The 132,320-nt window shown below is 45.9% G+C and overlaps 2 protein-coding genes across 6 annotated transcripts; one reads left to right on the plus strand and one right to left on the minus strand.

Annotated features, from left to right (window-relative positions):
* The first annotated feature begins 22,496 nt into the window (after positions 1-22,496).
* LOC118376630 (putative bifunctional UDP-N-acetylglucosamine transferase and deubiquitinase ALG13) lies at positions 22,497-38,082 on the plus strand. Of its 5 annotated transcripts, none has more exons than XM_035763364.2 (24): positions 22,497-22,790; positions 23,120-23,203; positions 23,305-23,355; positions 23,467-23,513; positions 23,669-23,741; positions 27,588-27,669; positions 28,002-28,170; positions 29,950-30,019; positions 30,134-30,242; positions 30,442-30,506; positions 30,603-30,703; positions 31,278-31,393; positions 31,509-31,731; positions 31,877-31,990; positions 32,166-32,304; positions 32,410-32,554; positions 32,650-32,685; positions 32,935-32,990; positions 33,154-33,231; positions 36,391-36,556; positions 36,641-36,760; positions 36,842-36,882; positions 36,992-37,175; positions 37,310-38,082. In XM_035763364.2, exons 1-24 carry the CDS (start codon positions 22,599-22,601, stop codon positions 37,573-37,575), a joined length of 2,727 nt encoding a protein of 908 aa, XP_035619257.1. In that variant the 5' UTR covers positions 22,497-22,598; the 3' UTR covers positions 37,576-38,082. The 5 variants fall into 5 exon arrangements, with proteins under 5 accessions (XP_035619257.1, XP_052376686.1, XP_035619256.1 ...); XM_052520726.1 differs by having other exon boundaries at positions 31,877-31,989; positions 32,147-32,304; XM_035763363.2 differs by having other exon boundaries at positions 31,877-31,984; positions 32,157-32,304.
* Positions 38,083-38,207: 125 nt separating this feature from the next.
* On the minus strand, positions 38,208-120,377 carry LOC118385741 (short transient receptor potential channel 5-like). The gene is made up of 12 exons (XM_052520727.1): positions 119,865-120,377; positions 106,111-106,545; positions 103,945-104,266; positions 103,263-103,462; positions 87,308-87,644; positions 86,914-87,053; positions 58,008-58,330; positions 57,053-57,248; positions 55,423-55,665; positions 48,840-48,848; positions 47,312-47,401; positions 38,208-43,715 (listed from the first exon to the last, which is right to left on the minus strand). Exons 2-12 carry the CDS (start codon positions 106,498-106,500, stop codon positions 42,765-42,767), a joined length of 3,201 nt encoding a protein of 1,066 aa, XP_052376687.1. The 5' UTR covers positions 106,501-106,545; positions 119,865-120,377; the 3' UTR covers positions 38,208-42,764.
* Positions 120,378-132,320: the final 11,943 nt, after the last annotated feature.

The following is a 132,320-nucleotide window of genomic DNA, read 5'->3' on the forward strand; positions in this document are numbered from 1 at the left end:
AAAAAGACAGTAAAAAAATATATCATACGGAATAAGGTTTTGAAGTTTCTGTCCATTATCCAGGAGATGTAAGAAAGTCCAGGAAATAAATGAATAAATATATAAACTCAGCAAAAAAAAGAAATGTCAACTGCGTTTATTGTCAGCAAACTTAACATGTGTAAATATTTGTATGAACATAAGATTCAACAACTGAGACATAAACTGAACAACTTCCACAGACATGTGACTAACAGAAAGGGAATCATGTGTCCCGGAACAAAGGGGGGGGGGGTCAGAATCAAAAGTAACAGTCAGTATATGGTGTGGCCACCAGCTGCATCAAGTACTGCAGTGCATCTCCTCCTCATGGACTGCACAAGATTTAAATGTTCTTGATGTGAGATGTTACCCCACTCTTCCACCAAAGCACCTGCAAGTTCCCGGACATTTCTGGGGGGAATGGCCCTAGCCCTCACCCTCCGATCCAACAGGTCCCACATGTGTTCAATGGGATTGAGATCTGGTCTCTTCACTGGCCATGGCAGAACACTGACATTCTTGTCTTGCAGTAAATCACGCACAGAACAAGCAGTATGGCTGGTGGCATTGTCATGTAGTAGGGTCATGTTAGGATGAGCTTGCAGTAAGGGTACCACATGAGGGAGGAGGATGTCTTCCCTGCAACGCACAGCGTTGAGATTGCCTGCAATGACAACAAGCTCAGTCCAAGTCAACGCACCGTCCGACCGATGCCAGGATTACCAGAGGGTGACGTGTGGGCCCAATAGATCAAACGGTCGCGGACAGCAGACGGAACGCTGGACACTGGGGAGGAGTGGGCTCTGTAAGTAACTCCTGATCGATGTCCGCGTCCAGCACCCACACCACCGGTGCCACCAGGCAAGAGGCTGGAAGTATGGAAGTGTGATCCATGGACCGCTTCTCTGTGTCATACATCCGGGACTGTGCGTCTGCCTTAGCGTTCTGGGAACCTGGTCTGTAGGACAAGGTGAAAACAAAACGGGTAAAGAACTTGGCCCACCTTGCCTGGCGAGGGTTCAATCTCCTCGCCGCCCGGATGAACTCCAGATTGTGGTGGTCAGTCCAGATTAGAAAAGGGTGTTTAGCCCCCTCAAGCCAATGTATCCACGCCTTCAGAGCCTTGACAACAGCCAACAGCTCCCGGTCCCCCACATCATAGTTTTGCTCCGCCGGGCTGAGCTTCTTCGAAAAGAAAGCACAGGAGCGGAGCTTTGGTGGCGTACCTGAGCGCTGAGAGAGCACAGCTCCTATCCCAGCCTCGGACGCGTCCACCTCCACTATGAACGCCAAAGAGGGATCCGGATTAGCCAGCATGGGAGCTGAGGTAAACAGAGCCTTCAGGTTGCCAAAAGCCATGTCCGCCTCAGCCGACCACTGTAGTCGCAAGTGTGAGCAGTGAGGTATAGGGAGCCGCTACCTGACCAAAGCCCCGGATAAACCTCCGGTAGTAGTTGGCAAACCCTAGAAACCGCTGCACTTCCTTTACCATGGTGGGAGTCGGCCAATTACGCACGGCTGAAATACGGTCACTCTCCATATCCACCCCTGAAGTGGAAATGCGGTACCCTAGGAAGGAGACGGACTGTTGGAAGAACACACATTTCTCAGCCTTGACGTACAGGTCATGCTCCAACAGTCGACCAAGCACCCTGCGCACCAGGGACACGTGCTTGGCGCGTGTAGCAGAGGATATCAGAATGTCGACGATATTCACCACTACACCCAGCCCGTCCAGGTCCCAGAAAATCTTGTCTACAAAGGATTGGAAGACTGATCGAGCATTCATCAGCCCGTACGGCATGACGAGGTACTCATAGTGCCCTGAGGTGGTACTAAATGCCGACTTCCACTCGTCTCCCTCCCGGATATGCACCAGGTTGTAAGCGCTCCTGAGATCCAATTTTGTGAAGAAGCGCTCCCCGTGCATTGACTCTATCGCACTGGCTATGAGAGGCAGTGGGTAGCTGTACCTCACATTGATTTGGTTGATACCTCGATAGTCAATGCACGGGCGCAGACCTCCATCCTTCTTTTTCACAAAAATGAAACTCGAAGAGGCAGGTGAAGTGTAGGGCCGAATGTACCCCTGCCCCAGGGATTCGGAGACATATGTATCCATAGCCGCCGTCTCCTCCTGTGACAGAGGATACATGTGACTCCTGGGAAATGTTGCGGCTACCAGGAGATTTATCGCACAATCCCCCTTCGATGGGGTGGTAATTGAGTCGCCTTCTTCTTACAGAAGGCGATAGACAAATCGACATATTTGTTGGGGATGCGCACTGTGGAGACCTGTTCTGGACTTTCTACCGTAGTAGCACTGACAGAAACCCCTAAACACCTTCCCGAGCACTTTTGTGACCACCTCTTGAGAGCCCCCTGTTGCCATGAAATAGTGGGGTCATGACAGGCCAACCAGGGTAGGCCCAGCACCACAGGAAACGCAGGAGAAACAATAAGGAAAAGACTCATTCTCTCCTTGTGACCCTCCTGCGTAACCATGCCCAGTGGAGCGGTGGCATCCCTAATTAGCCCTGACCCTAATGGTCGACTATTTAGGGTGTGCGCAAGGAAGGGCATATCCACAGGAACAAATGCTCTGTCAATAAAATTCCCAGCTGTGCCTGAATCTACGAGCGCCTTATGCTGGGAATGCGGGGAAATTTTATAAACAAAAACATGTGAGCAACAGGGGGCTCTGAGTGAGCCTGGTGCTGACTCACCTGAGGTGACACGAGAGTTCCCTGCCTGCTGTCTCGACTTCCAGAGGAACCTCCCCATAACCGACCAGCAGTGTGCCCTCTGCGGCCACAGATGGTACAGGGAACGGCCCTTCCTCCGGTCGCCCTAAGCGCAGCACCTCCCAGCTCCATGGGCGTCGGAGCGGTGGTGCTGGGGGATGGAACTGACAGGCCCCGAATCAGACGTCCACGGGTCGCCAGCAGGTTATCCAGCCGGATGGACAGGTTCACCAGCTGGTCAAACATCAGAGTGGTATCCTTGCAGGCCAACTCCCGACGGACGTCCTCGCGCAGACTGCACCGGTAGTGATCGATCAGGGCCCTGTCGTTCCATCCCGTGCTGGCGGCCAGGGTCCAGAAGTCCAAGGCGAACTCCTGTGCGCTCCTCCTCCCCTGCCTCAAGTGGAACAGACGTTCGTTCACCAGTCGCTCTACCCTCAGGCGGGTGGTCGAAAACTGCCCGAAAGCGAAGGGGGAACCCGGGTAATGGTCCAACTCCGCTTCACCTTCCCCCCATACGGCGTTGGCCCACTCCAGGGCTTTCCCTGAGAGACAGGAGACGTGGGCGGACACGCTCTCACGTCCCGAAGGAGCCGGGTGGACGGTCGCCAGGTAGAGTTCCAGCTGGAGTAGGAACCCCTGGCATCCGGCAGCCGTCCCATCATACTCCCTCGGGAGTGTGAGTCAAATCCCACTGGGACCGGGTGAAGGAGGGCTGAACGGTGGTGGCTGTTGTAGTGGTGCCGGTGGAGGCGCTGGCAGAGCTCCTCCTGTCTCCCATCGGTCCATCGTATGCAGCACGCGATCCATGGCAGTGCCGAGATGTTGCAACATGGTCACATGCTGCTGGACGTGCTCCTCGACCGCCAAAGGGGTTTTGTCTGAGTAATAAAAGGGACCGACTTCGGAAGATGTCAATTCGGAATATTTCAAGAATTTTGAACATTTCTCAAAGTGCGGTCTCAAACTATATAGAAAATAGTAAAAAATTATGAAAAACCCTGGAATGAGTAGGTGTGTCCAAACTTTTGACTGTACTGTAGAATAAAAGTGAAGACATCAAAACTATGAAATAACATGAATATACCGTACCAGTCAAAGGTTTGGTCATATCTACTCAATCCAGGGTGTTTTTAAAAAATATTTTTGACTATTTTCTACGTTGTAGAATAAAAGTGAAGACATCAAAACAATGAAATAACACAAAAGTGTCAAACAAATCAATAACACTGAAACATGCATGAGAGCACCAGCTGTTCCGGAAGACTTTGTGATCACACTCTCCGCAGCTGATGTGAGTAAGACCATTAAACTGGTCAACATTTACAAGGCCGCAGGGTCAGACGGATTACCAGGATGTGTACTGCGAGCATGCGCTGACCAACTGGCAAGTGTCTTCACTGACATTTTCAACCACTCCCTATCTGAGTCTGTAAAATATTATTTTTTTATGCAGACCACCATAGTCCCAGTACACAAGAACACTAAGGTAACCTGCCTAAATGACTACCAACCCGTAGCACTCTCGTCTGTAGCCATTAAGTGCTTTGAAAGGCTGGTCATGGCTCACACCAACACCATTATGCCAGAAACCCTGGACACAATCCAATTTGCACACCATACAAACAGATCAACACCCTCACCCTGGACCCGTTCACTCCAATTCGCATACCGCCCTAACAGATCCACAGATGATGCAATCTCTATTGCACTCCACACAGCCCTTTCCCACATGGACAAAAGGAATACCTACATATGTGAGAATGCTATTCTACAGCTCAGAGTTCAACACCATAGTGCCTCAAAGCGCATCGATAAGCTAAGGACCATTGGACTAAACACCTCCCTCTGCAACTGGATCCTGGACTTCCTGACGGGCCGCCACCAGGTGGTAAGGGTAGGTAACAACACATCCGCCATGCTGATCCTCAACACAGGGGCTTAGTCCCCTCCTGTACTCCTTGTCCACTCATGATTGCACAGCCAGGCACAACTCCAACATCATCATTAAGTTTGCCGATGACACAACAGTGGTAGGCCTGATTATCGACAACGACGAGACAGCCTATAGGGAGGAGGTCAGAGACCTGGCCGTATGGTGCCAGGACAACAACCTCTCCCTCAGTGTGATCAAGACAAAGGAGATTATTGTGGACTACAGGAAAAAGAGGACAGAGCACGCCCCCATTCTCATCGACTGGGCTGTAGTGGAGCAGGTTGAAAGCTTCAAGTTCCTTGGCGCCCACATCACCTACAAACTAACATGGTCCAAGCACACCAAGACAGTGGTGAAGAGGGCACGACAAAACCTATTCCCCCTCAGGAGCCTGAAAAGATTTGGCATGGGTCTTCAGATCCTCAAATGTTTCTACAGCTGCACCATCGGGAGCATCCTGCCTGGTATGGCAACTGCTCGGCCTCCGACCGTAACGCACTACAGAGGATAGTGCGTACGACCCAGTAAATCACTGGGGCCAAGCTTCCTGCCATCCAGGACCTCTACAGCAGTTTGAGCTATCTCTTGTTCATACTGACAGATTTTGAGGGGATTTTGTTATTATGTTACTTAGATTGACGCACCGGTGCGTCAATAGACTCTAGGGGTTAATAGGGCATTTGGCCACCACGAGGCAGAACAGCTTCAATGCACCTTGACATATTCTACATTTGTCTGGAACTCTATTGGAGGAATCCAACACCATTCTTCCACGAGAAATTCCATAATTTTGTGTTTTTTTTATGTTAGTGGAAATCTCAGGCGTTGCTCCAGAATCTCCCACAAGTGTTCAATTTGGTTTAGATCTGCTCACCAAACCAATTAGTGACACTCGTGCCCTGTGGATGGGGGCATTGTCATCTTATGGGGGCATAGCCATGGTAGACAAAAATAATGGCCTGCTCAGCATTTTTGTACATGGCCCTAAGCATGATGGGATGTTAATTGCTTAATTTACTCAGGAAGAACCTGCTTTCAATACACTTTTGATCCCTCATTTACTCAAGTGATTCCATTATTTTGGCAGTTACCTGTATTACAGCATATTCACGCTTTGTGGCACAAATGGTATCTATATTAGCATTTGTATATGAAGCACAAAAATGCTAATATAGGTACCATTTGAGACACAAATGCTAAACAGTTAGCATTTGAAACAGTGGCCAGGAAAACAAAACCAAAGCATGGATTGCTGCCATACCACGTCAATAGACTACTTACAAGGTAAGGAAACCAATATGTAATTTTGTAATTTGGGTGAACTATACCTTTTTTATCACCCAATAGCAGGAACAGCACCATCTAGTGATCAGAACCTGGTAATATCAGGACGTAGGTTGGGAGAAAACATCAACAAATTCACTGAGACTATATTACATAGGCTGAAGAAACAGTACTCTTGAGACGCAGCTCTATATTACTTGTCAGACATGGAGAACTGATACAGTATACAGGTTGTTGGGTTGGGATTGGTGTTGGGTGTACAGTAGGGGCTCCGTGGGTGGCTTTTGACCATTTTTGTGTTCCTCATGTCTAAATAATTATTAGATAAAAGGTTGGTCCAAATCAGGTGTTAGGTACTATATTTATTGGGTATTATATGAAACCAAAAATTACAATGGCCAATTTGGGTGCAATCAACTAGCTTAATTTCTCAGCGATCAAGTTAAATTTAAACAAAATGTTGCAGGAATTCTAATCTTACCTGTTTCTAACTACAGAAATGATTTCAGAACCATCTGAGATGGTGCCTGTCATGGCTTGTTGAAATGACATGGAACGACCCTACATTAGATAATGCTTTGTTGTGTGTCTGCCTGTACATGGTGTGTGTTGAGAATATTATATTGCATTATTGAAATTAATGGCATTAAAATGTCAGTTATCACAGGTGAAGTCGAGGATGGCAAAGGGCACCTGAAGTGTGCTAATTTTCCCATTGAACTAGTCCAGGCATTTTTTTCTAGGTCGGCCCTCGCATGGGTAACGCCATGTAATGAAGCATGGAGCCAGAATTGGGCTACACCACAGCAGGAAAATGTCAAGTCGCATCTCGCTGCTCTCGAAAGCATAAATCACATGCTATACTATTTGCCAGCATACACACACACACACACACAGTTGGAAAAGGGACAGGGGAGAAGAATTTGACCTTACTAGCTTTTTTACCTGTTTGCGGTTCCTAGTGTGCTGGAACGGCCCCTGGTTCCTAGTGTGCTGGAACGGCCCCTGGTTCCTAGTGTGCTGGAACAGCCCCTGGTTCCTAGTGTGCTGGAACAGTCCCTGGTTCCTAGTGTGCTGGAGCGGCCCCTGGTTCCTAGTGTGCTGGAGCGGCCCCTGGTTCCTAGTGTGCTGGAGCGGCCCCTGGTTCCTAGTGTGCTGGAACAGTCCCTGGTTCCTAGTGTGCTGGAACAGCCCCTGGTTCCTAGTGTGCTGGAACAGTCCCTGGTTCCTAGTGTGCTGGAACAGTCCCTGGTTCCTAGTGTGCTGGAACAGTCCCTGGTTCCTAGTGTGCTGGAGCGGCCCCTGGTTCCTAGTGTGCTGGAACGGCCCCTGGTTCCTAGTGTGCTGGAGCGGCCCCTGGTTCCTAGTGTGCTGGAGCGGCCCCTGGTTCCTAGTGTGCTGGAGCGGCCCCTGGTTCCTAGTGTGCTGGAGCGGCCCCTGGTTCCTAGTGTGCTGGAACAGCCCCTGGTTCCTAGTGTGCTGGAACAGCCCCTGGTTCCTAGTGTGCTGGAGCGGCCCCTGGTTCCTAGTGTGCTGGAGCGGCCCCTGGTTCCTAGTGTGCTGGAACAGCCCCTGGTTCCTAGTGTGCTGGAACAGCCCCTGGTTCCTAGTGTGCTGGAGCGGCCCCTGGTTCCTAGTGTGCTGGAGCGGCCCCTGGTTCCTAGTGTGCTGGAGCGGCCCCTGGTTCCTAGTGTGCTGGAACAGCCACTGGTTCCTAGTGTGCTGGAGCGGCCCCTGGTTCCTAGTGTGCTGGAGCGGCCCCTGGTTCCTAGTGTGCTGGAGCGGCCCCTGGTTCCTAGTGTGCTGGAACAGCCCCTGGTTCCTAGTGTGCTGGAACAGCCCCTGGTTCCTAGTGTGCTGGAGCGGCCCCTGGTTCCTAGTGTGCTGGAGCGGCCCCTGGTTCCTAGTGTGCTGGAACAGCCACTGGTTCCTAGTGTGCTGGAGCGGCCCCTGGTTCCTAGTGTGCTGGAGCGGCCCCTGGTTCCTAGTGTGCTGGAGCAGCCCCTGGTTCCTAGTATGCTGGAACAGTCCCTGGTTCCTAGTGTGCTGGAACGGCCCCTGGTTCCTAGTGTGCTGAAACGGCCCCTGGTTCCTAGTGTGCTGGAGCGGCCCCTGGTTCCTAGTGTGCTGAAACGGCCCCTGGTTCCTAGTATGCTGGAACAGTCCCTGGTTCCTAGTGTGCTGGAACGGCCCCTGGTTCCTAGTGTGCTGAAACGGCCCCTGGTTCCTAGTGTGCTGGAGCGGCCCCTGGTTCCTAGTGTGCTGGAACGGCCCGTGGTTCCTAGTGTGCTGGAACGGCCCCTGGTTCCCAGTGTCAGTCACACTGTGATGAATGGCATCATCACCACAAACCAAAAAGTACCAACACCCTCCAACCAACCTTCCCACCATATTAACACAGTTATGTATTTCTGCTCTGCCATTTAGTAAATAGGAATGTTTATAAACTAGGCTGCCTGCCCCGGCCAAGATGTCTGCAGGTGATAACACTCTGGTCAGCAGCTCTGGAGAGGAGAGGGCTTTCCTCTCTCAGCTCTGTTCACCTGTCTAAAGCCTGGCTGGATAACATGCCTGGTGTGTTCTTACAGGGAAGGAGTCATTGTTACAGTCGAGATGAGAGACACAGACCCTTGAGAATTAGCCAGTGAGGGACTACAGTTGATGTAATCAGCACATTGTATACCTCCGAGTGGATAACTGATGAAGACATTGACATTGGGACCACCATGTTATACTGGCTGTTCAGGTATCTAGAGGAGTGTGTGTCTTCACAATGACATAACTGGTTCACCACTGTTTATGGCTCTCTTTTGTCTCTGTGGACCTTTCCTGCTTTATCTAATCGTCTTTCCAGACATCCTGCAACATTTTCCTCCCGGCCTTTTTGCCAGGAAGTGTGATCATTAAGAGGAGAGAGCTGTCTGTCTGTCTTTCTTGTCAGCCTGTTCTTTAGGTCAGCCTGTCTCTGTCTCTCTGTCTCTCTGTCTCTCTGTCTCTCTGTCTCTCTGTCTGTCTGTCTGTCTGTCTGTCTGTCTGTCTGTCTGTCTGTCTGTCTGTCTGTCTGTCTGTCTGTCTGTCTGTCTGTCTGTCTGCCTGCCTGCCTGTCTGCCTGTCTGCCTGTCTGTCTATTCAGTGGGAAACAGTGAAGGACTTCAGCCCTGCGAGATCATGACAAATATGCTGAATTCAGTAGAGATATGAAATAGTACCCCCAAAAACAAAGATGACAGAGAAGTCACTAATTAGCCCAGTCCACACAGGTCTTATCTACAGCTGATTCAGTCCTGAAAATTGATGTATTGTCTTGGTTTGCTTTCAATGTGGAACAGAAGAGAGATCAAAGAAGAAGTGTCAGTCAGAGAGATAGAAGAAGTGGTCGGTCAGAGAGATAGAAGAAGTGGTCGGTCAGAGAGATAGAAGAAGTGGTCGGTCAGAGAGATAGAAGAAGAAGTGGTCGGTCAGAGAGATAGAAGAAGTGGTCGGTCAGAGAGATAGAAGAAGAAGTGGTCGACACAGGAAGAAGGCTGTGGTGGTGCTCTATTGTAACTGGCTGTGACACAGGAAGAAGGCTGTGGTGGTGCTCTATTGTAACTGGCTGTGACACAGGAAGAAGGCTGTGGTGGTGCTCTATTGTAACTGGCTGTGACACAGGAAGAAGGCTGTGGTGGTGCTCTATTGTAACTGGCTGTGACACAGGAAGAAGGCTGTGGTGGTGCTCTATTGTAACTGGCTGTGACACAGGAAGAAGGCTGTGGTGGTGCTCTATTGTAACTGGCTGTGACACAGGAAGAAGGCTGTGGTGGTGCTCTATTGTAACTGGCTGTGACACAGGAAGAAGGCTGTGGTGGTGCTCTATTGTAACTGGCTGTGACACAGGAAGAAGGCTGTGGTGGTGCTCTATTGTAACTGGCTGTGACACAGGAAGAAGGCTGTGGTGGTGCTCTATTGTGACTGGCTGTGACACAGGAAGAAGGCTGTGGTGGTGCTCTATTGTAACTGGCTGTGACACAGGAAGAAGGCTGTGGTGGTGCTCTATTGTGACTGGCTGTGACACAGGAAGAAGGCTGTGGTGGTGCTCTATTGTAACTGGCTGTGACACAGGAAGAAGGCTGTGGTGGTGCTCTATTGTAACTGGCTGTGACACAGGAAGAAGGCTGTGGTGGTGCTCTATTGTGACTGGCTGTGACACAGGAAGAAGGCCGTGGTGGTGCTCTATTGTGACTGGCTGTGACACAGGAAGAAGGCTGTGGTGGTGCTCTATTGTGACTGGCTGTGACACAGGAAGAAGGCCGTGGTGGTGCTCCATTGTGACTGGCTGTGACACAGGAAGAAGGCTGTGGTGGTGCTCTATTGTGACTGGCTGTGACACAGGAAGAAGGCTGTGGTGGTGCTCTATTGTGACTGGCTGTGACACAGGAAGAAGGCTGTGGTGGTGCTCTATTGTGACTGGCTGTGACACAGGAAGAAGGCTGTGGTGGTGCTCTATTGTGACTGGCTGTGACACAGGAAGAAGGCTGTGGTGGTGCTCTATTGTGACTGGCTGTGACACAGGAAGAAGGCTGTGGTGGTGCTCTATTGTGACTGGCTGTGACACAGGAAGAAGGCTGTGGTGGTGCTCTATTGTGACTGGCTGTGACACAGGAAGAAGGCTGTGGTGGTGGGGTCCATAGGGTCCCACTCTGGATGTGTCACCGTCCCTACTTAGTGAGGGACCTATATGGGGAGCCAGCTTGACGGTGGGTCCCACTCTGGACGGGGGATAGGGAGTGGCGTCTGCACATATGTCTCCCTGACAAACCCCCATCTGCTGATGCTGTCTGGCAGACTTCATTTATTATTGATCAGCTCCTGAGGAGGCTTCTTGGCCAGTGGAACAGACTCCAGCTAAGACTCCAGCTAAGATGGCCACAGAGGCCCATGTCCGCATCTCATCCCTGCTACTGGAACTCTCCCTCTCCTCCGCCCCACTCATCTCTCATTGAGACTCAGTTTGCGTAACCAAGTGAGAGCGGCCATCAACTACACTGTGTACCTGACGGTCAAAAATACAGAGGAAACAAACCAATATACCATCTAACCACAACCTCCCCTCTTCCTCCATCTTCCTCAGCCCCCTCAGAGTCAAATGAAAGGAGGACAGGGGTGTGAGTCAGGCTCTGATCCCATTGCTCTGTCCTGTGATCTCGGAGATGAAAACATCCACAGAACATACAGAAGTCGATGAGTGATGAGTAAACAGCGGGGGGTTTACACACAACCATAATTAGCAGGTGGCATATGCCAGGACTGTCAGGCAGTGTTTCAGCAGCACGTTAACGCCTCTCTGCCATCTGTCCCTGAGGAGTGGTGGACCGCGGCTGACACTCCCGGCCGTCACTCCACCGCAACTTGGCTGAGGACCCCTCCAGGTCCCCTAACTATTGCCTGTGATGAGCTGTAGACTGTTTTACGTCAAGGGACTTTAGAATGGACAAAGATGGTCTCAAATAATTTCCTATACTTTGCTTTGCACCATTGATCTGCTGTCTATCATGTCTATCAGACAGGAAGGTGATGTTTTCTCTCACTTTCTCAACACATTTCATCTACATTTGGGGTTTACAAAAACAACGTGGTGAAGAAACAATATGGTTCCTTGATAATAGTTCTGGAGGCATGTATCTGGCTTTCTAATGACACAGACAAACCATTACCTCACCATTTGATTTCTATGAACTCTACTCCGCCTCCCCGATCGACTCCAATGCAGGACTGTGTTCAAAGACTTTCCCGCCATCAAACTAATCATGGAAAATGCATTACAGCTCTCAGTAGCTTTCTCACGAGTTGTATAAAAAGACATGTTAGGGAGGAGGGGGAGGAAGAGGGCGATGCTGAGCGCACTCATTTGGCCCGAGAACACTTCCTCTCGTGTGTAGCCATTCCAAATATATACAAATATATTTGGAGAGAATGTTATTTGAAGGGGGAAAATCTTCAGGAAACAAGATGATGTCTGAGAGTCGGGCATGTGACAGCGATCCCTTGAGAGAACCAGCAGCAAAATAGCAGGGGACAGTTTGGGTTCTGTCCAAGGTAACGGCACTACTACTAATATCCTCAACACCCTCTCACCTTTCTCATGATGGGATGAGTATGGAATGATGATGATGGTTGTGTGGATGATATCTCTATTCTGATTCTTACATGGTAAACTCTCTCTCTGTGACTGGTACTCCAGAAAACAGTGCAGGGTACCCGATTCAGTGGCATGTTGTCTTTGGGCCATTTCAGGAGTTGTATACATTCCAGGCTATTTTTCTTAGCTGTTCAGTTTCTGCTTTGACTACATCCACACCGTCCATTTGACGGGAGTATGGGAGCGGGTGGGTGGGGCTTTCCAAAACAAGGATGAGAACAAAGAACAGACCCTGTGCCTCCAATAAGTGTCTCTGTCTCCTTCTATATGTAGCACAGTGCCAAATAGTATCATTCATTTATTCAGATAACTTCCTTCTTCTCCATAACAGAAGAGGAAGTGGATTTAAAAGGGCATGCCCCGGAGTCCAAAGAAGTGAGTGATGTGAAATGTTTTAGTGTTATATAGGATTAGGGTTGAAGAATTCTGATAACTTCCCCAACTTTCCAGAAATCCACAGGTTTTCCAGAAATACCAGTTGGAATATTCCTGGAATCAGAAGGGAATAAACAGGAATTCCTGAAATCAGAAGGGAATAAACAGGAATTCTGGGAATCAGAAGGGAATAAACAGGAATTCCTGGAATCAGAAGGGAATAAACAGGAATTCTGGGAATCAGAAGGGAATAAACAGGAATTCTGGGAATCAGAAGGGAATAAACAGGAATTCTGGGAATCAGAAGGGAATAAACAGGAATTCCTGAAATCAAGAAGGGAATAAACAGGAATTCCTGAAATCAGAAGGGAATAAACAGGAATTCTGGGAATCAGAAGGGAATAAACAGGAATTCCTGAAATCAGAAGGGAATAAACAGGAATTCTGGGAATCAGAAGGGAATAAACAGGAATTCCGGGAATCCTCCAACCGGGATTTCTAAAAAACCTGGGAATTTGGGGGAAATTACCAGAATATTTCAACCCTGATCACGTATAACACTAAAACTATAACATATCACATTCATGATCATAAGTGGGTCAAAAAAGTGTGGTTTTAAATCCATTTTAAATCTATTTTCATCTATAGTATAGCTGCACCACACAGAAGTGTGTAGACAGTAAATAAACAAGCAGAGTGTTAAACCACACAGCCGTTTAACAGGGGAATATTTAGGCAGGTTTCTTGATGAGAGGGCCTCTTGTGATCTTGTTTAGCTTTTTTGTTATTTTTTGAATCAGACTAATTAAGATTTGGTGAGGTGCACTGAGGATTAATAACCTACAACGGGGCAGTAAAACGCGAAACAATCGTGCTGCTTTCAAGCCAGTCAGCAGTGGTGCTCCTTTGAAGCCTCCTTTTACTGTACACATCCCCTTAACAAGACTCTGTAGGAAACCATGAGGAGCAAGAGCTGTTTCTTCTTTTCAGCCTTTTGAAGTGGATGAGAGCAAATGGGTGTCTGGCCGGTTCTGGAGAGGCTCCGTGGCTATGAATAATTAGTTTATACAGCCAGAACCATTTACTCTTCATAAACAACAAAAAACAGCAACAACAGCAACTGAGTAGTCGCTATGCAGGGCCAATGAACTGGAGGTTATTTTTCCATTGCCTCCACCTGTAGGCTACATTCTTGTCATATGGGAGAGTGCCAGCACGAGTGACAGATACAGGAAGAAAAACACATTCACTTCTCACATTTACATTTACATTTAAGTCATTTAGCAGACGCTCTTCTTTCCTTTAGATGAAGTGGCTCTCCTGGGAAAAAAAGACTTTCTCAGCCAGCTCAATCATTTGGGCGGAAATGACACCAACAAATGAGCAGGGACATTAATAAATGGGACTGAATAAATAATAAAAGGACTGGAGCTGTGGACTTCACTGAATGTGAATATTGCATGCTGATTAACTGCCAATTAAAAATCTAAATGTTCCTATTATGACACAATTTTTAATTTGATCAATATTTTCCTTTTTATGAAATGAAAAAAAAACCTCTGTGGCCTCAAATACAATACACATCCCTCAGTGTAATTGTGTCTACTTCTGAGGAGGAAATAAAGGTTTTCACTTTGTCAGAGAGATGTTTGTTTTCTAAATGATTTATTCCCCTCCGTTGGAGATCATTGTAGTGGCTCTGATGCCAAAGGGAAAATAATGCGGAGTGCTTGAACGGAAGCTATCTAGAGTGATTCTGAGCAGAGAGCGAGAGAGAGAGGTCGACAGAGAGAGAGAGCGAGAGAGAGAGGTCGACAGAGAGAGAGAGCGAGAGAGAGAGAGAGCGACAGAGAGAGGTCGACAGAGAGAGAGAGCGAGAGAGAGAGAGAGAGCGACAGAGAGAGGTCGACAGAGAGAGGTCGACAGAGAGAGAGAGCGAGAGAGAGCGACAGAGAGAGAGCGACAGAGAGAGAGAGCGACAGAGAGAGAGAGCAACAGAGAGAGATCGACAGAGAGAGAGAGCGAGAGAGAGCGACAGAGAGAGAGCGACAGAGAGAGATCGACAGAGAGAGGTCGACAGAGAGAGAGAGCGAGAGAAAGCGACAGAGAGAGAGCGACAGAGAGAGAGAGCGACAGAGAGAGAGAGCAACAGAGAGAGATCGACAGAGAGAGGTCGACAGAGAGAGAGAGCGAGAGAAAGCGACAGAGAGAGAGCGACAGAGAGAGAGAGCGACAGAGAGAGAGAGCAACAGAGAGAGATCGACAGAGAGAGAGAGCGAGAGAGAGCGACAGAGAGAGAGCGACAGAGAGAGGTCGACAGAGAGAGAGAGCGAGAAAAAGCGACAGAGAGAGAGCGACAGAGAGAGAGAGTGACAGAGAGAGGTCGACAGAGAGAGAGAGCGAGAGAAAGCGACAGAGAGAGAGCGACAGAGAGAGAGAGCGACAGAGAGAGAGAGCAACAGAGAGAGATCGACAGAGAGAGAGAGCGAGAGAGAGCGACAGAGAGAGAGCGACAGAGAGAGAGCGAGAGAGAGCGACAGAGAGAGAGCGACAGAGAGAGATCGACAGAGAGAGAGGGCGAGAGAGAGCGACACAGAGAGATCGACAGAGAGAGAGAGCGAGAGAGAGTGACAGAGAGAGGTCGACAGAGAGAGAGAGAGCGAGAGAGAGCGACAGAGAGAGATCGACAGAGAGAGAGAGCGAGAGAGAGCGACAGAGAGAGAGCGACAGAGAGAGATCGACAGAGAGAGAGAGCGAGAGAGAGCGACACAGAGAGATCGACAGAGAGAGAGAGCGAGAGAGAGCGACAGAGAGAGTGAGAGAGCGACAGAGAGAGGTCGACAGAGAGAGAGAGCGAGAGAGAGCGACAGAGAGAGATCGACAGAGAGAGAGAGCGAGAGAGATCGACACAGAGAGAGTTAGAGAGCGACAGAGAGAGAGCGAGAGAGAGCGACAGAGAGAGATCAACAGAGAGAGAGAGCGAGAGAGAGCGACAGAGAGAGATCGACAGCGAGAGAGAGCGACAGAGAGAGATTGACAGAGAGAGAGAGCGAGAGAGCGAGAGAGAGAGAGAGAGAGCGAGAGAGAGCGACAGAGAGAGATCGACAGAGAGAGAGACAGATCGACAGAGAGACAGATCGACAGAGAGAGAGAGCGAGAGAGAGCGACAGAGAGAGATCGACAGAGAGAGAGAGTGAGAGAGCGACAGACAGAGGTCGACAGAGAGAGAGAGAGCGAGAGAGATCGACAGAGAGAGTGACAGAGAGAGAGCGACAGAGAGAGAGAGCGAGAGAGATCGACAGAGAGAGAGAGAGATCGACAGAGAGAGAGAGCGAGAGAGATCGACAGAGAGAGTGACAGAGAGAGAGCGACAGAGAGAGAGAGAGCGAGAGAGATCGACAGAGAGAGAGAGAGATCGACAGAGAGAGCGACAGAGAGAGGTCGACAGAGAGAGAGAGCGAGAGAGATCGACAGAGAGAGCGACAGGTACTTGTGGTCCCCGAAAATGGCATACGATGTCACATATGTGCACCAGGTCATTGCTCTCTCTCGCTCTTCTGTGTGTGCATTTTGCTAGCTGTCATTCAAATGGTGAGGGGCTGAAGCTCATTAGCTAGTATTCAAATTTCTAGGGGGCTGGCCCAATTTTGGGGAAAATGTAGACGAAATGGCAAGGCACAGTGTCCAGAAAGAAAATAAAGTCACATTCAAACTAGGGATTTTGTGGGGTAATTAAGGTTAAACAGTAATTCTGCTCATAGATTATGCATGTATTAACAACACATTTACACATACAGCCCAAAAGCAGAAGGTTTAAAAAAGACTTAGTGGTCAACAAAGTTCTAGAGAATGTCTTTAAGGTTCAAGTCAACCAACCTACATCATGCATCATGGTGTTTAATTAGGCATATCATATGCAATAGAATAAGCAGTGCAACAATCTCCCTCCTGGACAATATGAAACCTCTGAACTGAGAATAGGAGAGCTGCAGAACATCCATGTTCTGCCCTACAGGCCTACATAAAAAATATTTTCAATATCATTGATCAATGACCATTAGTCACATGGGGCCCACAAACACAGTGATTTTTAGGTGTTTGCATCCACTATGGGAGATGCACTGCCTATATAGTTAAGATATTTTCATTCCTTCAAATCATTTTTCCCCCTTTTACAACCTTTATAATCATAAAGTTAAACAAAGGTTGGAGTGCAACAGCCTAAAATGTAGGAGTTTATAAATTATATATTGCAACTAGAGACAACTTGACATTATCTTCCCTTATGGGAAAACCAGATGAATGTCACATGTGATCATGTGTGAATTGTTCCAAAAACACATGTTTTCATGTGATCACGTGATCCTATGTGAAGTTAATGTGATAACATGTGACAACATGAAAAGCAACGTGATAACATGAAACTATACATGCGAAAACGTGTGAAGCTTCCAAAAACAAGTTTTCACATGATTTCTTATCTGCAATTTCACATGAAATTTTCGTTTTGTCACTAAAGCACCTTATACCACCCACCACTGCGACTTGTATGCTCTAGTCGGCTGGCCCTCACTACATACTCGTCGCCAGACCTACTGGCTCCAGGTCATCTACAAGTCCATGCTAGGTAAAGCTCCGCCTTATCTCAGTTCACTGGTCACGATGGCAACACCCATCCGTAGCACGCGCTCCAGCAGGTGTATCTCACTGATCATCCCTAAAGCCAACACCTAATTTGGCCGCCTTTCGTTCCAGTACTCTGCTGCCTGTGACTGGAACGAATTGCAAAAATCGCTGAAGTTGGAGACTTTTATCTCCCTCTCCAACTTCAAACATCAGCTATCCGAGCAGCTAACCGATCGCTGCAGCTGTACATAGTCTATAGGTAAATAGCTCACCCTTTTCACCTACCTCATTCCCATACTGTTTTTATACTGTTTTTATTTATTTACTTTTCTGCTCTTTTGCACACCAATATCTCTACCTGTACATGCCCATCTGATCATTTATCACTCCAGTGTTAATCTGCAAAATTGTATTATTCGCCTACCTCCTCATGCCTTTTGCACACATTGTATATAGACTGCCCATTTTTTTCTACTGTGTTATTGACTTGCTAATTGTTTACTCCATGTGTAACTCTGTGTTGTCTGTTCACACTGCTATGCTTTATCTTGGCCAGGTCGCAGTTGCAAATGAGAACTTGTTCTCAACTAGCCAACCTGGTTAAATAAAGGTGAAATAAAAATCATGTCCTTTTCCTATGTGGTTTTCCTGTCAGGGTTCAACTGCTCTCCTTATTTTAAACATAATACTTTATTCAGGTGAAAAAGGTCATTTATTGGCCGAATCTGGCAATAGTATCCAATTCAATAAAGGAAGCCAATGACTGAGCTGGAAAAGATGGACCACTTCCAGATAATGTTTAGATGGCTTGTTGTGCCAAGGCAATCTGAAGATTAAAAACATCTCTTGAATTACAACGACACGCCACAAAATAAAATTAATGCAGTATTTTCATTAAAAGAATTCAGTCTCAGAGTGCTTCACTGTCCATTAGATAAAGGGGGAGGTAAAACACGAGAAAGTACCGTGATGCTTGTGTCGGGTACAGGCTTTTAGGCAAATACACAGCATCACACCGCGGCCCCGTGCAATTCAATCACACGTCCCTCGCGGAGTGGTTGGTGAAGCAGCATACCAATGTGGGAATCTGGGGAAAAGTGTTTGAAGCTGCCGAAAGAATAATTCAGTTACCCAATTTATATACTACAATTGACTTGAGTTAAGAAAAATTAATACAACCACGTATTTTTTGGAAGTCTCTATGTGGAGTTTTCAGATACAGTTCAATATTATCATTGCAACCTCAATTTAGATGTTATTCTGTTGTCAAAGTGGGCTACTTTTCAAATTGCAGATCAGATCCCTCGCAAATTTTCCAAAACTAAGGCAACATAGGAAATCAGAAACACATGTCGCGTCAGATTTATGAAAAGCTTTGTATTGAAACGTCATCAACTGAGAACAGACGGCCATATTAACATAGTCTGGACGAGGTGGTTAATAAATACGGCTGCAAGCACCTCTCATTGGAGTATCAGATAAAGGGTTGGAAAATGCTTTAATCTGTGTGTTTTTTAATCAACCTCGTTCAGAAGATAAAAGATTTTTCAACAATTATTTCGCTTATTTTTTTGCAAGTATGCATATACTACCTGCATAAGGGATTTTCCAAACCATCTTGATAGGCCCTACAACTGAATTCACAAACAAGCCATTTAACCGAATAAGCAGACTGATTAAACCTTTTACTTCGACATCAAAGAATGGGTTTTAATTAAGCAAATGAGTTGTTTGATAAAAACTAAATTCACCGGTCTATACCACAGTTTAACTGCACTTCATCATGAGAAAGATAGGCTTTGTTTTATGATTATGAAGCGCTTTAGGCTATATATTCAAATTCAACGCCTCAATATTGAAGTCATAAAAAATAAGGGGCATACGTTTTATTGAGTTATTTTTTTCTTTCTCAATTCCTGTTCTCTTAATTTGCTCACCTTGTTGCCAGATGTTCATTATCAGGGCACGGAAGGAAAAAACGGGTACCATCAAACACATTTATTAGACAAAGTAAGCCTTTGACCAGTAGGCTACGCTACAAAATGGTTTGTGTTATTAGTGCCCTCTTTATTTATTTTGTATTTTTTTATAGTAATAGACACTAATGATTTCTACATTGTTATATAAATTATGGTGCTACTAATATAGTGTCAAGTGTAGGCTATTCCTTAATGGTTTCCTTATCTTATGGTGTCCTTTCGAAATACGGACGAGCGCAGCAAAAGATGCTGAACAATCACAAGTCGAACTTCGAGCTGGTCTTGAGCTCTTCTGCCACCGTTTGGATATTTCAAGCAACTACCACATTGGATTCTTGTGTCTGGTTTCCATTGACATTTATTGATTTCACACAAACGTACAAAAAGGTACATATCAACTCAAAATAAAAAATATTGACAATGTTCACGAAGTTCAGTCAAATTAACATCTAACTATATTTACTGGCTCAAAGCAGAAATCCAATATGCTTTGGATGGACCCAAGTAATCAGTTAAAAAAATACAACTCTTAAAACAATTGTTTAAAAGGTTATTCATTTTAGGGAAGCTCAAACATGCTATTTTCTTGCTAAATGTATATCCATAGTATTATGGTTGAGATAAAAGATAGCCGTGTTAAAAAAAAATACTTGCGCAAAACAGGATTTTTTTTAGGCTGAAAGTATGTGTTCAGAGGCCACAAAGTTTGTGACTATTCCGAAGTTTTAGCTCAAAGGACTGTACAAAACACAATATTTTGCCTCTCATATCATCTTGTTGCCTTTTTATTAGCTGGTAGTTAATAAGGCAGAGACATACTTTGAGCCCTTTAACTTGTGTAAAACAAATTCATGCATCACAGTCAATTGGTCTGCAATGTAGGCCCCATAATAAACACAATAATTACAAACTATATTTTGTATGAACTTTATCTTCAATGAGCCTTTTCAGCTCCATTTTAATACCACTAAGTATCATGAAGCACACAAATTAGTAGTTGATATATGGCACACAAACAAATGTAATTAATGGCTTGGCTTTAACTACATGCACCAACCTAAATATTCTGCCGATTGCCTTTCCTTTCTCACACTCTTTGCCTGTTTTTATTCTGTGTTCTCTTCTAATGCAGCTTCCATCCCCCAAGTTCCCTTACAAAAACACAAGCCTATGTTATAAAGCTCATTGTAAAAACGTTAAGTCCCTTTGAGATACATGTTAATGTTTGTTGGCTAAATAAAAGTGCACTATGCCTTACTAGCAGTAGAATATTTCTGTAGAAACGGTTCTATAAACGCTGTTTTTCTTTTCAATGTTCAATGATGTCACATCTTGGGTAATTAATCTAAACATAAAGGCATACAATCAGAGTTTAGTAACTCTAGTACACATGTTTTACCCTTATAATAACCCAAAATATAAGGTTGTGTTACGCAATTTGTTGTTTCGGTTGTCGTTTCAGTCTTTGTAAACAATCAATGTGTATAGATTAAAATGCCTGGACTGTCCATCATTGCACACAGAGCACTGTCCATGAGTGATTTGAATTGTCCAGTGATTTGCCCATGAATTTGAGTGATTGGAATTGTCCAGTGATTTGTCAATGAATTTGAGTGATTTGAATTGTCCAGTGATTTGCCCATGAATTTGAGTGATTTGAATTGTCCAGTGATTTGCCCATGATTTTGAGTGCTACCCAGCACCATCCCTCAGCTTTAGGCGACTAAATAATGTGGTGGGGCTGGAACTCAGGATTGCATCTTCAACCCCTGAGTTAAACATACTGTCTAGGCCCACACACTGATAGGCTACAATGATCAACTCATATTTCAACATTAAGTGCAGGCAACAACATTATAACTCACAATCCTGATGAAGCATATAATCTGTATCCACTCATCCTAGGAGGGAGAGAAGTCAGGAAGTGGAGGAAAGGGAAAAGGAAGGAAATAACATTGGAGGCAAGACACTGTCTATTGTGACACTGTTTTCAGACTGTAAACTGTGTTGTTCTTTAAATTTACCTTGACTATATTAATATTGAGAAGGAGGAGCTTTATCATGTCATGTTTCTGTGATGCAACACTACATGACCAAAAGTTTATTGACGCCTGCTCGTTGTACATCTCATTCCAAAACCATGGACATTAATATGGTGTTGATCCCCCTTTGCTGCTATAACAGCCTCCACTCTTCTAGGAAGGCTTTCCACTAGTTGTTGGAACATTGCTGCTATAACAGCCTCCACTCTCCTGGGAAGGCTTTCCATTAGATGTTGGAACATTGCTGCTATAACAGACTCCATTCTTCTAGGAAGGCTTTCCACTAGTTGTTAGAACATTGCTGCTGGGACAAAGCTTCCATTCAGCCACAAGAGCATTAGTGAGGTCGGGCATTGATGTTGGGCGATTAGTCCTGGCTCGCAGTTTGGGGTTCCAATTCATCCCAAAGGTGTTAGATGGAGTTGAGGTCAGGGCTCTGTGCAGGCCAGTCAAGTTCTTCCACACCAATCAAGACAAACCATTTCTGTACGGACCTCGCCTTTGTGCACAGAGGCATTGTCATGCTGAAACAGGAAAGGGCCTTCCCAAACCGTTGCCACAAAGTTGGAAGCACAAAATCATCTAGAATGTCATTGTATGCTGTAGCATTAAGACTTCCCTTCACTGGAACTATGGGGCCTAGCCTGAACCATGAAAAACAGCCCCAGACCATTATTCCTCCTCCACCAAACTTTATAGTTGGCACTATGCATTGGGGCGGGTAGCGTTCTCTTGGCATCCACCAAACCCAGATTCGTCAGTCAGATTGCCAGATGGCGAGGCGTGATTCATCACACCAGAGAAGGCGTTTCCACTGCTCCAGAGTCAAATGGCGGCGAGCTAGGCTTGTGTGCGGCTTCTCGGCTATGGAATCCCATTTCATGAAGCTCCCAATGAATAGTTCTTGTGCTGACATTGCTTCCAGAGGCAGTTTGGAGTGTTGCAACCGAGGACAAACTATTTTTACAGTACTTGGCAGTCCTTGTGTGACCTACCACTGCTATGGAGATTGCATGGCTGTGTGCTCGATTTTATAGTCCTGTCAGCAACGGTGTGGTTGAAATAGCCAAATCCATTCATATGAAGGGGTGTCCACATACTTTTGTATATTTGGTGTATATTCGGTTACATTTTGGCCAGATTTTTTACAAATAATTTCCTCAGAGGTAGGTTTATCATTCGTTTCTGGCTGTGGAGTAGCCTTTTCACTGGATAAGGCATGGGAGGCTATAAACAAAATAGATGGGGGTGCAGTATTATAAAAAAACAAGAATATAGTGTAACCAATCAAAGACAAGAATTTTCAATAAAGTTTTCAACGGTTGGCACGAATGACGGTGTTGACTCTGTAATCAGTGCTCAGTTTTAGCACCTGTTTCCTTATTCCAACTCGAAAGGAAACTTTCGAACTTCATGTTTATCTTCTACGCGGAAAGTTATGAAGCTTTGCATATTTATTGTTTTTTTATTTACAACATCCTTAAAATGCAGAAAGCCTTGAAGAAGTATTTTGTAAACATGGACGAGTATCTAGCCAGCATCGGTCTCTACAGGAAAATGATGGCACGAGACGCGTCCTGTCTATTTCGAGCTGTCTCTGAGCAGGTAGGCTAGAGCAATTTAGCGAAATGTTTTTATACGTCCCATTTGACGTTCAACGCTCAGAATATAATATATTACATGTATCTGACTGAATTCATGGTGTGCGAATAGAAAGTTGCCTTTTTTTCAAAGTAAAGGGTCGTTTGGGAACTCAAGGGTTCATTTAGCCTGCTTGTTCATCTTCGGCTATGGTTCATTTGGCTGACTGAAATTATTGCCGAGGCCAGAGTTAAAATATGAATTGCACAACACTATGCTCCAGGGCGCAAAGAGGAGATTGTCGAATATGAATTACAGGTGCACTATGTAATGATTGATTTCTTTCCTCCAAGATGTATTGCTCTCAGAATTACCATCAAAAGATAAGGAAAGACTGTGTCACCTTCATGAGAGAGAACCGATGCAACTTTGAACCTGTAAGTTGACTTCAAAATGTTTAAGGGTAGGGACGTCCCAAGAATTCCAGATAGCACTGATTGCTTAAAATCTAAGTCTAATGGCATGCTTTATCTCCTAGTTTGTTGAAGGGTCGTTTGAGAAGTATCTGGAACGTCTGGAGGACCCCAAGGTATGTTTATAGAACTACGTGTTATAAAAGCACATTGCACAAGCCATGGGTCAGATTCAGACCAAATTAAGAAACGTCATGTACATACTGTTAAATACGTTTTTTCCCCAGGAAACCACTGGCCAAGTTGAGATAAAGGCTTTGTCGTCGTTGTACAGGTAAGTGCTGCACATTGTGTTATCAGTTAAACATCACCTGCCACATTGTACAACCTTTGTTGGCCGACAGGATATTGTCAAATGTGATCTGGAGAATTAGATTTGTGAAATGCAGTTTAATGTAACCTGAAATAAGTTTGTTGGCTGTGTGGCAGGCGGTGCTTCCTTGTATACAGGTATCCTGGGAAGCCACCAACGGAGATAACTGAAGTAGACTACATGGAGAAGGTAAGTGTGGTTATTCACTGCCCAGGCCCTGAAGCATCTTAAATGCCTGACTAATGAAGTAATTACCAGGCAAAACTGAACCAGGTGTGTGGATAGGAGGTAATGTGTAATACAGAAGTATGTGGACACCCCTTCAAATTAGTCAAGTTGGCTATTTCAGCCACACCCGTTGCTGACGGGTGAAAACAGTTGAGCACCCAGCCATGCAATCTCCACAGACAAACATTGGCATTAGAAGTGACTTTCAACGTGACACTGTCATAGGATGCCACCTTTCCAACAAGTCAGTTTGTCAAATTTCTGCCCAGTCAACTAAGTGCTGTTATTGAAGTGGAAACCTCTAGGAGCAACAACGGTTCAGCTACAAAGTGGTAGTACACAAACTCACAGAACGGGATCGCGGAGTGCTGAAGCACATGGCGTGTAAAAATCGTCTGTCCTCAGGTGCAACGCTCACTAGAGTTCAAAACTGTCTCTGGAAGCAACAGCGGCACTGTTTATCGGGAGCTTCATGAAAAGGCTTACCATGGCTGAGCGGGCGGAAACAAGCCTAAGATCACCATGTGCAATGCCAAGCGTCGGCTAGAGTGGTGTAAAGCTTGCCGCCATTAGACTCTGGAGCAGTGGAAGCTAGAGGTCGACCGATTCATCGGAATGGACGATTTTAATTAGGGGCGATTTCAAGTTTTCATTAACAATCGTAAATCGGTATTTTTGGACACCAATTTGGCTTTTTTTATATATATTTTTTTAACACCTTTATTTAACTAGGCAAGTCAGTTAAGAACACATTTCTTATTTTCAATGACAGCCTCGGAACGGTTCAGGGGCAGAACGACAGATTTTTACCTTGTCAGCTCGGGGATTCAATCTTGCAACCTTACAGTTAACTAGTCCAAGGCTCTAACCACCTGCCTCTCATTGCACTCTACGAGAAGCCTGCCTGTTACGCGAATGCAGTAAGAAGCCAAGGTAAGTTGCTAGCTAGCATTAAACTTATCTTATAAAAAACAATCAATCATTATCACTAGTTAACTACACATGGTTAATATTACTAGTTTATCTAGCGTGTCCTGCGTTGCATATAATCGATGCGGTGGCATTCGCGGAAGGACTGCCGTTGCTTCAACGTGTACCTAACCATAAACATCAATGCCTTTTCTTAAAATCAATACACAGAAGTATATATTTTTAAAACTGCATATTTAGCTAAAAGAAATCCAGGTTAGCAGGCAATATTAACCAGGTGAAATTGTCAGTTCTCTTGCGTTCATTGCACTCAGTCGGGGTATATGCGATAATAATAAACGTTTTGTTTTCGAAATTATAGTTTCTGGATTTGACCGTATTAATGGCCAAAGGCTTGTATTTCTGTTTGTTATAATTAAGTCTATGATTTGATAGAGCAGTCTGACTGAGCGGTGGTAGGCACCAGCAGGCTCGTAAGCATAAATTCAAACAGCACTTTCCAGCAGGTCTTTGCTGTGCTTCAAGCGTTGCTCTGTTTATGACTTCAAGCCTATCAACTCTCGAGATTAGGCTGGTGTAACCAATGTGAAATGGCTAGCTGGTTAGTGGGGTGCGCGCTAATAGCGTTTCAAACGTCACTCGCTCTGTGACCTGGAGTAGTTGTTCCCCTTGCTCTGCAAGGGCTGTGGCTTTTGTGGAGCGATGGGTAACGATGCTTCGAGGGTGGCTGTCGACGTGTTCCTGGTTCAAGCCCAGGTAGCGTCGGAGGGGGATGGAAGCTATACTGTTACACTGGCAATACTAAAGTGCCTATAAGAACATCCAATAGTCAAAGGTATATGGAATACAAATGATATAGAGTCCTATAAATACTATATTAACTACAACCTAAAACCTCTTACCTTGGAATATTGATGTCTCATGTTAAAAGGAACCACCAGCTTTCATATGTTCTCATGTTCTGAGCAAGGAACTTAAACGTTAGCTTTTTTACATGGCACATATTGCACTTTTACTTCTCCAACACTTTGTTTTTGCATTATTTAAACCAAATCGAACATGTTTCATTATTTATTTGAGGCTAAATAGATTTTTATTGGTGTATTATATTAAGTTAAAATAAATGTTCATTCAGTATTGTTGTAATCATCATTATTACAAATAAATGTAAAAAATTGTCCGATTAATCGTTATCTGCTTTTTTTTTTTTTTTTGTCCTCCAATAATCGGTATCAGCGTTGAAAAAAACAATCGGTCGACCTCTAGTGGAAACGTGTTTCTCTGGAGTGATGAATCACGCTTTATCTGGCAGTCCGATGGACAAATCTGAGTTTGGCGACGCCAGGAGAATGCTACTTGCCCTAAAGTTTGGAGAAGGATTAATGGTCTGGGGCTGTTTTTAATGGTTCAGGCATGTCCCCTTAGTTCCAGTGAAGGGAAATCTTAATGCTACAGCATACGATGTTCTAGACGTTTCTGTGCTTCCAACTTTGTGGAAACAGTTTGGGGAAGGCCATTTCCCGTTTCAGCATGACAATGCCCCTGCGCAAAAAAAAGCGAGATCCTTATAGAAATGGTTTGTAGAGATCTGTGTGGAGAACGACTAGCCTGCAAAGACCCCTGACTTCAACCCCATTAATCTTTGAATTGAAATTCCGACTGCGAGCCAGGCCTAATCGCCCAACATCAGTGTCGACTTCACTAATGCTCTTGTGGCTGACTGGAACGAGTCCCCGCAGCAATGTTCCAACATCTAGCGGAAAGCCTTCCCAGAAGAGTGGAGGCTGTTATATCAGCAACGGGAGGACCATTTTAATGTCCATGATTTTGTAATGAGATGTTTGATGAGCAGGTGTCCACATACTTTTTGTAGTGTGCTTTGGTTTGTCCACTAGATGGTACTGCTCTCATTTGAGAAGACTACAGCCAAAGATGGTGTATGTAAATGAAAATGGGGTTCATTCAGGCTGCTTACCATTGGAAGCAACAAAAAAAGTCAGTTCCAGTCTCGGTAACTTGGTGTGTCTCCCATAGACACCAACGCAATAGCAGCTGGGTTTGGTCTACTTCGTTCATTGAACCAGGGGGAAAAAACAGCAAGTCATGCTTAAGTCTCTGTTACCTCTATTTCTCTCTTAGTTTGTTCTCTATTCTGTAGAACATATGTTCCCAAACTTTTTTTTTTTTGTCCCGTACCCCTTCAAACATTCAACCTCTGGCCATCATTGTAAGCCTGCCACACACCAACACACTATACGATACATTTATTAAGCATAAGAATGAGTGTTTGTTACAACACGGCTCGTGGGAAGTGACAGCGCTTATAATAATCATCAATATATTTAGCTCTATTTAACCATCTTACATATAAAACCTTATTTGTTCATCACAAATTGTGAATAACTCACCACAGGTTAATGAGAAGGGTGTGCTTGAAAGGATGCACATAACTCTGCAATGTTGTATTGGAGAGAGTCTGTCTTAAATCTTTTTCCACACAGTCTACCTGTATTTAATTCTCATGCTAGTGAGGGCTGAGAATCCACTCTCACATGGGTACCTGGTTGTAAAGGGCATTAGTGTCTTAACAGCGTGATTTGCCAAGGCAGGATAGTCTGAGCGGAGCCCAATCCAGAAATCTGGCAATGGCTTCTGATTTTTAAATTCAATTTTCACAGAACCGCTTGTTGCAATATAAATGGACTGTTTGAAAATGTGAAGTAAAAATACGTAGTTTATTTTATTTGGCGTACCGCCGACAGCAGTTTGGGAATAACTGCTGTAGACAATTTGATTTGGGGGGACTCTTTACCATTTTGATGAATGGTTAAGAGTAAAAATGCATTACACTTCACACTTCTGCTCTGACTGTTGTAGATTCTGCTGTGTTGCTCCAACAATGGCCATTATGATGTTGTGTACCCCAGGAACTACCCCATCCACGCAGCTCTGTGTCAAGGTCTGTACTCGCACTCATCAGAATTGAGAAAAATCAGTGGAGGCTGGTGGGAGGAGTTACTGGAAGACTGGGTCATTGTAATGGTATAGATGGAACCGTGTCATACACGTCAAAGGTAAGGAAACCACATGTTTGACTCAATTCCATTCTAGCCATTTCAATGAGCCCGTACTATAGCTCCTTCCACCAGCTCCACAGCAGTGGATACATCTTCACTCTAAGTCCTATAAATTGGCTACTCATTTATTTTAGTTACTCAATATTTTAAATGATCAGTACTTTCATGTGTAGTGAATAGGAAATGTACCACCTTTTTCTCCAACTGGATCCAGCTCTGTTGTATGAGCTGCTGTACACACAAGTCCTTGGTGTCGGCGAGGCAGAGGTGCAAGGAGCCCTGGAAGGGTTCCATGGCGGAGGTCGTCGCTATAGGAACAGCCTGTCGGTGTGCAGTGAGGATGCAGGCTATGACACCCCTGAGGACAGGGGTCAGACTCTGAGGTGAAGTTGTGCTCTGCACACCACTTGATTTCCATAAAGCCCTCTACACTAAACCTAAGTCTTACAGTTGCTAGTTACTTGGATCATTCCATAAAAGAGTCCCTTTTGCATCCCTTTGATATTTTAACTTGTGCACCAATATTGAGTTTTAAAAGCCTGTTTATATTAAGTGCCCTATTAATATAGACCACATGGAAAATTCAATACATACTTTTAACTAAAGACCTGGTAAAGTGCCAAAATTCAGCATTTTGACATGTCCTACTGTGTACACTCTGACTTCTAGGAAAATGAACACACTTCATCCCAAAATGGCCATGTTTTTAGCATCATTGTAAATCCCTAGGTATTTTTTTGCTTTGACAGTTATTTCTGAAGATTATTATATACATTGAAAAAAAATAAAGATGGGTGTAGATCAGAATCTGGTGCGACCACCATTTGCCTCATGCAGGGTGACATTTCGTTTACGTAGAGTTGATTAGGGAGTGTTGCCCCACTCGTTAATGGCTGTGCAAAGTTGCTGGATATTTCCTGGAACTGGAACACACAGTCGTACACGTCAATTGAGAGCATCCCAAACATGCTCAATGGGTGACGAGTTCGATGAGAATGCAGGCCATGGAGGAGCCGAGACATTTTCTGTAGCTTATGCCTGCCCATACCATAACCCCACCTCCACCATGGGGCACTCTGTTCACAATGACATCAGCAAACCACCCGCCCACATGACGCCGTACACCGTTTTCCATCTGCCTGGTACAGTTGTAACCGGGATTCATCTGTGAAGAGAACACTTCTCCTGTGGCAGTTGCCCACTGAAGTTGTTTAGGACACTGGAACTGCAGTCAGGTCAAGACCCTGGTGAGGATGATGAGCTTGCAGATGAGTTTCCCAGAGACTGTTTCTGACAGTTTGTGCAGAAGTTCTTCGGTTGTGCAAACCCACAGTTTAATCAGGTGGCTGGTTTCAGACGATCCCACAGCTTAAGAAGCCGGACATGGAGGTCCTGGGCTGGCGTGGCCACACGTAGTCTGCGGTTTGTGTGGCTGTTTGGACGTACTGCCAAATTCTCTAAAACGACATTGGAGGCAGTTCATGGTAGAGAAATTAACTTTAAATTCTCTGGGAACAGCTCTGGTCAACATTCCTGCAGTCAGTGTTGTGACCAACACTGCGGATTTTAGTGGCCTTTTTTATATGGGCCTCCCGAGTGTCGCAGCGGTCTTTGGCTCTGCACCTCAGTGTGCATCACAAAAGGTCGTGATTGGGAGTCCCGTAGGGAGATGCACAATTGGCCCTGTGTCATTAATTATTATTAAAATATTTTGTAATATAACCGGAACTCTACGCTGTTGAATGGGATGGCCATGGCTTTCTTGATGCCGCCAAGCGATGCATGCGACGTCTGTCGTGTGCTGGAAAAGGGTCTGCACCTGTGTAATGATCGTGCCATGCAGGTCAGGTGGCTGGATTATCTCGGCAAAGGAGAAATGTTCACTAACGGGGATGTAAACCAAATTTGAGAGAAATATGCTGGAAAATTTCTGGTCTTTCTATTTCAATTCATGAAACATGGGCCCAACACTTTTTACATGTTGCGTTTTTTTTTTTTTATGCTTTGTTCAGTAAAAAAAAAAGTGACTCAATTTAAGGTTAAACTTGTCCCTCCATTTTAAGGTCAACCCGGTTTGTAATACGTTTTCCGAAAGAAACGTACAACATCTAACAGGTTTTTGTAAAGTACAATTTTTCTACACTCTATTTACTTTCTTGTAGGGATGATTGGGAGTTCAATGGGCACAGTCGCACAGAGGACAAAGCCCGGCCTGGAGCAGAGGAAGCAAAGGTGGCAACGTTTTCTATAGCGTCTATTGTTACCACTGAGTTGTAGTTTATACAAAATCTTTTTGACGAAGACTAGATTCTAGGAACACAAATCCAGTTTCTTTCTCTTCCTAAGACTCCAGATGGACCAGCAAAACTCTCTCTCCCGTACAAGGTGCTCAAAGCACTGGATTCTGAGATGTACAGAAATGTCCAGTTTGATGTATGGCACGACAGTCGCAGAGGTATGCCATGTTGCCCCCTTCTGTTGGGGTTTCTTGTGGAACTGCTGAATTAATGAGACATTAGTCATAAACGACAAGATTCACACAGAGCAGACCTTTTATCCGTGGGGTTGATATGTTATACCGTACATTCATTTCTTAACGTAGAGCAGTTGTATAATTGGGTGTTCTGGAATGGCATATAATTTCTCTGAAACAGAGATGCAGAAAACTGATTACATGGTGTTTGCTGGAAGACAGTACTTCTTGGGAGACAAGTGTCAGGTACAGTAATCCAATTTATCCACTAAATTAAGATTGTTTTGTGAAGAGAAAAAAAATACTCCAAATGAATAAGGGTAGCCCATGTCTTCCATGCAGGTTCGTCTAGACCCCAAAGGGAAGTATTACAATGCTTTCATTCAGGAGGTGGGCACTCACCCCAGCGCTGTGACAGTGTTCATCGAAGAGCTTGGAGAAAAGTGAGATACATGTCCCTTTTTAAAAAACACCCCCAATTGAAATGACTTACACATAGGCACTTCCACACAGCACCCATCAATGTGTGCTTATTTTAGTTTTCTGGCACATTCTTGTATTGGAGCAGTAAGAGGAACTGCCCCTCCCTACCGTCAGGCTTTGCTCCAAATCTACACCCCAACCCGAGTACTCCGTTCCGCCACCTCTGATCTCTTGGTCCTCCCACTCAACCCAGTACAAGGGCTTCTCTGTCCTGGCATCCCAATTATGGAACCAGCTTCCCCTTGAAGAAGAGTCCTTGCTCAACTTCTGACCCCCCCCCCCGCTCTGACTGCGGATAGCTACTTTATTGAGGAAAATGTGCTTACTGTATGTGGTTGTCCCACCTAGTTATCTTAAGATGAATGCACTGGAAGTCACTCTGGATAAGAGTCTGCTAGATGACTAAAATGTAAATGTACCATGCCGAATGGTTCAGTCATACAGTATGATAGATGCAGTGGTTCACCATCAAGAAGGTGCTCTTTTCAATATTAGGTTTATGAGACCTCTCTATACCCCACCCACCCCTTTCAGACATCTTGTGTCTCTGACTAACTTCAAGCCTGTGAACCCTGTCCCTGCCTGGAACATCACCCCGAGCCGCAAGGGACCATCATACAGCCGGCCTGAGCAGTATCCTGGAGAGATGGGTCAGTATGCTCTTTAACCGTTAGATGGTCTTAGTATGTTTTTATTAACACTGAACATCGTATTGGCCTTGGACCATTGAAGACCTGTACAACGGTTATCCCTTTTGTATGTTAGATTCAGAGTTGCGGGGCCGGCGGCGTTTCTTTAAGAAACCCAGAGGGAAGGAGATGCTGATGGTGGCTGGCCTGCCTCCCCGCTTTCAATCAGGCCCTGGCGGCCTACCCCCTGGGCGTGCCCCTGGCATGCATGCCCCCACACCACCACCAGAGACAATGCCCTACGAACACTATCGGCCTCATCTTCCACCCAGGCCCCCGCGAGGATATGGCCCACCCAGGTTGGTGTGCTTTTAAATTTGACAGATATCACTCTAAAACACCTTTACGCCACTGCTGTACTTCACCATGACTGAAGGTCATGTTCCTTACCGTTTATTATATTCTGCTGGTATCTATGCTGTTGCCAATCTGGGTTCTGTTCAGAAGTTCAGCCCGTTTCCTGAACAATCATCCCCTCGTTGGGCCAGAGATGACATACTACCCTCACTCAGGAAAACGCTGCTACCACAGCTTCGACAACTACTCATTCAGGTCACGGTAATACGCCTTTTATCGTCTTAGCAATGTCAAGCAGAATGAGCAATTTGAGCTACAGTAACTTTGGATATTACCGGTGGCCCTGCCCACAGAGAATGTAGTCATGGTTCAACGTGACGTGGTGTTGTGGCTATAAAAATACGTATATTCATTTGGGCTCTTGCAGCCGAAGCAGGCGCCAGATCCCTGCTATCAACAAGGAGTGCCAGTTCAGCTACGTCCCCGAGACAGGACAGGAGGCACAGGACATGGAAGGAACAATCACCTTCTATGAGATTGAGGGGGGAGATGAAACTGCCTTCCCTCCCTTGTCGGTAACTATGTAGCCAGCCCAGAAGCCCTCAGGCTACAGACTTTGATAGTTGGGAGCATTAGTATTCAAGTCAACCTGCTGTCTACTTTTGTAACTGTCTCTTTAGGGACAGACTGTAGAAAATCCCATGGTTCCAGCACTCCCTACATTCTGGGTGCAGCAGGGGCCAAGCCCCATCCCCACATCTGGTAAACAGGCCTTGACCTCATCAGAGGAGGACGCTGACGAGAGGAGCAATGGTGACGACCAGGGTAGGCCAGCCTGTCCAGTGACGCCGTCTTGATCATAAAAAAATGTATTTGTTTTTGAGTTGGAATGTAAATGGTAAATCCTTGGTGTGCCTCAGGTGAATATTCAGAGGAGTACATCTATACTGGTGAAGGTGAGTGTTGACATCACCTGCTTGTGAGGTTTCTGTGAAGTTGGTGAAGAGCTGGTAAGACAGTCCTTGGCCACCATTTTATTGTATGCTGTTCTGTAGATGTATTTTCAACAGATGTCCATTAGGTTATTGGGCTATGCCATTTCCCAACTGATTCTGTCATTTGGTGACAGTCAAGGCTCACAATTTGAAGAACCCTTGTACAATAGGGATAAAAGTTCACAATTGTCTTTTTAAATCATCTTGCAGACACAGTGTTCCAGAGCCCATCTGTGTATGCTGCGGCAGAGTCCACTGCCAACCTGGTACTCTTCACTTGCTTTTTTTGTTGAAACTTTTAATAACTATAAATGTGGGATGATTAGATGTATTGTATAATTTCCCATTCATGTCAATTTACTTGCTTTTTATTGGGGTTGATTGGTTTGATTTCATTCCTGTCTCCATTTGTTTTGCCTGCCTTTACAGACCATTGAAGAGGGAGGATCTCGTGCTGGCTCACCACAAGAGGGCATGGCTAGCTATAGCTACACTCAGTCACAGCAGGTACTAGAATCTTTACAATCCGCTTTACCCAACTCCTCAATTGTCACATTTTGTCAGAAACAAACATCAGGTTTTAAGTTTACTCAAACTGTAGAAGGTTCATTTTCTTTGGACAAAAGTTACTTGTATGGCTTGACTTTTTATGTGAGTAATCAAACCCGTTGCTATGGGACTCATTTGTGTGGTGCATCCTGTTTCCATTGATCATCCTTGAAATTTTGCTCTAACTTGATTGGAGTCCACCTATTGTAATATCAATTGTTTGGACATGATTTGGAAAGGAACACCTGTCTATATAAGGTCCCACAGTTGACAGTGAATGTCAGAGCAGAAACCAAGAAATGGGGTCATGGTTTGTGTTGAGGCACAGATGTGAAGGATACCAAAAAAATGTCTGCAGCATTGAAGGTCCCCAAGAACAGTGACCTCCATTCTTCAATGGAAGAAGTTTGGAACCACCAAGACTCTTCCAAGAGCTGGCTGCCTGGCCAAACTGAGCAATTGGGGGAAGAAGGGCCTTGGTCAGAGAGGTAACCCAGAACTTGATGGTCACTGACAGAGATGGTGGTTCTTCTGAAAGGTTCTCCCATCTCTGCAGCACCCCACCAATCAGGCCTTTATGGTAGAGTGGCAAGACGGAAGCCACTCCTCAGTAAAAGGAGAAACAAGATTTTCTGGTCTGATGAAACCAAAATGGAACTCTTTGGCCTGAATGCCAAGTTTCACATCTGGAGGAAACCTGGCACCATCCCTCTGGTGAAGCGCGGTGGCAGCATGCTGTGGGGATGTTTTTCAATGGCAGTGACTGACTGGGAGACTAGTCAGGATCAAGGGAAAGATGAACGGAGCAAAGTACAGAGATCCTTGATGAAAATCTGCTCCAGAGCACTCAGGACCTCAGACTGGGGTAACGGTTCACCTTCCAACAGGACAATGACCCTAAGCACACAGCCAAGACAATGCAGGAGTGGCTTGGGACAAGTCTTTGAGTGACCCAGCCAGAGCCTGGGCTTGAACCTGATCTGAGAGACCTGAAAATCAAATCCAATTTTATTTGTCACATGCGTCGAATACAACAGACCTTACAGTCAAATGCTAACTTAAAGCCCTTAACCAGAAATAATACAAAAATATATATTTTAAATAAATTAGAATAACAAAGAGCAGCAGTAGATAACAATAGCAGGGCTATATACAGGGGTTACCGGTATAGTCAACGTGCGGGGCACTGGTGTCGAGGTAATATCTAGATGGATATTAAAGTGACTATGCGTAGATCGGGTAGCAGCAGCATAGAAGTGGCTGTACAGCGACGCTCCCTATCCAACCTGACAGAGCTTGAGAGGATCTGCAGAGAAGAATGGGAGAAACTCTCCAAATACAGGTATGCCAAGCTTTTAGCGTCATACCCAAGAAGACTCAAGATGGTAATTGCAGCTAAAAGTGCTTCAACAAAGTACTGAGAAAAGGGTCTGAATACATATGTGATATATTTTTATACATTTGCAAAAATGTCAAAACAGAATTAGCTTTTTGTCCATTATGGGGTATTATGTGTAGATTGGGGGAACATTTGAATCCATTTTAGAACAAGGCTGTAATGTAACAAAATGTGGAAAAAGTTAAGGTGTCTGCTTGCGCGCACACAATACCAGTCAAAAGTTGACACTCATGCCGGGGTTTCTTTTTTTTAAACAATTTTCTACATTGTAGAATAGTCAAGACATCAAAACTATGAAATAACACATGGAATCATGTAACCAAAAAAGATTTAAACAAATCTAAATGTACTTCTTATAGTTGAGTTTCTTCAAAGTAGCCACCATTTGCCTTGACATCTTTGCCTACTCTCAACCAACTTCATGAGGTAGTCACCTGGAATGCATTTCAATTAACAGGTGTGCCTTAAGTTAATTTGTGGAATTTCTTTCCTTTGTTTGAGGTAATCAGTTGTTGTGACATGGTAGTGGTGGTATACAGAAGAGAGCCCTATTTGGTAAAATACCAAGTCATATTATAGCATGAACAGCTCAAATAAACAGAAATCAAGTTCAGTCAATCCAGAAAATGTCAAGAACTTTCAGATTTTCAAATGCAGTCGACAAACCATCAAGCTCTATGATGACACTGGCTCTCATGAGGACCACCACAGGAAAGGAAGAACCAGAGTTACCTCTGCTGCAGAGGATAACTTAATTCTAGTTAACTGCACCTCAGATTGCAGCGCAAATAAATGCATCAGAGTTCCAGTAACACACATCTCAACATCAACTGTTCAGAGGAGACTGCGTGAATCAGTTTTGTGAGATGCAGAGTAGGTGAACGGCTGATATCTGCATGTGTGGTTCCCACCGCAAAGCATTGAGGAAAAGGTGTGGGGATGCCTCGCTGTTGACTTTAAAAAAAAAAAATGTTAATTTAGAATTCAAGGCACAGTTAACCAGCATGGCTACCACAGCATTCTGCAGTGGTATGCCATCCCATCTGGTTTGTGCTCCTTACACACATCCAGGCTGTGTAATGGCTATTTGACCAAGAAGGGGAGTGCTGCATCAGATTACCTGGCCTCCACAATCACCCGACCTCAACCCAATTGGACCGCAGAGTGAAGGTAAAGCAGCCAACATCTGCTCAGCATATGTGGGAACTACTTCAAGACTTGAAAGCATTCCAGGTGAATGCCAAGTGTGCAAAGCTGTCAAGGCAAAGGGTGTCTACTTTGAAGAATCTCCCAAAAATATCTATATGTATTGCGATGTGCAAGATTTCACTCTGCCAAACAGTTCGCTTCACACTCTTACCGTGTAGTAGCCGCGGGATCAAAACAGCCAAAGTTAACCTCATGCTCTTAGTTGCGGAACTTAATATAATAATAATAATAATAATAATAATAATATATGCCATTTAGCTGACGCTTTTATCCAAAGCGACTTACAGTCATGTGTGCATACATTCTACGTATGGGTGGTCCCGGGAATCGAACCCACTACCCTGGCGTTACAAGCGCCATGCTCTACCAACTGAGCCACAGAAGGACCACAACTTGACCACCTAGCCTGTTTTACTTTGCATCTACGTCATGTGGCTGACTATTTTTATTTTATTTTTTTTAAGCACCTTGTTTGTCAATTGTAGTTAGATTTAGTTTTGTTTCCTCAGGTGGTGGTGAAGTCAGCAGTCATGCCTGCACAGGCTTTAACCACAGCCCCAGCAACTATCTTCACCTCTTCCTCTAGCAGCTCTCAGACCCTTCCAGCACCAATTGCTTCACCCTCAAACTATCCTCAAGGGGCTCCCATGCCCCCACACGCAATGGGCAGACAAGGTACCCACTCTTAGGGTGATGGTCAGACCAAAGGAGTTATTAAGCCCTAATAACTAACTGATGCCTATTTTCTCTTGTTTGTAGTTTCATCCATTCAGGTTCCCCCTTCCTCTCCCTGGTTTGTGAATGAGATGGGGGAAGCGGTCAGCACCATACCCCCTCCACCTTACTCCTATGACTCCAACGCCAACGACCTTCCACGAGGTTAGACATGCTTCTCCATGGCACTTCTTATGGTTGACTTTGAAGATGTGACGGTAACTAAATGTTTTTCTCTTTCTGTAGATGGCAAGGTCCTCCAATATTACTTTAATTTAGGAGTCCAAGTAAGTGATTATAGTATGTATGGGTGAACAGTTACTTGGCATGAGACACTAGACATGTCTTTGAATGAAAACAACCTGTACCTTTTGATTTCTATCCATGTTGAAACAGTGGTACCAGCAGAGCTATTGGCATTCCATGGTACAGATGCAGCAGGCGTATCAGCAGCCTAATGCCGAGCAACAGTTCCAGTCCTACTCCGGAGCCCCTCCTCCCTCTGATCACACAGTCCCCCAGTCCTACCCAGAGACTGGGAGAGCAGGGCCTGATGGCCAGGGAGATGTTCTTGCCAATGGTCAGCTTCACCCCTCTGCCTCCAGACCTCATTATGAAATGGCACATCTGCATTGAACAAGATCTTCAGTGTCACAATCTTACGACTTATTTTCTTACCTTGGTCCTCACCCACCACCTTTTCCTTCCTACCAGGCACCCCCCTGCCCATGGACCCTCCCTCAGCAGGAGCCCCAGGCACAGTGTTCTACCCCTTGCTTCAGGACCAGTGCAGCCAACCCCCCCTCCACACCTACGAGCCTTATGTTCCGATGCTCTCTGCCACCTACCATTACCTCACACCCTGGAACTCAGGCCCTGCCCAACCACATGTGCACGCATCCTACTGCCCCTCCAATCACCCAGTCAACTATGTCACTGCACCCACACACCCAGGGCACTTTATTCCTCCCAGCATGTAACCAAGCACTGGGGGAGGGAGGTGGGCCCCTCTAACTACCCACATTCACCATATGTCACCCTATGTCATGTGTAACGTTTGTTCCACTTTTCTTCTTTTGAAGTTTGCATGTTTTTGAAGTTTGCTAGTCAGTGGCTGTCTGAAATAGTGCACTACTTTTGAATAGGGTGCCATGTTGGGCAGTGGTTCCCATCCTTTTTCAGTTGCTGTACTACCAACTGAATTTTGCCCTGAACTACCCCCTACTGCATTTTACCAGTAGGACAATTGTATCATGAGTCTTCTCAAGTACCCCCAGAGGTACTATTACCCCAGTTTGTGTACCACTGATGTAGGGAATAGGGCGCCCTCAAAAGTGGTTCACTACATAGGGAATAGGGCGCCCTCAAAAGTGGTGCACTACATAGGGAATAGGGGTCCATTTCAGACACCCTCTGATCCAGTGTTTACAGAATGTTTAATACATTATTTTCATGTTTAATTAATAAAACGGTTTTGTTTCCCAGAAGGCTAACGTTTATCATTTGAGCTGTCCTTTTTAGAGCAGGGCTCTCAACCCTGTTCCTGGAGCACACTTTGCGTCAACTGTAAACTCAGATTCCTGGAAGACTGGACAATCAAAATAAGTCTTAATGTTGACTTGACAACTGTGGGAAGCATTAATGTTGTCTGGATTGCAAATATCTTAAGCTTTAATATGATACACTAAATTATCAAACTCGGCAATAAAAAATGACCTCACTGTCAACTTAAGTTTGCTGAAAATAAATGTGTAAATATTTGTATGAACATAAGATTCAACAACTGAGACAAACTGAACAAGTTCCACAGACGTGACTAACTGGGGAGGGTCAAAATAAAAAGTAACAGTCAGTATCTGGTGTGGCCACCAGCTGCATTAAGTACTTCAGTGCATCTCCTCATGAACTACACCAGATTTGCCATTTCTTGCTGTGAGATGTTACCCCACTCTTCCACCAAGGCACCTGAAAGCTCATGGACATTTCTGGGGGGAATGGCCCTAGCCCTCACCCTCTGATCTAACAGGTCACAGACGTGCTCAATGGGATTGAGATCCGGGCTCTTCTCTGGCCATAGCAGAACAATGACATTCCTGTCTTGCAGGATATCACGAACAGAACAAGCAGTATGGCTGGTGGCATTGTCATGCTGGAGGATCGTGTCAGGATGAGCCTGCAGGAAGGGTACCACATGATGTCTTCCCTGTAATGCACAGCGTTGATTGCCTGCAATGACAACAAGCTCAGTCTGATGCTGTGACACACCGCCCCAGACCATGATGGACCCTCCACCTCAATCAATCCCGCTCCAGAGTACAGGCCTTGGTGTAACACTCATTCGTTCGACGATAAACTCGAATGCAACTTTTGAGACTGGTGAGACAACCACGACTTGTCAGTGAAGAGCACTTTTTGCCAGTCCTATCTGCAACGGTGGGTTTGTGCCCATAGGCAATGTTGTTGCAGGGTGATGTCTGATGAGGACCTGCCTTACTACAGGCCACACAAGCCCTCAGTCCAGACTCTCTCAGCCTGTCCGTCCTGTCTCCCTGTTGTGCTGTCTTGGGCGTCTCACAGTACGGACATTGCAATTTATTCCTCTGGCCACATCTGCAGTCCTCATGCTTCCTTCACACCTAAGGCATGTTCACGCAGATGAGCAGGGACCCTGGGTATCTTTCTTTTGGTGTTTTTCAGTCAATAGAAGGGGCTCTTTAGTTGTTCTAAGCTTTCATAACTGTGACCTTAATTGCCTACAGTCTGATAGCTGTTAGTGTCTTAATGACCGTTCCACAGGTGCATGTTCATTAATTGTTTATGGTTAATTGAACAAGCATGGGAAACTGTGTTTAAACCATTTATGATATGAATGATATGAAGTCATTTGGGTTTTTACAAATTCTTTGAAAGACAGGGTCCTGATAAAGGGACGTTTCTTTTTTTGCCGGGGCGGCAGGGTAGCCTAGTGGTTAGTGTTGGACTAGTAACCGAAAGTTCAAATCCCCGAGCTGACAAGGTACAAATCTGTCGTTCTGCCCCCCACTGTTCCTAGGCCGTCATTGAAAATAAGAATTTGTTCTTAACTGACTTGCCTAGTTAAATAAAGGTACAAATTAAATACATTTCAAATTTAAAAAGATTATAAAGTAATATGTATCAGTCATTAAGACATTTGGGCTTGCTTAGCTGCAAGTTCTATGATGTAAACTCAGATACTAGAGGAATTTCATGTTTACGCATTGTCCAACAAGTGTTAAGGCCATGATTGTTTAATTTAAACCTTTAAATTATTAAAATATCTAATAAATCTGAACTTTTTGTTTGCTTTTATAGAACTCACTGTGTCAGGACTAATTTAGCCTTTCAGCATGTTTTTCTAGATTCAGAACCTAAAACAATATTTATCAAGAAAATGGTATTAGGTGTAGCACAACAAATATTTTAATAGTTTAAGCATGTGTTGCAGTACAGTGATTCAAGTATTGACAAATGTATCTTAAGGGGGTTAGCCATTAGTGACCGGTGACAAGCTACTGACTGAGTTGACAACAGCTACTCAAAACAGACATGTTTTTGCCTCCAAGATCAATTAAAAAAAAAAAAACATTTTTAAAATATGGAAAATGATTAATTTAAATCCCCAATTAAAAACAAACGTTCTATTAGATCTTTCAGCACTCTGACAGTTTTTTTTTACAGATTTGAAAAATTTCATATTTTCTACTTTTATTCAAGCGGTATAAACAGTAGCAATATAGTTTCTCCTAAGCTGCTTTATGATTCTAAAACCTAATTAATTAAACATATTTGAACCATAGACTTGAGTTTATCTAAAGCCACAGTTTTTGGGGGCATATCAGATATGAATCTGTTTTTCCTGAAGTCTGAACAGCCAAAAGCCACATGGAATCAGACATTTCAAGCCACATTTCAGCATAGGTGGTTTGAAGTCATAAATCTGATTCCTGGGCATGCGATGGTCAAATCTGATTTATTTGCCCTGAAGTGGTTTTTAGACTTTTGAGATATCCTGTTACTTGCTAGCTACTGTGACTGGTTGACAAGAACATGACGTGGTAGCTAACAAGCTTGTTAATTGTTTAGAAACAAATTAGTGAATGTACTACAACGCTAAACAGCTGCCTAGCTTGCTAGTTTACTGCTGTGTCTCATCCTTTGAGGCTTCTACAAAGCTTCTACAAAGCTAACATATGTAATTGTTTTAAGATGGTCATACAATGGATTATAAACATATTTGATAAAATATTGAATTTAGCCTTCACTACTATAACTCATAGAATTGAATAACACTTTCATAAATGGCAACTACCTCCATACTTCCATTTAATTTGTATGGGTTACCTTGTCTTGTTGCAATACCTGTAATCAGGAGATGGCATAGCTAACCCTGCTCATTTCTGATTCATTTTGAGTTTTTTAGGAGTCACAGTTTTGAGAAAAATATTCCTTAATCAGAGGGCTTATTGCAAGAAACATTTTCAACACTTGTGGGGGGATTTAGACATTTAGATCCTATAGGACTGCGGCATTTCCTGGCACAGAGCCTGACAGGGAAATTAACAATACTAAAAATATTTTTTACAAATTACAAAAAACGTTTTCCTTCATCAAATTCACCTATAAAATAAAGTTTCCATGCCGGACGAGGATTGTCTCCAACTTTCAAGAATCTGTGAACTAACCTGATTTAAGCTGATCTACCAGCTTCTTATTAGAATCAGGTGCGCTTGATTAGGATTGGAGGGAACATTTACCATAACCAGGGTTGGAGAGCCCTGCTTTAGAGAAGTAATTTGGTACGATGATGGTATCTGAGGGCCAGGACCCGGGACAGCACACAAGACCGATGTTGCTGCTACCCTTCCTGTCATAATCAGCACCATGGAGAGTGCTAGCTCACTGGTACTCAGGCAGTTTTGTTCACTGAGCTTGGCTGTGTTTACACAGGCAGCCAAATTCTGATCTTTCCCAATTATGGGCAAAATAGCTGATCTGATTGGTCAAATGATCAAATGCAATTACTAAACTGTTCATTTTGAATTGATGGGATGGCACATTATCTAAGGTGAGTCCTGAATACTGCAACTAGCGAATGCATTGAGTTGTCACTAATAGCCCAGAGTATAGCTATTTCAACATTTTGGACAGTTCAGTCCAGTTTTATTTGACCACTATACAGCCTATCATATCACATGGCCCAGTCTTGGAATCCTAGTTCTCCGAAGAATCATTCAAAAATGGTTTAATATATTTGAATAGATAACGCTTAATCTAATTATCAAATAAAAATGTGTATTTGTATCCACGCGTGTTTTCAACAACTGTGAAACATTGTTTGCGTAGGGGTCCTCTGCCAAAATGATCTTGAGTATTATAATTCATAACCATCTTGTCCAAAGTAAATGAGACTATAAGTAAACACATTAAAACTATGGATAAATAAACCTACCCCTACTAATATCATGCATTTCCTGTCTCAATAGCCAAAAATGGGTAGTGGCTTAGTTCCAAGAAACTATAGAAAAATAACTTTCATGGAAAAACAGAGGACAGTATTCTTAGTTAATTGTCCAAAAACAACTTGAAAATATTTAACCTGAAATTCCACCATGATATTAACCATCCATGTTTAGGTTATGATGTACCAAAAGGAACACACTACTGTATAGAGGACATCTGGCATTTGTATGTGGCACACTACCTGGCAAAACAGTCTGGTAAAAGACAATAGAAAAACTTGCAACAAGAGATGAAACATATTTGTAAGAGAGTAGAAGTTTGGACAATGGTAATAGCTGACCTGTGTATATGACCCCCTTTATCTCAGTGATAAGTTGATAGGTAAAATAGAATTAACTGGGCCGAAACTGTATGAGAACACGTGTTGAGAGAGGATAGTGAACTTACAATCCGCAAACAAAGATCTAAGCATCACAGGTAGGTGGCAGTATGCAAACGTAGTTATATTGCAATAAATAACTTTTTTTTTTTTCATTTATATGTTTAGAATCTTCCTATAATATCTTTGAGAAAATTAGTCCTGGGTTTTGAATACTTGTCAGACACTTTTTTTTCTCTGTCCTCAGCAGTGTGACCTGAACATATTGTAGTTTGCTGTCCTACATTATTCTGGGGGTGGCGGGTGTCTCTAAAGCTGTGTGGTGATGGAGTCCTGCTCAGCCCACCACTCTGAAGAGTCCAGCTCATCACATGGTCCTATCCAGGACTCATACATGTCCTCACTAGAGCCCAGGAGGACAGCCTGGGAGCTGGAGGCCCTGATGCTGGAGGCCCTGATGCCAGAAGCACAGTGCAGGTGTGGCAGGGAGAGGCCCGGGGGCGGTAGGGAGGGGCCCGGGGGCGGCAGAGAGAGGCTCGGGGGCGGCAGAGAGAGGCTTGGGGGCCGTAGGAGCAGGCTGTCACTTCCGTTAGCCTGCTGGGGTGAACCCTGGGTAGGGGCTAGGGCCTGGGTAGGGGCTGGGGCCTGGGCCTGGGGTAGCTCTTTCAGGTTCACCCCCAGCCGGTCCAGGTGAAACTGGCTGCATGTAACCTGGGGATCGGGGGCGATATGGACGTCCGGCCAGGTTGTGGGCTGATGAAGTAGGCCATCTGAGATGCTGTAGGTGGGCTGGTGCATGCAGGGAGGAGTGGCCCTGTGCTCTGGGACGTGTCCATTCATGCGGGAGAAGAGCAGACCCAGCCGCCTGATGGAGTCTCTCTTGGACTTGGAGAAGCGCTGCAGCTGGCCACCAGTGCGGCTGAACACAGCAAATGAAGGGGAGGAGGAGGAGAACCGCAGCCCGTTGCACTTTGGTTTGTTGCCCACTGGCCCCTCCACCCCTGACATGGACTTAAAGAGGGCAGAGACACTGAACCCAGAGTCCTTGCTCTTCCTCTCAGCAGTAGACGTGCTGAAGGACACCCCCTTGGCCCCTTGGTCCCTGGAGGGACCCTGTCCGGCCCCTCCCTCCCCCTCATTGTTGGCCTCGTCCTGCTGAGTGGCCTCACTGCTGGATGAATAGGTTCTCCGCGGGGGCTTCCTGTTCCCCAGCAGATCCAACACCTCATAGCGGAAACTGGAGATGTCCTGCTTCAGCTCCTACAGATCAGTTAAGACGAGGATATAGAGGATGGACAGATCAGTTAAGATGGGGATATAGAGGATGGACAGATCAGTTAAGAGGGGGATATAGAGGATGGACAGATCAGTTAAGAGGGGGATAGAGAGGATGGACAGATCAGTTAAGAGGGGGATAGAGAGGATGGACAGATCAGTTAAGAGGGGGATAGAGAGGATGGACAGATCAGTTAAGAGGGGGATATAGAGGATGGACAGATCAGTTAAGATGGGGATAGAGAGGATGGACAGATCAGTTAAGACGAGGATATAGAGGATGGACAGATCAGTTAAGATGGGGATATAGAGGATGGACAGATCAGTTAAGATGGGGATAGAGAGGATGGACAGATCAGTTAAGAGGGGGATAGAGAGGATGGGACAGATCAGTTAAGAGAGGGATAGAGAGGATGGACAGATCAGTTAAGAGGGGATAGAGAGGATGGACAGATCAGTTAAGATGGGGATAGAGAGGATGGACAGATCAGTTAAGAGGGGGATAGAGAGGATATAGAGGATGGACAGATCAGTTAAGATGGGGATAGAGAGGATGGACAGATCAGTTAAGACGAGGATATAGAGGATGGACAGATCAGTTAAGATGGGGATATAGAGGATGGACAGATCAGTTAAGATGGGGATAGAGAGGATGGACAGATCAGTTAAGAGGGGGATAGAGAGGATGGGACAGATCAGTTAAGAGAGGGATAGAGAGGATGGACAGATCAGTTAAGATGGGGATAGAGAGGATGGACAGATCAGTTAAGAGGGGGATAGAGAGGATGGACAGATCAGTTAAGATGGGGATAGAGAGGATGGACAGATCAGTTAAGAGGGGGATAGAGAGGATGGACAGATCAGTTAAGATCGGGATAGAGAGGATGGACAGATCAGTTAAGATGGGGATAGAGAGGATGGACAGATCAGTTAAGATGGGGATAGAGAGGATGGACAGATCAGTTAAGATGGGGATAGAGAGGATGGACAGATCAGTTAAGAGGGGGATAGAGAGGATGGACAGATCAGTTAAGATGGGGATAGAGAGGATGGACAGATCAGTTAAGATGGGGATAGAGAGGATGGACAGATCAGTTAAGATGGGGATAGAGAGGATGGACAGATCAGTTAAGAGGGGGATAGAGAGGATGGACAGATCAGTTAAGAGAGGGATAGAGAGGATGGACAGATCAGTTAAGATGGGGATAGAGAGGATGGACAGATCAGTTAAGATGGGGATAGAGAGGATGGACAGATCAGTTAAGATGGGGATAGAGAGGATGGACAGATCAGTTAAGAGGGGGATAGAGAGGATGGACAGATCAGTTAAGATCGGGATAGAGAGGATGGACAGATCAGTTAAGATGGGGATAGAGAGGATGGACAGATCAGTTAAGATGGGGATAGAGAGGATGGACAGATCAGTTAAGATGGGGATAGAGAGGATGGACAGATCAGTTAAGATGGGGATAGAGAGGATGGACAGATCAGTTAAGATGGGGATAGAGAGGATGGACAGATCAGTTAAGAGGGGGATAGAGAGGATGGACAGATCAGTTAAGATGGGGATAGAGAGGATGGACAGATCAGTTAAGATGGGGATATAGAGGATGGACAGATCAGTTAAGATGGGGATAGAGAGGATGGACAGATCAGTTAAGATGGGGATAGAGAGGATGGACAGATCAGTTAAGACGAGGATATAGAGGATGGACAGATCAGTTAAGATGGGGATATAGAGGATGGACAGATCAGTTAAGATGGGGATAGAGAGGATGGACAGATCAGTTAAGAGGGGGATAGAGAGGATGGGACAGATCAGTTAAGAGAGGGATAGAGAGGATGGACAGATCAGTTAAGAGGGGGATAGAGAGGATGGACAGATCAGTTAAGAGGGGGATAGAGAGGATGGACAGACCAGTTAAGAGGGGGATAGAGAGGATGGACAGACCAGTTAAGAGGGGGATAGAGAGGATGGACAGATCAGTTAAGAGGGGGATAGAGAGGATATAGAGGATGGACAGATCAGTTAAGAGGGGGATAGAGAGGATGGACAGATCAGTTAAGAGAGGGATAGAGAGGATGGACAGATCAGTTAAGAGGGGGATAGAGAGGATATAGAGGATGGACAGATCAGTTAAGAGAGGGATAGAGAGGATGGACAGATCAGTTAAGAGGGGGATATAGAGGATGGACAGATCAGTTAAGAGAGGGATAGAGAGGATGGACAGACCAGTTAAGAGGGGAATAGAGAGGATATAGAGGATGGACAGATCAGTTAAGAGAGGGATAGAGAGGATGGACAGATCAGTTAAGAGGGGGATATAGAGGATGGACAGATCAGTTAAGAGAGGGATAGAGAGGATGGACAGACCAGTTAAGAGGGGAATAGAGAGGATATAGAGGATGGACAGATCAGTTAAGAGGGGGATAGAGAGGATGGACAGACCAGTTAAGATGGGGATAGAGAGGATATAGAGGATGGACAGATCAGTTAAGAGGGGGATAGAGAGGATGGACAGATCAGTTAAGAGGGGGATAGAGAGGATATAGAGGATGGACAGATCAGTTAAGAGGGGGATAGAGAGGATGGACAGACCAGTTAAGATGGGGATAGAGAGGATATAGAGGATGGACAGATCAGTTAAGAGGGGGATATAGAGGATGGACAGATCAGTTAAGAGGGGGATAGAGAGGATGGACAGATCAGTTAAGAGGGGGATAGAGAGGATGGACAGATCAGTTAAGAGGGGGATAGAGAGGATGGACAGACCAGTTAAGAGGGGGATAGAGAGGATATAGAGGATGGACAGATCAGTTAAGAGGGGGATAGAGAGGATGGACAGACCATTTAAGAGGGGGATAGAGAGGATATAGAGATCAGTTAAGAGAGGGATAGAGAGGATATAGAGGATGGACAGATCAGTTAAGAGGGGGATAGAGAGGATATAGAGGATGGACAGATCAGTTAAGAGGGGGGAAGAGAGGATGGACAGACCAGTTAAGATGGGGATAGAGAGGATATAGAGGATGGACAGATCAGTTAAGAGGGGGATATAGAGGATGGACAGATCAGTTAAGAGGGGGATAGAGACTTGATGGACAGATCAGTTAAGAGGGGGATAGAGAGGATGGACAGATCAGTTAAGAATGGGGGATATAGAGGATGGACAGATCAGTTAAGAGGGGGATAGAGAGGATATAGAGGATTGACAGATCAGTTAAGAGGGGGATAGAGAGGATGGACAGACCATTTAAGAGGGGGATAGAGAGGATATAGAGATCAGTTAAGAGAGGGATAGAGAGGATATAGAGGATGGACAGATCAGTTAAGACGGGGATAGAGAGGATATAGAGGATGGACAGGTCAGTTAAGAGGGGGATATAGAGGATATAGAGATCAGTTAAGATGGGGATAGAGAGGATATAGAGACCAGTTAAGAGGGGGATAGAGAGGATATAGAGGATAGAGAGGATATAGAGATCCACAATGAGGGACAGTTAGATATTGTTCTATGACTATGGTATAAAGGCACATTTTGTGGATGAATGTTTAAATACGAGACTTCTGAGAAACCAACCTTAAAATTCTCCTCAGTCAGTCCCTCGTCTGTCTTAGCACTGCGGATCATGGCTGCTACATGCCTCTTTACCAGGTTCCTGATCACCTCCTGCACATAGGGGCGGAAGGGTAGCCTAGTGGTTGGACTAGTAACTGGAAGGTTGAAAGTTCAAACCCCCGAGCTGACAAGGTACAAATCTGTCGTTCTGCCCCTGAACAGGCAGTTAACCCACTGTTCCTAGGCTGTCATTGAAAATAAGAATTTGTTCATAACTGACTTGCCTAGTTACATAAAATAAAAATAAATAAATAGAGACAGTCACATTACTTACCCTACTACTACATTATGTAATGAATGATGAAGTTATGGGCATATTTATCACATTTGCATATTTTATGCTTGTAAGCTATTTTTCTAGACTTGTACCTCCCTAAGGAGTAAATTATCTGAGATGTGGGTAAATGGGCTCTTCCTTCCTTACATGCATACATTTGCATTCTGAGTTTAACAAGGAAACACTGTTTAGGCATATTCAGACATTGTTATTAGCTTGAGGTGAAAATCTGGACGAGCATAACTTTGCATTCATTTGCATGTTCAGGAGACAAATTACCAATCAAACCGGACTCTTTCTTTTACAGATGGATTATTTTGCGAATAAACAAATCCATGGCATTTTTTGTGGAGGTGCTTGTATATTTAATCTAACAATCTACACTATGGAAGGGTAAGAAACACGCTTAACCCTCAACTCAACACATGCACAAAGGGCTGCCTCAGAGCACCCCTTTCTCTGATAGGCTCTGCCTCATTGCCCAATCTCATTCATTTGGAGCGGCAGCTGTATTCCTTGATAAAGTGCGTTCATTGGACAGCGCAGCCTCCAGTCAAAGCATTTAAGTCTGGTTTAGTCTGCTTGGTATTAGAAGGCAGCAGCATTTAAGTCTGGTTTAGTCTGCTTGGTATTAGAAGGCAGCAGCATTTAAGTCTGGTTTAGTCTGCTTGGTATTAGAAGGCAGCAGCATTTAAGTCTGGTTTAGTCTGCTTGGTATTAGAAGGCAGCAGCATTTAAGTCTGGTTTAGTCTGCTTGGTATTAGAAGGCAGCAGGGGAGCCCCAGCAGCACATTTGATAGTGATTACAGCTTTAAGTCCTTTTTGGTATGACGCTACAAGCTTGGCACATCAGTATTTGGGGGGTTTCTCCCATTCTTCTCTGCAGATCCTCTCAAGCTCTGTCAGGTTGGATGGGGAGCGTCGCTGCACAGCTATTTTCAGGTCTCTCCAGAGATGTTCGATCGGATTCATGTCCGGGCTCTGGCAGGGCCACTCAAGGACATTCAGAGACTTGTCTCAAAGCCACTCCTGTGTTGTCTTGGCTATTTGCTTAGGGTTGTTGTCCTGTTGGAAGGTGATCCTTTGCCCCAGTCTGAGGTCCTGACCACTCTGGAGCAGGTTTCGTCAAGGATCTCTCTGTACATTGCGCCGTTCATCTTTCCCTCGATCCTGACTAGTCTCCGAGTCCCTGCCGCTGAAAAATATCCCAACAGCATGATGCTGCCACCACCATGCTTCACAGTAGGGATGGTGCCAGGTTTCCACCAGACGTGACACTTGGCATTCAGGCCAAAGAGTTCAATCTTGGTTTCATCAGACCAGAGAATCTTGTTCCTCATGGTCTGGGAGTCTTTAGGTGCCTTTTGGCAAACTACAAGCGTGCTGTCATGTTGTCACGCCCTGATCTGTTTCACCTGTCCTTGTGATTGTCTCCACCCCCTCCAGGTGTCGCTTATTTATCCCTGTGTTTCCTGTCTTTCTGTGCAAGTTCATCATGTTTGGTTAGTCAAGTCAACCTGTGTGTTTTTCCAATACTCCTTTGGCTATTCTCCTTTTTCTAGTCCTCCCGGTTTTGACCCTTGCCTGTTTCTGGACTCTCTACCCGCCTGCCTGACCATTCTGCCTGCCTTGACCACGAGCCAGTCTGCCACTCTGTATCTCCTGGACTCTGATCTGGTTTTGACCTTTGACCTGTCCACGACCATTCTCTTACTTACTCCTTTGAATTATTCAACATTGTAAGACTCCAACCATCTGCCTCCTGTGTCTGCATGTGGGTCTCGCCTTGTGCCTTGATACATGTGCCTTATACTGAGGAGTGGCTTCCATAAAGGCCTGATTGGTGGAGTGCTGTAGACATGGTTGTCCTTCTGGAAGGTTCTCCCATCTCCACAGAGGAACTCTGGAGCTCTGTCAGAGTGACCATTGGGTTCTTGGTCACCTCCCTGACCAAGGCCCTTCTCCCACGATTGCTCAGTTTGGCCGGGCAGTAAGCTCTATGAAGAGTTTTAGTGGTTCCAAACTTCTTCTATTTAAGAATGATGGAGGCCACTGTGTTCTTGGGGAACTTTAATGCTGCAGACAATTTTTTGGTACCCTTCCCTAGATCTGTGCCTCAACACAATCCTGTCTCAAAGCTCTACAGACAATTCCTTCGACCTCATGTCTTGGTTTTTACTCTGACATGCACTGTCAACTGTGGGACCTTATATAGACAGGTGTGTGCCTTTCTAAATCATGTCCAATCAATTTAATTTACCACAGGTGGGCTCCAATCAAGTTGTAGAAACACATCAAGGTTGATCAATGGAAACAGAATGCACCTGAACTAAAACTAAAAACTAATTTCATCCATTTTAGAATAAGCCTGTAACGTAACAAAATGTGGAAAAAGTCCAAGGGTATGAATACTTTCCAAATGCTCTGTGCATTGCCTTCATAATCAGCAGTAGGAAAGGTTTGCATTAATATGGAGTGGGCTCAAATTGCACAATTTATACATTTTAGAGCAATGAAAAAGACATGAGCAATTAGCAGTAAATTAATTAAATTACCACCACAGTTTTACATGTATTTCATGACTTATCCTCCTCTGTCCTGTTAGATGCATCCATACAAGGATCATTTCTGTCTTTTCTTCCGCTATATTTTCTCCTCTTCAACCATACTGCATATGCATATGCCTTAACCAGGTAAGCTAGTTGAGAACAAGTTCTCATTTGCAACTGCGACCTGGCCAAGATAAAGCATAGCAGTTCGACACATACAACAACACAGAGTTACACATGGGAATGAAAAAAAGATAGTCAATAATACAGTAGAAAAAAAGAAAACAATGTCTATATACAGTGAGTGCAAATAAGGTCAAATAAGGGAGTTAAGGCAATAAATAGGCCATGGTGGTGAAGTAATTACAATATAGCAATTAAACACTGGAATGGTAGATGTGCAAAAGATGGATGTGCAAGTAGAGATACTGTGGTGCAAAAAGAGCTAAATAAATAAATACAGTATGGGGATGAGGTAGATAGATGGGCTGTATACAGATGGGCTATGAACAGGTGCAGTGATCTGTGAGCTGCTCTGACAGCTGGTTCTTAAAGCTAGTGAGGGAGATGGGAATCTCCAGCTTCAGTGATTTTTGCAGTTCGTTCCAGTCAGTGGCAGCAGAGAACTGGAAGGAAAGGCGACCAAAGGAGGAATTAGCTTTGGGGGTGACCAGTGAGATATACCTGCTGGAGCGTGTGCTACAAGTGGGTGCTGCTATGGTGACCAGCGAGCTGAGATAAGGCGGGGCTTTACCTAGCAGAGACGTGTAGATAACCTGTAGCCAGTGGGTTTGGCGACGAGTATGAAGCGAGGGCCAGCCAACGAGAGCGTATAGGTCGCAGTGGTGAGTAGTGTGTGTTGGAGGCTATTTTATAGATGACATCACGTAGGATGGTCAGTTTTACGAGGGTATGCTTGGCAGCATGAGTGAAGGAAGCTTTGTTGCGAAATAGGAAGCCGATTCTAGATTTAATTTTGGATTGGAGATGCTTAATGTGAGTCTAGAAGGAGAGTTTACAGTCTAACCAGAAACCTAGCTATTTGTAGTTATCCACGTATTCTAAGTCAGAGCCGTCCAGAGTAGTGATGCTGGATGGGCGGGCAGGTGCGGGAAATGATCGGTTGAATAGCATGCATTTAGTATTATTTGCGTTTAAGAGCAGTTGGAGGCCATGGAAGGAGAGTTGTATGGCATTGAAGCTCGTCTGGAGGTTTGTTAACATTAACACAGTGTCCAAAGAAGGGCCAGAAGTATACAGAATGGTGTCGTCTGCGTAGAGGTGGATCAGATAATCACCAGCAGCATGAGCGACATCATTGATGTTTACAGGGAAGAGAGTCGGCCTGAGAATTGAACCCTGTGGCACCCCCATAGAGACTGCCAGAGGTCCGGACAACAGGCCCTCCAATTTGACACACTGAAATCTATCAGAGAAGTAGTTGTTGAACCAGGCGAGGCAATCATTTGAGAAACCAAGGCTGTTGAGTCTGCCAATAAGAATGTGGTGATTGACAGAGTCGAAAGCCTTGGCCAGGTCGATGAATACAGCTGCACAGTAATGTCTCTTATCGATGGCGGTTATGATATCGTTAAGGACCTTGAGCGTGGCTGAGTTTGTGTCTGTTGTGTTTGATTGGTTGAAGGCAATGTGCCTGTGTTTTAGCAGGAGTGTGGATGTAACGGTTTTCCTCAGGTGAAAGAGAGTCAGACCAAAATGCGGCGTTGCGATCCATGTTTAATGAGACAAAGTAAACACGAATCAAATACAAAAACAAATAAACGTAACACGAAAACCGAAACAGCCTAATACTGGTGCAAAGTAACACAGAGACAGAAACAGCCTAATACTGGTGCAAAGTAACACAGAGACAGAAACAGCCTAATACTGGTGCAAAGTAACACAGAGACAGAAACAGCCTAATACTGGTGCATAGTAACACAGAGACAGAAACAGCCTAATACTGGTGCAAAGTAACACAGAGACAGAAACACAGAGTAACACAGACAGAAACAGCCTAATACTGGTGCATAGTAACACAGAAACAACCTAATACTGGTGCAAAGTAACACAGAGACAGAAACAGCCTAATACTGGTGCATAGTAACACAGAGACAGAAACAGCCTAATACTGGTGCATAGTAACACAGAGACAGAAACAGCCTAATACTGGTGCAAAGTAACACAGAGACAGAAACAGCCTAATACTGGTGCAGCCTAATAGTAACACAGAGACAGAAACAGCCTAATACTGGTGCATAGTAACACAGAGACAGAAACAGCCTAATACTGGTGCATAGTAACACAGAGACAGAAACAGCCTAATACTGGTGAGTAACACAGAGACAGAAACAGCCTAATACTGGTGCATAGTAACACAGAGACAGAAACAGCCTAATACTGGTGCATAGTAACACAGAGACAGAAACAGCCTAATACTGGTGCAAAGTAACACAGAGACAGAAACAGCCTAATACTGGTGCATAGTAACACAGAGACAGAAACAGCCTAATACTGGTGCATAGTAACACAGAGACAGAAACAGCCTAATACTGGTGCATAGTAACACAGAGACAGAAACAGCCTAATACTGGTGCATAGTAACACAGAGACAGAAACAGCCTAATACTGGTGCATAGTAACACAGAGACAGAAACAGCCTAATACTGGTGCATAGTAACACAGAGACAGAAACACACTGGTGCATAGACAGAAACAGCCTAATACTGGCCTAATACTGCATAGTAACACAGAGACAGAAACAGCCTAATACTGGTGCATAGTAACACAGAGACAGAAACAGCCTAATACTGGTGCATAGTAACACAGAGACAGAAACAGCCTAATACTGGTGCATAGTAACACAGAGACAGAAACAGCCTAATACTGGTGCATAGTAACACAGAGACAGAAACAGCCTAATACTGGTGCATAGTAACACAGAGACAGAAACAGCCTAATACTGGTGCATAGTAACACAGAGACAGAAACAGCCTAATACTGGTGCATAGTAACACAGAGACAGAAACAGCCTAATACTGGTGCATAGTAACACAGAGACAGAAACAGCCTAATACTGGTGCATAGTAACACAGAGACAGAAACAGCCTAATACTGGTGCATAGTAACACAGAGACAGAAACAGCCTAATACTGGTGCATAGTAACACAGAGACAGAAACAGCCTAATACTGGTGCATAGTAACACAGAGACAGAAACAGCCTAATACTGGTGCATAGTAACACAGAGACAGAAACAGCCTAATACTGGTGCATAGTAACACAGAGACAGAAACAGCCTAATACTGGTGCATAGTAACACAGAGACAGAAACAGCCTAATACTGGTGCATAGAAACAGCCTAATACTGGTGCATAGTAACACAGAGACAGAAACAGCCTAATACTGGTGCATAGTAACACAGAGACAGAAACAGCCTAATACTGGTGCATAGTAACACAGAGACAGAAACAGCCTAATACTGGTGCATAGTAACACAGAGACAGAAACAGCCTAATACTGGTGCATAGTAACACAGAGACAGAAACAGCCTAATACTGGTGCATAGTAACACAGAGACAGAAACAGCCTAATACTGGTGCATAGTAACACAGAGACAGAAACAGCCTAATACTGGTGCATAGTAACACAGAGACAGAAACAGCCTAATACTGGTGCATAGTAACACAGAGACAGAAACAGCCTAATACTGGTGCATAGTAACACAGAGACAGAAACAGCCTAATACTGGTGCATAGTAACACAGAGACAGAAACAGCCTAATACTGGTGCATAGTAACACAGAGACAGAAACAGCCTAATACTGGTGCAAAGTAACACAGAGACAGAAACAGCCTAATACTGGTGCATAGTAACACAGAGACAGAAACAGCCTAATACTGGTGCATAGTAACACAGAGACAGAAACAGCCTAATACTGGTGCAGTAACACAGAGACAGAAACAGCCTAATACTGGTGCATAGTAAACACAGAGACAGAAACAGCCTAATACTGGTGCATAGTAACACAGAGACAGAAACAGCCTAATACTGGTGCATAGTAACACAGAGACAGAAACACACTGGTGCATAGTAACACAGAGACAGAAACAGCCTAATACTGGTGCATAGTAACACAGAGACAGAAACAGCCTAATACTGGTGCATAGTAACACAGAGACAGAAACAGCCTAATACTGGTGCATAGTAACACAGAGACAGAAACAGCCTAATACTGGTGCATAGTAACACAGAGACAGAAACAGCCTAATACTGGTGCAAAGTAACACAGAGACAGAAACAGCCTAATACTGGTGCATAGTAACACAGAGACAGAAACAGCCTAATACTGGTGCATAGTAACACAGAGACAGAAACAGCCTAATACTGGTGCATAGTAACACAGAGACAGAAACAGCCTAATACTGGTGCATAGTAACACAGAGACAGAAACAGCCTAATACTGGTGCATAGTAACACAGAGACAGAAACAGCCTAATACTGGTGCATAGTAACACAGAGACAGAAACAGCCTAATACTGGTGCATAGTAACACAGAGACAGAAACAGCCTAATACTGGTGCAAAGTAACACAGAGACAGAAACAGCCTAATACTGGTGCAAAGTAACACAGAGACAGAAACAGCCTAATACTGGTGCATAGTAACACAGAGACAGTAACAAGGACATTAATTCAACTAAAATACACACAGGTGAAACTAATAAGACAAAACCAACAGACAAACGAAAAAGGGATCGGTAGCGGCTGGTAGGACGGTGAAGACGACCGCCGAGCACCGCCCGAACAGGCAGGAGAGCCAACTTTGGCGGAAGTCGTGACAGTGGAGTAGAGAAGTAGAACAGTAGACTATGAGAACAGTGGAACAGGCAATTGCTGCTAGCAGAGGAGAGACGTTCAGCTGAATGGGAAACGTCCAGGGAATTGGGAGCATGAGGCAGGGTTGCTTGGCAACATGTGCCTGCTCACTTCAGCTGGAAGCTGGACAACCAGGATATAAAGCCCTTAGTCAGTAACATCCCAGCTGGGCCAAACACTGATAGCCCCAACGCTATTCTAAAGCTCTCCATGACATTTACAGGCAAGGATCCTGTTTGGATGTTATATGGAAATAGAAGAATAGGACAATGATGAGCACTAAACCAATCACATGAAAGAGAGTGAACATGAACATCCTTCTCTGATATGACAAAGGAAACTGCCTGGTGAAATGTTGTGAACGTGTAAACTATGTTGACTGTACAGGTTTGTAAATGTTTTACCGTGAACTCCTTTAAGTTCTCGTGTTTCCTCAGTTCGTCAGGGCTGGGCTGGTCCCCTCCACACAGGCGGTTGTACGTCCACACACACAGGTACCACACTGACTTGGGGCTGGGGACAATGTTGAAGGGCGGCGGGAGAGTTCCTCCCTCGTCGAAATAACTCATCCACAGCTTGGTGCGGGCAAACTTCCATTCAATGTCCGCATGGTCCTGTGCATTTAGATATTAAAGGAGGCTGAGGATTCACTAGTAGAATTGAAACTCTTAAATTCTATTCAGTCACCGTTATTATCACAGAGTGATGACAACCCACTTAATAGCAGGGATAAAATACTTATTTTCTCATCCTGTAGTTACATCCTGTCTCCCATAGATCTGCCTCAGGCAATGAGCTGTTGTCTGAGTGGAGGGGTGAGGGTTTGGTTGGTTGATCAAAGTGTGCGTGCGTGTGCGTGCGTGCGTGTGGTGTGTGTGTGCGTGCGTGCGTGCGTGTGTGTGTGTGCGTGTGTGCGTGCGTGTGCGTGCGTGCGTGTGTGTGTGTGTGCGTGTGCGTGCGTGTGTGTGTGTGCGTGCGTGTGTGTGTGTGCGTGCGTGTGTGTGTGCGTGTGGTGCGCGTGTGTGTGTGTGTGGTGCGTGTGTGTGTGCGTGCGTGCGTGTGTGCGTGTGGTATGTGCGTGCGTGCATGCGTGTGTGCGTGCGTGTGTGCGTGTGCGTGCGTGTGCATGCGTGTGTGTGTGCGTGTGTGCACGTGTGTGCGTGTGTGTGTGTGTGTGCATGCGTGTGTGTGTGCATGTGTGTGTGTGCGTGCGTGTGTGTGTGCGTGTGGTGCGCGTGTGTGCGTGCGTGTGTGAGTGTGTGCGTGTGTGAGTGTGTGAGTGTGTGTGTGCGTGTGTGTGTGTGCGTGGTGTATTTAGGTTTTTTCCCACAGCTCCCAGGGAGAGTGATACATGGGCGGCAGGCCTCTATCCTCATCTTACATAAAGCTCTGGCAGAAAGGTTACATAGAGGAAAATAAAGGATAATAATAATATGTCTCTGTGTGATGCAGCACCAGAAAAATACAGACTCTCTGAGGTGAAAACTCACCTTCAATAAAACCTTCATGATCTACAATCTATTTGATGACAATTACTCATCCGGTTGTTATTCCTGCAGAGAGTGAGAGACGCTTTGCATAACTTCTTGGAGATCAACTGCAAGACGCTCAGCATGCAGCAGAAGCACTGATCATTATTGGTTTTTTTTTTGCATACCAAAGTCTTTACCCATAAGCACCAGCAAGAACTCCACAAAAAAAAGATGGCCACCCCACTGGGCGCGCACGTCAATTCAATGTCTATTCCACATTGGTTCAACATAATTTAATTGAGATGACGTGTGAACAACGCTGATTCAACCAGAGTGTAACCAGTGGGATGTGAGTTCCCATAATAAAGGAGCTAGCAGACATCTCTCTCTCTCTCTGTGTGTGTGTGTGTGTGTGTGTGTGTGTGTGTGTGTGTGTGTGTGTGTGTGTGTGTGTGTGTGTGTGTGTGTGTGTGTGTGTGTGTGTGTGTGTGTGTGTGTGTGTGTGTGTGTGTGTGTGTGTCTGACTCACAGCGATGAGCTGATAGGAATTATTCATCATGGCGATGAGCATGTTGAGCAGCACCACCAGGGAGATAACGTTGTAGGTACCGAACATGGTGGCTCCCACAAACTCTGTGAACTCATGGCGTGCCTTCACGTTGGTCACGTACAGGTTGAGCAGGCCGAATATGGACCAGAACAGGGACTGCAGCGTCTCAAACAGCCTGGGGAAGAACACCATACAGAGACAGACTTTCTTTGAGTTTTGTGTTTTTCTACAAAACCCTTTATTTGGACTTTGATGAGCCAGAAACGATTACCATAGTCCTAAGCTGCAAATGCAGCGTTGCCAACCAAGAGCAAGGATTAGAAAGCCAGACAGCAGAAGCTTTTGAATCCTAAACTGATATTTTGCATTACAGTAACTCAATGAACCTCTAAAACCTCCCAAGACAGACGGAGGCGAGAGACACAAACAGCTCATTCTCCAGAATGACTCAGGGGCTGGAGGAAGAAAATGAGATTTAGTACACTGCAGTATATTTTATTCATTACGGGAGAGGGAGAGGATTATGTGTATACTGTTAGTTTCTCTGTGAAACATCGGGACAAATCAAAAGGGCTTTTCTATTGTAATAGGTATTGGAGTATAAGACCCTGATTTGTACCTGCCACCCTCCTCCTGCTCCTCTTCCCAAACACTTCTGTCTATTTACATCTCTTCATATTCTCCTCCTCTCTCAATTTATTTCAAGCTCCTTCCTCTACCCTCCTTCCTCTACCCTCCTCCCTCCACCCTCCTTACTTTACCCTGCCTTCTACTTCTTCACTTCATCCCTTGTCTCAGAATGTACTGGTCCCATCCATCTCTCTATACACACTTCTTTCTGTTTATCCAAACCCCTCCTTTTGTCATTACACAGTATCTGTCTTTCTCCGTTCTCATTTCCCCAGGACAAAGGGTCTCAGATGAAACGACTCACGTAGAGAAGGCATTGTTCTGCTTCTCACAGCGGATGCCCTTGCAGTTGTTGGGCTCGTCCGAGGCCTTGGTCTCGTAGTAGAAGTAGAGCTGGTTGAGCCCGTTGGCAAAGGCCAGCAGCACCAGGCAGTAGATGAAGAGGAACTTGAGGATGTCCAGCAACATGCGTCCCAGGGAGATCTGCAGGGGTCCCAGGTGAGAATTGGCTGTGAACAGGGAGATGAGGCGCAAGGAGCTGAAGATGTTGGCGATAGCAAACAGGGCCTCGGCTATCAGTGTTGGGTGCCACATCTCCCACTCCTCCCGCGGCCGAGAGCTGTTGTACTGTTATGGAGACAAGAGAGAGAGAGAGAGCTGTTGTACTGTTGTGGAGACAAGAGAGAGAGAGAGAGCTGTTGTACTGTTGTCGAGACAAGAGAGAAAGAGAGAGAGAGAGAGAGAGAGAGAGAGAGAGCTGTTGTACTGTTGTGGAGACAATGGAGAGAGAGCTGTTGTACTGTTGTGGAGACAAGAGAGAGAGAGAGAGAGAGAGAGAGAGAGAGAGAGAGAGAGAGAGAGAGAGAGAGAGAGAGAGAGAGAGAGAGAGAGAGAGAGAGAGAGAGCTGTTGTACTATTGTGGAGACAAGAGAGAGAGAGAGCTGTTGTACTGTTGTGGAGACAAGAGAGAGAGAGATAGCTGTTGCACTGTTATGGAGACGAGAGAGAGATAGAGAGAAAGGGAGAGAGAGAGAGAGCTGTTGTACTGTTGTGGAGACAAGAGAGAGAGAGAGATAGCTGTTGCACTGTTATGGAGACGAGAGAGAGAGAGAGAGAGAGAGAGAGAGAGAGAGAGAGAGAGAGAGAGAGAGAGAGAGAGAGAGAGAGAGAGAGAGAGAGAGAGAGCTGTTGTAGTGTTGTGGAGACAAGAGAGAGAGAGCTGTTGACTGTTGTGGAGACAAGAGAGAGAGAGAGCTGCTGTACTGTTGTGGAGACAAGACAGAGAGAGAGAGCTGTTGTACTTATATGGAGACAAGAGAGAGAGAGAGAGAGAGAGAGAGAGAGAGAGAGAGAGAGAGAGAGAGAGAGAGAGAGAGAGAGAGAGAGAGAGAGAGAGAGAGAGAGAGAGAGAGAGAGAGAGAGAGAGAGAGAGAGAGAGAGAGAGAGAGCTGCTGTACTGTTATGGAGATGAGTGAGAGAGAGAGCTGCTGTACTGTTCTGGAGACGAGAGAGAGAGAGAGAGAGAGAGAGAGAGCTTGTGGGGGTGAGAGAGAGGGGGAGAGCTGCTGTACTGTTGTGGAGACAAGAGAGCGAGAGAGAGAGCTGTTGTACTGTTGTGGGGACGAGAGAGAGAGAGCTGTGGCACTGTTGTGGAGACAAGAGAGAGTGAAATGTTGTACTGTTGTGGAGACGAGAGAGAGAGAGAGAGAGAGAGAGAGAGAGAGAGAGAGAGAGAGAGAGAGAGAGAGAGAGAGAGCTGTTGTACTATTGTGGAGAGGAGACGAGACAGAGAGAGCTGCTGTTCTGTTGTGGAGACAAGAGAGAGAGAGAGAGAGAGAGGGAGAGAGAGAGTGAGAGAGAGAGAGATGTTGTACTGTTATGGAGATGAGAGAGAGAGAGAGAGCTGCTGTACTGTTCGGGGGACAAGAGAGAGAGAGAGAGAGAGAGAGAGAGAGAGAGAGAGAGAGAGAGAGAGAGAGAGCGAGAGCGAGAGAGAGCTGTTGTACTGTTATGGAGATGAGAGAGAGAGAGAGAGCTGCTGTACTGTTCTGGAGACGAGAGAGAGAGAGAGCTTGTGGGGGCGAGAGAGAGGGAGAGAGCTGCTGTACTGTTGTGGAGACAAGAGAGCGAGAGAGAGAGCTGTTGTACTGTTGTGGGGACGAGAGAGAGAGAGAGCTGCGGCACTGTTGTGGAGACAAGAGAGAGTGAGCTGTTGTACTGTTGTCGAGACGAGAGAAAAGAGAGAGAGAGAGAGAGAGAGAGAGAGAGCTGTTGTACTGTTGTGGAGACAATGGAGAGAGAGCTGTTGTACTGTTGTGGAGACAAGAGAGAGAGAGAGAGAGAGAGAGAGAGAGAGAGAGAGAGAGAGAGAGAGAGAGAGAGAGAGAGAGATAGAGCTGTTGTACTGTTGTGGAGACGAGAGAGAGAGAGAGAGAGAGAGAGAGAGAGAGCTGTTGTACTGTTGTGGAGACGAGAAAGAGAGAGAGAGAGAGACTTTGACTTTTGGTCTTGCTTTATTGAAACATTCTTAATTCATTTAAAACTCACCCCCCCCACTCCTAAAATAAATAAAAAATAAATAAATAAATAAAAATACACAAAAACCCTCTCCTACAACCGTATATCCAAAACATCTTCCCCAGCAATACAGACAGCCCCCCCAACACACCATATCTCCTCAAACATCTCCACACATTTGATCATTTTATAGAACTCAAACTCAACCCTAAGGCGCGCAGAGACCATCCCATGAAACAGTAGTAAAGGGTCTGTTATCCCCCCACCATTGACCCTGTTCCTCCTTGTTAGCCAAATAGCTAACTTTGCCTGAGCAAACAGAAAATTCAACAAAACACATTTTTCTTTCTCCTTACTCGAATACCTGTATCCCATTATAAACATCCCAACAGCAAAAACCACCCCAAACCTGTCACACAGACATTCCAACAGAGACATTAATGGCATTAACCTGGTGCACACAGAAAACACATGAATTACAGTTTCTTTCATTTGACAGAAAGGACACCCCTGCCCAATTCCCGGATCAACCCGTGCCAACCAGCTGTTAGTGGCCAGGGCTCCATGAAGAACCCTCCACTGGAGGTCCCCTGACCTCTTTGGTACTGGGGGTTTGTAGAGCGCCCTCCATCTAAAACCCACCATACTCTCCGCCCCACATACCCCCTGCCACTGATGTGCCTTCACTCCTGTTAGGCTTCTAATGCTCCTCACCTTAACGCAGAGGTTGTAGAGGGCTTTACCTCCCACCCCCTCAAACTCCCCAGGCTCGGAGTGTTAAAATCTAACAAGTCCTCCAGACCCCCTTGCCAGTCTCCAGTCTCTGCCGTCACCTGCAGTGGCGGGAACATTGGTGGCCCCTCTCCCTTTGGCCTCTCAAACACCCCCTTACCGGCTCAGACAGTGCCTCCTGGACCTCCTCCAGGAATCTCTCCAGCAGCCTAAGAGACGTTATTCCTGTTTGTTGCGCCAAGACCTCGGGGTTTTCCACCCCTCCTCTCCCAGCAGTCTCAGGTCACCCAGCCTTTGTAAACCCCCTGCCATCAGTTGCCTCTGCAGGGTGGCCGACTGAACCGATCTCAAAGGGATGGCTGGGTTGTGGAAGATGGGCTCCTCCCACACCCACTGCCCAGGCTCCACACCCCCTTCTCGTGTGGGCCTTAGCAGCTGCCAGGCCCTCAGCACCGCAGAGTAAAACTCTGAGAGACCTGCTGTACTCAGCCTCTCCAGCTTCATGAGGAACAGCTGCCGGTCCAACCCTAATCCGCCAGCTCTCCTCAGCAGCGCATGCTGGTTCCCTCCAGCCAACATCAGTGTGGTACAGCAGTCTCTGCACCGCCTTTAGTCGGAAAGCAGCCATCCTGCTCTCCAGTTCCACCAGGCCCTGTCCTCCTTCGTGGACGGTCATGTACAAAACTGCTGCCTTCAGCCAGTGATGTCCCGACCAAAAAAGTCCACCAGCTTGCGTTGCAGGTCTGCAAGCAGACCGAGGGGGGGCTGAGGACAGCCAGTTTATGCCACAAGGAAGATGCCACCAGGTTGTTGATTATCAGCACCCTCCCTCTATATGACACTTGGGACAGGAGCAACCTCCACCTGGCCAGTCTTGACACCACTGCCTGTGTCAGCCCCTCCCAGTTCTTGCTGACCCACCTCTCCGAGCCCAGGTACACCCCCAACACTTTAAGCCCTTCACAACCCCACTGCAAACCCCCTGGAAGCAGAGGAGGAGCCCTATCCCCCCATGCCCCACATAACAGAGCTTTGCTCTTTCCCCAGTTTACCTTAGCTGATGAAGCTCCCTCATACACCTTCAGACTGGTCTCTAGTTCCTGCCCATCCCTGACCATCACAGAAACATCATCTGCATATGCTGAGACTGCAATTCCTGTCACCACATCCATGCCTGTCCAGCACACTCCCCGCAGTCTCCTGCGTAGCAGTCCTAAAAAAGGCTCAATGGCTAGTGTGTACAGCTGCCCAGATAGAGGGCATCCTTGTCTAATGCCCCGTCTCACCCAGACTGGCCTACTGAGCCCCCTCCCACCTTAACCATACATGACGCCCCAGCATACAACAGCTTCACACAGGTCACAAAACTCTTCCCAAACCCAAACACAGACATCACATTAAACAGATACTCATGATCCACTCTATCAAAAGCCTTCTCTTGATCTAAAGAGACCAGTCCAAAGTTCACATTAGAACCTCTCGACAAGTCCAACATGTCCCTAATCAAGAACAAGTTGTCCGTGATTGAGCGTCCCGGTACACAATATGTCTGGTCCTTGTGTATTATAGAGTCCAGATGGGACTTCAGTCTGTTAGAGAGGACCTTGGCAAAAATCTTGTAGTCCGCACAGAGTAATGCCACAGGCCTCCAGTTCTTAAGTTCACACAAGTCCCCTTTTTGGGCAGGAGAGTCAGAGCCGCCCGACGGCAGCTCATCGGCAACTCTCCTACCCCTACGCATTCTCGCAACACGCAAAAGAAATCCTGGCCAATTGTTCCCCAGAATTTTTTGTAAAATTCCACTGGAAGTCCATCAACCCCGGGTGCACGACCGGGGGACATCTGGGTTACTGCCTCTGCCAGTTCATGTGACAACAGAGGAATGTCCATTTCATCCCTCTGTGCCCGAGAGAGCTTAGGGAGTCCTGCGAACAAGACCTGAGCACACATAGGATCACACATTTCTGCCCTATACAATTCAGTATAAAACTCCACAGTCCGCTCCCGCATCTCCCTCACCACAGAGGTCACCCGCCCATCAGACAGCCGTAGACAATGCATACCCTTGGCTTCACTGCTCTGTCTTTCCAAACCAAAGAAGAAGGAGCTGGGAGCATCCATCTCCTTGAGCATGGAGAACCTAGCTCTTACAAGTGCTCCCTTTGCTTTAACCTGGAAAAAACTGCTCAGGTCCCTACGTAATTCGGCTAAGTTAGCCTGGAGGCCTACATTGCCTTGCCCCACCATCTCTACCTCCATCTCACTAATACACCGCTCTAGTTCCCCCAACACTCTCCTAGCCTCTGAGGATGAGAGAGCTGTGTACTGTTGACAGAAAAGCCGAATTTGCACTTTCCCCACATCCCACCACTGACTCAGAGACTCATACTCCTCTCTTCGCTGCCCCCATCTTTCCCAAAAAGTCTGGAAACCTGAGCAAAAAGTGGCATCTTGTAAGAGCTTTACATTGAACTTCCAATAAGATGCCTGCCGGGGCCCTGGTGAAATAGACAGCCGAGCCATGGTTATGTGGTGATCCGAAAACCCCACTGGGAGAATGGTAGCACCCAGAAGCCTATTGCTCTGATTCCTGGACATGTAAAAACGATCAAGTCGAGCTGCACTCACCATAGCCCCAAAAACCTTCACCCACGTATACTGTCTTGTGTTTGGATGTTTAGTTCTCCAAACATCCACTAGGTCAAACTGATTAAAGATGTCCCTTAACACTCCCACTGACACTGAATGAGGCTCTTCCCCATTTCTGTCTTTTGTAAAATCCATTGTACAGTTCCAGTCACCTCCGATCACCAGCGTCTCCTCAGGCGCTACTTGTGAGAGTTCCTGTCTAAGACTCCCAAATAGAACCCCTCTTTCTCTCCCTGTGTTAGGCGCATACACATTTATAAAGACAAAACACATGTTGTTAATTTCTGCTTTAACAACAAGCAACCTACCCCTACACACCTCCTTTGAGGAGCAAATTTTTACAGCCAGACCCGGTGCAAAAAGGACTGCCACCCCTGCACTAAGATTTGTCCCATGGCTCAACACACTTGCCCCTTTCCACCAGAGCCCCCAATCAACTTCATTCACCACATCACTATGCGTCTCCTGCAGAAACAACACCTGTACTTGTTTATGTTTTACATATTCACTCAACACACTCCTCTTTCCCGCATCTCTGGCGCCATTTATATTGAGCGAGCCTACCCGAAGAGTCTCCATAAGAAGTGGGAGAAAAGCCAGCAGAGAAATAGACCAATAGCAAAGCTCAAAAAGCCCCAGTGTCAGTAAGAAATTAAACATTTAAACAGTGTCTGAAGGTAAACCTTTACGCACTGTTGTGACCCACTTCCTCAACCTAAACCGTTTCTTGGGTGAGAGGACACCATGCCCCTCATTTCTCATAGCATGTTGTACTGATCTTACAAACTTTCTAGGATCAGGAAAAAAAAGCCTCAAGATTAACTTTTTCCCCTTAGTCTCATTCAGGAACCTTGTCAGTTCTCTCAACGTGTACTTAGACCCCTCTGGTTGACTGGCTGTCAGCTCCGGGCCAATTGAAGAGGAGTCTGAAAAAAATACCTCCTCATCCTCTTCCTCAGACTCACTTTCCTCCTCTTCTCTATCTCCCACCCTGACCACCTGCCCTTTCTCTCTGGTTAGGGCCTCACCCACAGCAACAGGCAACATTTCCATGGTGCCTTTGTCCACACCCGTTTTCTTTTTCCTCTTGACACCCTCCTCCTCCTCCCCTAATCTCTTACACTTCCCCACTATACTCTCCTCATCCACTAGAATAACCTGACTAGACGCAGTATCATCTGCACCACCCTCCATAGCATGACTAGGGCCAGCCTCAGCTACAACCCTCCATAGCATGACTAGGGCCAGGCTCAGCTACAACACCCTCCATAGCATGACTAGGGCCAGCCTCAGCTACAACACCCTCCATAGCATGACTAGGGCCAGCCTCAGCTACAACACCCTCCATAGCATGACTAGGGCCAGCCTCAGCTACAACACCCTCCATAGCATGACTAGGGCCAGCCTCAGCTACAACACCCTCCATAGCATGACTAGGGCCAGCCTCAGCTACAACACCCTCCATAGCATGACTAGGGCCAGCCTCAGCTACAACACCCTCCATAGCATGACTAGGGCCAGCCTCAGCTATACCACCCTCCATAGCATGTCTAGGCCCAGCCTCAGCTACCCCACCATCTCTAGCCTGACTAGACCCAGCCTCTGCTTCTCCACCATCTCTAGCCTGACTAGACCCAGCCTCATCTACACCAGCATCTCTAGACTGACTAGGCCCAGCCTCTGCTGTCTGCATCTCCTTACCCCCTGCATTTTGACCTTGATTTCCCCCCCTTGCGCTCATACCCTCCCCTTGTCTATGGCCTTTATGTGGGCACGCAAAGCTCTTGTGCCCCAAATCCCCACATTCAAAACACCGTAGACTATCTGTGCTGGCAAAACCTGCATAGAACCCTTCCCCATGCCTCACTTTAAAATGCACATTTAGCTGTTGCTCATTATTGTTCAGAAACATAAACACTTGCCTCCTGAATGAAACAACGTGCTTAACGGCATCTGCCTGAAAACCTGCTGACAGTACACGGAAACCGCTAGCAAACGACTCAGCTCTTTCCTAATTTGATCATCCGTAATAAACGGAGGCAAATTTGCCACTACAACTCTTGTTGAAGGGGTAGAGAGAGGTGAAATTGACACCAACACATCCCTTACAAATATTCCGCTAGCAATTAGCCTACCGACCAAATTAGCCCTTTTCATGAACACAACCACAGCCTTGTTCATTCTAGAAGCAGAATGTATAAACTCAGCTCCTACCTGTTCACCGACGCGAGCAGAACCTCCTCCACCTTAACTCCGTTCTCAGGAACACACCTGAAACCATGCTGTATCGACAGCGTCTCCTGCGCACTAGGCTGAGAAGCCATTGCGCACACTATACCTTGCAACCCCCCGGAACGTTACTCTGTCCTCTTCCACCCTAACTTTGAAAAAAAAAAACTTTGGATACCACTAAAAACAAATATTGCATTAACCCTCCACCATAGAAAATAACATGTAAAGAAAAGAATAGAATCAAGAAAGTTAGTTAGGATAGAGCTTTCCACACCAAACACTCAAACTCCAAAAACACCCAGCATGCACCGAGAGAGAGAGAGAGAGAGAGAGAGAGAGAGAGAGAGAGAGAGGGCTGTTGTACTGTTGTGGAGACAAGAGAGAGAGAGAGCTGTTGTACTGTTGTGGAGACAAGAGAGAGAGAGAGATAGCTGTTGTACTGTTATGGAGACGAGAGAGAGAAAGAGAGAGAGAGAGCTGTTGTAGTGTTGTGGAGACAAGAGAGAGAGAGAGAGAGAGAGAGAGAGAGAGAGAGAGAGAGAGAGAGAGAGAGAGAGAGAGAGAGAGAGAAAGAGAGAGAGAGAGCTGTTGTAGTGTTGTGGAGACAAGAGAGAGAGAGAGCTGCTGTACTTTTGTGGAGACAAGACAGAGAGAGAGAGCTGTTGTACTTATATGGACACAAGAGAGAGAGAGAGAGAGAGAGAGAGAGAGAGAGAGAGAGAGAGAGAGAGAGAGAGAGAGAGAGAGAGAGGGCTGTTGTACTGTTGTGGAGACAAGAGAGAGAGGGAGAGAGAGAGAGAGAGAGAGAGAGAGAGAGAGAGAGAGAGAGCTGCTGTACTGTTGTGGAGACAAGAGAGCGAGAGAGAGAGCTGTTGTACTGTTGTGGGGACGAGAGAGAAAGCTGTTGTACTGTTGTGGAGACAAGAGAGAGAGAGAGAGCTGTTCTGTTGTGGAGAAAAGAGAGAGAGAGAGCTGATGTACTGTTGTGGAGACAAGAGGGAGAGAGAGAGCTGCCTGTACTTTTCTGGAGACAAGAGAGAGAGAGAAAGAGAGAGAGAGAGAGAGAGAGAGAGAGAGAGAGAGAGAGAGAGAGAGAGAGAGAGAGATAGAAAGAGAGAGAGAGAGAGAGAGAGAGAGAGAGAGAGAGAGAGAGAGAGAGCTGCTGTACTGTTGTGGAGACAAGAGAGCGAGAGAGAGAGAGCTGTTGTACTGTTGTTGGGACGAGAGAGAAAGCTGTTGTACTGTTGTGGAGACAAGAGAGCGAGAGAGAGAGCTGTTGTACTGTTGTGGAGACAAGAGAGCGAGAGAGAGAGCTGTTGTACTGTTCTGGAGACAAGAGAGAGAGCAGAGACGGAGAGAGAGAGAGAGAGAGAGAGAGAGAGAGAGAGAGAGAGAGAGAGAGAGAGAGAGAGCTGCTGTACTGTTGTGGAGACAAGAGAGCGAGAGAGAGAGCTGTTGTACTGTTGTTGGGACGAGAGAGAAAGCTGTTGTACTGTTGTGGAGACAAGAGAGCGAGAGAGAGAGCTGTTGTACTGTTGTGGGGACGAGAGAGAAAGCTGTTGTACTGTTGTGGAGACAAGAGAGAGAGAGCTGCTGTTCTGTTGTGGAGAAAAGAGAGAGAGAGAGCTGATGTACTGTTGTGGAGACAAGAGGGAGAGAGAGAGCTGCCTGTACTTTTCTGGAGACAAGAGAGAGAGAGAAAGAGAGAGAGAGAGAGAGAGAGAGAGAGAGAGAGAGAGAGAGAGAGAGAGAGAGAGAGAGAGAGAGAGAGAGAGAGAGAGAGAGAGAGAGAGAGAGAGAGAGAGAGAGAGAGAGAGAGAGAGAGAGAGAGCTGCTGTACTGTTGTGGAGACAAGAGAGCGAGAGAGAGAGAGAGCTGTTGTACTGTTGTTGGGACGAGAGAGAAAGCTGTTGTACTGTTGTGGAGACAAGAGAGCGAGAGAGAGAGCTGTTGTACTGTTGTGGAGACAAGAGAGCGAGAGAGAGAGCTGTTGTACTGTTCTGGAGACAAGAGAGAGAGAGAGACGGAGAGAGAGAGAGAGAGAGAGCTGCTGTACTGTTGTGGAGACAAGAGAGCGAGAGAGAGAGCTGTTGTACTGTTGTTGGGACGAGAGAGAAAGCTGTTGTACTGTTGTGGAGACAAGAGAGCGAGAGAGAGAGCTGTTGTACTGTTGTGGGGACGAGAGAGAAAGCTGTTGTACTGTTGTGGAGACAAGAGAGAGAGAGAGCTGCTGTTCTGTTGTGGAGACAAGAGAGAGAGATAGATGTTGTACTGTTGTTTAGACAAGAGAGAGAGAGAGAGAGAGAGAGAGAGAGAGAGAGAGAGAGAGAGAGAGAGAGAGAGAGAGCTGTTGTACTGTTGTTGGGACGAGAGAGAAAGCTGTTGTACTGTTGTGGAGACAAGAGAGCGAGAGAGAGAGCTGTTGTACTGTTGTGGGGACGAGAGAGAAAGCTGTTGTACTGTTGTGGAGACAAGAGAGAGAGAGAGCTGCTGTTCTGTTGTGGAGACAAGAGAGAGAGATAGATGTTGTACTGTTGTTTAGACAAGAAGAGAGAGAGAGAGAGAGAGAGAGAGAGAGAGAGAGAGAGAGAGAGAGAGAGAGAGAGAGAGCTGTTGTACTGTTGTGAGACAAGAGACAGAAGAGAGCGACTGTTGTGGGGAGAGAGAGAAAGCTGTTGTACTGTTGTGGAGACGAGAGAGAGAGAGCTGTTGTACTGTTGTGGAGACAAGAGAGCGAGAGAGAGAGCTGTTGTACTGTTGTGGAGACGAGAGAGAAAGCTGTTGTTCTGTTGTGGAGACAAGAGAGAGAGATGTTGTACTGTTGTTTAGACAAGAGAGAGAGAGAGAGAGAGAGAGAGAGAGAGAGAGAGAGAGAGAGAGAGAGAGAGAGAGAGAGCTGTTACTGTTGTGGAGACAAGAGAGAGCGAGAGAGAGAGCTGTTGTAGAGAGAAAGCTGTTGTACTGTTGTGAGACAAGAGAGAGAGAGAGCTGCTGTTCTGTTGTGAGAAAAGAGAGAGAGAGAGCTGTTGTAGTGTTGTGGAGACAGAGAGAGAGAGAGCTGCTGTACTTTGTGGAGACAAGACAGAGAGAGAGAGCTGTTGTACTTATATGGACACAAGAGAGAGAGAGAGAGAGAGAGAGAGAGAGAGAGAGAGAGAGAGAGAGAGAGAGAGAGAGAGAGAGAGAGCTGCTGTACTGTTGTGGAGACAAAGAGAGAGAGAGAGAGCTGTTGTACTGTTGTGGGACAAGAGAGAGAGAAGTACTGTTGTGGAGACAAGAGAGAGAGAGAGAGCTGCTGTTCTGTTGTGGAGAAAAGAGAGAGAGAGAGCTGTACTGTTGTGGAGACAAGAGAGCGACTGTTGTGGAGACAAGAGACAAGAGAGAGAGAGCCTGTACTGTTGTGAGAAAAGAGAGAGAGAGAGAGAGAGAGAGACTTTTCTGGAGACAAGAGAGAGAGAGAAAGAGAGAGAGAGAGAGAGAGAGAGAGAGAGAGAGAGAGAGAGAGAGAGAGAGAGAGAGAGAGAGAGAGAGAGAGAGAGAGAGTTGTGGAGAAAGAGAGACAAGAGAGAGAGAGAGAGAGAGAGAGAGAGAGAGAGAGAGAGAGAGAGAGAGCTGCTGTACTGTTGTGAGACAAGAGAGCGAGAGAGAGAGCTGTTGTACTGTTGTTGGGACGAGAGAGAAAGCTGTTGTACTGTTGTGGAGACAAGAGAGCGAGAGAGAGAGCTGTTGTACTGTTCTGGAGACAAGAGAGAGAGAGAGACTGAGAGAGAGAGAGAGAGAGAGAGAGAGAGAGAGAGAGAGAGAGAGAGAGAGAGAGAGAGAGATAGAAAGAGAGAGAGAGAGAGAGAGAGAGAGAGAGAGAGAGAGAGCTGCTGTACTGTTGTGAGACAAGAGAGCGAGAGAGAGAGCTGTTGTACTGTTGTTGGGACGAGAGAGAAAGCTGTTGTACTGTTGTGAGACAAGAGAGAGAGAGCTGTTGTACTGTTGTGGAGACAAGAGAGCGAGAGAGAGAGCTGTTGTACTGTTCTGGAGACAGAGAGAGAGAGAGAGAGAGAGAGAGAGAGACAAGAGAGAGAGAGAGAGCTGTTGAGAGAGAGAGAGAGAGAGAGCTGCTGTACTGTTGTGAGACAAGAGAGCGTGAGAGAGAGAGCTGTTGTACTGTTGTTGGGACGAGAGAGAAAGCTGTTGTACTGTTGTGGAGACAAGAGAGCGAGAGAGAGCTGTTGTACTGTTGTGGGGACAAGAGAGAAAGCTGTTGTACTGTTGTGGAGACAAGAGAGAGAGAGAGCTGCTGTTCTGTTGTGGAGACAAGAGAGAGATAGATGTTGTACTGTTGTTTAGACAAGAGAGAGAGAGAGAGAGAGAGAGAGAGAGAGAGAGAGAGAGAGAGAGAGAGAGAGAGAGCTGTTGTACTGTTGTTGGGACGAGAGAGAAAGCTGTTGTACTGTTGTGGAGACAAGAGAGCGAGAGAGAGAGCTGTTGTACTGTTGTGGGGACGAGAGAGAAAGCTGTTGTACTGTTGTGGAGACAAGAGAGAGAGAGAGCTGCTGTTCTGTTGTGGAGACAAGAGAGAGAGATAGATGTTGTACTGTTGTTTAGACAAAGAGAGAGAGAGAGAGAGAGAGAGAGAGAGAGAGAGAGAGAGAGAGAGAGAGAGAGAGAGAGCTGCTGTACTGTTGTGAGAGACAAGAGACTGCTGTGGGAGAGAGAGAGCTGTTGTACTGTTGTGGAGACGAGAGAGAAAGCTGTACTGTTGTGAGACAAGAGAGAGAGAGAGCTGCTGTACTGTTGTGAGACAAGAGAAGAGAGCTGTTGTACTGTTGTGAGAGAGAGCTGTTGTTCTGTTGTGAGAGAGAGAGAGAGAGAGCTGTTGTACTGTTGTTTGGAGACAAGAGAGAGAGAGAGAGAGAGAGAGAGAGAGAGAGAGAGAGAGAGAGAGAGAGAGAGAGCTGCTGTACTGTTTGTGGAGACAAGAGAGCGAGAGAGAGAGCTGTTGTACTGTTGTGGGGACGAGAGAGAAAGCTGTTGTACTGTTGTGAGACAAGAGAGAGAGAGAGCTGCTGTTCTGTTGTGGAGAAAGAGAGAGAGAGAGCTGTTGTAGTGTTGTGAGACAAGAGAGAGAGAGAGAGCTGCTGTACTTTGTGGAGACAAGACAGAGAGAGAGAGCTGTTGTACTTATATGGACAAGAGAGAGAGAGAGAGAGAGAGAGAGAGAGAGAGAGAGAGAGAGAGAGAGAGAGAGAGAGAGAGAGAGGCTGTTGTTGTGAGACAAGAGAGAGAGAGAGCTGTTGTACTGTTGTGAGACAAGAGAGAGGGAGAGAGAGAGAGAGAGAGAGAGAGAGAGAGAGAGAGAGAGAGAGAGAGAGCTGAGAGAGAGAGTGAGAGAGAGAGAGAAGAGAGCTGCTGTACTGTTGTGGAGACAAGAGAGCGAGAGAGAGAGCTGTTGTACTGTTGTGGGGACGAGAGAGAAAGCTGTTGTACTGTTGTGGAGACAAGAGAGAGAGAGCTGCTGTTCTGTTGTGGAGAAAGAGAGAGAGAGCTGATGTACTGCTGTGGAGACAAGAGGGAGAGAGAGCTGCCTGTACTTTTTGGAGACAAGAGAGAGAGAGAGAGAGAGAGAGAGAGAGAGAGAGAGAGAGAGAGAGAGAGAGAGAGAGAGAGAGAGCTGTTGAGAGAGACAAGAGAGAGAGAGAGAGAAGCTGTTGTACTGTTGTGGAGACAAGAGGAGAGAGAGCTGCTGTACTGTTGTGGGAAGAGAGACTGTTGAGACAAGCTGTTGTACTGTTGTTGGGACGAGAGAAAGCTGTTGTACTGTTGTGGAGACAAGAGAGAGAGAGAGCTGTTGTACTGTTGTGGAGACAAGAGAGAGAGAGAAGAGAGAGAGAGAGTGGAGAGAGAGAGAGAGAGAGAGAGCTGCTGTACTGTTGTGGAGACAAGAGAGAGAGAAGAGATGTTGTACTGTTGTTAGGAAAGAAGAGAGAGAGAGAGAGCTGTTGTACTGTTGTGGAGACAAGAGACGAGAGAGAAGAGAGAGAGAGACAAGAGAGAGAGAGAGAAAGAGAGAGAGAGATTGTGGAGACAAGAGAGAGATAGATGTTGTAGAAGAGTTTAGACAAGAGAGAGAGAGAGAGAGAGAGAGAGAGAGAGGAGAGAGAGAGAGAGAGAGAGCTGCTGTACTGTTGTGGAGACAAGAGAGCGAGAGAGAGAGCTGTTGTACTGTTGTGGGGGACGAGAGAGAAAGCTGTTGTACTGTTGTGGAGACAAGAGAGAGAGAGAGCTGCTGTACTGTTGTGGAGAAAAGAGAGAGAGCTGATGTACTGTTGTGAGACAAGATGGAGAGAGAGAGCTGTTGTACTTTGTTGGGAGAGAAAGCTGTTGTACTGTTTGTTTAGACAAGAGTAGAGAGAGAGAGAGATATATTATGAGAGAGAGAGAGAGAGAGAGAGAGAGAGAGAGAGAGAGAGAGAGAGAGACATAGATGGGACGAGAGAGAAAGAGAGAGAGAGTACTATGTGAGAAAGATACTGTTGTGCGAGAGAGAGAGCTGTTGTATATATTGTACTATAGACGAGAGACAATATAGCTGCTGTACTGTTGTGGAGAGAGAGAGAGCTGTTGTACTGTTGTGGAGAAAAGAGAGACAGAGTGGAGACAGAGGGAGAGAGAGAGCTGCCTGTACTTTTCTGGAGACAAGAGAGAGATGAAGAGAGAGAGAGAGAGAGAGAGAGAGAGAGAGAGAGAGAGAGAGAGAGAGAGAGAGAGAGAGAGAGAGAGAGAGAGAGAGAGAGATGCTGGGGGAGATAGAGGGAGAGAGCTGTTGTACTGTTGTGAGACAAGAGAGACAGAGAGAGAGAGAGAGAGAGAGAGAGAGAGAGAGCTGCTGTACTGTTGTGGGACAAGAGACAAGAGAGAGAGAGAGAGCTGAGAGAGTAGAGAGAGAGAGAGAGAGAGAGAGAGAGAAAGCTGCTGTACTGTTGTGGAGACAAGAGAGAAGAGAGAGAGCTGTTGTACTGTTGTGGAGACAAAGAGGGAAGAGAGAGAGAGAGAGCTGTTGTACTGTTGTGGAGACAAGAGAGAGAGAGAGAGAGAGCTGTTGTACTGTTGTGGGGACAAGAGAAAGAGAGAGAGAGCTGCTTTACTGTTCTGAGACAAGAGAGAGAGAGAGCTGTTGTACTGTTCTGAGACAAGAGAGAGAGAGAGAGAGAGAGAGAGATAGATAGATATATATATGGAGACAAGAGAGAGAGAGAGAGAGTTGTCCTGAGAGTGAGACAAGAGAGAGAGAGAGAGCTGTTGTACTGTTGTTGGGACGAGAGAGAAAGCTGTTGTACTGTTGTGAGAAAAGAGAGAGAGAGAGAGAGCTGTTGTACTGTTGTGAGACAAGAGAGCGAGAGAGAGAGAGAGAGAGAGAGAGAGAGAGAGAGAGAGAGAGCTGTTGTCCTGTTGTGGAGACAAGAGAGAGAGAGAGAGAGAGCTGTTGTACTGTTGTGGAGACAAGAGAAAGAGAGAGAAAGCTGTTGTACTGTTGTGGGGACGAGAGAGAAAGCTGTTGTACTGTTGTGGAGACAAGAGAGAGAGAGCTGCTGTTCTGTTGTGGAGAAAAGAGAGAGAGAGAGCTGATGTACTGTTGTGGAGACAAGAGGGAGAGAGAGAGCTGCCTGTACTTTTCTGGAGACAAGAGAGAGAGAGAAAGAGAGAGAGAGAGAGAGAGAGAGAGAGAGAGAGAGAGAGAGAGAGAGAGAGAGAGAGAGATAGAAAGAGAGAGAGAGAGAGAGAGAGAGAGAGAGAGAGAGAGAGAGAGAGAGAGAGAGAGAGAGAGAGAGAGAGAGCTATACTGAGAGACAAAGAGAGCGAGAGAGAGAGAGCTGTTGTACTTATATGGACACAAGAGAGAGATAGAGAGAGAGAGAGAGAGAGAGAGAGAGAGAGAGAGAGAGAGAGAGAGAGAGGAGGCTGTTGTACTGTTGTGGAGACAAGAGAGAGAGAGAGCTGTTGTACTGTTGTGAGACAAGAGAGAGAGAGAGAGAGAGAGAGAGAGAGAGAGAGAGAGAGAGAGAGAGAGAGAGAGAGAGAGAGAGAGAGAGAGAGAGTGAGAGAGAGAGAGAGAGAGAGCTGCTGCAACTGTTGTGAGACAAGAGAGCGAGAGAGAGAGCTGTTGTACTGTTGTGGGACGAGAGAGAAAGCTGTTGTACTGTTGTGAGACAAGAGAGAGAGAGCTGCTGTTCTGTTGTGGAGAAAAGAGAGAGAGAGCTGGAGAGACAAGAGGGAGAGAGAGAGCTGCCTGTAGAGACAAGAGAGAGAGAGAGAAAGAGAGAGAGAGAGATAGAAAGAGAGAGAGAGAGAGAGAGAGAGAGAGAGAGAGAGAGAGAGAGAGAGAGAGAGAGAGAGAGAGAGAGAGAGCTGCTGTACTGTTGTGAGACAAGAGAGAGAGAGAGAGAGCTGTTGTACTGTTGTTGGGACGAGAGAGAAAGCTGTTGTACTGTTGTGAGACAAGAGAGCGAGAGAGAGAGCTGTTGTACTGTTGTGAGACAAGAGAGCGAGAGAGAGAGCTGTTGTACTGTTCTGGAGACAAGAGAGAGAGAGAGACGAGAGAGAGAGAGAGAGAGAGAGAGAGAGAGAGAGAGCTGCTGTACTGTTGTGGAGACAAGAGAGCGAGAGATAGAGCTGTTGTACTGTTGTTGGGACGAGAGAGAAAGCTGTTGTACTGTTGTGAGACAAGAGAGCGAGAGAGAGAGCTGTTGTACTGTTGTGGGGACGAGAGAGAAAGCTGTTGTATTGTTGTGGAGACAAGAGAGAGAGAGAGCTGCTGTTCTGTTGTGGAGACAAGAGAGAGATAGATGTTGTACTGTTGTTTAGACAAGAGAGAGAGAGAGAGAGAGAGAGAGAGAGAGAGAGAGCTGTTGTCCTGTTGTGGAGACAAGAGAGAGAGAGAGAGAGCTGTTGTACTGTTGTGGGGACAAGAGAAAGAGAGAGAGAGCTGTTTACTGTTCTGGAGACAAGAGAGAGAGAGAGAGCTGTTGTACTGTTCTGGAGACAAGAGAGAGAGAGACGGAGAGAGAGAGAGAGAGAGAGAGAGAGAGAGAGAGAGAGAGAGAGAGAGAGAGAGAGAGAGAGAGAGCTGCTGTACTGTTGTGGAGACAAGAGAGCGAGAGAGAGAGCTGTTGTACTGTTGTTGGGACGAGAGAGAAAGCTACTGTTGTGGAGAAAGAGAGTGAGAGAGAGAGAGCTGTTGTACTGTTGTTGGGAGAGAGAGAGAGAGAGAGAGAGAGAGAGAGAGAAGAGCTGTTGTCCTGTTGTGGAGACAAGAGAGAGAGAGAGAGCTGTTGTACTGTTGTGGACAAGAGAAGAGAGAGAAAGCTGTTGTACTGTTGTGGAGACAAGAGAGAGAGAGAGCTGCTGTTCTGTTGTGGAGACAAGAGAGAGAGATAGATGTTGTACTGTTGTTTAGACAAGAGAGAGAGAGAGAGAGAGAGAGAGAGAGAGAGAGAGAGAGAGAGAGAGAGAGAGAGAGAGAGAGCTGTTGTACTGTTGTTGGGACGAGAGAGAAAGCTGTTGTACTGTTGTGAGACAAGAGAGCGAGAGAGAGAGCTGTTGTACTGTTGTGGGACGAGAGAGAAAGCTGTTGTACTGTTGTGAGACAAGAGAGAGAGAGAGCTGCTGTTCTGTTGTGAGACAAAGAGAGAGATAGATGTTGTACTGTTGTTTAGACAAGAGAGAGAGAGAGAGAGAGAGAGAGAGAGAGAGAGAGAGAGAGAGAGAGAGCTGTAATTGTTGTGGAGACAAGAGAGCGAGAGAGAGAGCTGTTGTACTGTTGTGGGGACGAGAGAGAAAGCTGTTGTACTGTTGTGGAGACAAGAGAGAGAGAGAGCTGCTGTTCTGTTGTGGAGAAAAAGAGAGAGAGAGCTGATGTACTGTTGTGGAGACAAGAGGGAGAGAGAGAGCTGCCTGTACTTTTCTGGAGACAAGAGAGAGAGAGATAGAGAGAGAGAGAGAGAGAGAGAGAGAGAGAGAGAGAGAGAGAGAGAGAGAGAGAGAGATAGAGAGAGAGAGAGAGAGAGAGAGAGAGAGAGAGAGAGAGAGAGAGATAGAGAGAGAGAGAGAGAGAGAGAGAGATGCTGTTCTGTTGTGGGAGACAAGAGAAAGAGAGAGCTGTTGTACTGTTGTGGAGACAAGAGGGAGAGAGAGAGAGAGACAGAGAGAGAGAGAGAGAGAGAGAGAGAGAGAGAGAGAGAGCTGCTGTACTGTTCTGGAGACAAGAGAGAGACGAAAGAGAGAGAGAGAGAGAGAGAGAGAGAGAGAGAGAGAGAGAGAGAGAGAGAGAGAGAGAGAGAGAGAGAGAGAGAGAGAGAGCTTGTGGGGCGAGATAGAGGGAGAGAGCTGCTGTACTGTTGTGAGACAAGAGAGCGAGAGAGAGAGCTGTTGTACTGTTGTGGGGATGAGAGAGAGAGACAGAGAGAGCGAGAGAGAGAGAGAGAGAGAGAGAGAGAGAGAGAGAGAGAGAGAGAGAGAGAGATGCTGTTCTGTTGTGAGACAAGAGAAAGAGAGAGCTGTTGTACTGTTGTGAGACAAGAGGGGAGAGAGAGAGAGAGAGCTGTTGTCCTGTTGTGGAGACAAGAGAGAGAGAGAGAGAGAGAGAGCTGTTGTACTGTTGTGGGGACAAGAGAAAGAGAGAGAGAGCTGCTTTACTGTTCTGGAGACAAGAGAGAGAGAGAGCTGTTGTACTGTTCTGAGACAAGACAAGAGAGAGAGACGGAGAGAGAGAGAGAGAGAGAGAGAGAGAGAGAGAGAGAGAGAGAGAGAGAGAGAGAGAGAGAGAGAGAGCTGCTGTACTGTTGTGGAGACAAGAGAGCGAGAGAGAGAGCTGTTGTACTGTTGTTGGGACGAGAGAGAAAGCTGTTGTACTGTTGTGGAGAAAAGAGAGCGAGAGAGAGAGAGCTGTTGTACTGTTGTGGAGACAAGAGAGCGAGAGAGAGAGAGAGAGAGAGAGAGAGAGAGAGAGAGAGAGAGAGCTGTTGTCCTGTTGTGAGACAAGAGAGAGAGAGAGAGAGAGCTGTTGTACTGTTGTGGGGACAAGAGAAAGAGAGAGAAAGCTGTTGTACTGTTGTGGAGACAAGAGAGAGAGAGAGAGAGAGAGAGAGAGAGAGAGAGAGAGAGAGAGAGAGCTGTTGTCCTGTTGTGGAGACAAGAGAGCGAGAGAGAGAGAGCTGTTGTACTGTTGTGGGGACGAGAGAGAAAGCTGTTGTACTGTTGTGAGACAAGAGAGAGAGAGAGCTGTTCTGTTGTGGAGAAAAGAGAGAGAGAGAGCTGATGTACTGTTGTGGAGACAAGAGGGAGAGAGAGAGCTGCCTGTACTTTTCTGGAGACAAGAGAGAGATTTTGAGAGAGAGAGAGAGAGAGAGAGAGAGAGAGAGAGAGAGAGAGAGAGAGAGAGAGAGAGAGAGAGAGAGAGAGATAGAAAGAGAGAGAGAGAGAGAGAGAGAGAGAGAGATGCTGTTCTGTTGTGGAGACAAGAGAAAGAGAGAGAGAGCTGTTGTACTGTTGTGGGGACGAGAGAGAAAGCTGTTGTACTGTTGTGGAGACAAGAGGAGAGAGAGAGCTGCCTGTACTTTTCTGGAGACAAGAGAGAGAGAGAGAGAGAGAGAGAGAGAGAGAGAGAGAGAGAGAGAGAGAGAGAGAGAGCTGTTGTACTGTTGTGAGACAAGAGAGCGAGAGAGAGAGCTGTTGTACTGTTGTGGGGACGAGAGAGAAAGCTGTTGTACTGTTGTGAGACAAGAGAGAGAGAGAGAGAGAGAGAGAGAGAGAGAGAGAGAGAGAGAGAGAGAGAGAGAGAGAGAGAGAGAGCTGCTGTACTGTTGTGGAGACAAGAGAGCGAGAGAGAGAGCTGTTGTACTGTTGTGGGGACGAGAGAGAAAGCTGTTGTACTGTTGTGGAGACAAGAGAGAGAGAGCTGCTGTTCTGTTGTGGAGAAAAGAGAGAGAGAGAGCTGATGTACTGTTGTGGAGACAAGAGGGAGAGAGAGAGCTGCCTGTACTTTTCTGGAGACAAGAGAGAGAGAGAGAGAGAGAGAGAGAGAGAGAGAGAGAGAGAGAGAGAGAGAGAGAGAGAGAGAGAGAGAGAGAGAGAGAGAGAGAGAGAGAGAGAGAGAGATATATATAGAGATGAAAGAGAGAGAGAGAGAGAGAGAGAGATGCTGTTCTGTTGTGGAGACAAGAGAAAGAGAGAGCTGTTGTACTGTTGTGGAGACAAGAGGAGAGAGAGAGAGAGACAGAGATAGATATAGAGAGAGAGAGAGAGAGAGAGAGAGAGAGAGCTGCTGTACTGTTCTGGAGACAAGAGAGAGACGAAGAGAGAGAGAGAGAGAGAGAGAGAGAGAGAGAGAGAGAGAGAGAGAGAGAGAGAGAGAGAGAGAGATAGAGAGAGAGAGAGAGCTTGTGGGGGCGAGATAGAGGGAGAGAGCTGTTGTACTGTTGTGGAGACAAGAGAGCGAGAGAGAGAGCTGTTGTACTGTTGTGGGGATGAGAGAGAGAGACAGAGAGAGAGAGAGAGAGAGAGAGAGAGAGAGAGAGAGAGAGAGAGAGAGAGAGAGAGAGAGAGAGATGCTGTTCTGTTGTGGAGACAAGAGAAAGAGAGAGCTGTTGTACTGTTGTGGAGACAAGAGGGGAGAGAGAGAGAGAGAGCTGTTGTCCTGTTGTGGAGACAAGAGAGAGAGAGAGAGAGAGAGAGAGCTGTTGTACTGTTGTGGGGACAAGAGAAAGAGAGAGAGAGCTGCTTTACTGTTCTGGAGACAAGAGAGAGAGAGAGTGTTGTACTGTTCTGAGACAAGAGAGAGAGAGAGACGGAGAGAGAGAGAGAGAGAGAGAGAGAGAGAGAGAGAGAGAGAGAGAGAGAGAGAGAGAGAGAGAGAGAGAGAGAGAGCTGCTGTACTGTTGTGAGACAAGAGAGCGAGAGAGAGAGCTGTTGTACTGTTGTTGGGACGAGAGAGAAAGCTGTTGTACTGTTGTGGAGAAAAGAGAGCGAGAGAGAGAGAGCTGTTGTACTGTTGTGAGACAAGAGAGCGAGAGAGAGAGAGAGAGAGAGAGAGAGAGAGAGAGAGAGAGCTGTTGTCCTGTTGTGAGACAAGAGAGAGAGAGAGAGAGAGCTGTTGTACTGTTGTGGGGACAAGAGAAAGAGAGAGAAAGCTGTTGTACTGTTGTGGAGACAAGAGAGAGAGAGAGAGAGAGAGAGAGAGAGAGAGAGAGAGAGAGAGAGAGCTGTTGTCCTGTTGTGGAGACAAGAGAGCGAGAGAGAGAGCTGTTGTACTGTTGTGGGGACGAGAGAGAAAGCTGTTGTACTGTTGTGGAGACAAGAGAGAGAGAGAGCTGCTGTTCTGTTGTGGAGAAAGAGAGAGAGAGAGCTGATGTACTGTTGTGAGACAAGAGGGAGAGAGAGAGCTGCCTGTACTTTCTGGAGACAAGAGAGAGAGAGAGAGAGAGAGAGAGAGAGAGAGAGAGAGAGAGAGAGAGAGAGAGAGAGAGAGAGAGAGAGAGAGAGAGAGAGAGAGATGCTGTTCTGTTGTGGAGACAAGAGAAAGAGAGAGAGAGCTGTTGTACTGTTGTGGGGACGAGAGAGAAAGCTGTTGTACTGTTGTGGAGACAAGAGGGAGAGAGAGAGCTGCCTGTACTTTTCTGGAGACAAGAGAGAGAGAGAGAGAGAGAGAGAGAGAGAGAGAGAGAGAGAGAGAGAGAGAGAGAGAGAGAGAGAGAGAGCTGCTGTACTGTTGTGGAGACAAGAGAGCGAGAGAGAGAGCTGTTGTACTGTTGTGGGGACGAGAGAGAAAGCTGTTGTACTGTTGTGAGACAAGAGAGAGAGAGAGAGAGAGAGAGAGAGAGAGAGAGAGAGAGAGAGAGAGAGAGAGAGAGAGAGAGCTGCTGTACTGTTGTGTGAGACAAGAGAGCGAGAGAGAGAGCTGTACTGTTGTGGGGACGAGAGAGAAAGCTGTTGTACTGTTGTGGAGACAAGAGAGAGAGAGAGCTGCTGTTCTGTTGTGAGAAAAGAGAGAGAGAGAGCTGATGTACTGTTGTGGAGACAAGAGGGAGAGAGAGAGCTGTCTGTACTTTTCTGGAGACAAGAGAGAGAGAGAGAGAGAGAGAGAGAGAGAGAGAGAGAGAGAGAGAGAGAGAGAGAGAGAGAGAGAGAGAGAGAGAGAGAGAGAGAGAGAGAGAGAGAGAGAGAGAGAGAGAGAGATAGAAAGAGAGAGAGAGAGGAGAGAGAGAGATGCTGTTCTGTTGTGAGACAAGAGAAAGAGAGAGCTGTTAATTGTTGTGGAGACAAGAGGGAGAGAGAGAGATAGACAGAGAGATAGAGAGAGAGAGAGAGAGAGAGAGAGAGCTGCTGTACTGTTCTGGAGACAAGAGAGAGACGAAGAGAGAGAGAGAGAGAGAGAGAGAGAGAGAGAGAGAGAGAGAGAGAGAGAGAGAGAGAGAGAGAGAGAGAGAGAGAGAGCTTGTGGGGGCGAGATAGAGGGAGAGAGCTGCTGTACTGTTGTGAGACAAGAGAGCGAGAGAGAGAGCTGTTGTACTGTTGTGGGGATGAGAGAGAGACAGAGAGAGCGAGAGAGAGAGAGAGAGAGAGAGAGAGAGAGAGAGAGAGAGAGAGAGAGAGAGAGAGAGATGCTGTTCTGTTGTGAGACAAGAGAAAGAGAGAGCTGTTGTACTGTTGTGGAGACAAGAGGGAGAGAGAGAGAGAGAGAGCTGTTGTCCTGTTGTGGAGACAAGAGAGAGAGAGAGAGAGAGAGAGAGCTGTTGTACTGTTGTGGGGACAAGAGAAAGAGAGAGAGAGCTGCTTTACTGTTCTGGAGACAAGAGAGAGAGAGAGCTGTTGTACTGTTCTGGAGACAAGAGAGAGAGAGAGACGGAGAGAGAGAGAGAGAGAGAGAGAGAGAGAGAGAGAGAGAGAGAGAGAGAGAGAGAGAGAGAGAGAGAGAGAGCTGCTGTACTGTTGTGAGACAAGAGAGCGAGAGAGAGAGCTGTTGTACTGTTGTTGGGACGAGAGAGAAAGCTGTTGTACTGTTGTGAGAAAAGAGAGCGAGAGAGAGAGAGCTGTTGTACTGTTGTGAGACAAGAGAGCGAGAGAGAGAGAGAGAGAGAGAGAGAGAGAGAGAGAGAGAGAGCTGTTGTCCTGTTGTGGAGACAAGAGAGAGAGAGAGAGAGAGCTGTTGTACTGTTGTGGGGACAAGAGAAAGAGAGAGAAAGCTGTTGTACTGTTGTGAGACAAGAGAGCGAGAGAGAGAGAGAGAGAGAGAGAGAGAGAGAGAGAGAGAGAGAGCTGTTGTCCTGTTGTGAGACAAGAGAGCGAGAGAGAGAGCTGTTGTACTGTTGTGGGGACGAGAGAGAAAGCTGTTGTACTGTTGTGGAGACAAGAGAGAGAGAGAGCTGCTGTTCTGTTGTGGAGAAAAGAGAGAGAGAGAGCTGATGTACTGTTGTGGAGACAAGAGGAGAGAGAGAGCTGCCTGTACTTTTCTGGAGACAAGAGAGAGAGAGAGAGAGAGAGAGAGAGAGAGAGAGAGAGAGAGAGAGAGAGAGAGAGAGAGAGAGAGAGAGAGAGAGAGATAGAGAGATAGATATATAGATAGAAAGAGAGAGAGAGAGAGAGAGAGAGAGAGAGATGCTGTTCTGTTGTGAGACAAGAGAAAGAGAGAGCTGTTGTACTGTTGTGGAGACAAGAGGGAGAGAGAGAGACAGAGAGAGAGAGAGAGAGAGAGAGAGAGAGAGAGAGAGAGAGAGAGAGCTGCTGTACTGTTCTGGAGACAAGAGAGAGACGAAGAGAGAGAGAGAGAGAGAGAGAGAGAGAGAGAGAGAGAGAGAGAGAGAGAGAGAGAGAGAGAGCTTGTGGGGGCGAGATAGAGGGAGAGAGCTGCTGTACTGTTGTGAGACAAGAGAGCGAGAGAGAGAGCTGTTGTACTGTTGTGGGGATGAGAGAGAGAGACAGAGAGAGCGAGAGAGAGAGAGAGAGAGAGAGAGAGAGAGAGAGAGAGATGCTGTTCTGTTGTGAGACAAGAGAAAGAGAGAGCTGTTGTACTGTTGTGGAGACAAGAGGGAGAGAGAGAGAGAGAGAGCTGTTGTCCTGTTGTGAGACAAGAGAGAGAGAGAGAGAGAGAGCTGTTGTACTGTTGTGGGGACAAGAGAAAGAGAGAGAGAGCTGCTTTACTGTTCTGGAGACAAGAGAGAGAGAGAGCTGTTGTACTGTTCTGGAGACAAGAGAGAGAGAGAGATGGAGAGAGAGAGAGAGAGAGAGAGAGAGAGAGAGAGAGAGAGAGAGAGAGAGAGAGAGAGAGAGAGAGAGAGAGAGCTGCTGTACTGTTGTGGAGACAAGAGAGCGAGAGAGAGAGCTGTTGTACTGTTGTTGGGACGAGAGAGAAAGCTGTTGTACTGTTGTGGAGAAAAGAGAGCGAGAGAGAGAGAGCTGTTGTACTGTTGTGGAGACAAGAGAGCGAGAGAGAGAGAGAGAGAGAGAGAGAGAGAGAGAGCTGTTGTCCTGTTGTGGAGACAAGAGAGAGAGAGAGAGAGAGCTGTTGTACTGTTGTGGGGACAAGAGAAAGAGAGAGAAAGCTGTTGTACTGTTGTGGAGACAAGAGAGAGAGAGAGCTGCTGTTCTGTTGTGGAGACAAGAGAGAGAGAGAGATGTTGTACTGTTGTTTAGACAAGAGAGAGAGAGAGAGAGAGAGAGAGAGAGAGATGTTGTACTGTTGTGGAGATAAGAGAGAGGCAGAGAGAGAGAGCTGCTGTACTGTTCTGGAGACAAGAGAGAGAGAGAGAGACGGAGAGAGAGAGAGAGAGAGAGAGAGAGAGAGAGAGAGAGAGAGAGAGAGAGAGAGAGAGAGAGAGAGAGAGAGAGCTGCTGTACTGTTGTGGAGACAAGAGAGCGAGAGAGAGAGCTGTTGTACTGTTGTGGAGACAAGAGAGATGGCATGTACCAGATGCTCAGCAGGCTCTGCTCACACTTACTGGCCTGACGCCAAACCACGACCAACAACATTGGACACTCTATGGAACAAAAAGCCTTCACTATATTATCCTGGAATATCCAAGACCTGAGGTCATCTGCCTTTGGCCTAAAGAGCAGAAACCCGGACTTCACCAAAGAAATCGGTAATACAGACATTGTCATCCTGCAAGAAACCTGGTATAGAGGAGACGGACCCACTGGTTGCCCTCTAGGTTACAGAGAGCTGGTAGTCCCATCCACCAAACTACCAGGTGTGAAACAGGGAAGGGACTCAGGGGGTATGGTAATTTGGTATAGAGCAGACCTAACTCACTCCATTAAATTAATCAAAACAGGAAGATTCTACATTTGGCTAGAAATTCAAAAGGAAATTATCCTAACAGAGAAAATGTCCTCCTGTGTGCTACCTATATCCCCCACTAGAATCCCCATATTTTAATGAAGACAGCTTCTCCATCCAGCAATCATTTCCAGGGGGACATGTACTAGTCTGCCTAAATGCCAGAACCGGACAAGAACCTGACACCTCAGCACACAGGGGGACAAACATCTGCCTGAGGTGACAGCATCCCCTCCCACATATGCCCCCCTAGGCACAACTATGACAACATAACCAACAAAAACGGGTCACAACTCCTGCAGCTCTGTCGCACGCTGGGTATGTACATAGTCAACGGTAGGCTTCGAGGGGACTCCTATGGTAGGTACACCTATAGCTCATCTCTTGGCAGTAGTACTGTAGACTACTTTATCACTGACCTCAACCCAGAGTCTCTCAGAGTGTTCACAGTCAGTCCACTAACACCCCTATCAGACCACAGCAAAATCACAGTCTACTTAAACAGAGCAATACTCAATCATGAGGCATCAAAGCCAAAGGAACTGAGTAACATTAAGAAATGCTATAGATGGAAGGAATGCAGTTTGAAACCTACCAAAAACAATTAGGCAACAACAAATTCAATCCCTTTTAGACAATTTCCTGGGTAAAACGTTCCACTGTAATAGTGAAGGTGTAAACTTGGCAGTAGAAAATCTTAACAGTATATTTGACCTCTCAGCTTCCCTATCAAATCTAAAAATCTCAAATAGAAAACCGAAGAAAATTAACAATAATGACAAATGGTTTGATGAAGAATGCAAAAATCTAAGAAAGAAATTGAGAAACCTGTCCAATCAGAAACATAGAGACCCGGAAAACCTGAGTCTACGCCTTCACTATGGTGAATCACTAAAACAATACAGAAATACACTACGGAAAAAGAAGGAACAGCATGTCAGAAATCAGCTCAATGCAATTGAAGAATCCATAGACTCTAACCACTTCTGGGAAAATTGGAAAACACTAAACAAACAACAACACGAAGAATTATCTATCCAAAATGGAGATGTATGGGTAAACCACTTCTCCAATCTTTTTGGTTCTATAACAAAGAATAAAGAGCAAAAACATATACATGATCAAATACAGATCTTAGAATCAACTATTAAAGACTACCAGAACCCACTGGATTCTCCAATTACATTGAATGAGTTACAGGACAAAATAAATACCCTCCAACCCAAAAAGGCCTGTGGTGTCGATGGTATCCTCAATGAAATGATCAAATTTGACCCCAATAACTACCGTGGAATATGTGTCAACAGTAACCTTGGGAAAATCCTCTGCATTATTATTAACAGCAGACTCGTACATTTAGGTTATCCAGTTTAGCCTTCTGGCCTACTCTACGTGACAGAAAACAATGCACTGAGCAAATGTCAAATTGGCTTTTTACCAAATTACCGTACAACAGACCACGTATTCACCCTGCACACCCTAATTGACAACCAAACAAACCAAAACAAAGGCAAAGTCTTCTCATGCTTTGTTGATTTCAAAAAAGCCTTCGACTCAATCTGGCATGAGGATCTGCTATACAAACTGATGGAAAGTGGTGTTGGGGGTAAAACATATGACATTATAAAATCCATGTACACAAACAACAAGTGTGCGGTTAAAATTGGCAAAAAACACACACATTTCTTCACACAGGGTCGTGGGGTTAGACAGGGATGCAGCTTAAGCCCCACCCTCTTCAACATATATATCAACGAATTGGCGCGGGCACTAGAAAAGTCTGCAGCACCCGGCCTCCCCCTGCTAGAATCCGAAGTCAAATGTCTGCTGTTTGCTGATGATCTGGTGCTTCTGTCACCAACCAAGGAGGGCCTACAGCAGCACCTAGATCTTATGCACAGATTCTGTCAGACCTGGGCCTTGACAGTAAATCTCAGTAAGACCAAAATAATGGTGTTCCAAAAAGGTCCAGTCACCAGGACCACAAATACAAATTCCATCTAGACACTGTTGCCCTAGAGCACACAAAAACTATACATACCTTGGCCTAAACATCAGCGCCACAGGTAACTTCCACAAAGCTGTGAACGATCTGAGAGACAAGGCAAGAAGGGCATTCTATGCCATCAAAAGAAACATAAATTTCAACATACCAATTAGGATTTGGCTAAAAATACTTGAATCAGTCATAGAGCCCATTGCCCTTTATGGTTGTGAGGTCTGGGGTCCGCTCACCAACCAAGACTTCACAAAATGGGACAAACACCAAATTGAGACTCTGCACGCAGAATTCTGCAAAAATATCCTCCGTGTACAACGTAAAACACCAAATAATGCATGCAGAGCAGAATTAGGCCGATACCCACTAATTATCAAAATCCAGAAAAGAGCCATTAAATTCTACAACCACCTAAAAGGAAGCGATTCACAAACCTTCCATAACAAAGCCATCACCTACAGAGAGATGAACCTGGAGAAGAGTCCCCTAAGCAAGCTGGTCCTGGGGCTCTGTTCACAAACACAAACACACCCTACAGAGCCCCAGGGCAACAGCACAATTAGACCCAACCAAATCATGAGAAAACAAAAAGATAATTACTTAACACATTAGAAAAACTCAAAAAAACCAAACTAGAATGCTACTACACAGAGAGTACACAGCGGCAGAATACCTGACCACTGTGACTGACCCAAAATTAAGGAAAGCTTTGACTATACAGACTCAGTGAGCAAGATTTGTGACCTGCCATAGGCAGACATGGCTCTCAAGAGAAGACAGGCTATGTGCTCACTGCCCCAGTGAGGTGGAAACTGAGCTGCACTTCCTAACCTCCTGCCCAATGTACCATATTAGAGATACATATTTCCCCAGATCACACAGATCCACAAAGAATTCGAAAACAAATCCAATTTTGAAAACTCCCATATCTACTGGGTGAAATTCCACAGTGTGCCATCACAGCAGCAAGATTTGTGACCTGTTGCCACGAGAAAAGGGCAACCAGTGAAGAACAAACACCATTGTAAATACAACCCATATTTATGCTTATTGATTTTATCTTGTGTCCTTTAACTATTTGTACATTGTATATATATATATATATATATATATATATATATATATATATATATATATATATATATATATATATATATATAGTATGACATGTGTAATGTCTTTACTGTTTTGAAACTTCTGTATGTGTAATGTTTACTGTTCATTTTTGTTGTTTTTCACTTTATATATTCACTTTGTATGTTGACTACCTCACTTGCTTTGGCAATGTTAACACATGTTTCCCATGCCAATAAAGCCCTTGAATTGAATTGAATTGAATTGAATTGAGAGCTGTTGTACTTTTGTGGAGGAGAGAGAGAGAGAGAGAGAGAGAGAGAGAGAGAGAGAGAGAGAGAGAGAGAGAGAGAGAGAGAGAGAGAGAGCTGTTGTACTGTTGTGGAGATGAGAGAGAGCTGTTGTACTGTTGTGGAGACAAGAGAGAGAGAGAGAGCTGTTGTACTGTTGAGATGGAGAGAGAGAGAGAGAGAGAGAGAGAGAGAGAGAGAGAGAGAGAGAGAGAGAGAGAGAGAGAGAGCTGTTGTACTGTTGTGGAGACAAGAGAGAGGCAGAGAGAGTACTGTTAGCTACATGTCAGAAGGCCACGGTTATGTTGGAATGTGTACGTTGGCAAGAATAAATAAACAGGAATTTCTTAACCCTCCCAATAGCATCAACTCATCTTGAAAAAAATACACGTACCTTGAAGTAAGCAACTAGTTTTAGTGAGATAGTGGCCAAGTAGAGAGAGTTCATGGCAAAGTCCATCAGGTTCCACCAGTCATGGACGTACTCAGTGAAGCCGCCGTCCCACATCTCCTTTATCTCAGCCCAGATGAAGCCTGAATGGCAGACAGGTGTCAGTCAGTAAGACATGTGATATTGCACACTGCAATTAATGGCACCTGTCACTATAGTTTTACAGGGTCAACGTATAACTAGTCCAAATCAGAAACAGATTAACTCCAGCAAAAATCAGCATGGAATTTTTCAATATCCACTCAATTACAAGTTCGAACCTGTTAGAGTGGTATCTAACGATAAAGTTAGCTCTCCTCAGTCACCTTTTCGCCCCCCACCCCATCCCTCTGCTCACCCAGCACCCAGGGAAGGATCATCCACTCCACCACGGTGGGTGGCGGGCCCTGGACGTGCAGGTCTGTTCTCACGATGTGCTGGGAGGCCAGGAGGAGGAGGAAAAGAAAAGTCAGGTAGGAGGCTGTGTGGCAGATGAACTTGATGAAGGGCTTCTTGATGAAGAGACCCAGGGCACTCCTAGGGGCCAGCAGGTAGACCAGGGAGAAGATGGGGAAGAGCAGGCCGATGGTGAAGCAGGTGACCAGCTTGACCGCCCAGTGGTGTCTGCGCCACCCAGGGAAACCGTCGTACCACAGGGTGGCCAGGAGCTGCTGGCAGTTTGGCTGGGACACAAACTGGAGAGGAAGACAGTGACAGATACAGGAAAAAGATCCATAAGGGAAATCAAAACAAAAGTATCAGACTGAGCCAGTGTTGTACAGAGTGATAGTACGTCCAACCACCAAGAAATTCCTAAAATCTAATACAATAGAAGCATGCCGGAGTGGAGATCGTACATATCTTTAATATGCTTCTGCCACGTAGTGCTACAGAGGCGATGTGTACTACGTAAAGTCCCAGGCTCTCGGCAACTTTCCTGCAGTAAAACTAACTTCCCCGTGTTAGTCCCTGGAGCTAACCTACCACATATGACCTCTGACCTTGACACAGAACAGGAAAAAAAGGGGGCGGAGGTCGGGCTACCTTCTGAGAATTCATAGGCGAGTAAACTCCCACTGCCAACGTGCAATCATTGGGAAATAAAATGGATAACCTACAATCAAGATTATACTATCAATGGGACATTAAAAACTGCAATATCTTATGTTTCATAGAGCCGTGGCTGAACGATGATACAGATAGTATAGAGCTGGAGGGATTTTCCATGTACCGGTAGGACAGAGAAGCTACGTCTAGAAAGACGAGGGGCGGGGGAGTGTGTCTATTTGTCAATAACAGCTGGAGAGCGATGTCTAATAATAAAGATGTCTCTAGGTATTGCTCGTCTGAGGTAGAGTACCTTATGATAAGCAGTAGACCACACTATCTAAGAAGAGTCTTCTCATCTATATTATTCGTAGCCGTCTATTTACCACCACAAACCAATGCTGGCACTAAGACCGCTCTCAACGAGCTGTATTAGGCCATAAGCAAAATACTCATCCAGGAGCGGTGCTCCTATTGGCTGGGGACTTTAATGCAGGCAAACTTAAATCAGTTTTACCTCATTTCTACCAGCATGTCACATGTGCAACCAGAGGAAAAAAACTCTAGACCACCTTCACTCCACACACAGAGATGCATAGAAAGCTCTCCCCCGCCCTCAATTTGGTGAATCTGACCATAATTCAAGCTTCCTGATTCCTGCATACAAGCAAAAACGAAAGCAGGAAGTACCAGTTACTCGCTTTATACGGAAGTGGTCAGATGACGCGGATGCTACGCTACAGAACTGTTTTGCTAGCACAGACTGGAATATGTTCCGGGATTCATCAAATGGCATTGAGGAGTATACACCTCAGTCATCGGCTTCATCAATAAGTGCATCTATGACGTCTAACCCACAGTGACCGTACGTACATATCCCAACCAGAAGCCATGGATTACAGACAACATCCGCATCAACCTAAAGGCTAGAGCTGCCACTTTCAAGGAGTGGGATACTAATCCGGACGCTTATAAGAAATCCCTCTATGCCCTCAGACGAACCATCCAACAAGCAAAGCGTCAATACAGGATTAAGATTGAATCCTACCACACTGTCCTTTCCCACCTGGACAAAAGGAACACCTATGCGAGAATTCTGTTCATTGACTACAGCTCAGCGTTCAACACCATAGTGCCCACGAAGCTCATCACTAAGCTAAGGACCCTGGGACTAATCACCTCCCTCTGCAACTGGATCCTGGACTTCCTGACGGGCCGCACCCATGTGGTAAGGGTAGGCAACAAAATGTCTAATACGCTGATCCTCAACACTGGGGCCCCTCAGGGGTGTGTGCTTAGTCCCCTCCTGTACTCCCTGTTCAAACATGACTCCAACACCATCATTAAGTTTGCTGATGACACAACAGTACTAGGCCTGACCACCAACAATGATGAGACTGTATGGAGGAGGTCAGAGACCTGGCAGTGTGGTGCCAGGACAACAACCTCTCCCTCAATGTGAGCAAGACAAAAAAAGCTGATTGTGGACTATAGGAAAAGGCGGGCCAAAACAGATCCCCATTAACATCAACGGGGCTGTAGTGGAGCGGGTCGAGAGTTTCAAGTTCCTTGGTGTCCACATCACCAACGAACTAGAATGGTCCAAACACACCAAGACAGTTGTGAAGAGGGCACGACAAAGCCTATTCTCCCTCAGGAAACTAAAAAGATTTGACATGGGTCCCCAGATCCTCAAAAAGTTCTACAGCTGCACCAACGAGAGCATCCTGACCGGTTGCATCACCGCCTGGTATGCTAACTGCTCGGCATTTGACCGTAAGGCGCTACAGAGAGTAGTGCGTACAGCCCAGAGGAAAGCCAAGAACATTGTCAAAGACACCAGTCACCCAAATTATAGACTGTTCTCTCTGCTGAACGGCAAGCGGTACCGGAGCGCCGAGGCTAGGTCCAAGAGGCTCCTGTTGTGGAATTATCAGAATTAGTTGAGTAACATAGATAAGATGTGTTATTTTCATGATATGCTTATGAGTTATTTCTCATAAGAATGTATTTTGTTGTACTATAGTGGTGGCCATTGACAGTTATCTGTTCTATGTCAGGACTAAGTTGCATGGGCCACGGAGAGGGGAGAGGTCAAAGGGTCATCATATCTTTTCGGTGTGGCAGTGACTCCCTACTTTTCTCATCGGGGAAAGAAGGGTGACAGTGTCTGGAATCATTCTATGCTCCCTCTTTGTTGACCTATAGGGTCACTCTCCGTGAGTTTGTCCTCTGATTGGTTTTATTTAGAATTGTCTTGGTACCATACCATTTTGTACCAAGGACGAGATAAGAGCTTTGTTTAGGAGACCAAACTGAACGATAATTTATAGCCCACTCTGTCTGACTAGGGGATATTCTCTCTGAAGTAAGGTTTTTTCTCTCTGTGTAAGTTCCTAAGACCTGTGTTTTGTCATGTCGTCTAGGAGGGGGTGGATCTTTGCTATAAAGGATCCCATTTGCCATTGTGTAAGGCACTCTCAACTTTTCATTGGAGATACTGAAATGTTGAAAGTCAAAATGCTATTGCAAAAGCTTAATTATTATTAAAGGTGAAGATTAAGCATAACTCTGACTCGTGTGATTTGCTCTCTCATCAGTTGGTAATTAAGGAAATTTCCACGACACTCCTTAAAACCTGTTGGGGATAGGGCTGTTTACTGCCCCCTCTGGAGTAATTGCGTGCCCATAGTAAACAGATTTTTTTTTTGTCAAAAGTTGCTAATATATGCAAATAAAAAATATTATTGAATAGAAAACACTCTAAAGCTTCTAAAACCGTTTAAATTATGTCTGTATGTAAAGCAGAACTCTCAGGGCAGTCATTCTCCCAAACTCTCTCTTGTCATCAGAAAAGTTGGCCCAACTTTGACGTCATCGCCCCCACCCTTCCCAAGCACCTACAGGTCTGGGAACAGTCTCTTTGTCTTCAGCGCGATGTCTGCTTCCAATGGGGCTTCTCATTGTGAGAATCGCGCTCACGAGAGTTTTGGCGGGCCGAAACCTTTCGGTCACGCAAAAACAGGTTACTCTCATGCGCGCTCTGCTCCGGTCCTGTCTTTTTTCCAAGATCGATTAAATGGTGCCTGTGTTTCTGTTCGTCCTCACAATTGCTGTACACCTTTATAACATGTTAAAGCTTGATTATGAACTTAAGTTTGACAAGTTTAGTCGACATATAATATGTAATTTCAACGTTTTGGTGCGCATCCACTTGACTTTTGGCTGCATTTCAACCGAAATGTGTCGTGTTTGAGAACCGAAAGACACAGACTGCAAAACTAAACGCTGTTTTTGGTAAGTAGAATTCCTTCCAGGTCTTCTGATGGAAGAACAGCAAAGGTAAGGGAATATTTATGTGGTAAATTTGGGTTTCTGTGGACTCCAAGATAGAGGAGCCATAATGCTACTTTTTGAGCGCCGACTCATAGTATAGCCTAGTGAACGAAACCTGTAACGTTAAAAATAAATGTAACACAGCGATTGCATTCAGAAGAAGTATATCTTCCTATATATATGTAGAACATGCATATTTAGTCAAAGTTTATGATGTATATTCATTGTTAGCTGACGTTATCTGCCGGAGCTATCGTCATTTCTCAGGACATTTGAGTAGCATTTTTTGAACGATGCATCATTGTAAACAGAGATTTATGGATATATATAGCATATTATTGAAAAAACATAAATGTACTGTGTAACATGTTATATTACTGTCATCTGATGAAGATTTCAAAAGGTTAGTGAAATTATTTTTCTTTTAATCCTGCGTTTGTTGATTGCATATTTTTTAACTTGGCTATGCAAATTAGCTGTGTCTTCGGTGGTGGTTTGACATAAATATGTGCTATGTTTTCGCCGTAAAACATTTTAGAAATCTGACTTGCTGGGTAGATAAACAAGGTGTTTATCTTTCATTTGAGCCATTGGACTTGTTAATGTGTGGAGGTTAAATATTTTTTGGAATATTTTTGCGTTCCATGCGCCACCTTCCAGCTGAACGTGGGGGGGTGTTCCCAGATTGGAACCCTAGTCTCCTTCTGGTTAACAGCTTCTACTCCCAAGCCATAAGACTAGTGAACAATTAATCAAATGGCCACCAGACTGTTTACATTGACCCCCCCCCCTCCCCCCTTTGTTTTTACACTGCTGCTACTTGCTGTTTATTATCTATGCAGTCACTTCCTCCCTACGTACATGTACAAATTCCTCATCTAACCTGTATCCCCGCACATTGACTCGGTACTGGAACCCCCTGTATATAGCCTCGCTACTAACCTGTACTACCACTGAGGAAGTACAGTTCCCGCTCAGCCCAGTCAAAACTGTTCGCTGCTCTGGCCCCCCAATGGTGGAACAAACTCCCTCACGACGCCAGGACATCGGAGTCAATCACCACCTTCAGGAGACACCTGAAACCCCACCTCTTTAAGGAATACCTAGGATAGGATAAGTAATCCTTCTCACCCCCCTTTAAGATTTAGATGCACTATTGTAAAGTGTCTATTCTACTGGATGTCATAAGGTGAATGCACCGTAGAATGTATTTGTAAGTCGCTCTGGATAAGAGCGTCTGCTAAATGACTTAAATGTAAATGTAAATGTGACCCTGCACATTAACTCGGTACTGGTACCCCCTGTATATAAAGCCTCACTGTAACCTGTACCCCTGCACATTGACTCGGTACTGGTACCCCCTGTATATAGCCTCACTACTAACCTGTACCCCTGCACATTGACTCGGTACTGGTACCCCCTGGATATAGCCTCACTACTAACCTGTACCCCTGCACATTGACTCGGTACTGGTACCCCCTGTATATAGCCTCGCTACTAACCTGTACCCCTGCACATTGACTCGGTACTGGTACCCCCTGTATATAGCCTCGCTACTAACCTGTACCCCTGCACATTGACTCGGTACTGGTACCCCCTGTATATAGCCTCGCTACTAACCTGTACCCCTGCACATTGACTCGGTACTGGTACCCCCTGTATATAGCCTCGCTACTAACCTGTACCCCTGCACATTGACTCGGTACTGGTACCCCCTGTATATAGCCTCGCTACTAACCTGTACCCCTGCACATTGACTCGGTACTGGTACCCCCTGTATATAGCCTCGCTACTAACCTGTACCCCTGCACATTGACTCGGTACTGGTACCCCCTGTATATAGCCTCCACATTGACTCGGTACTGGTACCCCTGTATATAGCCTCCACATTGACTCTGTACTGGTACCCCTGTATATAGCCTCCACATTGACTCTGTACTGGTACCCCTGTATATAGTCTCCACATTGACTCGGTACTGGTACCCCTGTATATAGTCTCCACATTGACTCTGTACTGGTACCCCTGTATATAGCCTCCACATTGACTCGGTACTGGTACCCCCTGTATATAGTCTCCACATTGACTCGGTACTGGTACCTCCTGTATATAGCCTCCACATTGACTAGGTCCCGGTACCCCTGTATATAGTCTCCACATTGACTCGGTACTGGTACCCCCTGTATATAGCCTCGCTACTAACCTGTACCCCTGCACATTGACTCGGTACTGGTACCCCCTGTATATAGCCTCGCTACTAACCTGTACCCCTGCACATTGACTCGGTACTGGTACCCCCTGTATATAGCCTCGCTACTAACCTGTACCCCTGCACATTGACTCGGTACTGGTACCCCCTGTATATAGCCTCGCTACTAACCTGTACCCCTGCACATTGACTCTGTACTGGTACCCCTGTATATAGCCTCGCTACTAACCTGTACCCTGCACATTGACTCGGTACTGGTACCCCTGTATATAGCCTCCACATTGACTCGGTACTGGTACCCCTGTATATAGCCTCCACATTGACTCTGTACTGGTACCCCCTGTATATAGCCTCCACATTGACTCTGTACTGGTACCCCCTGTATATAGTCTCCACATTGACTCGGTACTGGTACCCCTGTATATAGTCTCCACATTGACTCGGTACTGGTACCCCCTGTATATAGCCTCCACATTGACTCGGTACTGGTACCCCTGTATATAGTCTCCACATTGACTCGGTACTGGTACCTCCTGTATATAGCCTCCACATTGACTAGGTCTGGTACCCCCTGTATATAGTCTCCACATTGACTCGGTACTGGTACCCCCTGTATATAGCCTCGCTACTAACCTGTACCCCTGCACATTGACTCGGTACTGGTGCCCCCTGTATATAGCCTCGCTACTAACCTGTACCCCTGCACATTGACTCGGTACTGGTGCCCCCTGTATATAGCCTCGCTACTAACCTGTACCCTGCACATTGACTCGGTACTGGTACCCCTGTATATAGCCTCGCTACTAACCTGTACCCCTGCACATTGACTCGGTACTGGTACCCCTGTATATAGCCCGCTACTAACCTGTACCCTGCACATTGACTCGGTACTGGTACCCCTGTATATAGCCTCCACATTGACTCGGTACTGGTACCCCCTGTATATAGCCTCCACATTGACTCTGTACTGGTACCCCTGTATATAGCCTCCACATTGACTCTGTACTGGTACCCCTGTATATAGTCTCCACATTGACTCGGTACTGGTACCCCCTGTATATAGTCTCCACATTGACTCGGTACTGGTACCCCTGTATATAGCCTCCACATTGACTCGGTACTGGTACCCCTGTATATAGTCTCCACATTGACTCGGTACTGGTACCTCCTGTATATAGCCTCCACATTGACTAGGTCCCGGTACCCCCTGTATATAGTCTCCACATTGACTCGGTACTGGTACCCCCTGTATATAGCCTCGCTACTAACCTGTACCCCTGCACATTGACTCGGTACTGGTACCCCCTGTATATAGCCTCGCTACTAACCTGTACCCCTGCACATTGACTCGGTACTGGTACCCCTGTATATAGCCTCGCTACTAACCTGTACCCCTGCACATTGACTCGGTACTGGTACCCCTGTATATAGCCTCGCTACTAATCTGTACCCCCCCTGCACATTGACTCGGTACTGGTACCCCCTGTATATAGCCTCGCTACTAACCTGTACCCCTGCACATTGACTCGGTACTGGTACCCCCTGTATATAGCCTCCACATTGACTCGGTACTGGTACCCCCTGTATATAGCCTCCACATTGACTCTGTACTGGTACCCCCTGTATATAGCCTCCACATTGACTCTGTACTGGTACCCCCTGTATATAGTCTCCACATTGACTCGGTACTGGTACCCCCTGTATATAGTCTCTACATTGACTCGGTACTGGTACCCCCTGTATATAGCCTCCACATTAACTCGGTACTGGTACCCCTGTATATAGTCTCCACATTGACTCGGTACTGGTACCTCCTGTATATAGCCTCCACATTGACTAGGTCCCGGTACCCCTGTATATGGTCTCCACATTGACTCGGTACTGGTACCCCCTGTGTATAGTCTCCACATTGACTCGGTACTGGTACCCCCTGTATATAGCCTCCACATTGACTCGGTACTGGTACCCCTGTATATAGCCTCCACATTGACTCGGTACTGGTACCCCCTGTATATAGTCTCCACATTGACTCGGTACTGGTACCCCCTGTATATAGTCTCCACATTGACTCGGTACTGGTACCCCCTGTATATAGCCTCCACATTGACTCGGTACTGGTACCCCCTGTATATAGCCTCCACATTGACTCGGTACTGGTACCCCCTGTATGTAGCCTCCACATCGACTCGGTACTGGTTCCCCTGTATATAGCCTCCACATTGACTCGGTACTGGTTCCCCTGTATATAGCCTCCACATTGACTCGGTACTGGTACCCCCTGTATGTAGCCTCCACATTGACTCGGTACTGGTACCCCCTGTATATAGTCTCCACATTGACTCTGTACTGGTACCCCCTGTATATAGTCTCCACATTGACTCGGTACTGGTACCCCTGTATATAGTCTCCACATTGACTCGGTACTGGTACCCCCTGTATATAGCCTCCACATTGACTCGGTACTGGTACCCCCTGTATATAGCCTCCACATTGACTAGGTACTGGTACCCCCTGTATATAGTCTCCACATTGACTCGGTACTGGTACCCCTGTATATAGCCTCCACATTGACTCTGTACTGGTACCCCCTGTATATAGCCTCCACATTGACTCGGTACTGGTACCCCTGTATATAGCCTCCACATTGACTCTGTACTGGTACCCCCTGTATATAGCCTCCACATTGACTCTGTACAGGTACCCCCTGTATATAGCCTCCACATTGACACATTGACTCTGTACTGGTACCCCTGTATATAGCCTCCACATTGACTCTGTACAGTTACCCCCTGTATATAGCCTCCACATTGACTCGGTACTGGTACCCCCTGTATATAGCCTCCACATTGACTCGGTACTGGTACCCCCTGTATATAGTCTCCACATTGACTCTGTACTGGTACCCCTGTATATAGCATCCACATTGACTCTGTACTGGTACCCCTGTATATAGCCTCCACATTGACTCTGTACTGGTACCCCCTGTATATAGCCTCCACATTGACTCTGTACTGGTAACCCCTGTATATAGCCTCCACATTGACTCTGTACTGGTAACCCTGTATATAGCCTCCACATTGACTCGGTACTGGTACCCCCTGTATATAGCCTCCAAATTGACTCGGTACTGGTACCCCCTGTATATAGCCTCCACATTGACTCTGTACTGGTACCCCTGTATATAGCCTCCACATTGACTCGGTACTGGTACCCCCTGTATATAGTCTCCACATTTACTCTGTACTGGTACCCCCTGTATATAGCCTCCACATTGACTCTGTACAGGTACCCCTGTATATAGCCTCCACATTGACACATTGACTCTGTACTGGTACCCCTGTATATAGCCTCCACATTGACTCTGTACAGGTACCCCTGTATATAGCCTCCACATTGACTCGGTACTGGTACCCCTGTATATAGCCTCCACATTGACTCGGTACTGGTACCCCCTGTATATAGTCTCCACATTGACTCTGTACTGGTACCCCCTGTATATAGCATCCACATTGACTCTGTACTGGTACCCCCTGTATATAGCCTCCACATTGACTCTGTACTGGTACCCCTGTATATAGCCTCCACATTGACTCTGTACTGGTACCCCCTGTATATAGTCTCCACATTGACTCTGTACTGGTACCCCTGTATATAGCCTCCACATTGACTCTGTACTGGTACCCCTGTATATAGTCTCCACATTGACTCTGTACTGGTACCCCTGTATATAGCCTCCACATTGACTCTGTACTGGTACCCCCTGTATATAGCATCCACATTGACTCTGTACTGGTACCCCCTGTATATAGTCTCCACATTGACTCTGTACTGGTACCCCCTGTATATAGCATCCACATTGACTCTGTACTGGTACCCCCTGTATATAGCCTCCACATTGACTCTGTACTGGTACCCCCTGTATATAGCCTCCACATTGACTCGGTACTGGTACCCCCTGTATATAGTCTCCACATTGACTCTGTACTGGTACCCCTGTATATAGCCTCCACATTGACTCTGTACTGGTACCCCCTGTATATAGCCTCCACATTGACTCTGTACTGGTACCCCTGTATATAGCCTCCACATTGACTCTGTACTGGTACCCCCTGTATATAGTCTCCACATTGACTCGGTACTGGTACCCCCTGTATATAGTCTCCACATTGACTCTGTACTGGTACCCCTGTATATAGCCTCCACATTGACTCGGTACTGGTACCCCTGTATATAGCCTCCACATTGACTCGGTACTGGTACCCCTGTATATAGCCTCCACATTGACTCTGTACTGGTACCCCCTGTATATAGCCTCCACATTGACTCTGTACTGGTACCCCCTGTATATAGTCTCCACATTGACTCGGTACTGGTACCCCTGTATATAGTCTCCACATTGACTCGGTACTGGTACCCCCTGTATATAGCCTCCACATTGACTCGGTACTGGTTCCCCTGTATATAGCCTCCACATTGACTCGGTACTGGTACCCCCTGTATGTAGCCTCCACATTGACTCGGTACTGGTACCCCCTGTATATAGTCTCCACATTGACTCTGTACTGGTACCCCCTGTATATAGCCTCACTACTAACCTGTACCCCTGCACATTGACTCGGTACTGGTACCCCCTGTATATAGCCTCACTACTAACCTGTACCCCTGCACATTGACTCGGTACTGGTACCCCCTGTATATAGCCTCGCTACTAACCTGTACCCCTGCACATTGACTCGGTACTGGTACCCCCTGTATATAGCCTCGCTACTAACCTGTACCCCTGCACATTGACTCGGTACTGGTACCCCCTGTATATAGCCTCGCTACTAACCTGTACCCCTGCACATTGACTCGGTACTGGTACCCCCTGTATATAGCCTCCACATTGACTCGGTACTGGTACCCCCTGTATATAGCCTCCACATTGACTCTGTACTGGTACCCCCTGTATATAGCCTCCACATTGACTCTGTACTGGTACCCCCTGTATATAGTCTCCACATTGACTCGGTACTGGTACCCCCTGTATATAGTCTCCACATTGACTCGGTACTGGTACCCCCTGTATATAGCCTCCACATTGACTCGGTACTGGTACCCCCTGTATATAGTCTCCACATTGACTCGGTACTGGTACCTCCTGTATATAGCCTCCACATTGACTAGGTACCGGTACCCCCTGTATATAGTCTCCACATTGACTCGGTACTGGTACCCCCTGTGTATAGTCTCCACATTGACTCGGTACTGGTACCCCCTGTATATAGCCTCCACATTGACTCGGTACTGGTACCCCCTGTATATAGCCTCCACATTGACTCGGTACTGGTACCCCCTGTATATAGTCTCCACATTGACTCGGTACTGGTACCCCCTGTATATAGTCTCCACATTGACTCGGTACTGGTACCCCCTGTATATAGCCTCCACATTGACTCGGTACTGGTACCCCCTGTATATAGCCTCCACATTGACTCGGTACTGGTACCCCCTGTATGTAGCCTCCACATCGACTCGGTACTGGTTCCCCTGTATATAGCCTCCACATTGACTCGGTACTGGTTCCCCTGTATATAGCCTCCACATTGACTCGGTACTGGTACCCCCTGTATGTAGCCTCCACATTGACTCGGTACTGGTACCCCCTGTATATAGTCTCCACATTGACTCTGTACTGGTACCCCCTGTATATAGTCTCCACATTGACTCGGTACTGGTACCCCCTGTATATAGTCTCCACATTGACTCGGTACTGGTACCCCCTGTATATAGCCTCCACATTGACTCGGTACTGGTACCCCCTGTATATAGCCTCCACATTGACTAGGTACTGGTACCCCCTGTATATAGTCTCCACATTGACTCGGTACTGGTACCCCCTGTATATAGCCTCCACATTGACTCTGTACTGGTACCCCCTGTATATAGCCTCCACATTGACTCGGTACTGGTACCCCCTGTATATAGCCTCCACATTGACTCTGTACTGGTACCCCTGTATATAGCCTCCACATTGACTCTGTACAGGTACCCCTGTATATAGCCTCCACATTGACACATTGACTCTGTACTGGTACCCCTGTATATAGCCTCCACATTGACTCTGTACAGGTACCCCCTGTATATAGCCTCCACATTGACTCGGTACTGGTACCCCCTGTATATAGCCTCCACATTGACTCGGTACTGGTACCCCTGTATATAGTCTCCACATTGACTCTGTACTGGTACCCCCTGTATATAGCATCCACATTGACTCTGTACTGGTACCCCCTGTATATAGCCTCCACATTGACTCTGTACTGGTACCCCCTGTATATAGCCTCCACATTGACTCTGTACTGGTAACCCCTGTATATAGCCTCCACATTGACTCTGTACTGGTAACCCCTGTATATAGCCTCCACATTGACTCGGTACTGGTACCCCTGTATATAGCCTCCAAATTGACTCGGTACTGGTACCCCTGTATATAGCCTCCACATTGACTCTGTACTGGTACCCCTGTATATAGCCTCCACATTGACTCGGTACTGGTACCCCCTGTATATAGTCTCCACATTTACTCTGTACTGGTACCCCTGTATATAGCCTCCACATTGACTCTGTACAGGTACCCCTGTATATAGCCTCCACATTGACACATTGACTCTGTACTGGTACCCCCTGTATATAGCCTCCACATTGACTCTGTACAGGTACCCCTGTATATAGCCTCCACATTGACTCGGTACTGGTACCCCTGTATATAGCCTCCACATTGACTCGGTACTGGTACCCCTGTATATAGTCTCCACATTGACTCTGTACTGGTACCCCTGTATATAGCATCCACATTGACTCTGTACTGGTACCCCTGTATATAGCCTCCACATTGACTCTGTACTGGTACCCCTGTATATAGCCTCCACATTGACTCTGTACTGGTACCCCCTGTATATAGTCTCCACATTGACTCTGTACTGGTACCCCCTGTATATAGCCTCCACATTGACTCTGTACTGGTACCCCCTGTATATAGTCTCCACATTGACTCTGTACTGGTACCCCTGTATATAGCCTCCACATTGACTCTGTACTGGTACCCCCTGTATATAGCATCCACATTGACTCTGTACTGGTACCCCCTGTATATAGTCTCCACATTGACTCTGTACTGGTACCCCTGTATATAGCATCCACATTGACTCTGTACTGGTACCCCTGTATATAGCCTCCACATTGACTCTGTACTGGTACCCCCCTGTATATAGCCTCCACATTGTACTGGTACCCCCTGTATATAGTCTCCACATTGACTCTGTACTGGTACCCCCTGTATATAGCCTCCACATTGACTCTGTACTGGTATATAGCCTCCACATTGACTCTGTACTGGTACCCCCTGTATATAGCCTCCACATTGACTCTGTACTGGTACCCCTGTATATAGTCTCCACATTGACTCTGTACTGGTACCCCTGTATATAGTCTCCACATTGACTCTGTACTGGTACCCCTGTATATAGCCTCCACATTGACTCGGTACTGGTACCCCTGTATATAGTCTCCACATTGACTCTGTACTGGTAACCCCCTGTATATAGCCTCCACATTGACTCGGTACTGGTACCCCCTGTATATAGTCTCCACATTGACTCGGTACTGGTACCCCCTGTATATAGCCTCCACATTGACTCTGTACTGGTACCCCTGTATATAGTCTCCACATTGACTCTGTACTGGTACCCCTGTATATAGCCTCCACATTGACTCGGTACTGGTACCCCCTGTATATAGCCTCCACATTGACTCTGTACTGGTACCCCCTGTATATAGCCTCCACATTGACTCTGTACTGGTACCCCTGTATATAGTCTCCACATTGACTCTGTACTGGTACCCCTGTATATAGTCTCCACATTGACTCTGTACTGGTACCCCCTGTATATAGTCTCCACATTGACTCTGTACTGGTACCCCCTGTATATAGTCTCCACATTGACTCTGTACTGGTACCCCCTGTATATAGCCTCCACATTGACTCGGTACTGGTACCCCCTGTATATAGTCTCCACATTGACTCTGTACTGGTACCCCCTGTATATAGTCTCCACATTGACTCTGTACTGGTACCCCCTGTATATAGCCTCCACATTGACTCGGTACTGGTACCCCCTGTATATAGTCTCCACATTGACTCTGTACTGGTACCCCCTGTATATAGTCTCGCTATTGTTACTTTATTGTGTTACTTTTTATCATTTTTGACTTAAGTTTATTAGGTCAATATTTTATTAACTCTTTCTTGAACCTCACTGTTGGTTAAGGGCTTGTAAAGTAAAGCATTTCACGGTAAGGTGAATGTTGTGTTCGGCACATATGACAAATAAAGTTTGATTTGATTGTGGATGCATAGGGATGAGGGACCAACGACCCGATTTGAACGACTTTACTAACTGTGGCATGCTGGGTAACCAGTCCCAGCAGAGCAGCTGATTCTATCAAGCCCAAACAGTAGTTCCCCCTCCTCCCAAGTGTGTATATATATTGGATGCACATGCTGAATTCAACTAGTTTAACCCTGCTGTCCTCCCACCGTCCCCATGCCCCCCGACTTCTCCCTGACAACCAGGCACTCAACTCCCACGTGAATGTGCTGTCCTTCATCTCTGACCATCTACCTCTAGAATGATTGCTGTTTTGAATAAGGTAACTTTAACCAACCATAAGATGTCTGAATGCTGACTGAACTGAGAGTGTTGCTGACTGTAGTGGTCTGAAGGATGAAGGATGAAAGAGCTGTAGCCTACTTGCTGACCGAGGCATGATTATTCTACCTGGCATTTTCCCCAGTGTGGTTGGTTAGGTTCTCTTAACAGCCCTGCAGACCTGGAGAAGACTGAGAATTTATTACACTGCAGAGGGAAATACAGTATTCAGCTCACAACAAAGGAGCAGCCAAATGCCAGCATTCCAATCAAGAGGAGTGTGTGCGTGTGTGTATGTGAGTGAGGATGAGTGTGTGCTTTTGTTTGGCCCACACATATGTGAGGGTGTGTTTGTCAGACCTCTCCCGGGGTACAAAAGGGAAGGAAAGACAGCGTGCCAAATGTATTTTATACCAACAAAAAGAAGCAACAGAATGGCAGAATTCTCAGTGGTATAGTAAACTGTGAATAGATCCCTTTAGTTGGCAAGAACACAAGCCAGCTGATCACCCAAGCTCTCGACTTGCCTGTGTCTCGTTTCATTTAGACTTAAACGCTGGGACTCACTTCTACATGCTATTCCTGTAGATATTTTTTATAAATAGATGGTGAGATGACTACAATTTCTGACACAACTCAAATTGGTCCTGTTATCACTGTTCAATATCAAGACGATTTTAATTAAAGTGCTCGACCATCAAGCTTCCATTGTCTACAACAGATCTCTTCTAGTCACTGCTCTCTTCTCAAATGTCAGGGTCATTTCCTCTAGTCTGCTAGATTATTATTAGTCAAGTGTTTTGTCACTGACAACAACTGACATTTTGCTGCATAAAGAAATATCCTAGGAAACAACGCATGGAAATTCATCATTGGCACTCTAGTGATATTATCACAAGCATACAGGAAGATGTGCTTGTTGAAATAGGTAACACTGCCAGCATAGTGCCCAGCACTTCACCTGATACAGTGCCAATCCATTCAGCTAAGGACACCCTCACTATACCAGACATCTTCTGCATGGCCCTCTCACCTCTTTCTGGTGGTACTTGATGGCCAGTTTGAGCTTGGCCAGATCGCGGCCGTCCTTTGGGTCCAGCTCCTCACTGAGGTAGTCCCGGTGGTTGAGGATGGTCTCCAGCTCTCTGGAGCTCCTGGCCTGGTCCAGCAGGTCCTTGGCAAACAGCTTACACTGTTGGGACAGCTCCTCGTACTCCTGACGGAACTCGTTCTAATATAATAATAATAATAATAATATATGCCATTTAGCAGACGCTTTATCCAAAGCGACTTACAGTCATGTGTGCATACATTCTACGTATGGGTGGTCCCGGGAATCGAACCCACTACCCTGGCGTTACAAGCGCCATGCTCTACCAACTGAGCTACAGAAGGACCACCGTTCTCCACCTGGAAGAGTCATAAACTAGTCAAAACCCCTTTATAAACCCTTCATAAACCCTTAACACGACTGGGACAGCTCCTAGTAATCCTGACAGAGCTCGTTCTCCACCTGGAAGAGTCATAAACTAGTTCAAACTCCTTTATAAACCCTTCATAAACCCTTAACACGACTGGGACAGCTCCTGGTAATCCTGACAGAGCTCGTTCTCCACCTGGAAGAGTCATAAACTAGTTCAAACTCCTTTATAAACCCTTCATAAACCCTTAACACGACTGGGACAACTCCTGGTAATCGTGACAGAGCTCGTTCCCCACCTTGCTCAGTTCTTTCAGCTCCCAGCCCAGGCGGAAGGAAGTCAGGATGGGGTCTTCGCTGGACAGGGCAATGAGGGACGGGCTGGCTAAGGTCTTGTAGACATTGAGGCGGGAGCGGGAGTGGCGCAGGCTGTCCACCTCGGAGCTGGACACGCACGCCACGCAGTCACAGCGGATCTGGTGTGGCCGGGGGATGGTGACTTTGCGCTGGACCAGCAGTTTGATGATCTCGTAGTTGTTGGTGTGAGCTGCCAGCATGATGGGTGTGATGTCAGGGGTAAACTCTGAGAACTGGGTATCCATCATCAGGTTGGGCACCTGGAGAAGAGAACAGGGGGTTGGGGTGGAGAGGAATTAATGAGTGGGCCCAGGCAAGAGCATAACCTGTATAACTTACATAACATGTACATAACCAGGAGAACATATACATAACATGTACATAACCAGGAGAACATATACATAACATGTATATAACCAGGAGAACATATACATAACATGTACATAACCATGAGAACATATACATAACATGTATATAACCAGGAGAACATATACATAACATGTATATAACCAGGAGAACATATACATAACATGTACATAACCAGGAGAACATATACATAACATGTATATAACCAGGAGAACATATACATAACATGTATATAACCATGAGAACATATACATAACATGTATATAACCAGGAGAACATATACATAACATGTATATAACCAGGAGAACATATACATAACATGTACATAACCAGGAGAACATATACATAACATGTATATAACCAGGAGAACATATACATAACATGTACATAACCAGGAGAACATATACATAACATGTATATAACCAGGAGAACATATACATAACATGTATATAACCAGGAGAACATATACATAACATGTATATAACCATGAGAACATATACATAACATGTACATAACCAGGAGAACATATACATAACATGTACATAACCAGGAGAACATATACATAACATGTATATAACCAGGAGAACATATACATAACATGTATATAACCAGGAGAACATATACATAACATGTATATAACCAGGAGAACATATACATAACATGTACATAACCAGGAGAACATATACATAACATGTATATAACCAGGAGAACATATACATAGCATGTACATAACCAGGAGAACATATACATAACATGTATATAACCAGGAGAACATATACATAACATGTATATAACCAGGAGAACATATACATAACATGTATATAACCATGAGAACATATACATAACATGTACATAACCAGGAGAACATATACATAACATGTATATAACCAGGAGAACATATACATAACATGTATATAACCAGGAGAACATATACATAACATGTACATAACCAGGAGAACATATACATAACATGTACATAACCAGGAGAACATATACATAACATGTATATAACCAGGAGAACATATACATAACATGTATATAACCAGGAGAACATATACATAACATGTACATAACCAGGAGAACATATACATAACATGTATATAACCAGGAGAACATATACATAACATGTATATAACCATGAGAACATATACATAACATGTACATAACCAGGAGAACATATACATAACATGTATATAACCAGGAGAACATATACATAACATGTATATAACCAGGAGAACATATACATAACATGTATATAACCAGGAGAACATATACATAACATGTATATAACCAGGAGAACATATACATAACATGTATATAACCAGGAGAACATATACATAACATGTATATAACCAGGAGAACATATACATAACATGTATATAACCAGGAGAACATATACATAACATGTATATAACCAGGAGAACATATACATAACATGTATATAACCAGGAGAACATATACATAACATGTATATAACCAGGAGAACATATACATAACATGTATATAACCAGGAGAACATATACATAACATGTATATAACCAGGAGAACATATACATAACATGTACATAACCAGGAGAACATATACATAACATGTATATAACCAGGAGAACATATACATAACATGTACATAACCAGGAGAACATATACATAACATGTAACCATCATGCTCATTGGGCTACAGTAAGGACCGTGTAGGCCTATGCTACTAGCTGAAATGTGCTCCTAAGGTCCACCTTACCTGTTTCTCTCCACTGGGCCTGCGGTGGGACAGCAGCAGTTCCACAGCCCCCACCACCTCCTTGCGAATGGCGTAGAGCAGAGCGTCGCCCACGTGCACGCCGTGGTTGAGCAGCAGCTCCATCACCTCCAGGTTTTCGTTCTCGATGGCGATGAGCAGAGCGCTGCGCCCCAGCGGGTCCAAGCAGTTTACGTTGATGTTGTAGTAGATCTCCGCCTCCTGCAGGGTCAGCTTCACCCCGGCATAGTCGCCCTTCTCCACCGCCGTCAGGTACGCCCGCTCCTCCACTGACAGCTCCGCTTCCGCCCGCACGATCTGCAGCGGGATGCGGTCGCGGTACGGTGAGTAGCTCGCCTTCTTGTAGTACAGCTGGGCCATGGGATTCATCATGTGCACACAGTCAGCGTCACTCGCGACCTACTGGGAGATTGGAATCTGGGGGCAAACAAAGAACAGCATGGGTTCGTTTTGTTCTCCACATATTGTGGAGTAGGACAGTGCTGAAAGCCTAAAAGGCTTTGCATGGTCATACAGCATTTACTGTGATGCGGCCTCTGCAGAAGTCAAAGCAAATATAGATTTTGTGGTTCGCGGAGTAGCGCAGAGCTGTTGTGAAGGAAGTTGTCAAGGAAGTGAGTTTGTGTTTATACAGGACTTCCCGTCCTGACCTACTGTCAGCCAATCATGTTAATGCGGAGCTATACGGAGCCCTCCAGATTGTTTCAAAATTTGAGAGTAGCACGGCGATGCGATTTCGGAGCACAATTTGGCCTCTGCGTGCCTGCGCGGGATCACCGCGGTGCGCTACCCCCAAGCCTCCACTCCCTCTCCATGCGGTGCCATGAATATGGATGTGTGTGACTGGAGCTCCAGAGACTGCAGGCCCTGCGGGGCTGTGTGGGGCCACAGCGCTGGCTCTCCTCCCAACCATGGTCCTTCTGTAGCTCAGTTGGTAGAGCATGGCGCTTGTAACGCCAGGGTAGTGGGTTCGATTCCCGGGACCACCCATACGTAGAATGTATGCACACATGACTGTAAGTCGCTTTGGATAAAAGCGTCTGCTAAATGGCATTATATATGGATGGGAGGGAATTTGGAGAAGGGGTGTCGAGGGGTGATGGGAGACCCCCCCTCCTGTCTCAGCCTCCAGTATTTTTGCTGCAGTAGTTTATGTGTCTGGGGGCTAGGGTCAGTTTGTTATATCTGGAGTACTTCTCCTGTCTTATCTGGTGTCCTGTGTGAATTTAAGTATGCTCTCTCTAATTCTCTCTTTCTCTCTTTCTTTCTGTCTCTCGGAGGACCTGAGCCCTTGGACCATGCCTCAGGACTACCTGGCATGATGGCTCCTTGCTGACCCCAGTCCACCTGGCCGTGCTGCTGCTCCAGTTTCAACTGTTCTGCCTGCGGCTATGGAATCCTGACCTGTTCACCGGACGTGCTACCTGTCCCAGATCTATTATTTGACCATGCTGGTCATTTATGAACATTTTAACATCTTAGCCATGTTCTGTTATAATCTCCACCCGGCACAGCCAGAAGAGGACTGGCCACCCCTCATAGCCTGGTTCCTCTCTAGGTTTCTTCCTAGGTTTTGGTCTTTCTAGGGAGTTTTTCCTAGCCACCGTGCTTCAACACCTGCATTGCTTGCTGTTTGGGGTTTTAGGCTAGGTTTCTGTACAGCACTTTGAGATATCAGCTGATGTACGAAGGGCTATATAAATAAATTTGATTTGATTTGATTTGATAGGAGAGAAATTGACTTTAGAAGTGTGCTTGCTTTTCCCTCAGCCTGGTCTTGCATGAGTGAGCCCCCTGCTTCAGGGCCTCTGTGGGAGATATGGGTCCACTCCAAGCTGAGCCATGGCTGACAAAACACTCTTCCACTGTATTTTCTGCAGCGTGTGGATGGCTGGGTGGTTTAAGTGCTGCTGGTGGGAGCTTGGGGACGGTGACCTTGGCAAGACTGTCACTACCTCAGGTACCTAGGCACCTGCTCAAATCACTTAGATTTGACAAACACAGTAAGGTGATTGGCCAGAACGGCCAGAGAGGGTGGATACGTCTGTACATAAGCCAAGCTTGTTAGCCCCTGATCCCTTGGTAATTGAACCAACCATTGACTTAATCAATACAACTGAGCCACCCTTTGAGGTGGCTGACACGCTGGTGTTGACTCTGTCCTGGTTACACCAGTATTACATTCCCTCAGGTATAATGAAGATTGAAACACTCCAAACACACAGAAAAATGATTGGCACAGAATCTCGACGAGGGATACTCAGTGGAACTTGTATGCTGGGAGTCGGGAAGCGAGTGAATAATTTAATAAACAAACAAACATGGACAAAACAAGAAACACAAGCAGCGTATAGACATGAAACAGAAGCCGAAACAATAATTCCTGGGGAAGGAACCAAAGGGAGTGACAGATATAGGGAAGGTAATCAGGAAGGTAATGAAGTCCAGGTGAGTCTGAAGAGGCGCTGGTGCACGTAATGATGTTGACAGGTGTGTGTAATAATGAGCAGCCTGGTGACCTAGAGCCCCAGAGAGAGGGAGTATACGTGACAGTACCCCCTCTCTGATACGCAGCTCCATCTGCAGGACACCGACCAAATGGACCCCCGGAACCAGGAGCGGACCGGTCGCCTCTGCTGAGGCACGGGAACCTGACGAGCCGGCTGAGGCATGGGAGCCTGCCGAGCTAGCTGAGGCATGAGAGCCTGCTGAGCCTGCTGAGGCATGGGAGCCTGACGAGCCTGCTGAGGCATGAGAGCCTGCCGAGCTAGCTGAGGCATGGGAGCCTGACGAGCCGGCTGAGGCATGGGAGCCTGCCGAGCTAGCTGAGACATGGGAGCCTGACGAGCCGGCTGAGGCATGGGAGCCTGCCGAGCTAGCTGAGACATGGGAGCCTAACATGCCGGCTGAGGCATGGAAGCCTGATGAGCCAGCTGAGGCATCCTCGGTTGCTCCAGCAGAGGCACACGGACGCAACGTCACCTACCAACACAAAAAACACTGATGCTCCCCTTTGGTGAGGCGTTATTCTGTAACGTGTACGCTGAGAGTCAGGAAGCAAGTACAGGGAGTGAATAATTGAATAAATAGATGAACATGGACAAGAACAAGAAACACGAGCAGCGCACAGACATGAAACAACGAAACAGAAACAATAACGCCTGGGGAAGGAACCAAAGGGAGTGACAGATATAGGGAAGGTAATCAAGGAAGTGATGAAGTCCAGGTGAGTTTGAAGAGGCGCTGGTGCGCGTAACGATGGTGACAGGTGTGCGTAATAATGAGCAGCCTGGTGACCTAGATTCCCAGAGAGAGGGAGTATACGTGACAGTTAGATTGTGTTTGCACCAATTCACCTTGGAAATGCTTTCCTGCGTCAGCTGTAAATGAGGAGGAATATGTATATTGACAACTAATAAGACTGTCCCAGACCTCCAACAACAACCTCCAATGTGTAATACAGCTATCATATCTAATACTAAGCATTATTATTATTCCTTAGTGATAAGCTTTGGTAGCATCGTTCCATCATGGCTGTTTAATATCTACTGTGCTCAAACGCTCATGCTGTTCCATATCTCTTCAACAGACCAGGCTGGCAGCTGCAGCGCACAGAGTGCACAGTTTTTCAATGTGGGCAATATTTATCATTAAATGTAGGTGAACCAAGCAAAGCCAACCGTATGCCCAGCACACATCCCCTATCTGTCTTTCTAACGGAGAGGACTAAAACTGGTCAAAGCAATTACATCAATCACCTCCTTTACAATCTCAATTCACATGCCTATGAAATATTAACTCTGAAGTCAATGATGTCTGTTGTCCCCCTCCATTATCAGATAGTTAATCTAGAGCTTGCTGTTACAAATAACCAACAGAGTTACGCCTCTGGAGGGACTTCTGGGGTCACAGGTCCATGATTTATTCAACATTATTTACTGGAATGAGACAGGGTTACCGTGGTTTCTCCTCATACTCACAAATTCATACACATTTATAAACACTCATACACATTCATACAAACCCACACACAATCAAGGCCCACCGAGAGTGACCAAACCGTGCTCTGTGTTATGAAGGAAGCAAAGGTAACCTGCCTAAATGATTACCACCCCGTAGCACTTACGTCAGAAGCCATGAAGTGCTTTGAAAGGCATGGCTCACATCAACAGAATAATCCCGGATACCCTAGACCCACTCCAATTTGCATACTGCCCCAACAGATCCACAGATGACGCAATCTCAATCGCACTCCACACTGCTTTTTACCACCTGGACAAAAGGAACACCTACGTGAGAATGCTGTTCATTGACTGAAGCTCAGCATTCAACACCATAGTGCCCACAAACCTCATCACTTAGCTAAGGACCCAGGGACTAAACACCTCCCTCTGCAACTGGATCCTGGAATTCCTGACAGGCTGCCCCCAGGTGGTAAGGGTAGGCAACAACACGCCTGCCACACTGATCCTGAACACTGGGGCCCCTCAAGGGTGCGTGCTTAGTCCCCTCCTGTACTCCCTGTTCACCCACGACTGCGTGGCCAAACACGACTCCAACACCATCATTAAGTTTGCTGACGACACAACAGTGGTAGGCCTGATTATCAACAACAATGATACAGTCTACAGGGAGGAGTTCAGTGACCTGGCAGTGTGGTGCCAGGACAACAACCTCTCCCTTAACGTGAGCAAGACAAAGGAGCTGATTGTGGACTACAGGAAAAGGTGGGCTGAACAGGCCCCCATTAACGTAGACGGGGCTGTAGTGGAGCGGGTCGAGAGTTGGTACACATCACCAACAAACTATCATGGTCCAAACACACCAAGACAATCATGTAGAGAACACCTTTTCCCCCTCATCCTGACCGGTTGCATCACCGCCAGGTATGGCAACTGCTAGTTTATTTTTAGTTTATTTAGTAAATACTTTCTTAACTCTTTCTTGAACTGCATTGTTGTATTCGGCGCATGTGACAAATAAAGTCTGAATTTATTTGATTTAATGTGTTAAACAAAACCCAAATCACGAGAACCTTTTCAAGTTACACGTCCAGGTATTGTCTTCACTTTAGAGGCTCCTGAGCATTCCTGTCAGCATCCATGACGCCTTCATCTCTAACCACAATCCCACCGGATGTCTGAATTATATAACCCTTCACTCCAATTATAGTGTTGAAGGCTAAATAAAAGAGTTTGGCATTGTTAAAATAAACCTACTGTGAATGACTCCTTATTATCTAGTGTGTCATCTTACAGCATATTATTATTCTACATGCTCCTGGTGTACTGTAACCTAATTAGTGTGGTGACCAGAGTGGTGAAGTGATGGGTGATATTAGGTTAAAGACTGTGAGGCATGGTGTTGATCAGCCCATGTGCTTCTCATTACTGCGTTGACTGATGCACAGACCACACATCTGCACCACACCACACTCCAATTACCACAAGACAAATAGCCTACAATGGAGTGGCTTCTCGGGAGTATATTTTTCTCTCTCAAGTGCATTTCAACCGTAGAGTTAAATTAAGGACTCATCTTAGGAACTACTTTAAATGTTAGGAGGCCTCAATGACTTTGTCCATGCTAAAACAGGTTATATCCATCTACAGTCCTCTATCTATCTCTATGATTTCAACCAACAACAAGACTGAGGGCAGTGCTGCTTCAATCATGTTAAATATATATATATATATATTTGTGTTGTGTTAAGTGTATTTCTATACAGAGAGACCACAGTAACATAATGAAAATGACTTGATTGTTTATCAAAACCCGAAATGAGGATATTGAACTAAATGAAATGAGGATATTCTATTAACTGTGCATGATGTGTAAATCAGGGGAGATGAAATACATGAGGAAGTACAATGGAACCAGCTGTGGGTGCTCAGTAATGTCATGGTGAACACAACCGATTCACTGCACTTCTGAAGTCTTGTGAGCTGCTAGAGTGGCCCTGCCCGCCTGTAGGTGAAGAGAACCACTGGAGAGGACTTGGATATTTCCGACTGATGTTTCATTGCTATGCCCAGCAATAGAAATGCATTCATTGATCAACTTGCATAAGAGTTGTCTCCTGACGTTCAGGATTCTCTGGTTCGGCTCATTCCATCAGGGGCTGGATACCTGGCACTTCATAAACTATCTGCCATAGAACAAACACAGCATTCTCCCTGCTCCAGTACAGTATAGAGGTGTAGGGAGGCTGGAGTATCCTCCCTGCTCCAGTACAATATAGAGCTGTAGGGAGGCTGGAGTATCCTCCCTGCTCCAGTACAGTATAGAGGTGTAGGGAGGCTGGAGCATCCTCCCTGCTCCAGTACAGTATAGAGGTGTAGGGAGGCTGGAGTATCCTCCCTGCTCCAGTACAGTATAGAGGTGTAGGGAGGCTGGAGCATCCTCCCTGCTCCAGTACAGTATAGAGGTGTAGGGAGGCTGGAGTATCCTCCCTGCTCCAGTACAGTATAGAGCTGTAGGGAGGCTGGAGTATCCTCCCTGCTCCAGTACAGTATAGAGGTGTAGGGAGGCTGGAGCATCCTCCCTGCTCCAGTACAGTATAGAGGTGTAGGGAGGCTGGAGTATCCTCCCTGCTCCAGTACAGTATAGAGCTGTAGGGAGGCTGGAGTATTCTTCCTGCTCCAGTACAATATAGAGCTGTAGGGAGGCTGGAGTATCCTCCCTGCTCCAGTACAGTATAGAGGTGTAGGGAGGCTGGAGCATCCTCCCTGCTCCAGTACAGTATAGAGGTGTAGGGAGGCTGGAGTATCCTCCCTGCTCCAGTACAGTATAGAGGTGTAGGGAGGCTGGAGCATCCTCCCTGCTCCAGTACAGTATAGAGGTGTAGGGAGGCTGGAGTATCCTCCCTGCTCCAGTACAGTATAGAGCTGTAGGGAGGCTGGAGTATCCTCCCTGCTCCAGTACAGTATAGAGGTGTAGGGAGGCTGGAGCATCCTCCCTGCTCCAGTACAGTATAGAGGTGTAGGGAGGCTGGAGCATCCTCCCTGCTCCAGTACAGTATAGAGGTGTAGGGAGGCTGGAGTATCCTCCCTGCTCCAGTACAGTATAGAGGTGTAGGGAGGCTGGAGTATCCTCCCTGCTCCAGTACAGTATAGAGGTGTAGGGAGGCTGGAGTATCCTCCCTGCTCCAGTACAGTATAGAGGTGTAGGGAGGCTGGAGTATCCTCCCTGCTCCAGTACAGTATAGAGCTGTAGGGAGGCTGGAGCATCCTCCCTGCTCCAGTACAGTATAGAGGTGTAGGGAGGCTGGAGTATTCTCCCTGCTCCAGTACAGTATAGGATCCTCCCTGCTCCAGTGTATAGGGAGGCTGGAGTATCCTCCCTGCTCCAGTACAGTATAGAGGTGTAGGGAGGCTGGAGCATCCTCCCTGCTCCAGTACAGTATAGAGGTGTAGGGAGGCTGGAGTATCCTCCCTGCTCCAGTACAGTATAGAGGTGTAGGGAGGCTGGAGTATCCTCCCTGCTCCAGTACAGTATAGAGGTGTAGGGAGGCTGGAGTATCCTCCCTGCTCCAGTACAGTATAGAGGTGTAGGGAGGCTGGAGTATCCTCCCTGCTCCAGTACAGTATAGAGGTGTAGGGAGGCTGGAGTATCCTCCCTGCTCCAGTACAGTATAGAGCTGTAGGGAGGCTGGAGTATCCTCCCTGCTCCAGTACAGTATAGAGGTGTAGGGAGGCTGGAGCATCCTCCCTGCTCCAGTACAGTATAGAGCTGTAGGGAGGCTGGAGTATCCTCCCTGCTCCAGTACAGTATAGAGGTGTAGGGAGGCTGGAGCATCCTCCCTGCTCCAATACAGTATAGAGCTGTAGGGAGTTAACAAGAATGTTAAAAACAGTTTAATTAAAATTAATGAATGGTACTACCTTCAAATGTGTTCAATTGTGCCAATAGATGGTCTGCCATTTGATGAGTGAGACTTCTGGCTCTATCACTATGGTGAGAACTATACATCTGGAAGAAAATTAGGTACTGTGTCCCTAGTGGCATTAAGACTGTACTACTGTACAAACCTCCAAACAACATTAATTTAAGAAATTGCATTGTGTCAGTTCAGGTTCAAGGGAGTCCTATATGTGTCAGTACCACAATTCAATTCAGCAGGCTGAACGTGCTTTTAATCCTGAAGCAGACACAGAGAACTTATCCACCCAGGAAATGCTAATAGGAGGCAAGATGCTTGTTTACTGCATCACAGACATGATGGGAAGGAGGAAAGAGAGAGAGAGAGAAGGAGAGGAGAGAGAGAGAGAGAGAGAGAGAGAGAGAGAGAGAGAGGGAGGAGAGGGAGGGAGGGAGGGAGGGAGGGAGGGAGGGAGGGAGGGAGGGAGGGAGGGAGGGGAGGGAGGGAGGGAGGGAGGGAGGGAGGGAGGGAGGGAGGGAGGGAGAAGGAGGAGGAATCCACCAGAAGCACCATGAGAAATGTAAATCTTCCGCTCAACTGTGTGTGACTCGTCCACACTTCCTACCCCTGAGATATTGTTTCTCACAGCCCGTCAACTGGGTTAGGCACAAAGCTCAACAATGACTCTAATTATTATCACAACAATGCTAATACTCCTCCTCAGAGAGATGAGTTATTCTTAACATTACTTTCTTTACTCGTCACCCACTGTTGGGTTCGTTTTCCACCCACGTTACAGTGAACTCGGTGTGTGCATCCAACGCGGACAGAGAATTATGACTAGGGTTACAAAGGGAAGGTATATTATTGGAAATTTGAGGAAGTTTACCAGTAAACAACCCGAATGTTAGTATCTTTTAAGGATTTGATGTGATCTATATCTAGTGGCCCTTTTGGGTACTTCAGATTATCAAAGGTGTCGGTAATTATCTCTGGCCCCCTCTCTGGCCTTATCACATATAATATATATGGAATAATTAAATAAGACGATTTTAAAATTAAACATAGAATGACAAAGTTTTAAATCATTGTTCTAAATGTATACAACAGGTGGGTCTAATCCTGAATGCTGATTGGTTAAAAGCCCATTCCAGCTGATAAATGCAGATGTTCCATTTGACTGTAAATACAGGGCAGTTCTAAATGTATACAACAGGTGGGTCTAATCCTGAATGCTGATTGGTTAAAAGCCCATTCCAGCTGATAAATGCAGATGTTCCATTTGACTGTAAATACAGGGCAGTTCTAAATGTATACAACAGGTGGGTCTAATCCCGAATGCTGATTGGTTAAAAGCCCATTCCAGCTGATAAATGCAGATGTTCCATTTGACTGTAAATACAGGGCAGTTCTAAATGTATACAACAGGTGGTTCTAATCCCGAATGCTGATTGGTTAAAAGCCCATTCCAGCTGATAAATGCAGATGTTCCATTTGACTGTAAATACAGGGCAGTTCTAAATGTATACAACAGGTGGGTCTAATCCTGAATGCTGATTGGTTAAAAGCCCATTCCAGCTGATAAACGGTTCCAGTATGAAATGTTAATGTTTCGGCATCAAACTGGTGGTATTTGGGAAAAAGGTCAATTACACAGGTAATTGAAAATAATGCCATTGTTGATTACATGCTTTTTTACTTCATTTGGCAATTTTGTCTTGAACCATATGGTCTATCTAATAGAAAGTCATGGACAATATTCAAATATAAACTGACAAAGTTACGATAGATTTCCATAGATTTTCTGTCAATTACCTAAATTACTGAAGATTCCGGTAACTTTGGTAAATTACTGGTAGCTTTGCAACCCTAATTATGACACAGGGCAGATTCTTAGAAGCACTAAAGGAGCCTGAACATTTGATTCCTCCTGCGCTACCTACTGTATTCACAGCAAGGAACTAACTACAGTACATGGCGTAATCATTGGTTTTAACACATGGCTTAGTTAGAGGGTAGGTTCAAACATCGTCTCAGGTGTGGAACCACAGGTGTGATTTCAAAGCACACCTGAGACACACAGATGGATGGAGAGACTGCTGCCGTGGGGAAATGTAACATCCATCTGGACAATGCAGCACATCTATGTGCTGTGGTTTCTGACATGTAACAGATTTAGATACTATATATATATGTGGAAATGTGGAAAAAGTAAACAGATCTGAATACCTTCCAAATGCACTGTATAAAACACACAGAGTGCAAAGCTGTCATCAAGACAAAAGGGTGGTTATTTATAGGAATCTCCAATATAAAATATTTTTGATTTGTTTAACAGTTTTTTGGGTTACTACATGATTCCATGTATGTTATTTCATAGTTTTGATGTCTTCACTATTATTCTACAATGTAGGGAAAAAATAAATAAAGAAGAACCCTTGAATGAGTATGTGTTCTAAAACTTTTGACTGGTAGTGTATATATATACACAGTGTATTCGGAAAGTAATCAAACACATTGACTTTAACCACATTTTGTTACGTTACAGCCTTATTCTTAAATTGATTAAACATTTTTTTCCTCATCAATCTACACACAATACCCCATAATGAGAAAGCAAAAACAAGGTTTAAGATTTTTTTGCAAATGTATTAAAAATAAAAAACTTAAATATTACATTTACATAATTATTCAGACTCTTAACTCCTTGTTGAAGCACCACTGGCAGCGATTACAGCCTTGAGACTTCTTGGGTATAACCCTACAAGCATGGCACACCTGTATTTGGGGAGTTTCTCCTACTCTTCTCTGCAGATCCTCTCAAGCTCTGTCAGGTTGGATGAGGAGCATTGCTGCAGAGCTATTTTCAGGTCTCTCCAGAGATGTTCGATCGGGTTCAAGTCCGGGCTCTGGCTGGGCCACTCACGGACATTCAGAGACTTGAGTTGTCTTGGCTGTGTGCTTTGGGTCGTTGTTCTGTTGGAAGGTGAACCTTCACCCGAGTCTGAGGTCCTGAATGCTCTGGAGCAGGTTTTCATCAAGGAACTCACTGTACCTTGCTCCGTTCATCTTTCCCTCAAACCTGACTGGACTCCCAGACCCTGCCGCTGGAAAACATACCCACGCCATGATGCTGTCACCACCATGCTTCACCATAGGGATGGTGCCAGGTTTCCTCCAGACATGGAACTCTGGAGCTCTGTCAGAGTGACCACTGGGTTCTTGGTCACCTCCCTGACCAAGGCCCTTCTCCCCCGATTCCTCAGTTTGGCCGGACATGCAGTTCTAGGAAGAGTCTTGGTGGTTCCAAAATTCTTCATTTTAAGAATGTGTTCTTGGGGACCTTCAATGCTGCAGAAATGTTTTGGTACCCTTCCCCAGATCTGTGCCTCGACACAATCCTGTCTTGGAGCTCGATGGACAATTCCTTCAACCTCATGGCTTGGTTTTTGCTCTTGCACTGTCAACTGTGGTACCTTATATAGACAGGTGTATGCCTTTCCAAATCATGTCCAATCAATTTAATTTACCACAGGTGGACTCCAATCAAGTTGAAGAAACATCTCAAGCATGATCAATGGAAACAGGATGTCTGAGCTCAATTGGGAGTCTCATAGCAAAGGGTCTGAATACGTATGTAGATAAGGTATTTCCTTTTTTATATATACATTTGCAAAAATTGTGTGTGTGTGTGTGTGTGTGCGTGTGTGCGTGCGTGCGTGCGTGCGTGCGTGTGTGTGTGTGTGTCTGTAAATTACTTAATTTTGTTTTATTTGGCATTGCGGTACATTGCTATCGTTCAAGCTGAATTTAGATAACTGAGCACAGACATCAATTCAACGTCTATTCCACATTGGTTCAAAGTCATATTTTTTTTTAAAGACATGTAAACAATGTTGATTCAAACAGTGTGTGCCCAGTGGGTTGTATCTGTTTGGAGAACTTGGAACATATGTCTAATGACTGTATGACAGGAGAAGGAGGAGGATGAAGAGATTAAGAGGAAGGAAATGATGTGTGATTGTTTGTGTAGTGCTGTGTGCGGTGAGATTAGATTAGATTAGGGCTGTTGACTTGCTAAGAACACAGTAGCACACCTCTTACAGTAGTTTGATTGAATATGTGCATTAGAAATGAGGAAGAGAGGTCTTTCAAATCAAATTCAAATGTATTTGTCACATGCTCCAAATACAACAAGTGTAGACCTTACTGTGAAATGCTTACTTACAAGCCCTTAACCAACCGTGCAGTTCAAGAAGAGTTGAGAAAATATTTACCAAATAAACACTGCCTATTATATAGGTCCTGGATTGCAGGAAGCTTGGCCCAAGTGATGTACTGGGCCGTATGCACTACCCTCTGTAGCGCCTTAAGGTCAGATGCCGAGCAGTTGCCATACCAGGCGGTGATGCAACCGGTCAGGATGCTCTCGATGGTGCAGCTGTAGAACTTTTTGAGGATCTGGGGACCCATGCCAAGTCTTTACAGTCTAGAAGAAGTGTTGTTGCCTACCCTTACCACCTGGGGGTGGCCAGTCAGGAATTCCAGGATCCAGTTGCAGAGGGAGGTGTTTAGTCCCTGGGTCCTTAGCTTAGTGATGAGCTTTGTGGCCACTGTGGTGTTGAATGCTGAGCTGTAGTCAATGAACAGAATTCTCACATAGGTGTTCCTTTTGTCCAGGTGGGAAAGGGCATTTGAATGCGATTGAGGTTGCGTCATCTGTGGATCTGTTGGGGCGGTATTCGAATTGGATTGATTCTAGGGTATCTGGGAGGATGCTGTTGATGTGTGCCATGACCAGCCTTTCAAAGCACTTCATGGCTTCCGACGTGAGTGCTACGGGGCGATAATCATTTAAGCAGGTTGCCTTTGCTTCCTTGGGCACAGGGATGCTGGTCTGCTTGAAACATGTAGGTATTACAGACTCAGTCAGGAAGAGGTCTGTCCTTTCGTATCTATCTTACAAATCATACGCAGGAAGAATCATTGGCGTGGTATTAACTTGCAGGCCCAATTGTTTAATTGTGTTTCAGTCCTTTTAAAAGGTCGATGACAATTCATGTTGAAGTGCTTAGAAGGGTCCATGTCTCTGTTAAAATAAGCACAAAGTGCCAAAGCCTGCCTAAACACATGCTTTAAAACCCTCTCAACACAATGTGGTGTTTTTACAGTTATTGTCTGTGGTAAGAGAGGTTTACTGGTAAACGACAGTAGATGACGCCCTGTGTTTTTATCTCAGCATTAATGGGGGATGTATCAATAACTCATGGTTGATGATTTCCACAGAGATAAACAATCTATTTCAACTAGAATGACAGCCCATTTTCCTCTTTTCTGCATTAATGATGGATTTAGATAGCCCTTTCCTGCAGTCGAAGGACCAAACACCCCCTAGTGGCCTCATGGGTGGAATGTAGTAATATTTTTCATAATTTCATCATTTCTAAACATGCTTTTTTAACAGCCGAAAATCCGGTGTTTCTATGTCAAACGGTTCTGTTATATTTCAGTCTTCTGTGTATATAAAGTGTAATGTTGAGGTTCAAACTCAAAATGTAATACATTTCAACTCCATATCTGACATGATACCGGTGTCTTCTTTATTTATATACACCCGTAACCATGTATTGTAGGTGTATACTTATGTTTCAAAGTAGATTTGTTTAAGATTACCAAGAAACCCACTGCAGTAATTTAACACAGCTGATTGATCTCCTGAAGATTAAATATGTACATTGAGCCACCATTTCCAGTGTGTCAGAAAATGAAAGACAAACACTAGTCCGATCATTCACCCTGGAATCTGGATCATACTTAGTCTGACTATGGAGATGCAATGTTTACACATGGATTGAAAAGATAATGAGGAACTTACCTGATGCAGATTTTCTACATTCTCTATTTCTTTGTGTTTCCCTACCAGTCTGTCCCTTTTCTGATTACTTCTAGATCATTTTTTTATGGTGATTGGGTGGTCCTGTTAGAATTGGTGGGATTCTTATCCAATCCTCATGGTCGGTGGCTGTGGCTCCAAGAGACGTCTCTCAGCTCCCACCATGGAGCAGAGAACTCGAATCGGGAACAGGGAAGGCTGATTACCCAGAATCTCCATCCCTATACTCCTCCCCACTGCGGGGTAAAATAACAAGAGCACCACTGATAATCCAGGAGGTTTTCTCTAGCATCAGATAAGAGACTAATAAATGGCTGGGTATCTTCTCTCTCTGTAAGAAGGGGTGTCTGTGGTGTTCTAGCTCTGTTCTGTTATCCTGCGCTCGTCTCACCCCACACAGGTTGCAGTGCTCTGCTCACTCCTCCCTGATTGGTGTAGCGGCAGGGCCGGGGGCTCGCCGTGCGTTTGCCGCGGTTGTCATGGTGTCGAGCGGAGTGTGGTCACAGCGGCAGCTGCAGCAGATGCCCTTCTCCAACCCCTCTCGGTCTCTGTCAAAACTGCCAGCTCCTCCCCTCCTGTCTGTCTGTCTGTCTGTCTGTCTGTCTGCCTGCCTGCCTGTCTGTCTGTCTGTCTGTCTGTCTGTCTGTCTGTCTGTCTGTCTGTCTGTCTGTCTGTCTGTCTGTCTGTCCTTACATCAGACTCCCCTCTTTGGCGCTTTGCTTTCTCACTCTCTTTTCTCACGCTCGTCTTTCTCAACCCTCCCTCCCCCTCATCTATCTGTCTCCCCTCCTTATCACTCCTACACCAGCCTCCTCTCCCCCACTCATTCATCTTCAGTATCTGCTTGTATAGGGGCTGTTGATGTCAGCTATTCTCTCTCTGCTCCCTAAATTGCAGGTGAAATTAGTCATCCGAGGCTAATCAAGGATCAAGGGATTTTACATGGCTTTACCCATTCCTGCCTGTCGCCACCAACCCTACAGAGTTTAGTCTATAATTCTGCAGTTCACCATTTGCATGCAGAATCAATACATGAACCTGTAATGTAGGCTACCTTGTGTTGCATCTAACCAGACTGTAATTGTGCTACCCTAATTGTGTTAATTGAATGGAGCCCCATGTATTCTGGTGACTCTCCATGTGATCCAGACCCATTGTGGGGATAAATGAAGAACCTTTGAAATGACAATAGGAGAGAGGATATGTGCCAGCGATGTGCTCAGCCTCATGGAAAGCAAGACAGGCGAGCAGAGAGTGAGGGGATCATTGATTCACTGTGGTGTTCGTTTTCCCCAGTCAGATGACATTACCTATACAGGAATGGCTGGCTTGTGGCACTGCAGACGACACACACAGAAGACGACACACACAGCAGACGACACACACAGCAGATCTAACTACTCACTATGCCCATTTACTAGAAACAATAACAGCCCAACTTAGATTCAGTGTGCCACTGGCATACCAATATCATTCTGAAAAACATGCCCGGTCTTTAATAAGAATGCAAATGTAGCGCCAGCAGGTATTCACAAGATGAAAAAGATCTGAGTATGTCCCACACTGCTTCTGTTCAACAAAAAGGAATTATTTTTTTTGTTCTTCGAAAGACTCTATCCAAATACCCTGATTGATTACCCATGTTAACGATTATCATCGAACATCTGTATCACATAGGGATGATTTGATAGCCTAAATCCTGCTCAGACAATTTCCCTGGTTAGTCTGCAATCCAGTCAACCACACCTAATCTATAGAGTGATTAATTTAATTACTTGATGAATTTAGAAAATTCTGTAATTAGAAATTGGCAATGTGGGTTATTCATCAAGATGCAGCCTGGACTGTGGATAAAACCCTCTTCCCTATAGTGCTGTCTCCTCATCTCTGCTCCTTTGATGGCTTGTGGGTCTTGACATCCATAATGTATACGATGGGTCTGTTCTCTCATTTATTCCTGCTGAAATAAATCCTGCATCATGTGGCTTTCCATGTTTCTCTTCATTTGTCTGAGGCAGGAAAGAATTGTCTCAGTAAACAAAGAGAGATGGGGGTAGCTTGGTCTTGGTTATTCAGGTTTGATTATTAGATTGTTATTTAAATGAGGCAAAAGACATGGCTCTATATATCGTCAGGAAAAACATCTGAATAAAGGTATTTAAATAACCAAAGGAAATATTTGGTTCACGAAACAGAAAGGGGACGACAAACAGAAGAGAGAGAGAGAGAGATGCTCAATTCTGAGATGGTGGGGACAAGAGATCATACTGACACATTTGGCATATGCTGTCATGGGTGCACAGAAGCTCTCCCTCGCTCTCCCTCGCTCTCTCTCGCTCTCTCTCGCTCTCCCTCGCTCTCTCTCGCTCTCCCTCGCTCTCCCTCGCTCTCTCTCGCTCTCCCTCGCTCTCCCTCGCTCTCTCTCGCTCTCCCTCGCGCTCTCTCGCTCTCCCTCGCTCTCCCTCGCTCTCCCTCGCTCTCCCTCGCTCTCTCTCGCTCTCCCTCGCTCTCCCTCGCTCTCCCTCGCTCTCCCTCGCTCTCTCTCGCTCTCCCTCGCTCTCTCTCGCTCTCTCTCGCTCTCCCTCGCTCTCCCTCGCTCTCTCTCGCTCTCTCTCTCGCTCTCCCTCGCTCTCTCGCTCTCTCTCGCTCTCCCTCGCTCTCTCTCGCTCTCCCTCGCTCTCTCTCGCTCTCTCTCGCTCTCCCTCGCTCTCCCTCGCGCTCTCTCGCTCTCCCTCGCTCTCTCTCGCTCTCTCTCGCTCTCCCTCACTCTCCCTCGCTCTCCCTCGCTCTCTCTCGCTCTCCCTCGCTCTCTCTCGCTCTCCCTCGCTCTCCCTCGCTCTCCCTCGCGCTCTCTCGCTCTCCCTCGCTCTCTCTCGCTCTCTCTCGCTCTCTCTCGCTCTCCCTTGCTCTCCCTCGCTCTCTCTCGCTCTCCCTCGCTCTCTCTCGCTCTCTCTCGCTCTCTCTCGCTCTCCCTCGCTCTCCCTCGCTCTCTCTCGCTCTCCCTCGCTCTCCCTCGCTCTCTCTCGTCTACACTGGTTTAGAGGGGTTGGTGTATCTGGGAAAATTAAGCAGCTTGTGGCCAAGAGCAGAGCACATACACAGGTTTTAAGAGGTGAAGATAACAGGAGGGAGATTTGTTTGATCAATTATCGTCTTATGTTGGACAAATGTCTACGTTGATTGTGGGCTATTATGGCACAGTCTGTTGGACAAATTAGGTTTGTCTAATATGCCCACGTGTGACTGAGCAATGATATACTATAACCATTCCAAACCAATGCACAATGAACGATTTCACAACAGAGAGTGGGATATCCAGGAAGTAAGCGTGGTGATGTAACCATATATGAAATATAAACCTGCTAGGTAGGTCACAACACGCCAAATGGCTAAATGTATAATATGTATATTTAAATGATCCGGCAACAACATGAAATACCCGTAGTGCTGTTTCTGATTTTACTGTAAGTCACAGTCAAAGTCTCTTAAATTGTCATTTGAACTGTGATGTACTGGGTACCCAGGTTTCACTCCTGTGTGTACTGACCAAACAGGCCCCAGGAGTACAGATGGATACCCAGGAAATCTGGGACGGTAATGACAGAGGGCCAGTGGATCAATAGAGACACTACACACTGCAGCTAGCTGACAGCAGCACTGTCTCACTCTGATGGCCTCTCAGCACACACACTACCGAAACAACCGAGGGCTTTCTGGGATCATGTTTCAATATGGTCCCCCCAGGACGACACTGGCCCTGTGAGACACAGGAGGACAAGATTGATCACTGAGGCCAGGTTCTAATCCCTTATTTTGGTGTGCCTGTGCCCATGTCCTGGTAACCTTCCTGGTAATCTCCCTGATAACCTAATGTAGCAGGCATAAAATAAACGCCTGAAACTACTGCAGACCCCCCCCCCCATGAAAAAAATACTACAGTTTACTATAGAATACTACAGTTTACTATAGAATACTACGGTTTACTATAGAATACTAAAGTTTACTATAGAATACTACAGTTTACTATAGAATACTACAGTACTGGGTGACTTCCGGTTGGGTGACGTAAGAAGACGTGTTTGAGAAGCTTCCCCAATTAAACTATTATTTTAAAGTCACTGTTAGTTTTTCTGTTAGATGTATCAGTTGGTTATATTCTTTGAATAACTTTTTATGGTACTATGAGCAAGACCAACCCGGAGAGAACTGCAATGACCAACATGGCCAGCACTGCTGCAGAGTCTGAGGCCTTGTCTATGACCACGCCTGTAGTTGTGCTAGCTAAACAGAGAAGTAGCCTAAAAGAGGATATGGCTTCTCTCATCAGAGCCACCAGTCTTGTTAACGTGCTGCTGTGCGGTTTGTTGCTAACGTTTCTTTGCTACCTGCCAACTTTACGTTTTTTACTTTTTGATTACCGTTTTATATTTGTTATTTTCCTCCCTCACTCAACTTTTTTCATTCAACTTTTTCACTACGGACACTTTATCTGGACATGGTTATACACAACCTCCACCAGCCAAAGCTAAGCCGTAACATTAACATGATGCCTTCTAATTGCAGTCGCTGTACTCATAATATACAGGAGAATGATCGCCTTATGGCGAGGATAGCTGTGCTGCAAGCCCAGCTTCAGACGCAATCATTAGGCAAGGGTAATATAAGTGTAGGAAAGGATGAAACAGCGTCTGTGCCACCAATAAGTACAGATAGTAGTATAAATCCCCTCGCACAGTCCCTGCAGCCGGACAATTTTCTCATGGCTTCTGGAAGGAAATGCTGTAGGAATGCTCAACCGGTGACACTCATTCAGACGACAGAAACTTTCAACCGGTTCTTCCTGTCACGTTCTGACCTTAGTTCCTTTGTTTTGTCTTTTGTTTTAGTATGGTCAGGGCGTGAGTTGGGTGGGTTGTCTATGTTAGTTTTTCTATTTCTGTGTTTGGCCTGATATGGTTCTCAATCAGAGGCAGCTGGCAAACGTTGTCCCTGATTGAGAACCATATTTAGGTAGCCTGTTTTCCTTTGTGTTTTGTGGGTGGTTATTTTCAGCCTTTGTGTGTCTGCACCAGATAGAACTGTTTCGGGTTGTCACTTTGTTTTTTTGAAGTTTTCAGTTTCTTTTTAAAAAGATGAACACTTACCACGCTGCGCTTTGGTCCTCTCCTTCTTCCACCTCTGAATGCCGTTACAGAACCACCCACCAAAAAAGGACCAAGCAGCGTGGTAACGGGTATTAGCAGCGGTCGCAGGACTCCTGGACATGGGAGCGAGATCTGGACTATGTCACAACTTGGGAGGAGATAGACATGTGGTCAGTCGACCCAGGGAGAGTGCCGGAGCCCGCCTGGGATTCGATGGAGCAGTGTGAGGAGGGATACCGGCGAATGGAGTCAGCACGGCGGTGCGGAAGGAAGCCCGAGAGGCAGCCACCTGCGCCAACTTCCGTGCTTACCGGAGAGAGAGAGGGACCGGGTAGGCACCGTGTTATGCCTTGAGGCGCACGGTGTCCCCGGTGCGTGTGCATAGCCCGGTGCGGAACATCCCAGCTCCTCGTATCGGCCGGGCTAGAGTGGGCATCGAGCCAGGTGCCATGAAGCCTGCTCAGAGCATCTGGTCTCCAGTGCGTCTCCTTGGGCCGGTGTACATGGCACCAGCCCAACACATGGTGTCCCCGGTTCGCCAGCTCAGCCCAGTGCTGGCTATTCCACCTCGCCGCACTGGCCTGGCTACGGGGAGCATTCAACCAGGTAGGGTTGGGCAGGCTCGGTGCTCGAGACCTCCTGTGCGCCTTCACGGTCCGGTCTATCCGGTGCTAACTCCACGTACCAGACCTCCGGTGGCAGCCCCCCGCACCAGGCTGTATCTCCGTCTTCTGCCTACAGGTGCTCCCTCTCCAGAGCTGCCGGAGTCTCCCTCCTCTCCAGAGCTGCCAGAGTCTCCAGTCTGTCCTGAGCCTTCAGTCAGCCAGAGCTGCCAGAATCGCCTGTCACTCCAGAGCTGCCAGATTCTCCCGCTTGTCCGGCACTCTCGGAATCTCCCGTCCATTCGGGACCCATGGCTAGGGTCCCCAGTCGGAGGTCGGCGGCGAGGGTCACCGCTCGTAAGAGGTTTCGGTTTTGCGGCCGGAGTCCGCACCTTTGGGGGTACTGTCACGTTCTGACCTTAGTTCCTTTGTTTTGTCTTTTGTTTTAGTATGGTCAGGGCGTGAGTTGGGTGGGTTGTCTAAGTTAGTTTTTCTATGATTTTCTGTGTTATGCCTGATATGGTTCTCAATCAGAGGCAGCTGTCTATCAATGTCCCTGATTGAGAACCATATTTAGGTAGCCTGTTTTCCTTTGTGTTTTGTGAACTGTTTCGGTTGTCACTTTGTTGTTTTGTATTTTGTAGTGTTCAGTTTCTTATTAAAAATATGAACACTAACCAAGACAGCCGTTACACTCCCCATTAAGCAGAGTCCGCGTCCTCCCTGGTCTCTCCCCTTCCCGTTACGGGGTCTGAGATGCTGAAGCCTCCCACCATTAGCTCTGACAAATTGAAAACCCTAGTCATTACCCGTAGTATTAGACTTAAAACGAATCATCCAGCAATCATACACTGTTTACCAGGGGGCAGGGCTACCGACGTTAAGGCTAATCTGAGGATGGTGCTGGCTAAGGCTAAAACTGGCGAGTGTATAGAGCTATCGTTATCCACGTCAGCACCAATTACTGTATGTATAGATATGGTTAAAGTGACTATGCATATATGATAAACAGAGAGTAGCAGTAGCGTAAAAGAGGGGTTGGCGGGTGGTGGGACACAATGCAGATAGCCCGGTTAGCCAATGTGCGGGGGCACTGGTTGGTCGGGCCAATTGAGGTAGTATGTAAATTAATGTATAGTTAAAGTGACTATGCATATATGATAAACAGAGAGTAGCAGCAGTGTAAAAGAGGGGTTGGGGAGGGACACACAATGCAAATAGTCCAGGTAGCCGGGTATTTGAATACCTGTTCAGGAGTCTTATGGCTTGGGGGTAAAAACTGTTGAGAAGCCTTTTTGTCCTAGACTTGGCACTCCTGTGCCTCTTGCCATGTGGTAGTAGAGAAAACAGTCTATGACCGGGGTGGCTGGGGTCTCAATTTTTATGGCCTTCCTCTGACACCGCCCGAGCAATTGCCGTACCAGGCAGTGATGCAACCAGCTCTTGATGTTGCAGCTGTAGAACGTTTTGAGGATCTGAGGACCCATGCCAAATCTTTTTAGTTTCCTGAGGGGGAATAGGCTTTGTCGTGCCCTCTTCAGGACTGGCTTGGTGTGTTTGGACCATTCTACTTTGTTGGTGATGTGGACACCAAGGAACTTGAAGCTCTCAACCTGCTCCACTACAGCCCCTTCGATGAGAATGGGGGCATGCTTGGTCCTCCTTTTCCTGTAGTCCTCCTTTTCCATAATGTTAACTTTCACTGCTATGCGAACGATACACAGCTGTACATTTCGATGAAACATGGCGAAGATCCAAAATTGCCCTCGCTGGAAGCCTGTGTTTCAGACATAAGGAAGTGGATGGCAGCAAATGTTTTACATTTAAACTCGGACAAAACAGAGATGCTAGTTCTAGGTCACAAGAAACAAAGATATCTTCTGTTGGATCTGACAATTAATCTTGATGGTTGTACAGTCATCTCAAATAAAACTGTGAAGGACCTCGGCATTACTCAGAACCTGATCTCTCTTTTGACGAACTTATCAAAATTATGTCAAGGACAGCTTTTTTCCATCTTTGTAACATTTAAAAATTCTGAAACTTTCTGTCTTAAAATGATGCAGAAAAATGAATCCATGCTTTTGTCACTTATAGATTAGACTACTGCAATGCTCTACTTTCCGGCTACCCAGGTAAAGTACTAAATAAACTTCAGTTAGTGCTAGTGTTAGTGCTTCAGTTAGTGCTAAACACAGCTGCTAGAATCTTGATAAGAACCAAAACATTTGATCATATTACTCCAGTGCTAGCCTCTCTACACTGGCTTCCTGTTAAGGTTACAGCTAATTTCAAGATTTTACTGCTAACCTACAAAGCATTACCTATTACCTAAAGCATTACCTAATATTTCCTATTTGGTCCTGCCGTACATACCTACACGTATGCTATGATCACAAGACGCAGGCCTCCTCACTGTCCCTAGAATTTCTAAGCAAACAGCTGGAGGCAGGGCTTTCTCCTATAGAGCTCCATTTTAATGGAATGGTCTGCCTCTCCATGTGAGAGACACAGATTTCGTCTCAACCTTTAAGTATCTTTATTGAAGACTCATCTCTTCAGTAGGTCCTATGATTGAGTGTAGTCTGGCCCAGGGGTGTGAAGGTGAATGGAAAGACACTGGAGCGACAAACCGCCCTTGCTGTCTCTGCCTGGCCGGTTCCCCTCTTTCCACTGAGATTCTCTTCCTCTAACCCTATTACTGGGGCTGAGTCACTGGCTACTGGTGCTCTTCCATGCCGTCCCTAGGAGGGGTGCGTCATTTAAGTGGGTTGAGTCACAGACGTGATCTTTCTGTCCGGGTTGGCGGCCCCCTCAGGTTCGTGCGGTGCGGGAGATCTTCATGGGCTATACTCGGTCTTGCCTCAGGGTAGTAGGTTGGTGGTTGAAGATATCCCTCTAGTGGTGTGGAGGCTGTGCTTTGGCAAAGTGGGTAGGATTATATCCAACCTATTTGGCTATTGTCGGACAGGGCCACAGTGTCATCTGACACCTCCTGTCTCAGCCTCCAGTATTTATGCTGCAATAGTTTATGTGTCGTGGGTTTAGGGTCAGTCTGTTATATCTGGAGTATTTCTCCTGTCTCATCCGGTGTCCTGTGTGAATTTAAGTATGCACCCTCTAATTCTCTCTCTCTCCGTCTCTCTCTCTCTTCTCTCAGATGACCTGAGCCCTAGGACCATGCCTCAGGACTACCTGGCCTGATGACTACTTGCTGTCCCCAGTCCACCTGGTCATGCTGCTGCTCCAGTTTCAACTGTTCTGCCTGTGGCTATGGATCCCTGACCTGTTCACCGGACGTGCTACCTTGTCCCGGACCTGCTGTTTTGGACTCTCTCTACCGCACCTGCTGTCTCTAACTCTGAATAATCAGCTATGAAAAGCCAACTGACATTTACTCCTGAGGTGCTGACCTGTTGCACCCTCTAGTCTACAACCACTGTCATTATTATCTGACCCTGCTGGTCGTCTATGAACGTTTGAACATCTTGGCCATGTTCTGTTATAATCTCCACCCAGCACAGCCAGAAGAGGACTGGCCACCCCTCAGAGCCTGTTTCCACTCTAGGTTTCTTCCTAGGTTACAGCTTTTCTAGGGAGTTTTTCCTAGCCACCGTGCTTCTACACCTGCATTGCTTGCTGTTTGGGGTTTTAGGCTGGGTTGCTGTACAGCACTTTGTGATATCGGCTGGTGTAAAAAGGGCTTTATAAATACATTTGATTGATTGATCAGTACTTCGCTGGCACCTCTCCAAACTTCCATTGACGTTTTTCGAGAAACAGTCAACACGAATGGGCCACACTTCATTACACTAGAAGGTTTCTCCGCTGACAAAGCTGAGCTGTCTCTCATATGAAAACGGCCAGCACAGCTCTACTTTCCAAGGTAGATTTGTTGGAGAATTACACAAGAACGGAGAATATCTGTATCGTTGGCGTCATGGAGAGAATTGAGACTGGAGTCAACCCTGTGAAATGTGTCTCCGGCATGCTGATATACAGTTGAAGTCAGAAGTTAACATACACTTAGGTTGGAGTCATTAAAACTTGTTTTTCAACCAATCCACAAATGTCTTGTTAACAAACTATAGTTTTGGCAAGACGGTTAGGACATCTACTTGTGCATGACATCTACTTTCTGCAAGTAATTGTTTTATTGATTATTTCACTTATAATTCACTGTATCATAATTCCAGTGGGTCAGAAGTTTACATACACTCAGTTGACTGTGCCTTTAAACAGCTTGGAAAATTCCAGAAAATTATGTCATGGCTTCTTCTTCTGATAGGCTAATTGACCACATTTGAGTCAATTGGAGGAGTACCTGTGGATGTATTTCAAGGCCTTCAAACTCAGTGCCTCTTTGCTTGACATCACTGGAAAATCAAAAGAAATCAGCCAAGACCTCAGAAAAACAATTGTAGACCGCCACAAGTCTGGTTCATCCTTGGGAGCAATTTCCAAACGCCTGAAGGTACCATGTTCATCTGTACAAACAATAGTACGCAAGTATAAACACCATGGGACCACACAGCTTTCACACCGCTCAGGAAGGAGACGCGTTCTGTATCCTCGAAATGAACGTACTTTGGTGCAGAAAGTGCAAATCAATCCCAGAACAGCAAAGAACCTTGTGAAGATGCAGGAGGAAACAGGTACAGAATTATCTATATCTACAGTACAACGAGTCCTATATCGACATAACCTGAAAAGCCACAGCAAAGAAGAGCCACTGCTCCAAAACTGCCATAAAAAAGCAAGACTACGGTTTGCAAATGCACATGGGGACAAAGATTGTACTTTTTGGAGAAATGTCCTCTGGTCTCATGAAACAAAAATAGAACTGTTTGGCATTAATGACCATTGTTATGTTTGAATGGAAAAGGGGGATGCTTGCAAGCCGAAAACAACCATCCCAACCGTGAAGCACGGGGGTGGCAGCATCATGTTGTGGAGGTGCTTTTTCTGAAGGAGGGACTGGTGCACTTCACAAAATAGATGGCATCATGAGGGGAAATTATGTGTATATATTGAAGCAACATCTCAAGACATCAGCCAGGATGTTACGCTTCGTCGCAAATGGGTCTTCCAAATGGACAATGACCAAGCATACTTCCAAAGTTGTGGCAAAATGTCTTAAGGACAACAAAGTCAAGGTATTGGAGGGGCCATCACAAAGCCCTGACCTCAATCCCATAGAAAATTTGTGGGCAGAACAGAAAAAGTGTGTGCAAGCAAGGAGGCCTACAAACCTGCCTCCGTTACACCAGCTTTGTCAGAAGAAATGGGCCAAAATTCATCCAACTTATTGTGGGAAGCTTGTGGAAGGCTACCCAAAACATTTTACTAGAGTTAAACAATTTAACGGCAATGCTACTAAATACTAATTGAGTGTATGTAAACTTCTGACCCACTGGAAATGTGATTAAATAAATAAAAGCTTAAATAAATCATTCTCTCAACTATTATTCTGACATTTCACATTCTTAAAATAAAGTGGTGATCCTAACTGACCTAATACAGGGAATTTTTACTAGGATTAAGTATCAGGTATTGTGAAAAACTGAGTTTAAATGTATTTGGCTAAGGTGTATGTAAACTTGGTACTTCAACTTTATCTACCCCAGTCAAGTTTAAGGTATTTCCAAATCTGCCAGTTTATTCGCACTCAAAACCCAACCTTTCCAATTATATCACCCGGATCGGTGGATGACCTTTTGACAACACCTTTTCAAGTGAATTGACTCATGCCATATTCTTTAGATAAGCATGTCCCTTGATAACCTGTCACTTAATAAAATCACTTGGTGGCGAGATCTCTGATGAAGTCTGGAATTGTGTAAATGGAAGCTCCTCTTGTGCCCTGCTCAGCCTTAAACAGTTTAAGGTACTTCACCGTATCCATTTCAGTAGGGCCAGACTGTTCAAATTATACCCAAATATTGATGGTACATGTGACAGGTGTAAAAGCTCCTTGGCGGACTTGACTCACCATATCCAGGTCGAGGGGGAACAAAAAGGGGAAAAGTGTACGATATGTTTACACTGTGAATAAAATATATATATATATATATATATATAAATATATTTCAAAAATACTACAGTACCTACTATAGAGTTCTGTAGTAAACTGAAGTCTACTGTAGAATACTATGCTACACACTGTAGTAAACCTTGATCATGTGTAGTACTTACTATAGGATGTTGTAGTGTACTGTAAATACTACAGTACAGTCTGCAAAAACTCTACAGTGAATACTATAGTATTTAAGAAGTAAGATGGCGCTGACATAGATGGTCGCCTCACTTCAGGTCCTTAGGAAACTATGCAGTTATTTGTTATTTTATGTATTATTTCCTACATTGTTAGCCCAGAAAATCTCAAGTGTTATTACATACAGCCGGGAAGGACTATTCGCGCAAAAGTGAACGCTCGAACCACCGCTTTTAATCATGGCAAGGCGACATGACCAAATACATGGTGCAGCTATTCCCTCTGCAAGGCAATCAAACAAGCAAAGCATCAGTATAGAGACAAAGTAGAGTCGCAATTCAGTGGTTCAAACACAAGACGTATGTGGCAGGGTCTACACTCAATCATCGATTACAAAAAGAAAACCAGCCATGTCGCGGACATCGACGTCTTGCTCCCAGACAAATTAAACAACTTCTTTGCTCGCTTTGAGGACAAT

Source organism: Oncorhynchus keta, chromosome 6 (genome assembly GCF_023373465.1).
Source record: "Oncorhynchus keta strain PuntledgeMale-10-30-2019 chromosome 6, Oket_V2, whole genome shotgun sequence".
Lineage (NCBI taxonomy): Eukaryota > Metazoa > Chordata > Actinopteri > Salmoniformes > Salmonidae > Oncorhynchus > Oncorhynchus keta.

What these genes read in the sequence shown, in the direction of transcription:
- LOC118376630 (XM_052520726.1), top strand. Translation starts at nt 22,599, where the DNA reads ATGTTTATCTTCTACGCGGAAAGTTATGAAGCTTTGCATATTTATTGT. An exon ending in ACCGATGCAACTTTGAACCT is followed by an intron (nt 23,204 to 23,304) that starts GTAAGTTGACTT and finishes TTTATCTCCTAG; the next exon opens with TTTGTTGAAGGGTCGTTTGA. An exon ending in ATGGCACGACAGTCGCAGAG is followed by an intron (nt 30,243 to 30,441) that starts GTATGCCATGTT and finishes TCTCTGAAACAG; the next exon opens with AGATGCAGAAAACTGATTAC.
- LOC118385741 (XM_052520727.1), bottom strand. Translation starts at nt 106,500, where the DNA reads ATGATGAATCCCATGGCCCAGCTGTACTACAAGAAGGCGAGCTACTCA. An exon ending in GAAAGAACTGAGCAAGGTGG is followed by an intron (nt 103,463 to 103,944) that starts GGAACGAGCTCT and finishes TATTATTATATT; the next exon opens with AGAACGAGTTCCGTCAGGAG. An exon ending in GATCCTTCCCTGGGTGCTGG is followed by an intron (nt 87,054 to 87,307) that starts GTGAGCAGAGGG and finishes TCTGCCATTCAG; the next exon opens with GCTTCATCTGGGCTGAGATA.